The sequence below is a fragment of the Candoia aspera genome, chromosome 2 (assembly GCF_035149785.1).
Source record: "Candoia aspera isolate rCanAsp1 chromosome 2, rCanAsp1.hap2, whole genome shotgun sequence".
Classification (NCBI taxonomy): domain Eukaryota; kingdom Metazoa; phylum Chordata; class Lepidosauria; order Squamata; family Boidae; genus Candoia; species Candoia aspera.
Window position 1 is genome coordinate 259,252,876 of NC_086154.1, and position 144,179 is coordinate 259,397,054.

The window sequence follows — 144,179 nt, forward strand, 5'->3', positions numbered from 1 at the left end:
ACCGAGACATGATCGCGCCCCTCTTCTTCCACCTGCTCTTTGGCGCTTTTTAGAGCAGGTGGCTGGAGTTTTCCGCCGGTTGGGAGGCTTCTTTTTCGTCTTGCCCACCATAAAACAAGTCTGCATCCTCCACCAGCTCTGCTACTGTTGCTTTCAGCTTCCTCGGTGCCACTGGTGATTTCCCCCCCGATCTGTCTCTCCGTTCCTCTGGCTTCCTGCGGGGACATGCAGCTGCCAGGTGCCCCTCCTTACCACACCGCAGGCACAATCCTTTGGCAAAACGGCTTTCTTTTTCTTCTTGCCACGACCGTCTCACTGGTTTGCTAGCAGTAGCTGCTGGCCTTGTAGGTTTCCCCATTAAACTTCACATTAAAGTCTCGATATCGGACCCGGGTTGGGCTATCGTGTCTCTTTTTGTGCTTAGCCCTTCGTGGCTGTGGTGGCTCTTCGTCCTGCCCCTCTGGCGCTATTTCTTGAGCCTCTGCCAGTCGAAGTTTCACACGTCTCCCCCCCTCCCGGCTCCGTCCTCTCTCCTTCTGCTCCCTACTTGGGGAAGGTAAGGAGGCTTTCTTTGGAGGCCTGCTCGGCGGGGGCCCTCCCCCCCAATATTTCCGTTGCTTCCCCTGTTTGTCTACGGGGGAAGGGGGGGTTGGGGACGCGGAGGTGTCAGGAGAGTCACTACCTTCTTCACCTCCCATCTTTTCCTTTTTCTGAGTGTCCCTGGTAAAGGTTAACTTTGCCAACAAATCCTCTATGGATTTCATCCTCGCCTCCAGCTGCTGGGATTTCTCCGTCTCCATCTCCGTAGGTGTCACTGCTCTTGTCCTTTTGGTGATCTGCACGGTCGGAAACAGCGAGGAATACACCGGCTTGGCTGGGGCTGGTGGCGACCCATACAAGGGTCCCTCCGTCTTCTTGACTACCACTGACTTCACTGCCTTCTCCGTATCGCAACTGGAATCCATTGCCTCGGAGAGGTCATCCGACCCTGGCGTGAGAGTCCCCTCTCTCCGCGGTCCCATGGGCTCTTGTTCCCCACCTCTGGAGAGCTGACTTTCCCCTGAGCCGGTGGTTGAGGTTGGGGCAGTTTCAGTCATCGCTAATTAAACTCCTCACAGGAAACTGGATGGATGCTAGCAGACTGATATTAAAGATTCTCAGCTTTATGTAATGATTGCCTATTCCAATAAAAGGAGTCTCATCAGTAATTACTAGAGAAAACTAATTTATTGAATGAATAGTATGCAAAGTACGAAGAAAGCTGAGAATGAGCAAAAGCGCGCCAATTACAAACTTAAAAAGCCTTGCTCCCATTGCGAACCCTCCCCTCAGGCTAGCATAGCAACCACCCACCCCAGATGCTAGCAACCGTTAGAATCGGCCTGAGAAAGTAACCTTGAACAGCAGAGATAACCCAAACATACATTCCAGAAGATCACAAGTCAGCACAAAGGAAATTTACCAGCGTGGCCAGGCAGGCACGCAACTGCAGATATGACATGTGAAACGTTACGAGGAACCATAAACATCGGAACGGGAACATGACACTCCCCATATCCTTCCAATCTCAGGCTCAGGAGAGTTGGCCAGGCAGCATCCTTGTTCTCAGTTGGAGTTATGTTTTCAACTTTCCCTTCCTGAAGTATCAAAATAGAGCCAGGGAGCTCAGGTCTAGTCCCACCTTAGCTATGGAAGCTGAGTGGATGATTTTGAGCCAGATGCTCTTTCTCAGCCTGGCCAACCTTACCAAGGTTGTGATCAAGAGGATAAAGTTGGATGATGAAGTACTAGGTATTTGCCTTGAGCTTCTGGAAGAAAAACAGAAATATAAAATCATCTTCAAGTCAGGTTTGATATCTGATAACTTCCTGTTTCCTGGGCAACAGTAGGGAAGTGGTTTACCCCTATCTTTTTCCAGGATATTTTCAAGACTTCCTCATGGCCTTCCATTCCAGCTCCAGTCACATCTGGCCTTGTTTTGCTGTTTGAAATCAGCTAAGTATGGCAATGCGGGGCTCCACCATTGGTGTATGATGCCAGAGAAATTATATAGGATGTATAAAGGTACTTCTAATCAATGCTGGAAATGTGGAAAACATGAAGGATCATTTTACCATGCATAGTGGACTTGTAAAAAAGCAAGAAAATTTTGGGTACAAATACATATAGTGATATCAAGACTTTTAACAACCAATATTCTGCTGAAACCAGACTTTTTTTTTCTGTTGGGACTTATGGATAGTCAACTAGAAAAGACTGATAGAAGATTGTTTTTATATATGGTATCTGCAGCAAGACTGAAAGACTTTGAAATTCCCACAATGGAGGAATGGCTGGTGAAAATGACAGAATTTGCAGAAATGGCAAAATTGACTTGTTTGATTGGGGAGAAGACAACAAGTACATTTATTAGTGTTTGGAAATTCTTTATGGACTTTTTGCTGAAAATAAAACAACAACAACAAAAAAGAATTGGTGATTTATGGATTTGATGATTAGGAAGGGTAGAATATGGGAAGAAGAGAATGATGTTGCAATTTTAAGGAGGGAAGAGAGATGATAAATTCATTTGTATCTGCTATAAAGAAGATTGGAAGCCACTTCTATCTATCCATCCATCCATCCATCCATCCATCCATCCATCCATCCCTGTGTATCTATCTATCTAAATTTCTTTTCTCTTCCTCTATTTACTTCCTTTTTTCACGAAACTTATTTGTTTTATATCTTTCTTCACTCTTTTTCTTTTCTATACTTTTGTACTGTATGTTTCTCTTTTATTATTGTAAAAATTGTCTTAATAAAAATTATTTTTAGAAAATGACAAAGCAGGGCTCCCAGTTGAGTCCCCAGGAGGAAAGGTAGCATGAAAATCTGACAAATATTAAAATAAAATAAAGATTATATGTGTGATTATTCCCATGTTGTCCTCCTACAATTCTGGAACGAAAGATGCCATTTTCTAGCCCCGTAATCCAACGAGCTCCATGACTAGGGGAAACGTCTGTATCCAGATCCCCCAGAGCTCTTAGTCCCACCTTTTTCACTCACATAACATTTATTCATTATGATTTATTACAATTATTTGTATGCCACATATCCAGACAAATCTAGGAGACTTATTAGTTGCATGAAAATTATCCAAGATGCACTTATAGAAGAAAGGGAGTCAAAAAACCAGCTGAATCAAGCATGAGACATAATTGCCTTATATGGAAAAGCACTTAAAAAAAAAAAAAACCTTAAATATTCAGCACACATAGTGATGCACATTCTCCCCCCTAAAGCTGTTCATAAAACTTTCAGAACCTTGTACATCTGCAGTACCAGGCGACAAGCTGAAACTTCTACATGCCTTTCCTAATTCAGGTATCTTTAAAAAAAAAAAAAAAAAAGCTTGCAACTTCCCTTCCTCCTTTCAGGCTTTGAACTGTGAGTTTCTATATACAGTTTTTAAAATGCAAATCTGCCAGCATAAATCTGCTTATATTAATACAGCGACCAGGATTTGCATGTCAGGTGTCTCTTGGAATTCTGTTCAAACGGGCATGTCATAAATCTCACAAAGGACTCAGTCGATCAAAAACGTTCAGCGGTCTTGAGTTCCTCCCTCCCTCCCTCCCTCCCTCCCTCCCTTCCTCCCTTCCATCCTTCCTTTTTGCAATTGTTTTTTAATTGGGGAAAGGTGAACACAGTCATCCTTCTTTGATTCCAGGGTCTGCAGTGCTGCACAATAGGGTGGAACATGCACATTCATTCCCCCCCAAATCATGGTGGAAATCTTTCCCATCCCTGCATGCCTGTGCAAAACGTTCTCGGAAAGGTGATAGTTCTCTTCTTGCTGTGATACTTTTAGCTGGAATCTGAGTATAAATAGCCACCCTTTCTATCTGTTTCACACATGGAATTATCTTGTGCTGAATGTTATATCTACAGGCAACCTGCTATTATTTCTCTCTACTTGAATATCAAAAGCAGAAGGTCTTCTTTGTCTCGCTTAGTGCATGTTTCTTCTCCAAACTTTGTTGTGTTTGAAATGCCGCAACAGTTATGAGACCGAGGCGGCTGTTGCTGGTACTAAAGTCCCATAAATAAGCATGCAATATACCTGTCAGTCACGCAGGATGAAAAATATGGCATACACCTCAATAAAAGACTGTTGGTTGGTCTACCTTTCCTGAGATAAGGGAGACAGCTGATATTTTAGTGTATTTCTACAGCAGCAAGTAATACGTTTTGTTCTTGGATCCAGACAGTTTGTTATCCGTTGGGCTAACCATCGGCAGTATCAATCAATCATCTGCAAGGAGAAAAGAACAAGGTTTTAAATTAACTCTATGTGATTTGGAAAATGTAAGGAGAAGGCCTTCTTTAACTCATAGGGTGGCCTGTTAATGTGTTTTCTAAGTGGATTTTCACTTAGGTCATTCAGTGAATCCAACTACTGTGGTATGGGACCAGTGGATTATGTCTTAACTCCTCCAGCTGGGGGTTTAACTAATAGCAAAGCACTGTATGGTATGACCTATCAGTACTCCATTGCAACTCATTCCATATGCCTTGCTATAGAACTGCATAATGCCTATGGGGGGTGAACTGACCAACTCTAGGCATGGGTTGATCCAGATTCTTTTGTATCATAGGCACTGCGTTCCCTGCTGGCTACCAGAAGGCATTATATGATTGGTTTCATTCTAGGTGGAATTCACTGGCCATTGATAGCCTCCATATATGAAGTCTTTATAGATTGGCTGCTCAACCCTTTACCCAGATTTGAACTCACAGGTCTTGCACTGCAATGATTATAATGCTGGGTGTTTCATTGTTAGGGCTATCTTTGGCCTGAATATCAGTAGCTTGTAGGAAGGGAAGTCAAAAGATGCTATGAATGGTACACTTTCCTTTCTTGTTCGTTTTCCTTTCCTCGATTCCTTTCCTGGATGAGGGATTGAGCCCCCTGAGGATTAGACGGGGCACTCTCTATGCCATACTGGGGGGAAAGGGCTGTCTTCCCTTCCTAAGGTACAAGACTGCTTGTAGAAGGCATCCAAGGTGTTTAACCAAAAGCATCACAGGAGAGAATGTGAAGCTTGGAGTAGAAACATAACCAGCATTACATAGCTATTTGTGCAGGAAGACAATTCCACCTATAAAGTGGGGCTGGCTAGGGTTATTTAAGCAATTACTTTTGAAATTTCAGAGGGCCATAAAACAGAGCAAGGCAGTCTTCTCAAGCAGCAGGTGCTGGAAACATCTGGCAGGTGTTGGAAGAATGTGCTGGGAAGTTGAGCCTGCCCTCTGCCCTTTTAACTGTCTTTGGTGCAATGGAAAATGCCATTGCTGACTGAAGACTCAATCGCCAGTCTAGCCAGCTTTTGCACCCAAAATAGGAAGAGCTGCTTTCTCATACTTAAGTTCGGACCCTGAATTGTCCTCCACCTGGGTTAGATAGCAGCATTTCAGGGGTGTGAAAACAGTTTTGAATTTGAAACGTCTTGAGCCCCAAGTTGTTTTGGGTTTGAAACAGGTTGTGCCAACCCTTCTGGAGGTGTCTGGGGCACAAAAAAAGTTCCATCCTGAGTCTGAAACTGGCATTTTGAGGTTGAAATAGGGACGTGCCAAGGTCAAAACTTTTCCAGAATGGTTGAACAGCTCTGAACTTGAGATGGGCTGTTTGGAGCTCAAAATGTTCCAAATCCCGAATAGTTTGCACACCCATAGAAGTGTTTCAGGATGGACTAACAGATCATAGGCAAGAATTTACCTAAAAATAAGCATAGAAAGCAGGGGTGGGGGTCATCAGGCTGTTGTTGGCCATCTGTGTCCTAAGAATTCTCCCTCCTCCGTTGCAATCTTATTTCCCCTTTTCTCCCCACGTTTTCCTCCCATTCTGTTTCCTCTAAACTGACAGTATATTATAACCAGATAATATGATAACAAACCTACAGAGATTCTACTCTCTTCGCATACTTTCTTCCCATGTGTTTCAGGAGAAAATTATATCATTAACCGCCAAATGAGTGAATGCCAGTCTTTGCAGGAAATTGGCAAAAAAAAAAAAATCTACTATATTGTAGGGTAGCAATCACAATTCCCTTGATTCCTGATGGCTACATGGGCACCTCACTATATTTTCTTGGTTTGTCATTATCTCCTTCTGAGTCTCCTTTTTTTCCCCTCCAACTTTCCAATCTAGTCTACAGCCCTGAGATTTCCTGGTGCTCTCTCATCCCCATTATCTATGGTGACCTGTTATATCTTGCAGAATACATAAAAGTGGATGGAATTGCAATATGCATCATATCCTGTCTGCTTGGTGAAATAGGTGCAGGAATTGAATATACAGGCCTACCTAGACAAATATCAAATTGAACAAAGGTGCTCCCAGTTGTTTTCCACCTATTTCCAGCAGATGGAAAGGCTAGAAGAAGACATCAGTAAAGCAATACATCAGTTTCACTTCACCTGTTAGAAGTACTGGTAGTCCTCACTTAACAACTATTTGTTTAGTGATGGTTCTGACTTACGATGGTGGTGGACAAACCAACTTATGACCAGTCCTCACATGACCGTAGCAGCATCCACATGGTCATCTGATCACGATTTGGACTTTTGGCAAGCAGTTTGCAGCGTCCCATGGTCATGTGATCACCATTTTCGACCTTCCCAGCCAGCTTCTGGCAAGCAAAATTAATGAGGAGCTGCTTGATTCGCTTAATGACCATGTGGTTCATTTGATGCCCATGGTGATTCGCTTAACAGCCGCTGCAAAAAAAGGTCATAAAATTGGGTTGGATTCACTTAATGACCACTTTGCTTAGCAACCAAAACCAATTGTGTTGTTAAGCGAGGACTACCTGTAACAGGAAAACACTGGTTTGTAAAGCAAAGTATCATCAAAACAAAACACGTCTAAAAAGCTTTCAACCACCCTATTATATACTGCATTGGGACATAACATGTTTTTTTTTTTCTCTACTGTGCTGTAATGTTGGAAGTCTAGTGCTTGCCAAGTATGCTTTGCATCATGACAGTTTCATTTAATTTGAGCAGTGTTAAACAAGCGCCAAAAGAAATCGGCTCACTGAAATAGTCAGATATCGCTGGTAGAAAAGGGATCTGGGCTGTAATGAATCCCATGGCCCAGATAGTTCTCTGGGAGCATTTCATGCATATAAAAGAATTTCCATCAGTTTAATGTTTCTGTTCTCACTTCAGGCTTGCTGGCACCTCATGATCACTTTGATTTTGGCAGAAATATCAAAAACTGTCAATCATCTTGTTCCAAATGCTGCTGCCCTCCATCTAGCAAATGGTATCAGCTCTTCATTGCAGGATGACAAATGCTCCAATATTGTGAAATGTGAAATTGCATTAGGCTGACTAGCATGCACACAGTCAAATGCCAAATGTGCGTATCAGCTATGAAAGGCAAATAGCAAACATATTGCAATCAAACCCTAATAGGTGCAAACTGATACCTCAAATATTCCAAGGAGCAAATTTGGGAAAAGGAAATTCAATTCACGGCTAGAAAAAGGGCGGGCGCACAACCAGAGTTTCCCACGAAATGGGGTGAAATTTCATGAAGAACCCAGATGGCTGCTGAAAGTAAAACACACAATGGATTTGTCTGGAGCTAGACAATTCTGCACGATTTTAATAGTGCTGTTTTTATGCCCTGGTGATTGAAGAGTGCTCTTAAAATGGTATGCTCTTTAAATCGAACAGTATTGAAAAATCTCTAGAACACAGTCACCCGAGAGGCATTGGATCAATCAGTTTAACGGAAGAAAAAAAAAACAAAATTCTGTTATAATGTTGCTTGCTTGCTTGCTTGCTTGTGTTTTTTTCCCCTTGATATAACTTCAGTGCAATTGCTTTTCACTGCACTGCGGGGAAGTGAGACAAGAAGTTTTCAGATACTAAAGGGAACCCAGCTTGATTAAAAGTAGTAAATAAACTTCAGCCAAGGCCCACCTTCCCCCTTGGCCAGAAATCTCTTCCTTCAGTCTCTCTTTAGTTTTGTCTCTTTGTGTGTGCAAGTAAGAGATTAAAGATCACTCATTTTTAAACACACAAGGGAATAGCAAGGGATGTAGAATCCATTATTTATTTGAACCAATTAAAATTTCTGAGCTCCTTAATCAATGCATTTTCAGCTATGCTCTTCACTTAGTGCTGGGCTTTTATTCCATGTGGAAAGGGTTATTTATGAAAAGGACAAATATCAAGAAAGTTTCATGGGGGAAAGAATTTAAGATCTGCAAGAATCAGTTCTTATCTTCACCCCCCCCTTTTTTTGGTAAATCTATTTGTTATTCTTTAGGGGAAATTAAAAGAGAAACACAATTTGATTTAAAGATTACAACCAGAGCATAGCTCTCATTTTCCAGGCTGTGGTGCTTATTTTATAGACAGATGTTAAAAAAAAAAAAAACAAGAGTGATGCAGCAGCACATATAGATAGCCAACTGGATTACAATAGTCTAAGCTTCTGGAGGTCATTTCACAGCCTAAAAAGGACCCATGGAAAAAGGGTGCAAGAAAACAAGCTGTCTAGCAACTTGAGATGTACATTAAAAAAGAGAAGGGCCAGAATGTTGGAAAGATAGCTCCTGCCTTGCCAACCAAGCAGAAATCTTATTAGCCAAGTTAGATGGTAGGTCGGTTTATGCTGAACCAGAGATCTGTTGAGATGGCTCCACTATTGAGCTGGTTGTATTCATTCTCCCTCTGCCTGTGGTTTGTATATATTTCTGTTTTAATTAGTTTTTAATGTGGATTTTTATATTTTTAATGCGTGTCTGTATGTCTGTGTGTGTATCCCTTCCCAGCCCTATGGGTGGTATGTGTCTTCTTCGACCTCAGGTCCTCTACCAGAGGCCTGGGAGTTTGAGGGTTCTGCGCAGGATCTCAGCTGTTCCTAGCACTGCACTCTTCTGGACAGAGAGCTCTGATGTTGCTCCTGGGATCTCTTGGAGCCTGTCTCCCAGCTTAGGAGTCACAGCCCTGAGGCTCCTACCACCACTGGGACCACTTTGGCTTTCATTTTCTGCATCCTCTCTAGTTCCTCCTTCAGGCCCTGGGACTTCTCCAGCTTCCCATACTCCTTCTTCCTGATGTTGCTGTCACTTGGCACCGCTACAGCTATCGCCACCGCTGTCTTCTGGTCCTTGTCTATCCCAATGTCTGGTTGAGTGTCCAGTACCTGCCTGTCTGTCTGGATCTGGAAGTCCCACAGGATCTTAGCCCTGCCATTCTCCACAACCTTCTGTGGAATCTCCCATCTGGACTTGGGAAGGTCTAGCCCATACATGTTCCTGTACACAGTGCCAGCTGCTTGGTTGTGCTGTTCAGTGTCTGCTGTTCCTGCCTGCAACTTACACCCTGCCACTGTGTGTTGGACTGTCTCTGAGGCCCCTCTGCACAGTCGGCACCTCGGGTCCTGTCTAGTGTGGTAGACCCCTGCTTCTGTGGACCTGGTGCTGAGTGCCTGTTCTTGTGCTGTGGTGGTCAGTGCCTCAGTGCTGCCTTTTAGTCCAGCCACTGGTGGGATTTCCCAAGGTCAGTCACCTCAGCTATCTGTTGATGGTACATCATTTATTTATTTGTTTGTTTGTTTGTTTGTATGCTGCCCAGTCACTTCCCATGAGATGGGCAGCTATATAAATTCGACTAATGAATAAAAAAATAAAATAAATGCTATTATAATTGTACAAATTTAAATACATCATGGTGTATATTGATTGTTTGGAGTTTGTGTCATTTTAATTGCTCTTCCATTTTTATTGATTTTTTTGTATCATGGTTGGACCACACCCTGGGGGGGATCACAAAATGAATTAAAAATTACATGTTAGAAATCAGGTATTCCGAATAAACTCCAGCACACACATCTACCCCAATGCAGATTACAGACTTAGAATCAACATTTCTATAAGAGAGAAATACAGAGAGATGCCCAATCCTCTCCTTCTCTCTGTTCTGGGGATTGAATATGCTTTAAAAAGAAAAAAAAGACAGAACTGAGGAAATAATCTGGGAACCAAGACTGAAAGTCAGGGGGCAAATAGCTCCCAAAGACAGGCATCCAGTACAAACCATGATGCTGAAGAAGAAGAAAAAAATGATGAAAAGTGCATGATGAAATTGCAACCCAAACCTTGAACTTTCCTACTTGCTTCATGATGTCAGATGCAAGTGCATAAGTTATAGGGAGGGGAGATGTCTTGTGAAGTTCTGGCACATGTTTTGTCATTTGACCACCTTTGCTCCCCCATGGACTCCTATGTGACCCCTACAACCTCAGATTAAATGTTGGAATTCCCAGGGAAAAAAGGAGATCCTCTTGCTTTAGAAAACCTGCTATTTTCAGAAATTGCATTTAGGTCTTTAAATACTATTTCATTGTGCTTTTGCTAACTCAAGTCTAATGGTTTTATTTCTGACAAATTTAGAACATTTGGTTTCATGTCAGCCTTGAACCTTGGGCTACAAACAAGAATATATTTCATTCATTCATTCATTTTCAGTCCAAGACCAGTATTTAAAAGAAGACAATATTAAACATATCACTCTTGATAAAGCCATACTTCACCTTCAGAGGAGAACTTGTGACCTAGATCTCCAAACAGGTAGAACCATTAAATTCAGCGATCACCCTCCATTCCCAGATACTTTTATAACATTTCGCATACTACACATATGAGATACTTCACTTTGGTCCAAATCAGTAAATTATATAAGGGTGACAGTTGGTAAATACATCAGTATCCCCTATAAAAGATACCCATTTTATTCCTCATATCCTTGTGATTTATAGTTTTGAATCTCACTCCTCTTTGGAGCAGACAGGCACCATCTTGTGTTTTGCTTAGAGCAATTCTTTTGAAAATCCTTATGGATGTTCTGTGTCATTGCTGATTCTAATCAAGCAATTCTGTAACTCCTTTTCTAAAAGGGGAGGAGACAAAATTTAAGCCAAATTTATCAACAAACTCCATCAGCCTGGGAGAGGTTTCCCTGCCCAAAGCAAAGGGAAAGATGGTTTCCAGTTGACCATTCCATGAACAGAAATATTTCATGCTTCCAACTTTGTGCCCTCATTCCTCAGCTTCCAGGCTGTGCATGGAGTTTTAATATTCTGGCCCTCTGTTCTCTAAGCAGGAAAACCAGAAGCTATTTGGGGTTTAAAAAAACGGAGAATAAATGCAAGTTCTGGCTATGGACTCCAAGGGAACCATTCCATCAGTAGAATCAAAGGATAAGGTTGCAAATATACTCTCTGTTTTATAAATTTCTATGCTTTGCTTTGTCTTAAAGTGCAACTGACTCATCTCTGGATTCTTTAATAAGCACATAAATTCTAAATAAATAAATTATTTAATAAATGTGCTGATTTGGAAACCAGAGGTGATTTATTCTTTTTATCTAGGTTGGAGAGGTTACCCCTGGGCCAAGCCCCAGGGTGTAAATTATTACCCAGTTCATAAAGGTAAAGGTAAAGGTTTCCCTTGACATTAAGTCCAGTCGTGTCTGACTCTAGGGGGCAGTGCTTATCTCCGTTTCAAAGATGAAGAGCTGGCGTTTGTCCATAGACACTTCCATGGTCATGTGGCCGGCATGACTAAACGGAACGCCGTTACCTGCCCGCTGAAGTGGTACCTATTAATCTACTCACATTTGCATGTTTTCAAACTGCTAGGTTGGCAGGAGCTGGGACTAGCAACGGGAGCTCACTCCGTCACGCGGATTCGAACCCCCAACCTTCCGATCAGCAAGCTGAGCAGCTCAGTGGTTTAACCCGCAGCACCACCAGTTCATAGAAATTTTAAAAAAAAATCCTCTTGAAAAGGGCTGTTTCCTTCTCTAGAGGACAACTCTTAAGCCTGGATTTTTCTTCAGGCTGAGGTTGATAATTGGTGCAAATCACACATGTGGTGACAGCTTCTCTACTTTGGGAAACTTGAAACAAAGGGGAACTGCCAGCATGTCTAACCTCACAGCGAGAACCTTTCGCCTGAGGTTGTCACAATGCTTAAGAAGGTCAATTGCAGGCCTAGAAAATTTGTGCATGGAGCATGTTAAGCTTAATTAAGGTTATTCTGGAGGAGTGCTGCCAGCCCAGTCCTTTTGCTCAGTTTAATTGTGCATATGCCAAAAAAAGAGAAGTTAATTCTGTAATCAGGTTTGGCATGTTGTACCCCTTTCAACTCAGTTAGATTTCTTAGAATGTTTCAGAAAAGCAACAAATAAATAAAGGGCAACAAATAAATACATATATGAAAAATGCTTACATTGAGTTAAGGTTGTCTTCCGTCTGCATCATGACATCATTGTGCAGACAAAATGAATTATCTCATTTGCATCAGTTGCTTTCCCGTCGTTTGAGTGATGAGGTTATGATGCAGTGTGACATCACAAGCCTCCCCAATTTGGAGAAAGACTGCTCCTGAATGCAGAGGGTCCCTCAACTTTTCCTGACAAACAGTTTTGCTATGGTATCTATATACTATCAAAACTCTTGTGTCTGTTTTCTGTTTGTAACCTTCAGTTGGGCAAAATGGTGCATTATAGTGCAACATTTTTTCAACCAAGGTACCTCAAATGGGCTAACTTACAGGATGCATTTATAGAATGTGTCCAAAATCCTGTCCTGAAATTTGGCAAAGATGTATTCACTTTAGCATAATGGTGCTGCCACAGTAAGCCATGGTCATGTGATTCTCATTTCCAGTGCTCCCTGACAGCTTCCCACAAGTCAATGGGGAAGCCAGCAGGAAGTCTAAGCTTGATCATGATTGCCAAGGGTGCGCTGGCAAGGAAGGAACAGGGAGGGAGGGAGGGAGGGAAGGTAGGAAGAGGGAAGGGGGATGGACGGAAGAAGGGGGAGAGAGGGAGGAAGGGAAGAAGGGGGAGGGAGGGAGGGAAGAAAGGGGGGGAAGTAGGGGGAGGGAGGGAAGGAGAGCGAGGGAGCAGGAGGGAAGAAGGGAAGAAGGGAAAGGGAGGGAAGAAAGGGGAGGGAAAGGGAGAAGGGAGAGGGACAGAGGGACAGAGGGTAGAAGGGGGAGGGAAGGAAGGAGGGAAGGGGGAAAGAGGGAATGAAAGAAGGAAGGGAGAGGGAGGGAGGGAGGGAGGGAGGGAGGAAGATTTCCAATGCTCCCTGCCAGCTTTTTTGCCCTCCAATGATCATTCTGTTTCTCTATTTAGGTAAGGAAATATCTCTGATACGATGACCCAACAGGTCATGGGTTGTCTAGTAGTAGCTATTTCTCCTTTTCTTCTGCTTCTTCCTTCTCCCTGCAATTATATAAGTGATATGAATATCAGTCCATCAGTCTGGTACATACACACCCCAAAAGACAGCAGAAAGCCCTCCAGCAGATTTAGATGGAGCGCACCAATACTCTTGGGTTAGATTTTGTAGGGCCACCACAGCTTTGCAAATAAAGTTCTGCTTTGTAGACATTTTACATGGGAATTGTTTCAATTACTTTGAGCTCAGTAAGCATTATTGCTAAGGTTAAACCAGAGGGAATTAGATGCCCACCAAAACCAGTCTGTTTTCCTCTTAATAATTTTGATGGTCATGACAAGTTTAGGTAATTCAAAGTGGGATTTTTATGTTTATGGGTATTCATTTGAAACTTATTACATGCAATAAAAAAGTCATGAAAAGAGGTTGCACAGTAATTAAGTTCCATCTCTTCTGTCCATTCTTTGAACATGAAGATAATTGCCTTCACCCTTATAAATCGTCCACCAAATTCTATCAAGCAAATAAACATGGTACTGTATCTTAGTAATTGTCTATTGACTGCACTTTGCAGTATGAATTAATTTTCAATTACAAAACTTACTTTATTCTGGGATCAGGGCAGGAATTTTCTAATTGAACTGACAAAGGTTGAGCAGAACAACGGTGACCCTCCTGCTTTGTTGAAGGACTACCCACCAGATCTCCTGGGCACATGTGGTTCAAGAATAAGACATGGTGATGATTTGCTTCTCATTGTGTTTATGTGCCCATGTTAGTGTTTCTTTGAAGAACAAGGGTGTCTGAGTTGAAATCCCAAACATCAGGAGGACATCAACTTGTCTATCCCTGTATGCTATTATTTAGCAGGAGGACAGTTCGCAGAGAATGGAGAAGTGAAAGAATTGTCATCTTTTTAATTAACCCACGTGTTTCAGTAGCAACAATTTGACAGCTGTTAATAGGAGATCATATGCATTACAAATTCTGCAGGCAAAGCTGTTTATTAAAATCCTAAGAATAAATTATGGTGTTTTTACTCAACTTATTTTGTTGTGGTGGGGAAGGGGGAGGGGAAGGCAAAATAATAATAATAATAATAATAATAATAATAATAATAATAATAATAATAAGCTACAAAATATACCTTTAAAAGCTGGATAAACATTTACAGTGAAATCTCAATTCCATTTAGTACAAATCTATGCACAGCCTGATGACCAGTTGAAGATTGTCTAAAGGTGACACATTTTTCATATACTTCTGAATTATTACCATTCCTCCTAAATTTTTTTTTAAAGGAAGCATTCAATCAGCTAAGTGCATCAGTTTGATAAAAGTTATGCAAATATTTATGCAGACGCCATCTATTATACTGACAGTTCAGATAAAGAATTTTCTGCCAGCTTCAAAGAGACAATCCAAATACTTTATGTAAACAAAAGCTTTCCCCCAATGCACCAAAAAAAGTCAAACATCCTGATTTTTTTGCCCTGCATTTGCTGACAGTAACAGATTACATATATTATTTAATGTCTTTCTTCCACTTGCTGAAATAATTAATACTACAATAATACCATATTATACTATTTGACTGTGGATTTCCATGGAAGCCATTACATGATAAATGCAGTAAAGTGCTTTTGAACTCCCAGCTAGGGAAAAGAAGAGGATCATCTCTGGTGTAGTTTCCAGATGGAAAATCTACCATGGAGAAGAGGCTGAGAAAGTATAAATAAATAAGGTATTTATTTAGCAGTATTTGTTGACTGCCCCAATCCATAGAGATTCTGGAGACTTTCAACAAGGAACAATAGAAAACAGGGGGAAAAAGCAGCAAGGAAGTAGTTTTCCAGGCCCAATTCAAAATGCTGGTAACACTGGAAAGCATCAGACGCCATCTTACTGAATTGACTCTTCCCATCTGGTCTAAACATCTAGGGAGATCCTGTTAAGATCTCCTGTGTCATGGTGGGGCTGAGCCAATTACAGACCACTTGACTGGACATCAGAGAATTTGCCTATCTGCTGAACATCACAGATGCCCATATGAAACAAAGAAGGATAGTTACTTTCATGTTTAGAAGCAATACACTGTTCCGCTTCAATCAGAATTTTATTGAAGCAATATTCTGAAGCTCTCACAGCCCAACTCATTGGGCCATTTGACCTGACTGAGGAGGGCTGTTTTTATATTCTATACACCAAGCATGTGTTATGGAACAGTACAGGTGTCCACAACCTGAGGGACAAATGTAGCTATAACATATGTAGCCATAACATATGAATGCAACTGGGAGTTACATTCATATGTTATGGCAACATATGAATGTAACATATGTAGCCATAACATATCAATGCAACTCCCAGGATTCCTTCACAAGTTGTCACTGTATTGTCCTTTTTAACCTAACCAATGGAAGGAATTACTAAACCCATGGAAGTGATCATAGTAATTATATTTAGTGGCATTTAATTGAATAGTTTTCTGCTGGCCCCTTCCACTGGTCATTTTGGCCTCCATCCACTTGTTGGAATGCAGGCTGTGGATGAAGGTCATGGAGAAGAGGTGTTACTTCAGAAGTTGGTCAACATGAGTGTCAACAAGCAAATTTCTGTAACATTGCAATTGACTATTTAAAACAGGTTTGCAAACTTGTGGACATCCAACCCCTCCCCCCATATTAAATTTGTTATGCAAACTACTGGAGGCATGGCAGATAAATTTGCTCCAAGGCATCTCCTGGCTATAGCTTATTTTCAGGGGGGAAGAAAGCCATTTTTAAGTTTGTTCCTTTTTAACTTCTGCAAGAAGCAATCATTGGCCTCTTCTACATGTGAGCTGAACCAGTGAGTCGAGAGACCTCATAAAGTGGTAACACCATCTCTTCATTCCCTGTCTACTAATGTTTGTCAGGCATAATACAGACCATTAATTTTGATTAACTCAAGAACTCCATCTGTCTTGTTCAGAATAGGAGTGCAGTGTACACTTTCAGAAGGTACTGTGTGGCCGAGATACACAACTAATGCTGTATTCCTTGGCCTAAATAATTTTTTAAGGACAAATGCATTATCCATGCTGGTCAAAAATGAAAAAACAACAACACAACAACAACGATTAAAAGCTGTGTTAAAATGATACCTCCAGCTAGATAAATGGTCACTGATGTGACAAAAGCAGTTCAGAGTAAATGTGAGGGATTCACGTTGGAGAAAAGATTTATTTATTTATGCATCAAATTTATATGGCTGCCTATCTCAAGAAAAAGTGACTCTGGGCAGCGTACAACAAAATGATAAAACAGTGAACATATAAAAACAATTATTATTTTAAAATGTACAGTAATTAATTAATTTAAAAATCCTAGCTTCACATACACACCATGAAATCATGGGGCATTTGCCTGGGGGGGGAGGGAAGTAAAAAAAAGTCAAGATTGTGTCCATGACCATGAAATCACAGCCATGTCCTCTTTATACACAGATAAAGAAGAGTTTGGGCTTTGATCACATGGTCATCACTGCCATCTTGACTTTTTTTGACAAACCTTGATGAGGTTGCCCATGATGAAGTCTCAAGTGGTGAAGAATGGCCTGGAAGGCATCTTAACATTCTAGTAAGTAGGCGAATCAAAACATTAACTTGTGACAGTTGTAAAAAGGTGAATTTCATATTAGGGACACTTGGAAAAGAATTTGAAAACTGCCAAATACTGTAATGATTCTGTTAGTGCGATCTACAATCTATAGTTTGGCTACTTTTGGAACACTAATTGTACAGGTTATCCTTGCTTACTGACTGCCTTGTTTAGCGACTGTTCCAAGTTACGACAGTTGAAAAAAAAAACAGCTTTGCAACCAATCCTTGCATTTACAACTGTTCCAGTGCCCTCTGGTCACATGATTGCCATTTGGGTGCTTCACAACTAGCTTCTGACAAGCAGAGTTAATGGAGAAAGCAGAAGTGAAATCACAAGTCATGGTCACAAGATGTCTCACTTAATGACTGCAATGATTTGCTTAATGATGGAAGCAGAAGTGACATAAGTCCAACACGGTCACGTTATTTTTTGCTTAGTGACCATGTCACTTAGCAATGCAGCTGCCAGTCCAAATTGTGGTTGGTAAGTGAGGACTACCTATAGTTGTATAGCTGCAGATGTTCATGAAGCATCCAATTACTGGAACACTTTTCAATCTGGATTTGAGCCTAATCTGGGGACAAATATCAGCTCTGGTGATTCTGATAGAAAACACTTGGTCATTTTTAATTTTTATGTGATGGAAGAAGATAGGAGAAGCATGCTTATTAACAATATTTCACTCATATAAATTAAATCAAGTTTATTTTTTCTCCATGACCAGCCTACTTTTGGACCTTTTCAAGCACAGGAAAGGTTTACTGTGTGATCCTCACTCCAAAAGAGGTTGTGCATTGACTCATATAAAATATTTATTTATTAGCACAATTAATCAGTCACTCTAATTAACAGAAATGTCAACCAAGAGGCAAAATGTCTGACTTGGTTCAGTAGGCAGGAAGGAAGATTATATAGAGAACATTAAAGTTGCTTCATTTTATCCCACTTTTTTATTGAAAAGCAGGCTAAAAATGCTAATAAATACATCTTATAAATGCATAATTAAAAGAAATAAAAGAAACATAAGCGTATAAATTGCTTCTATCTTAAGTAATGGGCACTAAAGTCTGGGCAATGATAACTGACTCAGGGTAGTCAGTTTTGTGGTAGATTTTCCCACAAGAAAAAGAGCAGGACAACTGTTTCCCAGAGGAGGTTTCTAGTTGACCTTGGGCAATCTCAGAAAAGCTAAGTAGAGACAGACATGGTTAGTAATTGGATGGGAGACACCAGCACGAAACCCCTAAGATGTAGATTAAACCGGGGACTTGAAAAAAAAGTCCCTGGTTTAAAAAAATCACAGAAGAAGACAGACCAGAGTCACTTGTTGAGATGGGCGGCCATAGAAATCAAATAAATCAAGTAAATAAAAGCAAGTAAATAAATTCCCATAATGCTGCAAAGAAAACTGTGTGGATTTGTCCATGTAGTCCTCAGGAGTCAAGCTCAACTCAACACAGAGTTTACTTTTACCTTTGGCAACTTCATGCATACTGCAAGTTGATTTGACTTTATCAGCTAGAAGAGACAAACAGTAGCATAACATTGTGGTTACAGAGCAGCCCAAACAGCGCAAGGTGGGAAATGCAATGGCCATGGAATTGGAAAAAAGCCAGAGAGAAAGCAATGTGAAAGCTAGACCATACTTGCACAGTACCTTTACAGAATTAACCTATTTTCTGGTTTTGTGCAATGCACTGAACCCCCAAGCTGGATTCGTATCACAAACTAGGATACCCAAAACCTAAACCAAGTCAGAAGTACAGTTTCGTCTGAAGTCAACAAACGGGTCAAATTGTGGTTCCATTTTTAATTTTTTTAATTGTATGGCATAGCAGTTTGGTGTTCACGCTGCTTTTCTTGCTGGGAAATTCTTGTGAGGTCCAGCAGCCAGATGTGTAGACTTCTTAGCCGTGACAAGTCACGTTGCCCGGGGTGTACCACGAGGAGGCTGGTTTACATTGCACCGAATTGGGCTGAGGGAGAGGGACTGGCCCAAGGCCACCCAGCCAGCTTTCGTGCCTAAGGCGGGACTAGAACTCACAGACTCCTGGTTTCTAGCCCAGCACCTTAACCACTAGGCCAAACTGGCTCCAATGCTTAGGCTTTACTAGAATTTGTCATCAAAGTTTGCAATCAAAACGTTAATGACTTGGCTCCACATACCACATGGATCAAGGTAACAAAGTCGTTCTTAAATTAACTCTCCCTTCCAACCTCCAGACACAATGTCAGGAACCTTGTATAGCTTCAAACTGTTGTCCTCTAATATGCATCTTTTCCCACAATTGGAAGGGGCCCCAAGGATAATCTTGGCTAACCATCTGCAACATGCATGAAAACCACTTAAGCTATCCATGGGAGGTGGCTGTCCAGCCTCTTCTTAAAAGGTTCATGGAGAACTATAGCTGTCCCACTTGGAAGTAATTGAACAGACCTTACTGCCAGCTCTTGGATTTTTTCCCACCATCCTCAGAAGATGCACAGAATATGAAACAGGGATCCAAAGCGGGTGGGAGAGGCCCATTACAAAGGTAGGTGGGATCTTGATCAAAGTAAACCAGCAAACCACAGGCCGCAGATCTTCCAGAAACATTAAATATGGCTGAATATCTTATACACACATGCAGACCTCCTCCCTTTTTTATGCCTGAGCATTTTGGCTATGTGTGCATGTATTCTCAGGCAAAATTCTCAGGAGTATACATGGCATGGGGGACCCTTCCAATTATTTTGTGACTGATCTTTACTTGGGGCATCGTCTATGCCATTTTTCAAAATTTCAGTAGGTCCACGACATCCAACATTTTGTAGCTACCAATCGGCAAATATATGAAAACTGGAATCTTTTATAGAAGTGGTAAAGTGAGCATTTGGAACGCCACAACAATTGACTGGGATTTCTGGATTTTATCTCTGCCACAATAGGAGCATGGATGGAAAAAGCGTTTATCCCATAGTTATAAAATCTCCTGAGTCCAAAGCCAATGCACTAGACTGTACAGCTGAAAACAGCAACATTATGATACAAAGCCCAGGAGAACAATTTGACTTTATGGATTGCACCTTCCCCAGAAGAGAAAACATTTTTAGCACTCGAGAAAATAAGAACAGCACAGAAGAGAATGTGGCATTTAAATAAGAAGAGGAAAAATTGGTTTGAGAACAATTTCATGAGTCTATTAAAAATTAAAAAGGGAGGAGGAGGAAGAATCTCAAAAGGCAAAAAAGAGCCAATAACTATAATGAAGAAAGTCTTAAATGTGACCCTCCCCTCCACACAAGATACACATACACTGGAAAGCCCATTTCTATTTTATCTCATGTTGTGGTGTCATTACAATAAAATATCCCTCTGCACCAATTAACTAACACAATAAAGGTGGATGGGGAGAATGTTCAGCACACGGAACCTGGTTTTTAACTGAAAAATTATACCAACCCAATTAAATAACATTTTTTCCCATTATTATTATTATTTTGTGCCACTGAATCCATGCATATCGACAAGGAGCTATGAGATAAATGCAGAGAGTATTCACTTTGTGATAATTTGTACCTGCAAAAGGTACTAGAGTGTAGGTACTCTGCTGCCTGCTGAAATAGATTAATCTTCAGTTGCAGTTGGCTTTATTCTTTTCTGCAAGGAAGTATTTACTCTAGCCAAGTGGTGTCTGAAGCTCCACCATCAAGTAACCCAGTTTCAGAATATTGGCCTAAGAATCTGAAATGGAAACTGCTAGAAATAAATTTTTTAAAAAAAGGTTTATATCTTAAGAGTGCAGAGAGCAGAAAAAGAAAATTGAAGAAGTGTAAATAAAGAGAACTTAAGATTGCATCGAAACCATTTTATTAGACCTGGCATATACAGTCAACGTACCTTGTTAATTATAAGGAAAGTGAAAACATTCTCTCTCCCTGTCAGGCCTTTTAAGTCCATTGTTGATATCTTTCAGCACTTTGCTTTGCCCTAAAGGCCAGATCTGTTGATAGCTAATAGGATCCCTTTCTCTAAAAGGAGTCTATAGGATCTAACCCACTCTAAAAGGAAGGGCCAACTCCATTTGGACAAGTTTTAGAAATAACCCCAAACTTCAGTTCCAAGTTCACAGGCTTCGACAACACTTGCCTTTCTATAGGTGTGTTCTTCTAGAGGAACCACATAGTCCAAGTTAAGTGCAAGAGTACATTTCGCGTTTTTTTCCCAAACAAACCACAATAATAGGCACGCAGAGGTCCTTTAAAAGCCAGAAAACACTTGCTTTCTTCTTATCATTTTGGCTCTGGAGGGCACTGCTCTGTTTTCCAAACTGTGGTTGATATACCGAGAGTGAGGGATATAAACCCTTGACCTAGTGTGAATGGCAATTCTTGATCAATTGATTATCCAAGCTAGCAAAGCTACATCCTTGCTTGATGTTATCTTCAGCAGTTTAACAGAGCAGCTGAGCATGAATTCTTGCCTTCAGAAGTGATGGGAGCTCATTTTCTCCAGTACTGAGAAAGAGAGAAATAAAACATTAAGGAAGGCATTGTCTTTATTTAATTTCCCCACTGCAAGCATCATTTATTTTTTACTTTCATCAGTGGGGTTTATGTGGGAGTACATTGGGCTGACTAGGAACTGCCTCACCACTTTCAAACTTCAGGGACCTCAGAATTAGAAGTTCACATCATCACCAGCACCAGCATCCATGGGGCTCTCCAGGATACAAAAGTTTTGTGCCTAGTGCCAGTTTCTGTACTTACCCAGTGCCAAACTAAATGGAAGAGTTGGTCAAGAACAACATTCTCACACTCTTATGCCAGTTTTTCTGAAGACCAAGGAAGTCCCATTTGAGCCAATGGAACATTTCTTCCCACTGAGAACATCTGTTTCTCCTATCCATTCTAATTAAAGCCTCACTCCATCCTGTGGTCTTTCTGCTGGCTATTTGTTTTAAAAAAAACAGGCAAACAGCAAATGTTTAACTTGACCCAAATGCTGAAGAAAAACCACATCCCTTTAAGGCAAGTCAGTGTCCTGTTTTTCCATATTACAGATGGGGAGGGGGAAGGGAGAATGAGGAAATAGGCGTACTCAATTTATGGCACAGTTGAGATTGGAACTTGATTTTCCTAACCATTTCTCTTAGCTTCTAAATTATACCTGTCCTCTATGAGAAGGTATGGCATTATGAAGAACGCCAACATGTGCTCCTTCTGCCCCTACGAGACCACGTTTGGTTTCTGTTCCTGCATCGGATTTGGCAAGCTTTATTAGCCGGACAACTTAGGGAAGAAGAGGAAGGGACAAGTTAATATCCACCTGGCAAAGGACCAAGAACGGGGGTGGGGGGAGTCTAAGTGTGCTCAAAGGGATACTGAGGCATGATACTTAATGTTAAAATAGGCATTTTGAAAGTGCTTTACATGAAATTATATTGGAGGGATTTTTATAAACCAGCGAAGAAGGGTGGGCAACCTTTTGATGCCTGGGAGATGTTTAACTGAATTTTATGCAAAAAGCAATACTAGGATTAACACCAGATGAACCATCACACAGCACAATACACCCTAATCAAGGAGCTATTTACTCAGGCAATCAGCCAAGCAGCAAACAACAGCCCAACCAAAGAACTCCCAAGGAGAGAATGACACCCCCACCAACACAAGCAGGGCAAGCCACGGTATATAAACTGAGAGCAAGGCCCTCTCCCTTTTCGCACTGAAGATGTTGCCTAGTCTGGCAATGAAACGTCTGCAAGAAAACAACAAGGCTCAGAGAGCACCAAGGACTGCACAGATGTTTAACTTTCTGGAGGTAAGTAAAAGGACTGCCCCTCTCCCCTCCCAATTTTGGGAAAGAGGCACAAGATTGAATTTTTCTTTGCTTTTTAAAGCTGTGCTAAGCATGTTTAAGACTAATGCTACATTTTTTTGTGTTTCCCATATAAAAATGTTTCTTGGTAATTTATGATGCCTATTGATAATTTATGCTTATTGATAACTTATTCTGTTTGAATGGTGAATGATTTTTTTTTAGGATTTTGATGTTATGACAACTTAGTTTGGTGAGCCATTCAGAAAGAGCTCAGAAAGTGGGTAGCATACAAATAAACATTGTATAATAAATAATGGCCAGAGATTCTGGACAGCTGCACCACCATAAGTTGGTAATGCAACTGGAGGGTTGCAAAGGAGCAACAAATGAGTTCAAGAGCCAAAGATCGCTCACACCTGTATAATACAGGATTTTTATAAATACTGTATGAAGGGAAAATTGAATGTTGGCTAGCACTGACTTGTTAATTGGCAACAGAGACAAAATATTCTTGAAGACACTTTTTCTCACACAAACCATGAGATTTACCAGGGAGCCTGCAAAACTCAAGGGCACATTGGATAGAAGCTATTCAGTATAACTTCAGTTTCTTTTCTACGCGACAAAGGAACTCGCAGACCGATTGGCAGGACTTTTAATTTGAAGTGTGTCACAATCCTAGAATGCCACCTTACACTGAACTGACAATTCAAACCCATTTCTCATTTATACTATCTCTCAATTCAACAATCCATGGAAGTGATAAGCCCCTTGTCTCATAAATGGAGGTTAAGCCAGCCTGGGTTTCATTCACAGACAAATTTGACTGAGACATTTTCTTTCTCTAAAACAACCACCAGCGATATTGAAGTGAAGACAGTAGCAGACACAGGCAACAAGTTAATGTTGCAGTCAGATTTCTCCATTTTTAATGGGCCCAGGAGCATAATTTGTCCATAGACATCCAAGATGTCTAGCATTTAATAGCAAAGTTCCCCAAAGAATGGAGGAATAGTCTTGTGTGATCAGAGCCAGGCTCAAGTATATGAAGCAGAGGCAATTCCCTCAAAAGAAGGAGTTACAAAACCCTGTTGCAATCATAGTACAGGTACACTTAGACAAGACACTCAACCTAGTTTATTTATTTATTATTACTCAAATTTAGCCACCACCCATCTCCCCCAAAAGAGGGACTCTGGGTGGTTTACAATAAAATCCCGCACAAAACAAACATTAAAATCACATAAAACAATTATCATAAAATATAATAAATAAATAAAATCCAAGAAAGATGTAAAATCCAGGCTGGTGGGAGGGACTCTAGGGTGCGAGCCACCCCCAAGAATGGTTATTCACTTATAGTTACTGAATTAACCCCTTTTCTGAGTTTGTTATCCAGTAACTGTCTAGAAGACTAGTTGGGCTGTTTCAGCAAGATGTTCAGCAATTGTCCTAGGAAATATCTTTGAAATGATGGACAAACACAGGCACCAAAATGCTAGGGATCATTAGCTTTATCTTTAGAGTAGGCCCGAGACTCAGTGATAGGAAATTATCTCTAGGTCAGGTATGACTTTAGTTTGTGTACGTGTGGCAAACTGATAAAGAGAGCTGGATAATGGAGGAAAAAAGGTCATATTGCCTAATTTTGTCCTAATTTCTTCAAATCTATATTTTTTTTCTTTAATTAGTAAAATTGCAGCCTGTATGTGATAAAAAAAAATCAGAATGCAACATGTTTACATAAGGGCAGGCATGGTTGGCTCATGGGCACTGATGGAGGTTGGGCAACCACAGATAGTTTGACTTACCCTCTAGTTTATGCCCCATCATACCCTATTTATCCTAAGGAAAGAATTAAAAGGAAAACAAAAGAGATGGACTTTCCAGATAAGCCCTATTTATGTGGGGCTGCTCTGGGCTCTTTCTTCTGTGTCTGGCAGCCAATATGACGGTTCATCCCAGCTTAATCTTCTCTTCCAGGTTTATTTATTTGGTATAATAGTGCCACATATTCATGGTGATTTGCAATATAAAACCAAACATCAGAACCACCCAACAAAATTTATCTAAAGGATATAACATAAAAGCTGTGCTTGTTGCTCTGTTGGGTTTCCTCAACCATCAGTCATTTTAACTATTAGAAGCTGTTGAAACAAGCTCTGTTCTCAAGACTACCCTAAACACTGGGAGAGAGGACCACCTATAGATTTCCAGGGGAAGGTTGTTTCACAATGTGAGAAACATGGACTTCTCCCCCACCCCTCCAAATCTTCCATGGGGTGGAATCCTCAGCACCCCCATATTTGAAAGTGACAATTCTGCAGTTCCCTTGATGCCAAGCCATATAGAGCTTTACAGTGGTAGGAAGCCATGGAGATGACTTTGGAGGAACTATTTAGAAAAAAAAACATGTGCAAAAACATGCTTTGAGCCCAGGAAACAGGGAAAGTAGTACAAAAAGGGGTCTGGCTTCTTCCTGACTCCCAGGGGTATAATGAGAGGAAGAGAAGGAAAAACAGGCAGATTTGGAAGATTCTGTCAGTAAAGTATAGTTCTAGTCTTTGTGTGTGGAATCTGTTTTCTTACCTGGACAACCTCAAAGGGCTGAGAAGAGGTCCAAACTAGCACTTGGAATTGTGCCCAGAAACCTACTGGTAGACAACCTAGAAGCTACAACATTGGTCACCTATACGTCTAACAGCTCTCACCTGTCCAAAGGTGAGCTGATGCATTTTGCTCCAACTGCAGCTTCATGACTGTCAGCCCTTAGATATAGTCCAGACAAGAAGCAGACAATAAAAGAACTAGCTCTATCTTTATTGTAAGGTTACATTATCAGAATCTTGCAAGTCTCAAAGTACATCTCTCCTCCCCTCACCTTTACAGTCCATGAAACTAGGGAGGGTCCCTTCTGAGATGTTGGCCACTCCCCATTCCTTCTGAAAACTCAGTTGCTTCTTATCTGACCATTGTCTAGTTTGTGGCTCTTCCACTTGTCTCCCAAGGTCATTCCCAGATGCCATTACAATACTACTCTTCAAAGGGAGCTCCATATAGAAGGCACTGATGTTATCCATGCAAGAAGATTGGGTCGTTTGTATGATATGGGCGGTGAAGAAATGTGATAAGTAATTTAAAAATAAAGAAAGAACAAGGGCTTGGGACATAAAGATGACCTTCACCTCTACTTGGGTTTCTGTGTTTGCACAACCTGCAAACTTTTGACCAGTTGATCAGCATCACCCACCCAGCTACTGAACAGTGTTAAAAGAGATCCATACTTCAAGTTCTTTTCTCTGCTACATAATGCCTCCCACCCGCCCCCAGCAGCTTTAATGATTCCAGGCATGATCACCCCAAGGCCAGCATTGTACCAAAGTGTCAATCCCTGCACTTTTTTTCTTTTCTATGGCTGTAGCATCCTTCTTTTTTAAGCTGCCTTATCCTGGAGACTATTCCCCCAATGGGAAACTGTCGAGAATTGGTGTACTGCTCTTAATAAAGCACTAGAAAACCACCTGTAATACGTCAGTGGCTTCTGGCGATGCTTTCCAGTTAATTAAACTTGATATCCATCAGTATCAAAATATATTTACTTAAGGTGGCTTGTGATTGGAGTGGGGGAAGAGACTCATAATCTGTAGGGAGGAAAAAAAAACGGCAGGACTGTTGGTTACCCTGGTTCAGATAACAGCTTTTAATAAGTATCTGCTCTTATGGAAACTATCAACTTCATGAGTCACTTTGTGTAGAAATTAAAGCACCGATTGATTCTTATTCTAATTAAAAGAAAGGCAGCCATGGACTGGGCGGACACAGGCAGAACCAAGCTGTCATCTGAACCAGGGTAACCAACAGTCCTGCCGTTTTTTTCCTCCCTACAGATTATGCTTCTCTTTCCCCACTCCAATCACAAGCCACCTTAAGTAAATATATTTTGATACTGATGGATACCAAGTTTAATTAACTGGAAAGCATCGCCATCGCTTAGGAAAATGATAAAGCCCTTTCAGTGTTTGGCCTGGCCTTCAGTTAACAACTTGATGGTTACGCAGAAATTGAGTACCTGCATGGAAGTGCAAGCTTTGTTATTGCTTTTTAAAAATAATTTGGGGGCCAGACTTCTTCCTGTTCATGAGGAGGAGGAATTAATCCCAGGATGCAGTGATGGAGGATCTGGATCATTCGCCTTCACTAAATCCTCCTATTTTAAGACTAGGGGGTCAGGAGACAAGCCAACCACGGCCCATCTCCTTGCTGGAAAAAGATGCTCTTGCTATGACTCTGTACATAGATTCAATGATCCTCTTAATAGCAATTGACTGACAAATGCTAGGGCAGGTCTGTAGCTTTCATACTTTCCTTAGTCATCCCGTTCAGTTGAAGCTATTTTATGGAACAGCATGGAATGATTTCTTTCTTGCTTTCTCTTTCTTTCTTGATGGGGGAGGAAAGGGAAGATGTAAACTGTGGAGTCCTTGGTGCTCCCTGAGCCTGGTTGTTTTCTTGCAGAGTTTCATTGCCAGACTAGGCAACATCTTCAGTGCAAAGAGGGAGTGGGCCCTGCTCTCTTGCCCTGCTTGTGTTGGTGGAGGTGTCATTCTCTCCATGGGAGTTCCTTGATTGGGCTGTTGTTTGCTGCTTGGTTGATTGCCTGAGTTGATAGTTCCTTGATTAGGGTGTATTGTGCTGTTCGATGGTATCCTAGTGTTGATTTTTGCATATCTGGGGGTTGATTGCTGGCAAGGGAGTGTACTGGTCTTCTGGCTTTTCTATTGTCTCTTTTGAATGGTAGGTAAATGTTGTTTCCCTCTATGTGTCTGTTGATGGCTGCTTGGTCTGAGTGCCAGGCTTCCAGGAATTCTCTGGCGTTTTTGGATTTGGCTTGGTTTAGGATGCTCGCCGTTTCCCAGTTGAAACTGTGGTTGAGTCTGTCCATGTGTTGTGAGATTAAGGAGTTCTCATCGTGTCTTCTGACTGCTAGTTGGTGTTTGTGGATGCGCTCTGCTAAATGTAAATGTAAACCAGGTCTGCTGGAGGCAAAATTCCATGCAAAGACATACCTTCTTGAACTGCTGTTCTACCAAGTCTCAGAGACTCTTCATAACATTGAAAATTTCCCTCTCCTGAGAAAGCTGGCCAGAAGATCTGCCTTCCCTGGCAGTCCCCAAGAAAATGTAGGCATCAGTGTTATCAGCCAGGAGTTTTCTTAGGCTATATTTTGCCCACTGCCTAGGTCCACTGCATGCCAGCTGCAGAAATCAATATCGCTTGAGTGCTTATTGGAAGGCTTGGTTTTGAAAACCACCCGATTGAGCTGTCCAGGCTACTTCATTCAACAAGCTGTGGGTCTCTTCACACCCCACTGGGTAGTGTTGATAGTGGACAAAAGGAAGAGGATTGGGGAAGGAAATGGAGGCGCTAACAGTGGAAAAATGAATCAGTGGTGATGACTTAGCATCTTAGGAGCATCGGCTCAGCCCAACTATACTGTTTCTTGAAGCAACAATTTGAACTTGTATCACATCCTCTAGTGGGAGTTGCCATCAAGAGACATACAGCAATGGATACTGTCCTGTCTCAGGTCAGGGACACGCAAATACACAAGAGGCAGTTGCAAACTTTTCCTCATAACAAGCAACAACAACAAAGCAATGTGCAAACACATGCACGTAAAGGCAACCAAGTTCTCGCAAGGCCAGCAACTTGCCTACGGAAAGAGTTCAAAGTCCAGGGAGCAGGCACAAGAAAATGGTCAGGCAGTCCAGGAGTCCAAAGCATCGGGGAGGCTGTCAGCCGGTCCGGGCTCAGAGTCAAAAGGCAAGGCACAGAGAGTCGGAATTACGAGCGGTTGTTTCCAACAGCTGTCTTGGGCTTGTAGCTCTCCTTAAATAAGAGCAGCCCTGGTGGGGCCCATTGAGGAGGGCGAGGCTGCTCCCTTGCGAGTAACCTCACTGACTTCCTCTGTTCTGCTCTTCGTTCTGCTCTCCGGGCTCTCGCATTGGGAGGGGGTGGCAATTCCGAGTCCGCATCTTCCCTGAGCAGAAGCAGCTGTCCCCGCTGATCGCTGGCCGGCCCCGCTTCCTCTGCCTGCCCAGGCGGCTGTTCGTCCGGTGACCCCCGAGCTGGCTGCTTGTCCTCCAAGGCCACTTCAGGAGCCGGCTGCCCTTCTTCGTCTTCTGACTCTGAATCCGAGCCCCCCATGATGGATACTGAGAAATCAGTGGATCTGTGGTTAAGTTGAGCCTGACATTCCGGTGGGTCACAGAGGGCCATTTGGGAGACAGTTCCAGGGTTTGGAGGTTAGGGTGGGCACAGGAATAGTTCGCTGCACAGAGGTCTCCTGCTCCTGTTCCTGTCATTAAAATGCCATGAGCCCTAAAACTGGTTACTCCAAGTAGAACCAGCCCAATCAATTAGATCAAACAGAGAAAAACTGTTATTGATCCACATTTTTGGTGTTCCAGGGAGCGGCTTTTCTGTGACAATGTTGACACCGTGGAACAGCCTCCTGGTTGAGATCAGGCTAGCTCCTTCCTTGTTGATGTTGTGGCAGCTTTCAAAGATGGAGACCTTTACTTCCTATTTTTATGGTTTGTTGTTTTATATTTGGGTGGTGTTGTATTACTGTTTCTATGACTGTTCTACAGGTACAGGTAGTCCTTGTTTAATGACCACAACTGGGGCTGGCATTTCAGTTGCTAAGCGATATGGTTGTTAAGTGAACACAACCCAATTTAACGACCATTTCTGTTGTGGTCATTAAGTGAATCACCACAGTCGTTAAACTAACCATGTAGTTGTTACACAAATCACAGAGTTTCCCATTGATTTGGCTTCCTGGAAGCCAGCTGGGAAGGTTGAAAATGGTGATCACGTGATCACGGAACACTGTGATGGTTGTAAAAGCAAACCGGTTGCCAAGCACCCGAATCGCAATCACATGACTGCAGGGATGCTGTGACGGCCATAAGTGCGAGCACCAATCATAAGTCAGTTTCTTCAGTGCTGTGGTAAGTCCGAACCATTGCTGAACGGGTGGTCATTAAGCGAGGACTATCTGTGGATGTTTTCCTTAGTTTTTTATCATCTATCTAAGCCTCCAAGAGTCTCCGTATTGCAGTGGAATAGAAGTGTGGGACATCAATCACCTTGTTCTAAAAGAACCCAGCACTTCCAAATCCCATTTGGGGTTAAATTAGGAGTAGTCAGAGGGCTGGAAAAGAAATGGAAGGAATTCAAGCCATAACAAAATCCATTAAAATGGGAGAGGAGTGCTTTCACAGTTGATCCCGTAAAGAGCAGCTCAGTTCAGCTTGCAAAAACTCCAGCAAGGAAAAGTTCATTAAGGCTCTGCCTTAATGGACTCACACGTAAAGGAGAGCTGGAAGTTACTGCTGGAGTTTCCCAGATTCTGTACCTTATCCCTAATTTTTGCATTCAAGTTCTTTTTACTGAAGTCTACAAGATTCTTGCTTCCTTCGTTGTGTCCAGGGGTCAAGGGCATGGCAAGGAGAAACAGAAGTGGGAAAATTCCCCGAGGTCTTCCATTCCTGTTCTCAATCTTCATTTTGAGGGGGGTGGAAAGTGCCCCAGTGCCCTTAACCAAGTTGATGCTGAATTTCAGCAGCATTATCTCAGGGTGCTCCAGGACTGCACATGGGGTGCTGGGGGCTAGACGTGATCTGGGGACTTCCCATCACTGTTCCCAGGAGAAAAATGACAGAATACTGTTTGTTTGTTTGTTTATTTATTAGTTATTCAAATTTAATTACCGCCCATCTCCCCCAAAGAGGGACTGCTGCCTTCATCAGCTGGCAATCCTTACTTAGTTCTGCTGGAGAATGAACGAGGAACCAAAAGCTTTTTGATCTGCTCTAGGAGAATCTTTATCAAGTTCTTACCTGAGCAAACTTATGGATCTGTTCCACCATTGCTGCAAAGAGAGCATGGACACTTTCATCAATCAAACTCTGCATATAGTGTACTGCCTCCTCGTCAGAGAGGTCCAGACGGAACTTGTCTTGAACCTGAGAAGAAAAAGAATGGAGGACCCAGAAGGTGGCTCTGCATTTAAGACAATCTCCACAAAGTATAGGTAGTCCTCGCTTAACAGCCATTTGTTTAGTGACAACTCAGATTTACAACAGTGCTGAAGGAAACAACTTGTGACCGGTCCTTCCACTTATGACTGCACAGCATTCCCCCTGGTCACATGATCAAAACACAGGTGCTTGGCAAATGGATTGCAGTTATGACTCTCGCAGAGTCCTGCAGTCACGTGATCACCATTTTCAACCTTCCCAGCCAGCTTCCAGCCAGCAAAATCAATGGGGAACTGCGTGATTCACTTAACAGCCACATGGGTCTCTTAATGACCACGGTGATTTGCTGAATGACTGCCGCAAAAAAGCTTGTAAAATCGGGTTGGATTCACTTAATGACCACTTTGCTTAGCAACCAAAATTCTGGTCCCAGTTGTGGTTGTTAAGCAAGAACTACCTGTAAGCAGAAAATAAATCAATACATCTGTCTTGTCGAAAAAAATCAGACATAAATCTCAAAATATACTCACCTTCCTCACTGTGTCAACTTAGGGTCATCAATTCTAGCGGAAAGCCAACCTTGCAATTCTACCACCCCCATAAATCTATGCAAGTCAGAATTTCTATATGTGTATATGTGTATACGTCTATGTATGCATACGTAAATGCCTGCCAGCAACCGCATTGCAAAAAAGGTTAAGACCAGGACAAAAAGTAAATGTTTTTTTTTAACTTGAAATCAACTGTCTGTAAAATAAGATGCCTCCTTCATACAACTTGCTTATTCCCATATCCATATATCAACCATTCTCTTTCAGACACAAAGCATTCTCTCCCACAGAAACACACATGTACAAACACACAAACCCACACACATTCCCCTCTGTTCTTCCAGCAGAAACGGAAGGAAGGAAGGAAGGAAGGAAGGAAGGAAGGAAGGAAGGAAGGAAGGAAGGAAGGAAGGAAGGAGATGGTGTAAGAGGAAGAATGGGAAGAATAAGGGAGAAATAAACCTGGATGGGGAGTGAGGGGTGGGGAAGAGGTAAGTGGGAAAGGAAGAAACTAAACTAAACTAAACTAAATAAATAAATAAGCCTTGCTTAAGCACCTCAAGGGTTAAATTCACCAGGCAAGCACAGCTCATCTTCAGAGCAATCTTCAAAAGCCCCCATGCCTTGCAATTATGAACCTGCAGCCATTTCCCCCTTGTGCTCATTCAACAGCTCCTTCTAGCAAATATAAGACAAATTTCTCCCTGCTTCACCTGCAATTATTTAGGAGAAAACCCTCATTACCTCAGTGGATATCTTACCAACAAATCAACTTATCAACAAATCCAAACATGATGGGCTACGGGCTATGGGAATTGACAACTTTGGGTAAACAAGGCATCTTCTGGTAGACACAGAAAAAGAATAGACATTTTGGACATTATGACAAAGTGGTCAATTCCCATAGCCCATTAAGTTTGGATTCGTTGATCAGCTGCAAGCATCGAACACCTCCAGCAAGGAACTATAAGCATTCCATTGTGGGCTGAATGTTCAGTGCCATATTTATGGTGTTTCTATATTATGCCCACAGGTTCTGTGGTTGGGTGAGCAATTTTCAATGTTATAAGAGGAAAGGTTATTATGATGGTGTGTGGGAATGACCTTGGGGAGCAGGGCGAAGGGATTCTGCTGAGGGAACGGTCAGATGAGAACGTAGCCTGCAGCTGCGTAGTGGGTGGAGGAAGCGGCTCAGAAGGCACCCTCCCTAAGTTCTTGGGTTGTAAAGGAGACGGCGGGAGATTTGTACTTTCAGCCTTGCAAGATTCTGTTAATGCAGCCTTACAATAAAGTAGAATTAGCTCATCTAGTCGTGTTTCCTGTCTGCTGTACCTGGGAAGGCTTATTTTCTGAATGGCTCACTGACACACACACACACATCCATCCGACTGAGGGAGTTGGGGGTGGGTGGCGTAGTCTTGCGCTGGTTCACCTCTTTCCTCCAGGGCCGGTCCCAGTTGGTGCCAACAGGGAGAGAGAGATCCAACCCGGAGACCCTTCCTTGCGGGGTGCCCTGGGTCTCAGTACTCTCTCCACTCCTTTTTAACATCTACGTGAAACCGCTGGGTGAGATCATCCGTCAGCACGGGGTGAGGTAGCACCAATATGCTGATGATACCCAGTTATACATCTCCATCCCAGGTGAAGTAAGTGATGCCGTGACCACCCTCTCCAGGTGCCTGAGGCCTGTGGGGGCCTGGATGGGGAACAACAGGCTTCGGTTGAACCCTGCTAAGACAGAATGGCTGTGGGTTGACAACCCCTCAGCTCCTAGGAATTTGCCATCTTTGGTTCTGGATGGGGTTGCACTGCCACCAGACAGATCCGGTGCGTTAACTTGGGGATCCTCCTGGACTCACAACTCCTGCTCGAAGAGCAGGTGGCAGTCGTGGCCAGGAGGGCCTCTGCGCAACTTTGTGTTTTGCGCCAGTTACGCCCCTTCCTGGAACAAGAGGCCCTTCGAACAATCACTCATGCTCTGGTTATCTCCCATATAGACTACTGTAATGCGCTCTACATGGGGCTACCCTTGAAGAATATCTGGAAGCTTCAGCTGGTCCAGAATGCAGCCGCATGGGCAATCTTAGGTGCCCCAAGTGCGGCACATGTAACATCTTTGCTGCATGAGCTGCACTGGGTTCCAGTCTGGTTCTGGGTCCAATTCAAGGTGTTGGTTATGACCTTTAAAGCCCTACATGGCATGGGGCCAGGCTACCTGAGGGGCCATCTCATCCCCATTACATCGACCTGTCCCACCCGGGCATCCAGAGGGGGCATGCTACAGACCCCTTCTGTTAAAGAGTTCCATCTGACGGGGTCATGGAAGCCTTCTCCGCAGTAGCTCCTGCCCTTTGGAACATTCTCCCCCCAGAGATGAGACAGGCCCCTTTGTTCCTGGGCTTCTGCAAACAATTAAAGACCTGGTTTTGTCACCATGCCTGGGGCGGGAGGAAGAATAGTCACTCCTGGGGATGGCTAGCTGCCTAGAATGGCCCTGTTTTACTTGCGGGTTTATAGAGAACTTTTAACCATCTGGTTTCCATCATATTTATATTTTATTATGTACTATATTTATTCTATAGTTTTATATTGCATTGTTTTAACTGTGTTTTATTGTAAACCGCCCAGAATCCCTCCCTGGGGGGAGATGGGCGGTGATACATTTGATCAATCAATCAATCAATCAATCAATCAATCAATCATTCCCTCTTAATTTTTATACAATAGAAATAGATCTGTCTACATGGTAGATTACATTCTTTCTCCTTTTCTTGCAGGTGGGAACTGAAAGAGGTACATGCAATCTTTTGGGGCTTATGAGTACATCTAGAATGCTGAGAACAGATCTTTATGATATGTTTGGTGCATCAGGCCAGACTCAAAACATTATCCTTGAGTTATTTTGAGAGCAGGTCAAGATCTTTTAGTATACAGGTAGTCTTCACTTAGTGACTGTTTTGTTTAGCGACTGTTTGCAATGAACAGGTAACTTTACAACCAATCCTCACATTTATGACCTTGGCGGGTCTGTAAAGCAAAGAAAAGCTGAAGGAAGGTCATAAGCACAGTCACAGTTTCACTTAGAGACTGCTTTGCTTAATTACCAAGTTGCCAGTCCCAATTGTTGTCGCTAAATGAGGACTCTCTGTACTTTAACCCTAAGGAGGCTTTGGATGCCCTGGTTGATTTAATTCTGCTGTAGATGTGCTCTTTACTGTGGCTGGATGGATATATATAGGACCCAATTATGCATTCATACTGCTAAATTCGTGGCAACCTCTGTTCCTTCGAGTGAATGTGCAATTAAAGTGGGATTCACTTAAGCCCAGAATGGAAGAAATCAGTGCAAGGTAGCAAACTGTTTCCTTGGGGGTCACTGTAGGATGAAGATTAATGAGTACAGAGTCCAGTTAGAAAATGTCCCACAAGGCAGGTAAGATCTTGAAGAAGTTGGGGGAAGGGGAATGAACATAATTTTGTCTTGAGGCTGAGCATTTGTGCAAGCATTTTAGCAGGATCCAAAATAGGACTGCAAGGGGACAATCCTTCTGCCTCCAGTTGTACAATTCACAGATAGGCAGGTTTTGTTTTTTTGGATTTTCTATTAAAACTAGACCTTGTTTGTACCGCAGTTAAAATTATAAATGCCTCCCTGATAAACAGTATCTTAGAAGAAGAGAAAGAAATTGAGATATAATTTCTGCATTGCTCCTACAGAGGCCGTTACAATTACCTTTCCAATAGCATCTAATTAGGTATGGATTTTAGACTGTTTGTAAGTCCTGGCGCTAAAGTGGAAGGCCAGAGGAAAACTGAAGATCACAAGTTATTGGTCCAAGACATAATGAATGATAATTCAATGTTTTCAGTGGCATCGAATTTACTTTCAAAAAGGCAGCAGGTTTTTCTGGTCGACGTTCCTTCCGCGGTGGAGCTAAACAACGGGGCGGGGGTGGAGGCAAAGAGTTGTTATGATCAAAACATTCCTGAGACTGAGCTGTTTTCAGGATCCAAAGGTGAACAGCAGCTCTTTCTTAAAACCAAGGAATGCATATGCCTGTGATCAGCTTTCATAAGAAGGGTAGGGTATTCTTCTTACAGCTCTTGGGTACTTTTGATCATGCTAACCATCGGTTTTCCACTCTTCCTCTTACCAATTAGACACTTCTGAACAACGGGGAACTACGTGGAATTCTCTTTTTTCCTTGATATTGTGCAGATTTCATCAGTAGATCTTCAGGCTTCGTTACTCCATTTCTTCGCATTGCCACAGCAATTCAAGCAGCACATGTCGTCTGTTCACTTTGATGGAAACAGAAAGCTAGTGGGAATCAACCTTACCGTCTGCCTTCTGGGAAAAAGGAATTTTGTGACTGGCTATGATCACCATGGCAGGCATTTTATGAGAGTGCTCATAGAAAGTTTCTGAAACTCCAAAAGGGTCCACCAGTCCAACAAGGTTGGGTGTCGTACACAGTCTTAAGTATTCCCTGTCTCAAAATGATGGGAAATTGAACCAGTGATTTTCAACAGTTAACACGGCTGATGTCTGGTGGCATTTGGGTTGGAAGCTTTGAGGACTGTGAAGAAATAGAGGTTTAGGATTGCATGGCAGTTCACTATTCACTCCATTTGCAAAACACTATAACACACTTTGCTAATTCCCTCTTTGCATTTTGACACAATGTTTTCCTAGCTACGTTTGGACAAAAGAACCAGGATACAAGATTGAAGCTTGGTGGTAGAGAACTTGAAAGAGGTGCCAAGTTCACCCTTTGGCATTTGCAAGCATGGTCAGCAAAAACTACTTACTAAAACCTTAGGTGGCCAATATTAAATATTTTATGCTGGATGGATCAAGCCATGACTCCTGTTCCTGTGAATTATTGACTCTCTCCCATATGGAAATCTATCTGGCCTCAATGAAGTGAAGCTAGTGTAGAATGGCAGAACGTCACCTTTTCTACATGGTTTTTCTACCAATACAGATGGACCAGGAGATGGGGAAAGAGCTTTCAAGCAGTATCCTAATCAGGCCCCAAATCAGTCTTCCCAAAATTCCCAACCAATATATGTGCTGGAAGGTGCAATTCCAACATATTGGGATGGCTGCAGTTTGGGGAAGGATGACTATCCAAACTGGGCCATTTCTGGATGTGTGGTCTTCAACTATCAAAATTTCCCAGACACCAAATATCCTTGTAGACAATCGTGGGGGCTGAAATCCACACCTCCAGAAGCCCCCAGTTTGGGGGAGGCTATTCATCACTACAGTTCCATTCAATTGTAAGTTCAAACTATCAACAGAGGATTCAATATGGGCAACATACTATAAGATAATATGCAATGTAAGAAAGTGATTTTCCAAGGCTTTAGATGGGCTTAGAAAATACAGTAAGTGTGAAGACAGCTTTTTAAACTGATACACATCACAGCTCCCCAGGCTGCTTTCCATCAGTGTCAGTCTGAACTGCAAATTCTGCTCAACAGCTTAGAAGATCACAGATAATGCAGCTTCTTTCTCAAAGAAAGATTTTCAGTGCATTTAAACAAAATGAGTCTTTGACTATCTTTCTACTGCATTCACCTTGTCCATATGTGAACATCAACCCAGAGCTACTGGAATTACTGATGCACAGAATCTTTTTACCTACTATTAAAGATTCCAGCTTAGTAAACACCAGTGAATCAGGTTTGATAAAGGTTAGCTGCACAATCTTCAGCAAAGGATCGTTACCTTGTCATGGTGCTGGAGCTTGAGCACCTCAATGACGCCATGAACTAAACCATGAAGGGCCACCCAAGACGGGAAGGTCATGACAGAGAGGTCAGACTAAATGCGATCCCTGGGGAAGGTAATGGCAACCCACCCCAGTGTTCTTGCCGTGAAAACTAAATGGATCAGTACAACCAGAGATATGTCGGTATACCATCGGAAGATGAGACCCCCAGGTCGGAAGATGGTCAAAATGCTACTGGGGAGGAACAGAGGATGAGTTCAACTAGCCCCAGACGTGATGACGCAGCTAGCTCAAAGCCGAAAGGACGGCTAGCGGCTGATGGTGCTGGTGGTGAACGGCAAATGCGATGTTCTAAGGATAAACACAGCATTGGAACCTGGAATGTAAGATCTATGAGCCAGGGCAAATTGGATGTGGTTATTGGTGAGATGTCAAGATTAAAGATAGACATTCTGGGCATCAGTGAACTGAAATGGACTGGAATGGGCCACTTCACATCAAATGACCACCAGATCTACTACTGTGGACAAGAGGACCGAGAAGAAATGGAGTAGCCTTCATAATTAATAGTAAAGTGGCTAAAGCAGTGCTTGGATACAATCCAAAAAACGATAGAATGATCTCAATTCGAATTAAGGGCAAGCCATCTAACATCACAGTGACCCAAATATACGCTCCAACCACAGATGCTGAAGAAGCTGAAGTAGAGCTGTTCTATGGGGATCTGCAGCACCTACTGGACAACACGCCTAAAAGAGATATTATTTTCATCACAGGAGACTGGAATGGTAAGGTGGGCAGTCAAATGACACCTGGAATTACAGGTAAGCATGGCCTGGGAGAACAAAACGAAGCAGGACATAGGCTGATATAATTTTGCCAAGACAACTCACTCTGCATAACAAACACTCTCTTCCAACAACCTAAGAGACAGCTTTATACATGGACATCACCAGATGGACAACACCAAAATCAGATTGACTACATCCTTTGCAGCCAAAGGTGGCGGACATCTATACAGTCGGTAAAAACAAGACCTGGAGCTGACTGTAGTTCAGATCACGAACTTCTTCATGCACAATTTAGGATCAGACTAAAGAGATTAGGGAAGACACACAGATCAGCTAGATATGAGCTCACTAATATTCCTAAGGAATATGCAGTGGAGGTGAAAAATAGATTTAAGGGACTGGACTTAGTAGACAGGGTCCCGGACGAACTCTGGACAGAAGTTCGCAACATTGTTCAGGAGGCGGCAACGAAATACATCCCAAAGAAAGAGAAAACCAAGAAGGCAAAATGGCTGTCTGCTGAGACACTAGAAGTAGCCCAAGAAAGAAGGAAAGCAAAAGGCAACAGTGATAGGGGGAGATATGCCCAATTAAATGCAAAATTCCAGAGGTTAGCCAGAAGAGATAAGGAATTATTTTTAAACAAGCAATGCACGGAAGTGGAAGAAGACAATAGAATAGGAAGGACGAGAGACCTCTTCCAGAAAATTAGAAACATTGGAGGTAAATTCCAGGCAAAAATGGGTATGCTCAAAAACAAAGATGGCAAGGACCTAACAGAAGAAGAAGAGATCAAGAAAAGGTGGCAAGAATATACAGAAGACCTGTATAGGAAGGATAACAATATCGAGGATAGCTTTGATGGTGTGGTCAGTGAGCTAGAGCCAGACATCCTGAAGAGTGAGGTTGAGTGGACCTTAAGAAGCATTGCTAATAACAAGGCAGCAGCAGACGACGGCATCCCAGCTGAGCTGTTCAGAATCTTGCAAGATGATGCTGTCAAGGTAATGCATGCTATATGCCAGCAAATTTGGAAAACACAAGAATGGCCATCAGATTGGAAAAAAATCAACTTATATCCCCATAACAAAAAAAGGGGAACACTAAAGAATGTTCAAACTATCAAACAGTGGCACTCATTTCACATGCCAGTAAGGTAATGCTCAAGATCCTGCAAGGTAGACTTCAGCAATTCATGGAGTGAGAATTGCCAGATGTACAAGCTGGGTTTAGAAAAGGCAGAGGAACTCGAGACCAAATTGCCAATATCCGCTGGATAATGGAAAAAGCCAGGGAGTTTCAGAAAAAACATCTATTTCTGTTTTATTGACTATTCTAAAGCCTTTGACTGTGTGGACCATAACAAATTGTGGCAAGTTCTTAGTGGTATGGGGATACCAAGTCATCTTGTCTGCCTCCTGAAGAATCTGTATAACGACCAAGTAGCAACAGTAAGAACAGACCACGGAACAACGGACTGGTTTAAGATTGGGAAAGGAGTACGGCAGGGCTGTATATTCTCACCCTACCTATTCAACTTGTACGCAGAACACATCATGCAACAAGCTGGGCTTGAGGAATCCAAGGCTGGAGTTAAAATTGCTGGAAGAAACATTAACAATCTCAGATATGCAGATGATACCACTTTGATGGCTTAAAGCAAAGAGGAACTGAGGAGCCTTATGATGAAGGTGAAAGAAGAAAGTGCAAAAGCTGGCTTGCAGCTAAACCTCAAAAAAACCAAGATTATGGCAACCAGCTTTTTTGATAACTGGGAAATAGAGGGAGAAAATGTAGAAGCAGTGAAAGACTTTGTATTTCGAGGTGCGAAGATTACTGCAGATGCTGACTGCAGTCAGGATATCAGAAGATGCTTAATCCTTGGGATAAGAGAAATGACAAATCTCGATAAAATAGTCAAGAGCAGTGACATCACACTGACAACAAAGGTCCGCATAGTTAAAGCAATGGTGTTCCCTGTAGTAACATATGGCTGCGAGAGCTGGACCATAAGGAAGGCTGAGAGAAGGAAGATTGATGCTTTTGAACTGTGGTGTTGGAGGAAAATTCTGAGAGTGCCTTGGACTGCAAGATCAAACCAGTCCATCCTCCAGGAAATAAAGCCAGACTGCTCACTTGCGGGAATGATATTCAGGGCAAAACTGAAATACTTTGGCCACATAATGAGAAGACAGGACACCCTGGAGAAGATGCTGATGGTAGGGAGAGTGGAAGGCAAAAGGAAGAGGGGCCGACCAAGGGCAAGATGGATGGATGATATTCTAGAGGTGACAGACTCGTCCCTGGGGGAGCTGGGGGTGTTGACGACCGACAGGAAGCCCTGGCGTGGGCTGGCCCATGAAGTCACAAGGAGTTGGAAGCGACTAAACGAATAAACAACACAGCTGCACAATGCGTGGGTACCTTACACTTTTTAGTGGCCTCACTGAATAGATATTTTGATTATTCATTTATTGCCCATCTTGTTCAGCTTTTAGGGAAGGATTTGTTCGAGGTAAGCATAGCATCCACTGTCTTGATTCTTGTACCTCCTCATCATTATTGATGGAACCAGTTCTTGCATTCTTGGGAGGAACTAGAGATTGAGATCTGCCCTGTTATCAAGACATATTCATACTGGATCAAATTAGTATGTAAGAGGTCTTCATACACAGACATTATCAGGTTAGCAATTCTACTCCAGAGATGTGGACCACTTCAACCTGAGAGTTCCCACTACCTGGTCCAGGGACTCATGAGAAGTGTAGTCCATTAGGAAGTCCGTAAAGGGTAGAGGAAATGGCCTTGAGGAACAGGAGGAAGAGCTGCTAGCAAGACAATGGTCAAATAAAAGAGGCCTGAGCCCAGGGCAGGAATGTCACCTGAGAAAGTATCTCAGACAAGCCCTTCCCTAGATTCTTCTACTATAACCTTACAATAAAAGTAGTATTGACCTACATGCCATTGGATTCCTAATCTGATCTACCTTGAAGGGTCGACAAGACCTTTCTCCCCAGCAAAGCCTAGATCCCTTTGTCTCCTCACAGAGAAGCAATAGTGTCATGGGTCTGGAAGCTTCTTCTCTCCTGCAGACTCTCAGGAGGAGAGGGGTAAGGAGTAAGTTCAAAAGCACATACGTCACTTCTCTGTCATTTGGACGAAAGAGTGTTCCAAGTGTGATCCTTAAGTACCAGAGATGATGGGGAAAAATGTATGGTTGCAGTGGAAGTCATAGTGGGAAAAATCAACAATGTGGTGAATCAGAGAAGAGGTTTCTGGGTGTAGGACTACAAGGTGGGCAATTACGAATGTTCCTAATGAGCTATCTGGTTTGCTCTCTGTGCTTTAATACAGGTAGTCCTCGACTTATGACCATTCGTTTAGCAACCGTTCGAAGTTACGATGATGAAAAAAGTGACATGTGACCAGTCCTCACACTTATGACCGGTCCTCACACTTATGACCGTCACAGAGTCCCTGCAGTCACATGATCAAAATTCAGACACTTGGCAACAGGCGTGCATTTATAATGGTTGCAGTGTCCTGGGGTCATGCAATTGCCATTTGCGACCTTCCCAGCCAGCTTCTGCCAAGGAAAATCAATGGGGGAAGCTGGATTCACTGAACGACCATGGCAAAAAGGCTCATAAAATCAGGTGTTACTCATTTAATGACCATCTTGCTTAGTGACATAAGTTCTCAATTGTGGTTGTAAGTCGAGGACTACCTGCATTTCAGTAATCAAGCCTAACCTCACTGCTGCTCATTTATTCTCAGGGAGCCCATCCTTGCAACCTTCCATTAGGCCAATGAGCATCAGTAGAATTTGTTTAGAATACGAAGACCCGAAAAGAACAGGATTTAGTTTAGGCTCTGCACCAGGACTCAGATCTCTGGTGCTTCTGACCGCCACTTCCCTATCCTCTATTTCTTCCCGGTTGAAGTTGGAGGTGACATTTTTTGAAGCAAAGTTCTGGGAAGCATCCCTCAGGAAAGCAGCAGTAGGCAGCGCTTTAGAAATTGGGTGGGGTTTTGCTCATGTAGCCCACGGGTCAGTTCTATAAATGGCAATGATTCCCTAAGGACTCAGAAATGAGTTTTCCAAGCTTCCTGACTGTCATTTTAACAGGAGATTTGTGGAATCTTTCTGCATACAACACGTGTTCTGCACCTGAGCCACAGCTCCTTTAACTACGTCTAGCAAAAGCATGAGGGAAAAAAACAAAACAAAACAGGAAGAGTTCAGATACGGTCATCTTTGATCTCATGAAGCAAGCAACACAGAAAACTTAATGTTTATCTAACCAACTCAGTTCATCTAACCAACCAGGGACATGATTCTCCCCTCTTGTGGTTTCAGACATGAGACTGCCCATAAAGCAATAATCTGCCCCAGAGGAATAATGGATTAAAAAAACTACAGAATAAATTTAGCTTTCTTTTTTCCAGGCAAAGGCTAACAATGCTTGCCTCAGCTCCTCAGGGCAATTTGGCATCAATGTTTAATGACCATATGTTGCAGATTCAGAGTTACACACACACACACACTCAAAAGCAGAGTATTCACATCCAGTCCACAGCTTGTCCAACAACCTTCTTTAAATGCCTCCCCACCTAGATATTTCATTCACACAGCTAATTGTTAGTCAATCACTCCGAAAGCTCCAGTACCTGTTGCTACATTAGCAGTATTACAGATTCTTGCAGTGATTCTTGAACGAACCACTTCATAGAAATTTCACCACTTTGCTTGTTGCAATGCAAGGAAAAGCAGCATTTCAGACAGCCACGCCACCATGCCACCATCTCTGCTCCCTCATCATACCCAGAGAGTGTCCATGTATGAGGATTAGACTTTTTGGCTTCCCATAGTCTCACTTTGTTTTCTATCCCCAATGTAGGCAACCTAGTACACCCCAAATGTTTTGGACTACAGTTCACACCACCCCTTATTATTGGCTCTACTGGTTGAAGCTGTTTGCAACTGAAGTCCAAAACATCTGCAGGTTACTCATTCTGGGTTTCAACACTTCTACCCTTGCCCTATACGTTAAAAGTTCAAGGGACTTTTCTTAAAAAAAGGTATTACAAACTGCACACGTGAGTGAAATGGGGGAGATGACGTGTTACTAAGCTTGGAGGGGAAAGGATTAAAACAAATGTTCTAGGGATAAGCAGTTATGTGTGCTTCTGGTAGAATTCACATTACACCTCTGCTTTGCAAGCTGCATTGGTTACCAGTCTGTTTCCAGGTCCAGTTCAAGGTGTTGATGTTGATCTTTAAGGCCCTTCAAGGCAGGTTACCTGAGGGACTGCCTCTCCCTAATTTCATCTGCCCATCCTACCAGATCTGGCACAGAGGGTATGTTATGGGTTCCAACACCTAGAGAGCTACATTTGGCAGGCCCTAGGTGGTGGGACTTTTCTGCTGAGGCACCCGCCCTGTAGAATCTTCTCCCCCTTGAGGTAAGGTTGGCCTCGTCACTATTGAGCTTCCGGAGGTCCCTCAAGACCTGGTTGTGTCAGCAAGCCTGGAGACCCCAAAGGATGGGTGATCTAATACGGTGGCTCCATTATTTTTAACAACCCTTCATATCTTATTCTCTGCTTAGTTGGGTTTTATATATTTCTTATACTTTTTAATGTATTTATTGTTTTTTTAACCCTGTTGTACATCTCCTAGAGTCGCTTGGAAAAAGTGAGATGGGCAGCTAATATACTGAGTAAACAAACACATAAATATGAAAACCATATGGTTATCAATAGCTATCCTTCACTTAAACATAAACACTGATAGGCAGTTGTAGGAGACCAGTCCCACTGAAAATATATACATACGTAATCTGAAAATCTCTTTCCAGATTTAAGTTCATTAGCTTGGAAACTCTACAAAGATCCATTATGAAATCTGTTTGGGAGGATAAAGATATCCCTTGCCAAAAACACTACCCAGAAGATTAGTCCAGAAGCCACTTTCACATTCCAGTTGGGTTGACTGATTTATATTAGCGCTGAAGTGGGTTGACCCTTTGTCCTCAATCTTTGTACCTCTGGGTGATGGAAACCAAATTGTTAACCAGGTGAAGATGGAAGGAAGAAGAATTATGAACTTCTCATTTGGCAGACCATTGGCCAGGTAAGACCCTCAATAGCTTCTATCCCAATCTGGAAGAGGCTCTAAAAGTGGGCCTTCCCGTTCAGTTGCTTCCTGCTTCATAGTACGGCTGAGTTTCCTTTCTCTCACCTCTGGAAAAACCACCCTCAAAGGTGCTGAAGGAGGTGGAGAGGGGATGGCAGGAGGTAAGTTGCAACAATCTCTTTGCCTTCTCCTCCCCAGCTTTCAACAACAACAACAACATTAAGTAAAAAAGAGGAATGCATTATTGGTGCCTACCACAGTGTTTTACAAAAGCTACTCATTGTCATATTTCTCGAGCTCCTTTCGGATTGCTGAGCTTGGGCGGCTGCCTTTCCTCTAAGGAGATGGATGCTATTGATAGTTAAAAGAAGACAGACTGGCACGGATGTTATTGGATTGGAAGAGAAAGCAAAGTAGCCGTATTATTGTCTACACTGATAGGCCTTTTAGATGATGCAGCAGTGCCCTCTGGCTGCAGAGAGAAGAACGTCTGGACCAGTCAAAGCGATGAACCTCTGAGCAGCGGCTGAGTTTCTTTTGTCTGGTGCACGCCTCATTGATTTCCAGATGCTTTCTTATTAAAAGGTCACACTTGCTATGGAAGACACATGCTGAACTATGAGGCAGCCCAGCTAGATTAAAAAAAAAAAAAGAAGAAGAAGAGAAAAGAAAAGAAAAGCAGGAAACAAAGAAAAAGATCAAGGCTGGGCAAAACTCCCTGTACCGAGGTACTACCGATATTATCAATATTACAATGTCTTAGCCAGGCTTTTCTAGGGTAAGCTAAACTATATATTCACTAAAGCAACCATTGTTTCAAAGGTTATGGAATTTTGTCTGGGGGTGGAGGGAGCACCCTTGAAGCAGAAAAGAGGCAGGGTCAGGACAAACCCAGCGTTGGCTAAAAAATACAACTGTTGATGTTAATGATTGTTTAGACTTTCTTCGCTCTATGAGCCCTGACCCAGATACAAGAAAGAATCTTTACAAGGGGAAGCACGATGCCCATTTTCTCGTGAACCACCTCCCCAATCATATTAGAGATTCCTACAATATTAGCTATCCCTGCACATCATGTCCCATGGAAGTCTTCTCCACCCCAGGATTCTAATAAGCTTGGGTGCAAATTTGGGTAAGTTTTTGTTCAACAGTAGAACATAGAATACAGGTAGTCCTCGACTTATGACTATTCATTTAATGACTGTTTGAAGTTACAACGGCGCTTAAAAAATGACTTGCAACTGATCCTCGCACTTACGACTGTTGTAGCATCCCCTCAGTCCTGTGATCAAAATTTGGGTGTTTGGCAATTGGCATGTATTTACAACAGTTCAGATGTCCTGGGGTCATGTGATCATCATTAACGACCTTCCCAGGGGTCATAACAAGCAAAGTCAAAGGGGAAGCCAGGTTTGCTTAACAACTGTGGCAAAAAAGGTCGTAAAATCAGGCACGACTCACAACTGCATCGCTTAGCAATGGAGGTTCTGGTCCCAATTGTGGTCGTAAGTTGAGGACTACCTGTAGTAGCAGTATTTCCTCTCTCATCCTTTCTTGAATTAATACCTTCCACATATGGGGAAGCTATGTCCCATGACATAACACTCAACCAAAGGAATTCTGGGAATGGTCATCCCAACTTATCTGGAGGCTGCATCTTCTCCATCAGAATGTTTTTTCTTTCCCATTTCACCACTTGGCAACCTCCCTCTTGCTTAAGATTTAATTCACACAGTTCCTATGATCTGTTTGTAAAGGAGGGCAAGTGACTTCACAGGTACCATGATGTCAACAGGCAAATGTGGCAAATTACTTTGTGTCATTGGTGTGATGTCATGAAGCTCGTGACATCACCATGGCTTGGACCAGAGGCCTATGATCACTCCCTTTGGTAGATCTTCTCTTTCTTCTGAACATTAAACCAGATATAACTAAATGAAATAAATGCAGCTACTTTTGCTTAACCATTTGATGGCTGTACATACATGCTGAATTATGGGTAAATGTTATTGACACATCAGCCTTTCCCAGCTTGGGGTCTTTTGTCATGTAACGAGTGGAATTCACAGAATTTCCTACCAGTGAATAGGGATGGGAAATGAAATCTGCTCAAATCAGGATCGATCGATCTTTCTTTATTTGGTAGGAAATAAAAAATGAAAATCTACAGAACGCTGAGTAGAACTGCTCTATTCAGACAAGGAGTACAATATAAAACAAGGTCAATCACACGTTCTGCTGCCAATATATTGGGAATTTGAAGAGAGGACCTTTCCTTCTGGTCATATAAAAATGTATCCGGTCAGATAAAATTCAGTGAATTAACTGTGCCAAGTTAACCAACTGTGCTGTTCTTGAGATACGTACACAGATGTTCAGAGATGCTGGAACAGGAGTAGGCAACTGGGTTGAGCATGGAAGAAAAATGTGTTTTTAAGCGCAGGATGAGCTGCAAATGTGCAAAAAGGGAGGAGGATGAACTCCCTCACTTTCAGATATTTTTTGGAGGGGAACAACAATACCGCCAATAAAAACATTGCCTCATTTAAATATGCCATAACTGTGAAATCAAGCAAATTTTCCAGATCCCACCCTGTGACCTTGGCACCTCCAGGGATAACAAGCCTTCATTCTGTCGCTGCACTTATTCAGAACAAACACTGAAACCAAGAGTACTAAATTATGCAGGCTCTTCCCTCTGTGGGTGTTTAAAGCTTAGGTATGATATCAAATGTCTGAAATACAAAAGCATTCATTTCCTTCTTCCAATCCCTTTTGTCATTTAAATAGACCAATTTGCACCCACTGATATTTAAGCATGACAGAAGAGTTTGTCGACCAAAACATTTCTCTGTCTTGGATCACTATAGCAACTGTATTCTTCATTAAAAGTAATCAAAGTGCATGAAGAAAACTGTCTTCACAGAAAGCGATATTAACATTGGGTTTTATATGGGCCCTCCTCCCCACATCCAAATCACTATAAATGAACTCAACCCACCTTCCCTTCCCTGGAGAGAAGCCATTTGAAGGGTTAGGCTGACTATTAGCTATTTTAGTGCAACAGTGAGACTGTTAAGTTGAAACCCAACTTTCAGAGCCAGTCTACCACTGACTATTCATGGAACATCTCCACTGACATTAGACAAGGTCGGAAGGACATTCCTTTTTTTATCTGTTGGATTTATAACCTGTCTTTCATACAGGAGCTGAAGACGCGGTATGCAGCATTTCCTGCTCCTGCTTCTCCCCACAACCACCACCCTGCGAGTTAGGTTGAAATGAGAGAGATAATGGCCCAAAGTGACCCAGTGAACTTCTGAGGATGGATCTCAGGCTTTGTCTCCCTGGTGCTAGTCCAGCTCCTTAAACCATTATACCACATTAACTCCCATAACTGATCTGGTTAGACATTATATTTGACTGCAGGCACAAGGCATCCCCAGGATCAGTCTAAGGGGCAGGGACAACTGATAAAAGGAGCAGTTGTGGTGCAAAAACCAAAGCAGAGCTTTGAAGACCTCCATACCCAAGATCTTTAGGTCTCTTGACCTGGAAGAGCTGGAGGTTTTGAAGATCTTAGCCAACGACTTGAGGTTCTGAGTTCAGAAACAAATCTGGAAGCTAACACTGATGACAAAATACCGGAGTGGCATCATGTGAAAAATGGGCCAAGGTTTTTGAATATTAATACACAGTCACTGGTACATGGGGAAAATGAACCAGCCAAAGGTTTGAAACATTCATGTTGCATTGCTGACATTGGATACAGTGATGACCACCAATTTAGATGTCTAAAAGGCAACTGGACAGATCGTAAAGAATAAAGCTATGACTCCTGAGATTGATGGGAGTCTTCTCCCTCAATCACAAATGGTAAATGTTCAGCATCAGCTATGGTGGTGCAACAGTGAAGGAAAGCAAGCTCCCCACTCCCTCTCCATCCTTGCAAGATTCCCATCTGCACTTGCTTGGTCCCTCTGCACCCAAAATCCTTAATGAGATGAGCTTCTGGCCTGACCCAGCCATATGGCTCTTCTTACGTCCTTGCTTCAAAGCGCTTCGAGTGAAAATATAATTTCGACAGAATGAGACATTGTATACCCCCATAACCTCTGCTGCTCGAGATGGGACAACTAGCTTATGACAACTTTCTGCATAAAGCTGAGCCTGGCATGTCTTTGCTGCCCCTACAAACATAACACATTGTACGCAACTTCACTCTTCAAGCCTTGAAAGCAATATTATGGCCGAAAGCGGGCCATGGACTTCATCTGCCAACAGCGGGTAATTTAATTTTACAGGTCAAGGCAAAGTGGATCTTTATCTTGTTTGAGTTTCCCCAAAAGTATATGGATTTCTTGTTAAAGCTTTGGGGAGGGTGTGGTGTGGGTGGGAAAATCAATCCAAGCACCGAAAACATCTCTTTTGATTCTTCTCAACAGAATCATCGCATTTAAATGAGTTTTAGCAAGCTGGCCATTGCAGTCAAGGTTTGAGTGTGTCTTTTCTCTTAGCCCAGTTAGAGCTACTACAAACAGCTTCATGGTCTCACTCCTCATGATGTTTCCATCAAGCACAATGAAGTAAAAGGTATAACAAAATTATGTCTTTGGAGTCAAGTCTGGTAATTCCATGTAGTTTCCTCTAGCAACAATACAGAAGTGATCAATCATTTTCTGGAATTATTATTAACTTCCTAGTCTAGCAGACCTGGAATTTCCTAGTGGTCTCTCATCCCATTACTAACAAGGTCCAGTTCTGCTTAGCTTTTTGAGATCAGCCAAGGGTGGCTAGATACAACAAATGTTGGGGTATAAGCATAACTTTTAGACTGCATGCAGAAATGGATATGATTCAAGGAAAGCAGCCAACATCTCTAAGTGTGTTGCGTAAGAATAAAGAATAGAAAAAAGAACACCATAGAGAAAAAAAGAATGCTTAGGAAATAGTTCAATATCAGTCAATAAGACAAGGATGTGTGACTTCTCCTTGACTGTTTAATGTATTCATGGGTAATTGTATAATGAATGCTTGTGATAGGCATTGGATGGAAATGTGTGGGTGTGTTAAGCTGAGAATCCAAAGGGCTTTCAGGAAATGTTAAATAGTTTGCATGACGCAATAAGGAGTACAGATCTGAAGAGAGATTAATTATCAAGACAGCTGTGTTTGAGAAGGAAAATGGAGTAGATGATTGCAAGGTACACATCAACAGCAAAAAACTACAGCAAGTAGATGAATTTGCACATCCTGGTGGAATGTTTCCTAAAAATGTGAAAATAGATGGAGAAAGAAAAAAAAAATATACAAATGTGGTGGGTAGAATGTGATCTCTTGTGAGGAAGGTTTGTTGAAATCAGCTGGCTGTGCTTAGGGGTATGCTCCTGCTCATTTATTTTATGGAGAAACATGACAGTAAGCTGAACACAGTGGGAATGTTGGGGGGTGAAGGGCACGTGATAAAACAAGAAGAGATAGAGTCAAGAATGAATGGGTGATGAGTACATCACCCATTCATTGAATGCAGAAGTGAGCAACCAGAAGAAAGAAGTACGTTGCAGTGGTTTGGTCACAGAGAGCTATGAATGAGGATCAAATGGTAAAACAAATGGAAGGAAGGAAGTGAATGGGTTGAGAAGAAGGTACTGAGAAAGCTGTGGTTGGATGCAGTTGCTGAGATCCTCAAAAAGAAAGAGGTGAGAAGTTAAAAAAAAAGGCAATGGATGAAGTGGTGTGTGGCTATGGTGGAACGGTATTGGTAAGAATGGTTGGCAATGATGGAAAAGTATGGAGAAGTATAGTGAGTGGTGTTGGTGCAAACTAGATATAGCAACATTTCTTTTTCATATTTCATGCCTAAATTTCTCTGACTTATTACTTCTTAATCCCTTTCGGCTCTCCAAAGGAGACAGGATGCAGGATATCTACATGCTGTGCATTTTGCATGAACTGAATTACTGAATCCCCAACTTCTCCTAGATTAACTGGCAATCTTCTTCAAACTTCTATCAGCCCTCCAGGTAACCAGACAGGAAGCATGATCAGATGAGCTAATTCTATTTTATTGTCAGGCTACATTAACAGAACCTTGCAAGTCTGAAAGTACAAATCTCCCACTTCTCTTTTTACAGCCTGATCAATTAGGGTGGATCCTTCCTAAATTCCTTTCTCTGACTGTTAATGACTGTTTGTTTCTCTGACTGTTAAGCTGCTGCGGGCTCCTTCCTCTTTTATCTGATCATTCCCTAGGCAGCATCTCTTCCCCTTGTCCCTCAAGGTCATTCCCACATACCATTACACCTTCCTACATCAAATAAACAAATAGAGGCATGTCCCAGGGAAAAGAAGAAAGTTATTGAACTGAACAGAAGGGAAATTATCCTTGGCAGCAAGACACCCTTGCCCTATCAGATGCCACCAGTGGGGTGGTGCTCAGAAAAATCTCAAACTGGGAAAGGCAGGACCCACACTGGTAGTGTTTCATAGCCTTTGAGAAGCTATTGTCTTCTCCAGATATAAAAATGACATAGTCATAGTTGATCATGAGTCTTTAGAATTGTTGGACAGTTGATCTCCTTAGACTTCCAAACTAGGTGCTTCAGATAAGATCCACCTTTTCCCGAGGCGGTTGTAGCAAGAAGAGCATATTTTCTGGATTTGGTGACCCATGACCATATGACCTGGTACAGAGCAACTTTTGGGGGTATGATGCACAGAGGTAGAGGACACGCTCTGCATGCAAAGACTTTCATGAGCAATCTGAACCATTTCCAGGTGGGGCTGGACCATCTTGCAAAATATTCTAGACTTCAGGAATAAAAGTTGCTTTCAAGTTTGCAGGAATAGCTGTCCTGTTTCAGGTTTCAAACTCTCTCACACACACAGTTGCTGGGTGAGAATAGCAATTTACTCAAGGCTGAGTAGATAACCAGCAGACAAGGAAAAGAATGTAAAACCAAACAGTCTCTTGGAAAGAAAGCTTGCCTGGGTAGTTTTGCTTTCAACAGTAATGTGCAGAAGCAAAGTCAAAATCCAGTCTGAAGTTCAGAGAGCCAAGTCAGGTTTGTCAGCCAGTCCAAAGGTTCAAGCTTTCTTACATAAGCAGGATTCACAGGAACAACCTATCAGAGCAGAAGATCAGACAGTTGTTTCCAACAGAGAAACACAGGTCTTAAATCAGGCTGCAGCCAGCTGTCTTCAAACAAGGGTTTGGCAAGGAGCCTCATTGGGCATCTTTGCTCTGCTCTCCACTCTGCTCACCAAGTCTGGAGGCCATACCTCATCATCTGACTCCTCCAGCTGTTCTGATGGTGCCTGTCTGATCAGCCTCAGGTGATTCCTGGCATGGTGTCTCCTGAGGCTGACATTCCACTGGTTCAGCTGGAGCAGCTTCTTCAGAGTCAGAATGAAAGTCTGAGTCCTGGGCCATGACAATATGTTTCTAAGCCAGCCAAGCACTAGTCAAGTAGAGGTGAGAAATCAGCTCTAGAGGTGGGAAGGAAATCAAACACAGCTTGAAAAAATTAGGGGGCGGGGGGGAGCTGGAATTATTTAATTAAAAAAAAAGGGTTCCAACTTTCCCAAACATCTCTGTTGTTTTCCTGCATATTTCCACTCTTTCCCGAAAGTTTCCATTTTTTTTTTCCTGGACCATCACATCTTTCATCGACATTACTGCTCTATGTAGTCACTGAAACTGTGATACTGGACAGGAAAAATGATTAAGGGGAAAGACCTAAGAGAATGATGAAACCAAGTAGCATCTGTGTATTAGTATTTACTTATTTATTCATTTTTATTTTATTTATTCAATTTGTCCCTGCCCATCTTCTCCCACTGGAGCCTTATATTGAAGGCTACAGACTCTTGTACATGTGTGCATAGTGCTCAGACAAACCTATGCAAATGTAACGTGGGGTTTTCCATGTCTGTTCTGCAAAGTGCTTGACGGACTTTCTCCACTGCTGAGCTGGACTGCTTTCCCCCCATCTTTAGGGTAGCAGAAAAGGATGCCACGAAATTTGCTGTCCCCATCAGCGATCCATGTCTTGTCTCTATGACCTCTGTGTCCAGGCATTACCAGTCTCTTAACTTGCCTCCAAGGCAACCAGGAGAAAGCCTACAGATTTTGAATGCTTTGAGGCTGTTCTTGGACAGTGTTGGGTGGGGACACTATTATAAGACCAGTATATCTAAAGATGAATTACACCTATCTCCCTCAGGAGCTGAAGGGACACGGTGGCGCTGCGGGTTAAACCGCTGAGCTGCCGATCGGAAAGTCGGCGGTTCGAATCCGCGCGGCGGGGTGAGCTCCCGTTGCTAGTCCCAGCTCCTGCTCACCTAGCAGTTCGAAAACATGCAAATGTGAGTAGATCAATAGGTACCGCTTCGGCAGGAAGGTAACGGCGTTCCGAGTCGTCATGCTGGCCACATGACCCGGAAGTGTCTATGACAATGCCGGCTCTAAGGCTTAGAAACGGAGATGAGCACCGCCCCCTAGAGTCGGACACGACTGGACTTTACGTCAAGGGAAACCTTTACCTTTACCTTACCCTCAGGAGCTGGGGACAAGACATCATGAGGACATGGCAGAAAAAATATGTTCCAAGGGAGGTTTGTGCCCCAAGTAGGTAAAAGTGGAGAAAAGTCCTATATAAATTAGGACTTAGCAATGACATAAGCTTAACATTTTCTCTATACTTCTTGCCTTATGCTCTCAAGATAGCATACTATTGTACAAGTCCAACTTTCTGTCCACAGAGATATTGATTATTAAGCTTACACAAGGATTGTAAGTTATCAGACAAAGCAATTTCCCAAAGCTGTGGGTTTTACTCTTTTAGACTTGCCATTAAAGTGAAGATCATAGAGCATACAAAGGCAATGGGACCACTTACAGCTACTTGGTTATTAAAATCAACAACAGAAATAGGGGAAAAAAAAGATGTCGGCAAAATGCAATTTAAAGAGTCAGCATAATAAATAAGATTCAGATGCGTAAGTATGACAATTGTATAATGAAATTGGTTTTCAGAAAGCTTACAAAACCCTATGAAACCTTGAGAAATAAGCTTTGGTGGTTGACATATTTAAAGGTAATATGAATGCAGGGAGAGAGAGAGAGGGGGAGAAAGAGAAAATAGCACTGATTGCATGCTTTTGAACTCCCCGATAGACAGGCATGAAGTTCAACCAATATGAAACATGTAAACTGCAGACCAGATATTAATAATAAACTCGATATGCTGTGGCTTAATTGGGAGGAAACACAACCGAAGAGGCTCCTTTTGATTTTTTCTTTTTTTAATAGAAAAGCAAACTTGCAAGACAGAGTCCAAGAGGAACACAAATACCATCACGTCAAGCAACAGTGCATCTCTGACAAAGGAAGATGGGATTAAATGGTAAATCATAAGCTGAAAGCTATAGATGAAAGCAAGTTGGGGGAGAAGGAGGGAGAGAAGGAAGGCTCCTGAAATCCAGAATGACTGCCAATTCTGCTCTTTGATCACCGTGTTTCTACCAATTATATATCCTTGACAACTGCATGAAACACGAACACTGAAAACAGAGGAAAACAGAGGAAAAACAGAGGAAAATCCCAGAATGCCCGTCAAAATAATTATCTCCACCACACACAAACACACACATGTATACCCCACAACAGAAATAACTGTCTAAGGGAAATTTCCAAATGATAAAAGAGAGACAGGATCATTATCCCTGGAAAGATTCCTTCCATGTGTCATATTGTGATGAATTCCCTGACTTCTGAACCTGCATAACTAGATTTGGTTAACCATGGTTTGTTCAATATTCCAAATCAGATTACCTTGATGCAACTAAGTAGAGAGAGAGTGGCCCCCTTGCTGCTTTTGTGCCCTACTCCTACCCATCCACCCAGCACCCTACAGTGCGCAGGACACAAACTTTTGAATCTCTCTTTTTAAAAAAAAAAAATGGATGGCTTTAAAAAACAACAACAAGCAAACCTGGAATTAAGATAGAAAATGTGGGTCTTAAACCTCTGTAAGATTTAAGGCACCAATTTTACCCCTTTTCCAACTTCAATACAGGGGGGAAGAAAGGAGAGGATGAAAAAATTGCTCTCTGCATGCTGGTGATGTCATCTGCCATGACAACATCAGCCATGCTTCCAACATCTCTGTAGGATAGACTAAGTGTGATCCTGAGGCTACAGATGGTTTTCCAGGCTTTTACTAAGTGCATAAATACTTGTACTTCAATACATAAATACTTGTACTTCAAACCATAATTCAGAGTAGGACAAAAATAATTGACATAATGTGTCAAAGCAATACCGTATGTTGAAACCAGCCAATATGCACCAATGGTTTGACTTGGTATTCAGCAGTTGCGTATGTTCCTGATTGTTCTGGCCACAATAATCATTCAGAGGTATTTTCCCTATCCATTGACTAAAAGTGACTAAGTTACTGAGATGGGATAGGAAGAATCATAGCATGGAAGAGTTGGAAGGGATATCAGGCATTACTGGGTCCAACTGATGTCCAGTGCAGGAATTCACCACTCCAGCGTCCCTGAGAGGGCCACCCGGTTCTGTTTAACATTTCTAGTGAAGGATTGTTCACCACTTCCTAAGTCAGTCTGTTCCACTGTTGAATAGCTCTTATCATAAGTAAATTCTTCTTCTTGTCCAACTGAATCTATGTTCTTTCAAGTCTAGATGACTGTCAACATTACAGCATCCCATAACACACATTTCTGTATATTTCTTGGTGTATAAAAAACTGGATCCTTACTTTTTTGACTGTCTTGTCAGGTTCAAGAGCGATGTCTGGAATGTTGGCATCAACCATAAGAGAGAACAAGTTCAAAATCAAGTTGGAATATCTGTGGAGAAGAAAAGGCCAACTAAGAAATGGGTACAAACTGTGGAATACAGAACCTAAAGCTTCTGCAGATCAAATTCATCACCTGTCCCAAAATCAGGATTATCATTCCTCTAGAAGACAATGAGCAAGCTTGGAATGACCAGCAAAAAAAATGATGCCAACAGATACACTTTACACAAAACTGAAGACACATTAACCAAGAAGGTAAAGAGTTAGCTAATGCATTTGCCCAATATGCTAACTTCAATCATTGTTAATCTTGGTTATTTTTTATGGATTAACAGGTTCTTCATTCAGATTCTTTTGTTTTCAGGCATGCTAGTCTAGTTTATGGATTCTGATATTTTGAATGTGTCTGCTAATCGTTTCAAGGACCATGTGTATGTTTTGTACTATCTTGAGCTAGAGCATAGTTTGCAATTTCATCAGCACTAAATGCCTTACTCCATTCAATGGTAATTGTTTCAGGTACCTGCCACTTTTATTTCTACGGTATTTATTTCTTTAATAAACATTTAATTTGTAAGATCCATGGTTTTGTTTTTATCTCGCTGGACATGGGATCACTGTGCTCCAGACACATGCCTCAAAGTTACTAGAATAAGGAGGTCCTACAGAGTGCACCTTCACTGGCAAGTAAGTGTTCATGCTGTGAGAGATCCACCTTTTCCCGCAACTAATGTAAAGGGGGAAGAGCAAGTTCAAGGTATTTCCTTCCTTTGAGAAAATGGGTGCTAGAAGTGGTATTTCATAACTCATAACCAAGTAGATCAAGCATGGAAGAAAGGCAGAGCCTAAAGGATCTGGTCAGGGAGAGGTTAATGCCCTACCTACCACTGTGTGCCTGGTCCCTTTCTCACCAGCCAATTCTTTAGTTGACCCTATGTGGAAATGAAGGGAGAACTTGGAGTATGAAACAAAGAGAAATGAAGAAAAGCAGAAACTAAATAGAAGATTCTCTTCTGAGATGCAATTGATGCAATGTTTTCTTGGTATGTTGGAACAAAAAGAATAAAACTGTTCATTAAAGCAAAGATGAGCAACTTCCTTCAAGTGGAGGGTCCCATCCCACCTTTAATGAGCAAGTTGAGGGTATATCACAAGTGGATTGGGATTGGACAAAAACCTACTGTCCTTTAGTCAATGTGAAAGGGGTTCATAGATTATACTGAAAGTGTTTTACCACTTTCACCATGTAGGCTTTGTGGGTTCATAAATTCTATTCTATTTTCACCTTCCCTCATTTTTTCCTTCTGTTACCTTGAATTGCAAATCTGCATTAACTTTAGGGGACCTTTGGGAGTCCACACATAAAGCTATGAAGTGTTACGTGGGGTCCTACAGGACTTCCAGGAGGGATACCTCCACGTTAGATGTAAGCTAAACGCTTGTTTAGGAGCAGATGTCAGCTGCTCCTCTGAATGCAAATTCCTTCCCTAGAAAAAACAGACAAGGGGCAAATTGTATTAAAAGGCAGAAGCTTTCTGAACTTTACTTCACTTCATGAGATGCAGAATGAAGTGATCTATAGCTCATGAAAGCTTCTGCCTTTTAATTAAATTTGAAAAGATGCTACCAGACTCCTGATTTTTGGCTACCATAGACTAACACAGCCTTCTTCCTACAGTTTCTACTGATAGTTCCCCCAAGTTTGGTGTGTCTGTGAAATAACGATCTTCTAAAGGTAGAAGAGAAAAATGAACAGGAAGTCGGAACAACAAAAAGAGTGTTGTTTTAACACATTTTCCCTCTTATTCAAGATATAGTGGATTATGAGGAATCTTAATTTTGAAGGACCAGCTGGTTAGATGGGAACCATCTAATATTCTAAAATCACAATCAGCATGCTCTCCAATTACAGTGGATTTTGAGGAAGTTAGGACTTTCTTTAATCTCTGTGGGTTTTCATTGTGGGACCTTGGGGGAAGCAGTGACCTAGACAGAAGAGATTGCATGCAACGCTGTCTGAGCACTGTGGGAGGGGCTGTTTTCATTTTTGTTCAATGTTGAAAGCTCAGTCTGGGGTGATTCTGAGTCTGTTCCACTGTTCTTCCCTCTTCTCTCAGCTTGTTTGCTCAGACTGTTTACAGATGTCTGAAAGCTGATTTTGGAATGCGGATCTTGGCTTCGTGTAAGTTGTAGGCAAACTCTGCTCTTCAGTTTCTACATGGCAACAAAAAAAAGTTCCTTACTTTGATTACTCCTGTTGGGAAGGTAGTTCCCTTGCAACAGGCAGATCTCAGATATTGTAATGGTATGTGGGAATGACCTTGGGAGACAGGAGGGAGAGCCACAGACTGGACAACTGGTGTCTAAAAGGTATCTCACCCAACAGAAGGAGGAAGGGCGTGGGAAGCATTTCAGAAGGGACCCTCTGTAGATGTCCAGACAGTAAAAGGAGAGGAGGGGAGAAATACTTTTAGTTTTGCAAGATTCTGTTAATGTAACCTTACAATAAAGATAGAGCACTCCTGGTTGTGTTTCTTGTCTGGACTACCTTTCAGGGCTAACAGATATTCTCATTTAAGTTCCCCTTATGCAGACTGCAGGTTTAGAATCTGCATTTCCACAAGGAGTTGTGCTTGATTGTCACTTCTGGAAAGAGACATCTCAGCCCACCCCCTATTCTAGATAAAGAAAATGGAAGCTCTTTTAAAAAGAACTAGAGGGGGAGACACAGAAAAAAGATATGAGCCAAGGCGGGGAAAAGTTAACCTCCTGTTAAAGTTTGGATTTTCTAGAAATCCGGCTAATGTGCAGGTAATACAGACAGTGGGAACAGATGTTTCAAGGGAATTCTAGTTGTGAAGAAATTGGTAACAAGCTTAGACAGGAGTCCACTCCAGGATTAATTTCATTTACAATGCTGTGCTAAAGTATCTCTCTCTCTCTCTTTCTTTAATTTCTCTGTATACACTCAGTAAGTATGCACGCTTAAGCCTTTTATGCATATCCTCAGGTTGTGCTTGAGGAAATATCCATTTAGATCTCTTCTGGTTTGCAATAATTTATTTGAAGCTTTCTCTGGTATCTTGGTATCCTGGCAGAAGGCTGATTTAGAGCAGCCATGTGCCATCTTGTGTTCTGATAGGAGCATTTCATTGACTTTTCCAAATTTTCTTTTTCAGTCCAGCTGCTGTTTCCCCATTGCGATGGAAGATGGGTTTGAGTCAGAAAAATGGGGAGGAGAATATCAAGAATATTGGCAGTAAAAATATCAGAGTCCCGGGAAAGTAGAATGTGTGAGAAGGAAACTCAACACAACACTGGTTTGATCGTGTTAGGTATAAGTTGAAGTAGAGAGGGACTTTGACAGGCTTTCAAGATTGATGTCAGCCCTTTGAAGTAGAAAGGTCAGGGTATAGGAGTTGCTAGGAGTCTTGGAATGCATTTTAATGTGGTTAGGTAAAGGTAAAGGTTTCCCTTGACGTAAAGTCCAGTCGTGTCCGACTCTAGGGGGTGGTGCTCATCTCCGTTTCTAAGCCATGGAGCCGGCGTTGTCATAGACACTTCCGGGTCATGTGGCCAGCATGACGACTCGGAACACCGTTACCTGCCCGCCGAAGCGGTACCTATTGATCTACTCACATTTGCATGTTTTCGAACTGCTAGGTGAGCAGGAGCTGGGACTAGCAACGGGAGCTCACCCCGCCGCGCGGTTTCGAACCGCCGACCTTCCGATCGGCAGCTCAGCGGTTTAACCCGCAGCGCCACCGCATCCCTCTTAATGTGGTTAGGGTAATCTAAAAAAATCTTGAAAGCCTGTCAAAGCCCCTCTCTACTTCAACTTATACCTAACACAGTGTTATTTTGAGTTCCTTTTTCACGCATTCTACTTTCCCAGGACACGCCCATGATCTGAACAGATATGTAATTGTTCTCCTTCACCACTGAATATTCTGAATACTTTTTGCATGTTTAAAATTTAAAAGACTTTCTCTTTCTTTTTAAAAATACTGTTTGATTTTGTTCATCTCTAGTGAAATTGGGCTATCTTCCAACGGGGAGAAGTGCAGAAATCTCTAGTTACACACCATTAAGCAACATGTCCAGGAGGCTGAAAAATAGGCATTATTTCAACTTTTTGTCTTTTTGACATTTTAATTGCCAGAAAAGTAGCACACAGGTTGTGAGAGCCTCATCTCTCACACAGAATGGGGTTGGTGTGAGAATACCATGTGACGTGCCCCCATGGAAGATAAGTGGTAGCAGCAAAAATTACTAAGTTGTTACTCTGAAGCTGGAGGCAGAACTAGAATGTAAAGACCCAGAGGGCCTCTGGGAGAGGAGATTTGGGACCTCCAGCCTTCCACCGTACAGGTTCAACAGTTCCATTACAACTCCAGTTTGGGGTTTCTAATCCAGCACCCCACATTCCAAAACCATTCAGGCCTGGCAAATCTGGTTAAAAATAGAAAACCGGAGACACTTATTTAAATGCTTATTCCTGGGGAAAGAGGCCTTTCCCATTCTGCCCTATCTAGATTCTAGGTGCTAAAGGTGGGGTGGGGGATCTCTTACTTAAGTTGCTCTCAATGTAATTAACTGCCTGAGTAGAATTCTTTCACCTGGGAGAAGTTAGGAAACAGGGGGTGATGGTGAGGATTCCTGGGGAGGGTCTGGCTGGTTGGTGTAAGTATTGATGATAGACTTCCCCCACCACCACATGCTCCTCCATTACCTTGCTATACAAAGCCTCCTCAGTAGACCATTTTCCCACTCCTCTCTACCTTGAACACATCCCTCTGCTAAAGTTTCAATAGCCATCCAAACCATTCTGGATTTCAGGTCAGATATTTGCTTCTTCCTGCCTGTATTATTTTCAATGTTTCCTCGATTTCTTTCGCTCCATTTTCCCCCCGCAACCCGAGCCAGCTTCTTCGACTGGTTTAGTGATTTCGGTGGGCATGCATTTCAAGCACATTGCCTTCCAACTATTATCTTTAATATGCCCGACTTTCATGCGTTTTATTCCACATACATCGTAAAGCACCAATAAAGATGTCTAGCCCTTTACATTTCCCTCAGTTCAGGCAAGCAGGAGACAAAAACTAGGTTGGTAACATTTCTTACTTCAGTAGTAATATTTCAAAGGCAATCAGGCTGTAAATGTTAGATCCAAAATGCTTTTCACCTGTTCTCGTATTATCTGTTAGACTTTTTTCCCCCTCAGCTACCAGTACAATGAGGGAATGCGGTTCATCAGATGCTTGAGGCCAGTTCATAAGAAAACACACTTTGCTTCAACCATCTCCTAGCTATATTGCCCTCACTGATGATGCAATGACATAGTTCTTCTTTAGCCCGTTCACAACACTTCTCCTAAAACCTCCTATCTTTCTTTGAACACTATCACTATACAACTCCTCACTTTAACCCTGGGCTGAGCAGTTAGCTGGGAAGAAAGTGAAGGACAGGAAACCTCCTTAAATATGTTTTAAATTTCAGTTTCCTCCAGCTACACCACTGTTTCCATCAAGTGTTTGTTGAGGATTGGTGGTGTTGGTTTCCAGCACCATGAAGTGGAAAACGTACAGAAAACTTTAGAGTAAAACCTGACCTAGATATTTCCAAGACTAAGTAGCCTCTTCCCATAAGCAGTTATTTGCAGGAATCACTTGGAAGATTCAGAATTCATCCCAAGTATGGATTAATCTATCAAAATGTCCCTTTCTGGAACAGGGAGTTATAAACAGTAGTGGTTACATGTCTTTTTTATTTATGCAGGTATTTCTCCCTATGTCACCAGCTAGTTGAGCTGGCCAACTAGCTCAACTGTCAAAAGGAACCTAGACAATTTCTCACTCCAAAATTGTATACAAAAGGTGGTTGTGTGTGCCTGATATTAATGAAAGAATAAGAAAAGGTCACAGAGTGAATTCAGGAATGGTATTGCCTCAGGTTATAAAAGGTAAAATATTTTTTGAGTTGAGCTCAGCTCCTGGAGGACACCTGGACAGGTCCATATACTTTTTGTGGCAATGTTATGGAATTGGTTTTCCATCCCCTTCTTCTGGGATGAATTTTCAACTTCCCAGTCTACTGTGGGCTTTTCTGGTAGCCTCCCCTTCAAGTACTAGGCAGATTTAATCATGCTTAGCTTTTCTCCAAGAAGGTGAATTTGGCTAGTTGATGCCACCTGCAGAATTATAGCTTGGCCTAATCCCAAGCAACTTTCTAGAAAGATGCTGGGAATATCACTGGCTAGATTGATACAGTGATGCAGCGAGAAATGAATAAAATTAGCTCCAAGCAGTTGAGTAATTCTCTTATACAATGGTTTCCCAATTTAAAACATAATTTCCTCAGATAGGTCAATATATTCAGTTTAAAGTAGAGAGCGTCAATTCGGCAAAGATAAAGATAAATGAATAAATATTATGGCCCTGTGTAAGAAATGTGTGATTACATACAGGGCACAAACATTTTGTCTTTTAAATTTCCTACCGTGAAACACATACAAGTGAGTATTTGAATGTCAGCAGCACAGCTTAATCCCCTTGCAATGATTTTCTGCAATCAATGGAGTTATTGCAATCTCCGATTAATAACTCAACTCTGTTTTCTTGTTCTGCTGAATTGCTGCTAATGCATGATCGATGACAGTTTAGGGGAGGGGAAAAAAAGCTATTATTTCATTTTCTCCCATCTTGGCTTTCAGTAATACAGGGGACCTTGTTCATTACTTAGATATTGTTTCACTTTATCCTCTTACTGCCTTCTTTCAGACCACATCAGTAACAAAGTAGGGAGAGACGTAGGTCCTAGCAATGGTAGGCATGAAGATGGCATGAAGCAGGAATGTCATTTTATCCTTGGAACCCCTGGGCTGATTACAGTCTTACACAGGAACCCATTCCAGCCTCGCTCGTTCCACAACAATGACAGGGACTACCCACCATATGCTCTCAAAATTCCCCAAATGCCCCAAAATATGTATCTAAAAAAGTGCACATTCCTCTCCAGATGTCCTCTCCTTTCTCCACATTTCTGCACTGGCTAATTCTGTTTCCTCCCTCAATGTCTTTTGCTCTGTGCTCCCTCTGTGCTGGAATAAGCAGAAGGGAAATTGGGATCTTAATTAGGGTGACCAAATCCGAGCTGCAAAAACGGAGAGAACCACCAGGTGGCAGCAATGAGAAACAGAAGTCTTTAAAACAGGTCTCTTTTGCAGGAAGACAGTAAAACTGCAAGGAAATTTTAGCAGAACATTGCTTTCATCAGCGGAACATGTATCTCCATTGGGATGAACCAGAGTAGGGCTGCCATATCCGGGTTACAAAAATCTCTTTGAAGCCATCTAGTGGTTGTCTCAAACTTTGCAGCCCAGCAACGGTTGCCTTAACCTTAATCCAGACTGTTGAAGGACGGGGAAAGCAGGGAAGGGGAAGGGTAGAGAAAAATCAGAAGGGTAGGGCAGTAATCATTTTGTTCCGATTTCCAACCAAAAGGAGGATCAGCAGAAGAATATCATGCTAAGCATAACAGAGAGTGGACATGAGTGTGAGAGGCAGCTGGGAAGAAGGTGCAGGTCTCAATCAATAACTAATAAATGACAGATCTGAATTTAAAGATGCATCCTTATTATTATTATTATTATTATTATTATTATTCTAACCTGCGGAGATGAAGGAACGCTGTGTAGCACTGCTTGCGGAATTCCTGATATTGTTCACTCTGCGTCCCTCCCATCCCTTCCACCATTTCCTTATTCAGCTTCATGGGTGGAGGAAGAGGCTTCGGATCACGTCCCAAAATGTAGCCAAAGTCAATGTGGAAAAGTTTGCCTGCATTGGAAGGGTCAGAAAAAAAGCACTACCTGTTAGATTTATGGCTGGTAGGGAATTCACAATGCATTGCTCTCTCATCAGTACTTAGCTGGAGAACGTCATGGAGCACCAAGCCAACCTTCTCTTTGCTGATGAGTGAGCAGTGGTAGCTTTCCCATGCCAAAATGGGTCAACAATGTGGAACCCGGCTGAGTTCTGCCTATTCACTGCAAAAGCCTTTTCAGGAAGCAAAGTCTTAGGCTTCTTAACAAGGGGAAAACTTGGATGGGATGTGGCACTGTTGCAAGAAGTCGCCCATCCACTGCTTTGGGTAATGGCCACATATGGGATTTGTGCACATGCCTTTATGACTATTGAGAGGGGGAGAATTCAAAGACACTTTTCCCTTAATAGAGGACCTGCAACTCTCTACATCAGCCTTCTTCAACCTTTGACCCTGGAGGAACCCTTGAAATATTTTTCAGGCCTCGGGGAACCCCTGCACATTCAGGCTCCAGTATAGGCCAGAAGTTACAAAATTATTAGTTTCATGGGTGGGCCTGCATATATGCATTAACAGTGTTCTTAAACTGAAAATAAAGAATGAAACTTACCTCTTTAATGTGAAGTTGCCTGAATTTGGAATATTTTTTTAAATAAATCATGATCTCCCAGGGAACCCCTAGTGACCTCTCGCGGAACCCTTGGGTTCCACAGAACCCTGGTTGAGAAACCCTGCTCTAGATGTTGCTGAACTACAGCAACCAGGTTAGCAACATCTGGATAGCTAGTCTTTACTACCAGCTGGAAGCTAAGTAAAGTCAAACCTGGTCCATACATGGATGAGACATCACCAAGGAATTGCAAGGTTATAGGTCACAGTAAAAACAAAACAAAAAGAATACAAGCAAAAAGAAAACTGACCAGAAATGCCAAGAAAACAACATTGACACAAGAGAGCATCCTTACCATTAAAAAAAAAAAAAATTGGGAGAGGACCACTGCCTTCACACTGTCATTGGAGCTTCCTAGAAGCATGAGATCAGCTATTTTTTAAAATAAGATGCTGGATTATAGGGGACAGAATTTTGATCAAGCAGGGCTCTTCTGAAAATTAAGGTGGTAGATTAATGGCTCTAGGATTAACAGCGCTATTATCCAAAATTCTTGTATTCCACGTCTGTCTGTCTATCCATCATCTACTGGGTTTTATGCTGTTTGAGTCATGAAGTGATTGGCAGGACTAAACCAGAAATGTGGGAAACTGAAATGTGCCATATTTTAGAAATGACACACTATTGCTTTTATAGCAGGAATGTGGAATATTGTTTCCTGGGGGCTCAGGTAAAATGCCTGTATTGAGCATGGGACTTTTGGACTAGTGATAGCAGCATAATGAATTTAAATTCATTTTTCAAATGTCATACAACAGTTGACAAACCATATAATTTAAATGAACAATATAAACAAACAGTTTATGTTGTAAAGTAATCACACACACACACACACACACACACACAATCCCGAAGTCTTGATGACTTCCAAACAGTGGGGTTATAGATAAAAAGAAGATAGGTGACCTTGATAAGCAGCAGTTGCTCTATCAATTTTTGTCCCACGTATAGGAATAGTAAGACAAGCCCAAACTATATGAGTTATTGAGTTCCTCCTTATATCTCCTGCTGAGGATTTTCTTAAGAGCCATCAGAGATATAGTCTGTGCTCAGTTGGACCCAACTTCCTATACAACCATATTTCATCCTGCATTCATTACGGAACAGAAATTCCCAACATCAGTTTCACAGGGCTGATCTAAAGATGAGATTTAAAAAGCCCCGTCCCACAGAAATCAACTCTGTTTAGGCCATGCGGATGCAACGCCGCCTTGGGTTACCTCCCCTCTCCCTCAGAAGAACTGTAAAGGATATTAGTCACATAAAACACAACATGTAAAAAAAATCTTTTTAAACCAGCAGGCTTTGATCAATGTTGTAAAATCACACTAGTTATTTAATTACGGACATTTAGAGAGATTCTTCTCACTGCTAATTTATTTCGAGCCTGTCATAATGATGAGTCTAGAGATACACGCTTTTTATATATGAAGAAGAAGACAACAGAATAAGTAAGTCTTGCGACTGTAATTACACTTCTCATCCAGCTCAGTATGAAGGGAATAAGAGGCGTTAATTAATCTTAGGCATATTTGCATATGTAACTGGTACGATAGATCTTGTTCTCCAACACATTTCAAAAGCCATCAGATCAGCAAGAAAGACTGTCACAGTAGTGGGGTGGGGAAACAGTCTCCGTTCTTAATACATGGTTCGTCTGAGGAACTTGCACAGGAAAGTCAGTGCTTGGAGCAAAGAAAAAAATTGCGCTTAAGGTAACTTTACAACTGGTCCTCGCACTTACAACTGTCACAGCCTCCCAGTGGTCATGTGACGACATTCGGGCACTTTGCAAACAGCTTCCAACAAGCAGAGTCAACGGAGAAGCCGGCAGTAAAATCACAAGACGCAGTAATGTGATGTCTCACTTAATGACCCATGATGACTTGCTCAATGACCCACGACTCATTTAATGACCAAATGGGGAGTGACAGTATAAGTCTGTTGCGGCCATGTGGTGTTTCATTTAGTGACCATGTTGCCATGTTGCTGATCCCAATTGTGTCACTAAGTGAGGACTACCTGTACTATGGCTTGTTTAGTGAACTTTCATAGTTATAGCTGTTTCCCAACTCTGTTTCTGGAGCCCAGAGCTAACTTCAAGTCCACAACATACTTGTTTCAAGAGCCACTGCCTCGCAAGTATATGCAAGCCAACAATGGGTTAGATAGAATGTCTTTAAAGACATCTTTAACTCGCTGAATTGTGAAAATGGACTTGCCAAAACGATGCTAGGAAGTATCTTTAGAGGACACCCATCTTTCCAGTAACAGGAACATCAGTGTGAAGTGTTCTTGTCGATGGGACCACTGAGATCGAAGCAAGTGTTTTCTGTATAGCATATGTTGGAGCTAAGAGTTCTCTAGGTTATATTTTCATCTAGTATAGACTTAGCCTTTTGAGACAACGGTTGGCCAGGAAAGAGGGCAGAGGATGGAAAAATCTATACTAGGGTAGTGATATTTACCTTCTTGGCTCACAATATTCACTTGGTGGCCTTAGGATAAAAGTGTGTAGTGCTATTTTAAGAAATGCTCCAGGTGGTAAAGTGCAAAAGCAAGATGCAAGGGAAATACAGTGTTTAAAACCAATTATCTATTTTTTTTCTGCTGCACATATTGATTTAATTATTGGGCTTGAGACATTATAAATAGCAAGGATTTGCACAATCTCAATGCTCATCTGTAATATTAAAGGGGAAGAGATATAACTGAAAAAATGATAGAATTCTAGAATCCTAAAATGGGAAGGGGTGCTGGATGCCTCAAGTCCAACTGCTATTCAGTGAAGAAATCCAAATTAAATCATTCCAGATAAATGCCTATTCTAACACCACATGTTCACCTCCCTTAGTCAACCCAGAATGCCTAGATTTTACTTCTAGATCTGACAAGCAAGCCTTACTACTCCACATTCAGGCTACATTTCTGCAGGTTGCACACCATGCTTAATTTGATGGAATTGGAGAACTAAAATTACAGGAAATGGCAGGCAAGGGCTTAACACATGCACGTTCTCCTTGGAGGATCTTGCTAGAAGATGCTGTAGCTGCCTTGCCCTGGTGTTCCAATCTCTCTTTCAGCTGCTGCCAGCAAACCCAGTTTCCCTATAGAAATCTACACAGACCGATTCAGCCAAATTCATCGCATTCACACACTGCCCCCTGCAGTACTCTCTTTATGCTTCCCAGGGAAAAGGAGGGGAGAGAAAGCAGGAATAATCATTCTCAGGAGCTGTTGTGATCAGCATCTGAAGCAGTATCACACCAGACAACATGCCAGACTGTACATTCATCAAGCCCGGCATTCATTGTTTATTCTGACTGACAATAGTTTTCGCAGGCAAAGCTGGATTTTTCGCATCCTAATCCTTTGAAATGGAGATACAAAGGGTTGAAAGTGGAAACAGCTGCAAACACAGATGTGTTTACCACTGTACTATGGTTCCACCTGTATAAGCTTAAGGGGAACATATTTCAGGAAAAGAGGAGATTTCCAAAACACAAACATATCAAATGATCCGGCCCCATTTCTCAAAGTCAAGGATAGAGTGTTTCACTTTTTTTCAGAGGGTGAAAACCACAATTGGTGGCGGCTTTCTCTCATCACTGAGTCTGTCCTCAGCTAAGACAGCATGGGGTGGGGTGATATAGCAGGTATTTCTGACTTTTCTGTCCATGGTTATAGGAGCAAATTCAAGATAAGGAAAAGGTCTTCTCCACTCTACAATCAAAGGACACAAGTGCCCTTCAAAACCAGTCCCTGGTAATCAGTCTGAAGAAGCCTAGTCCTTGGAGCACTTGGTCCTCTCTGAGCTTGGTTGTTGGCTTGCAGACATTTCATTGCCCAACTAGGTAACATCATCAGTATGAGTGAGAGTGGGGTTTGCTCATTGATCAAAACCCACACTCACTCGCACTGAAGATGTTGCCTAATCTGGCCATGAAATGTCTGCAAGCCAACAACCAAGCTCAGAGAGCACCAAGTTCAACCTTGAGCTACAGAGATCCTCTTCTATTGTCATGTTATCTGCTTATAACTCTGCACCACAAATGTCACACTTGGCACATATTTTTTTTTAAAGATGAACTTGAGTTTTGAGTTGGGAGGCCATATAAAGGATAGGATAGGATAGGATAGGATAGATCAAATTAAATTGAAATCTCCGAGCACATTCAGTACAGGGGACCCCAGAACCACTCTGGCAATCGGTTCCAATGTCAAATTGCCTTCCTGTAACTTAAATCAGTTGTTCTTTGGAGAGAGAAAAAAAAACAGGTCTTGACTTTCTTGTCTGTAATATCCTTTCAGCTATTTGAAGTGTTATTTCTTAGTCTCCTCTTCTCAAGGCCAAACGCTGCCTGCCCCTTTGACCTCTCTTAAGTTTCTAGTCCCCTGCCTCTTCAAGGTTCAAGTTTCTCTAAATCTTTCTTCAAGTGTGGTGCTCAGAGCTGGACACAGGACCACAATGTGGTCTGACCAGGCTGGACAGGGTAGGACAAAATCTACCTCTGAATCACTTGTATCCATACTTAAACTCAGTCCAGGTCATGTGATAACTCCCCATGTATTCCATCATTTTTCCATTCTGTCCCATTATACATTCCAATTTTGCCAGACTTGGGATGAGGGAGCACACAATTCTGGATTGCAAATCAAGGATCTTGGATCCAGCTACATAATTCAGGACACAGAGGCAGGGTTTAATCCCAAAGGAGAAATGTTGAGCAAATGGACCTGTAAAACTATCAAATACAAGCAACATGTGCCACTCCAAGATAAATTTAGCCTAGGTTCACGAACTGCCCAAGTTAACAAATTCAATTGCAGTGCTCACACAGCACGCTATGCTCAATGGAAGAAACCACATTAAGGATTAACATGCTGAGTTTTCTACAATGTGCTGAAGCACAAACAACTCATTCCCTTCTGAGCCTATAGTTACATGCTGGGCAAATTCAGCCACCATGTGCCATCCAGAGAGATATTTTTAAGCATATGTCTAAACTTATTTAGACCGCTATAAGGCCACTCAACTCTGTGATGATTCTAGAAAGCACACAGTATAAAAAGATATAAAATACAGACAGTGTTGTCACACTGGTATTTCACTAGGCATCTGGAGGCAGAAGATTGAGGAGCAGGGAGCAATCTAGGACCACAAGCCAACCTCCTTATTTTGCCTTCCATAAACCAGAATTAGACATGTTATAGGAAGGGACTCTACAGAAAGAACTTATAGGAAAGGAATTCAGCTAGGAGAAAGGTCTGATTAATACTGTAACTGAAGATCCAATGGAAAGGAAAGAACCTCTTTATTCAGTCTGAATAAAATTATGGTCAATATCAATCTAATTAACTACCACTAATAAATGCTTATTAAACATGCACTGTATTTTGAATGCAGTCGAGTGCATAATAGCTACTACATTTGTCTACAACCCAGGCATATAATTAACAGATCTTGAAACAGGATGGGTGTGTGTGTGTGCGTGTGTGTGTGTAAAAGAGTCTGTCAAGTGCCAATTAGCTATGTTATTTTATAAAGAACAAATTAGGCAGATTGGAAATGATGCCAGCTTTATTATAAATCCTTTTAGGAGGTTTATTTTCTTTTGCCCATCTGCCAACGTCTTAAAAAAGTTGGCTTGGATGACTTAACGGCAGTGATCAAATTGTCACTGCAAATGTTTTTTGTTTCAAACTGCTGGCACCAGTTGCCTGGAACACGTGTTTATCGCCTTGGCACGATGATTCTGTTTGCATAATGCATTTAATCTGGTTCCTTAATTAACCCATTCGCTGGGCTTAAAGAACACGCCGGGCCATCAATTAACCCAATGGGTTAGACCCACCCAAAGAAAACAGTGTTAAAACTAAGCACAGTTTTGACACACTGTTCAAATGCCGCCCCTCAGTTTGTGACTGATCCAGTTTTGCGTGCTGTGTGAACACAACCAGGAAGTTCTGAGATAAGGAGAGCTCAGCTCAAAGTTCAACCCTATTTTTCATACCTGGTCCAGAACAAGCGCATGGGTGGTCCCATTCCTGGTGGGCTGGCCAGTTGTTCAGTTTAAGCTAATGAGTGTTGGCAGTGATTTTTTTAAAAATTATATTCATCAGCACACTAACCCTCAGCCTCACTGTTCATCTTCAGTAGAATGGGCTTGGTGTAAAGCTCCCTTCACTTTGCTCGCCTGCCATTAAGCATTAATGCACGTATCAGCCTGCTACACGCATAAGCTGAAAGAAGGTAAATCTGTGCTGCCTTCATAGACATTCCTTCAGTCGTGAGAGCAAGGACGGCTGCTGATAAGACACCTGGGGCTCTTAATCATCCCAACAGACTAACAAGCTAGGAGGGGGAAAGTCAGGAGTGAGAAAGGACTTGCTGACAAGACAGGTGTCATGCTCCCAGATAGGGAGTCATCACAACAGGGAGAAGGGGTGGGGGATGAGGTCAGAGGAAAAAGAATCACTTTGAATGCTTGGTGCCAAAATCCTCACTCAGAGCTTTGACACCATCCTATGTTAGTTGGATTTTTCATAAAGAATTCTTTAAGCTTCCTGATGGACTGTCTACAGAATTTCTAAGTTTAGATCCTGGTACTGGGACCGTCACACTTGGGTCCTGGACCATCTGCTGCAGGTAGAACATGGCTGTCTTATACGTCTCAGTTGGCAAGATATGCTATATGTTCCCACCTCTCCTGAAACTAAAGGGATCGGGACCGGGATACAGGCCTCCTCTGTTGCCACCACAGCCCCATGGAATCATCTCCTGATCTCCAAGACCAGGATACCTTCCCCCTCAACTACCTTTACAACAACTCTCTTTTTTAGGATTGTAACCCACTGCTTTTGTTGCACTGGATCAGCTGAGCTTACTTATTAATTTCATCCTTGGATTGCAATTATGCGTTTCGTGTGTTTTAACTGTACCCTGGATCACACAACGGGGGTGGCATGGAAATTGTGTAAAATGAATTAATAAATAATGACATAATAACGCATTTAACAAAATGTAAAGGCACTGCAAATAGTTGTTTGCTGAATGCTACAATCATCCCATCTTATTAAATTACTAGGACTGTTAAATCTACAAGTTATGCCTTGTTAATTCTGCCTTCTACTCCCAGTCCTTAGCTATCTTTTACACGGTGTGGCTCCAATTGTTTCATGGTATTTTATAACAGTGTTAAAATTGCTTTAACAAGTCTTACACTCACACACAAAGACACACAGCCACAAAGAGGACATAATTTGATTACACAGGGAAGATGCCACAATAGGAAAAAGCATTTTTTTTTACCTGTCTTGGTGAGCAAAAGGTTATCCAGATGTCTATCCCCAACTCCTAGTATATATGTGATCACACAATATCCAGCTGAAAATTAAAAAAAAGCAAAATTAGCATCATTCCCTGTCATTGTTCCTTCCACTGAAGATCAAAACCAAACTGAAGCAAGATGATTCTTATATTCAGAAACCTGTTTCAATTATTCTTCTCTTTATTGCAAGGAAAGATGATATTTATTTATTCATTCATTCATTCATTCATTCAATTTCTATGGCGGCCCATCTTAAACAAGTGACTCTGGGCAGCGAACAATCATAAAATCAATTAAAAAAAATACATACACATTACAAAAAATAAATATATATAGCAGCCAAGAAAAAATCATAACAGTAGATGTTAATTTAACCAGGAAACTGGGCCCTTCGCACACTCGGGGCCCCAGGCCCGGGCACAAAGCCAGGTCTTCAACGCTTTCCAAAAAGCCGAAAGGGTCAGGGCCGTCCTAATCTCAGGAAGGAGGATGTTCCAGAGAGTAGGTGCTACAGCAGAAATGGCACGTCTCCTGGTCCCCGCAGGCAGCATTCCTTGGCCGATGAGACCCGGAGCTTGCCCATCCTGCTGGACCAAATTAGACAGGTAGAAACAACTGGGAGAAGACAGTCCCTCAGGAAACCCGGTCCCAATCCATGAAGGGCTTTAAAGGTGACAACCAGCACCTTGAACTGCACCTGGAAACACACTGGCAACCCATGCAGTTCACAAAGTAGTGGTGTTACATGTGTTGAATATCCGACACCATTTACTACTGGTACAGTTGCATGCACCAGCTGAAGCTTCTGAATGCTCTTCAAGGGCAGCCCCATGTAGAGCGTGTTGCAATAGTCCAAACGGGAGGTCACAAGGGCATGGGTGACTGAGCAGAGCCTCCTGGTCCAGGAATAGGTGCCACTGGCGCCCAACCTGAAAGTGCACAAAGGCTGTCACCTGCAGCTAACAACTGAGGCCCTTGAAGGTCTGCCATCTGGAGCCCAGGAATGAGCTCGAGGGGCTGGAACTTGCCACAGGAACAGTATACCTGTGGCACGGTTCCCATGAACAGTCCGCCCCCTGTCTCCCATCATATCTCCTCCTACCCATCACTACTGGGATATTATAGCCTGCTCCCATCCCTTCAGAGCCTTCCCCCTTTCCCTGTCCATAAAGGTCCATGTCTAAGCCCACCCACCCCATCTTACTCACACAACCAACAATCAACCCACCAGGGCCCCCCTAAACCCAGACGCACTTCTGCAGAGCACTCAGCACCTCCAGCTAATCAGGGACCCAATTCACCACCATATACCACCACCCAATGTCTTCAGCCAGTCCCCTTTCACTAGACTGGTTAGGCACCCAGATAACCACAGTCCCAGTGATCCAAAGCTCCCCCCCTCCCCAGCTCTCAGCTATGGGAAGATAAGCAGAATCACAATCCACAACTCGCTGTCTTTCCTACTCAATGACTAGTATGGTTCCCTAATCCAAAGTCTCCAAGTCAGAGTCCTCCTGAGTTCCACGTTACTTCCACTTGAAAACAGCCCACATGAAAATGGCTGTTACAAGATACCTCTCAGCTCCTGACCAGGAAGGAGGCAAGATGGCTACCCAACCACGTGGGGGGATACAAATTGCAGCCGCAGGGCCCAGGCAGCTGCAACAGGCCTGACCCAGCCCTGCCTCCATCACAGCAAAATCCCCCACCTCCGCACAACCACGATGGAAGGAAAAGGGACCCCTCATCTGCAGCCCTATAGCACCTTCATCCTCGCTGCAAAGTACACATCCCCTCTGCAAGCTGATAGAGGGCTTCATCCGTCATCATCAACAGCGACGGCCTCCTTCCCACTGCCACATCCCCATGTGCTGCAAAACACATGGGACACATCCAGCACAAAGCAGCTGATCAGTGCATCTGGCAATCCAACAGTCCAGCTGCCACCACTGCCGGCTCCAGTTCCCCAAAGCCAATTGTCCAAGCCACAACCCAGGTAAGGGAGTGAGCACTGGGTGCCTTGCACAATTCTGTCCCAAGCTGCCAAAAGGCCCAGGCAGGCCAGACAGAGGGTCAATCCAGCCTGGTCTGGTCAGGAAATGACCCTAGAAGACTCTTCCACCAACCAGTCCAAAACATTAGACCTCCAACCATCCACAACATACTAAAATCCTCCAAACAACAGCAGCCACTCCATACAAGCATCCCAACTCAGTGCCACGTTGGGAAAAAAAAGACGCATGGAAATCTCTCCGGATTTCACTCCCTCAAGCACAATAACCCTGTGAGAATGACAGATCTAAAGTCAACCGGCAATTGAGTGGGACATGACTGTGGGGCTCCCCAGTCCAAATTTAAAACCTTCAGTCCAGTGATGAAGAAACGCCGAGGCTGACCAGGTTTCCTGGAAAGTTCTGGATGAGAACAAGCCGAGAACAAACTCCTTTGGCTCCTCAATTAAGACAGCTTTGCAACTGTGCTGCATGGCCCACAGAGTCTCAGAAGTCTCAATGGCCCCATCCGGCCCACGAATGCTGCAGAGCAAGGTGTTTAGCAACCCCCTGCACAAATCACAGGCGGTTACTTTCAGGTCTTCTGAACTGCAGACAGATGCACGAAACGATGCACCACTGCTTACCGCAGCTTTTCACATACGTGTCCATAACTTCTGCACTTATTCCGTGGGGCCCCGTTTCGCTCGGCGCGTATTTCCGGAAGAAGTTCTGCAAAAGCAAGATAAAAGGTTTATTTCTTTGCCCAGCACAAAATGAATCCCCAGGATGGGCTGCGAACAGGATCTAGGAGAAAATCCATCACTGCGTGCTAATGCTGCAGATCTCTTCCTCTTCATTCATATGCATATAGGAACGCTTAAAAAGGCTTCAAGACTCAGCGGTGAACGCGCCATAGATCTATACATATAAATGGATCAACTTAAGCAATGAACACCCAAGCCAATTACATCTATTCCCTTTAGTATTACATTGCAATGCTTAGCTTGCTTCCAAAATAGTGCAAAGGAAAGATTTAAAATCACTCCTTTTACAGATACACCGGGGCCACTCTTCCTCTAAGTGAGCCCCATCCTCTTGAATTTCAGGTGCTGAGCTAGTGCATAATTACAGGGAATGTGAAATGCTTCCAAATGCAGATATATTCTCTGTTGTGCCTGGGTTGCAAAATTTAAACAGCATTAGCAATTCAAAGCAATGCTGAATAAAGATACAAGAAGTGAATTGCAAAACGCACATTAATGTTTTTTATTGACGAGAAGGGGAAAGAGCCTTCAGGTTCACAGCTGCAAGTCCAGCCATGAGTCGGCCCAAAATATGATAAAGTAGGCAAGAAGACTTCTGAATTATGGCCTCTCTGGATAAGCGTTTGGTTTTTAAAAAGGAGCTCTTACAATGTTCGTCTCCAAAGCGGAAAATTCTGCTTCATTAATACAACTAATATCAGTTGGGAAAAGTCATGCCCTCTATGACTTAGTTTTGGGGAACAAAAAATAAGAACTTCAGTAGCAGTGACCAATCAGATCACCCCTTTTCCACCCATCTTGATGATGTCTGGGTGTATAGGACTACAACTACCATCACCATATGGAAATCACTGTCTGTTACTGTTTAGAATGAGAGTGGAATGCCGGTGGGGTTAACCCAAACCATGAGTTTTCTGAGGATGTGAATTCAGCAAGAGATTTGAAAGATTTAAAAAGGTGAAAAAATTAGGCCTCTTCCAAGGGTAGCTTGAACTCTGGTGATTTCATGAACTTGCCCATACCTTTTTCTTGGCAACAATAAGGAATTGGCTTGCCACCACCTTATTTTGGGATGTTTTTCAGCTTCCCAGTCTACCCTACACCCTAGACATCACAAGGTGGTCCCTCATCCAAATAACAACCTAGTCTGACCCTGTTTAGCTTTCTGAGAGTAACCAAGGCTGCTTTCTTGCTGCCACCTAGTGGAGAAAGAAAGCACATGTCTAGAAATAGAACATTTAAATGAATCATACTCCCTAAGATCAGTTTGGGGAGGTAAGTTAAAAGAGAGTAATGTGTAGTTTGTTTCACATTCATGGTCCAGAAAAGACTCTTTAAATGTTCTTTCATTTCCAAATCCCTCTTCTATTTGATATATCTCCATCCCCTTTAAAGGCTTTGGACATTGTCACCTACAGTAGATTCATGCCAGAATCAGGGGAGGCTGGACCAACCAAGCTCTCCATCCGCAACCCTGGCCAAATCAGGACACAAACCTGGATGCTTTCCTCAGTAGCGAGAACCTCTGCCACTGGTACCGACTGGATGAACTGCATGAAACCTGGGGAAACAGAAATTAAAAACCTAAGACTCACAGCTCAGGAGCATCTCAAGTTCCCCCTGTCCCCCAGCCTTGTTGCATTGAAGGCTCATATTGGGAGGAGAGGCATAGAAACATATTTTTGCAAAGTGGGGAGAAGACAATACTATAGATAAAAAAGACCTGTTGGTATTCTAAAAAAAGAAGTGGAATTACTGAAAAACTGACTGGAACTGAAAAACTGAATGGGAATATGCTTTGCAGATAAAGCAGGGAACAGACAAAGCAGAATGCATGTGTTTGAACCCGGATCAAGGTTTTTTTTTTCCACGTTGGGTGCATGGACTCTTTGAGAATGAGAACTTTGTAAATACCTTTTTACTCCTGCAAGTTGGGGAGGAGGGGAGTAGAGGGAGGTAGAAGCGGAAACAGCCTTACCATGCTTTGTGCTGGTAGCCAACACTTTGTAGGGAGTCAGCTTCAAATCCAGGTTCTCTTTGCGTAAGAGCTATAGGTAAAAGTGGTGACCAGGGTGAGAAATTTGTCAGAAACAGTCTGCTTTTGCTCAAGGATAATGAAATGGCTACCATGAAAAGCTGAGTAGATGTAATTTCAAAAGCAAAACATTGTCCTGTCTTTATTCTTCACATAGAATTCTAGAAGTGGAAAGGATGCTTTAAGATGTGCGGACTTCAACTCCCAGAATTCACTGGTGACTGGGGAATTCTGGGAGTTGAAGTCCACACATCTTCCAGTGGCCAAGGTTGAGAAACACGGCTCTAGAACAACTCACTGCTTGGTGGAGGGATCCAATGAAAGCATCCCAGACCAACAGATGGGAGTCTCCACTCTGTGTATATCTGAACTCCCTCCCTTTCAAGAAATCTGTAGCATATAATGTCTCTTACTGTCTTACAACACAGACACCTTTCTTTTAAAAAAATTGCTGATTAATGGAAAGGCCCACCTAGGTGGCAGAATCTAGTAGACCAAAGCTAAACAAGATGAGATCTGATGAGTACATGGATGGCAAACTATCAGGAATACCAGGGCTATAAACTAGACTGGGATGCAAGACACATCCCTGATGTTGCCAAGAAACAACATGGACATGACCATGAAGTCACCAGAAGATGAACTGGATTCAAGGGAGTTTTTTCCTAAGCTGTCCCAAAACCACAGTTCCCCAAAAGTTAAGCAGGGCTGGTTAGTCCTTGGATTAAACACCAGATAACCCCAGGGCTGTAGGCTGAAACTGAGAAATCCTAAAAAACATCCTGAAAGAAGGCCACTTCCATATGATTGCCCAGAAAACAACATGACCTTGTCTCTGCAATCACTAGAAGTTGATCTGGGTTCACAAAAGTCTTATCTTTTGCCAGTTGAAGCACCGGCTTATAAATAAATTTCTCTTCAATTTCTGTATTTACTCATTTTTCTTTTCTCTTGGCTACTAATTATTTTTCCAAGCCCTCAATTTCCAAGTGGATCACCTACTATTACTGCTCTGTCGCCTTCTCTACTGTTTATATTTAGCTGACTCCATTTAATTAACTTCTTTAACCTTTGCCATGGGCTTTAATACTTGTTCTGGATGGGATTCAGTCCTTTCCAATCGCTGTTAAACATTTAACAGACTTTTTCCTTTAGTCTGCTCTGGAACCACTTGGGTTTCAGAGGGCTAAATAACTACATTGCAAAATGTCACCTTGTCCATCAATGAAATGATCTGGAGAATGAGTTGATCTTGACGTAAGTCATCCCCGTGTTTGAATATTACAGGGTATTTATCCCCATCTTCGGTCCTGAAGAACAGCTGAGCTGGCATGAGGGCACTCTGATCAGGGAATGAGAAAAGAAGAAATCAGAATGCTCAATCGTATAAGGAGTAACTTCTGTTTGAAGAAACACGGGATGATTTCTTTCCCAGGATATAGGAGTCTGCAAATAAAAACGTACACTTCAAAAATAAATAAATGAAAACATTCTAAAGCATGAGAACAAAAGAACAGCCCTGTTGGATCAGACCATGGGCCATCTCGGCCCTATATTTTGTTTCTCACAGAGGCTTCAAGAAATCTGGATCTCAAGGCATTGGGATGTCCCCATCAGAGATCTCATGATGGGTTCCAGACAAGAAGGTCAAAATCTCACAAGACTTAAAGCGGGAACGTTGGTGTTCTGTGAAATTTGGTGATCTTGTAAGAGGTGTGTGGTGTGTGGGTATGTGTGAATCACGCTTGGCCATGCAAAAAGTTATTGATCTTTGAGTTAATCTTTATGTCTTTATATCTTTTCAACCAGTAGAAGGCTCAGAAAAACTGATGGGCTTTGAGAAAGGGGGCGCATCACACAGCCTGCTGAGTAGGCAGCACAGAAATTATTGTAAGAAATCAAATAAATTAACATGTGTTACAGGCTTTATTCACAAGGTTCAAACTCCTTGTCAGCCATGCAAAAACGTCCAGTTACTCCTTGGGCCGCTAAAAATGCAGAATGCCTTTGTTTAGGCCTGGTGGAGCAGTTCATCATTCCAAGCGAGAGAAAGATGTTCTTTTTGCAGACCCATTTCTGAAGGAAAGATACAGGAAAACATAACTGATTTTTTCCCCCAAATCCAAGGAATGCTCAACTCTCACAACAGAAGGGGAGTTTATTTTATTTTATTTTATGTATTTACTTTTCAAATTTCTATCACCGCCCATCTCTCCCGAAAAGGGGACTCTGGGCGGTTTACAATAAAATCACAATTAAAACATATAAATCACCATATAAATCAATCAGTAAAAAAGATAAAATAGATATACAATATAAAATCCAAGCAGTGCAGATCTTGTTTGTTTGGGAGAGATCTATCATACTGGCCACCCCCAAGATGACTTGTGGGAAGAAACCTTCAGTTGGAAATCTGAGCCAATACAATTGGCAGGCAAAGTTTCAGCCCTGTTATGGGGAATATCATCTGTATCTTCTATATAATGGGGAAAAAATCCAGTCATTTTGTCTTCTGCATCTGCCTTCAAACATCTCAATGCTACTTAAAAGGGCACAATAATGTAATTGGAATTGAACGGAAAAGGGTGGGGGGGAGGCAGAGCCATTTTTCTTAACTGGGGGGGGGGACCCACTCAGGGGAAGATAACTTTAAAGCAATTAGCTCTCCTCCCTAATTAACTTAGATGGCAATTCTATTTAAAGTGCCCTTTCTGAAAAGGCCTAATTTGTTTAGCTGGCAATTCGTCTCTCATAAAAAGAACAGGAAGAGGAAAAAAAAAATCAATTAGCCTCTACAAATAAATGTATTTATCAGTTTTACATGACCCAGTCCTCGATCTCTCTTCCTTTCGAGCAATGAATGTAAAAGCAGAAAACCCTTTTTCCTCTGTTGACCAGATCCCGCTGCAGTTCCAGGTTTTTCAGCCTCTTTCTCTCCTTGGGACTCCATCTCTAACTAGTATTCCCAAAAGATCTGGAGGACACCAGGTTGGAAAAGGCAAATGCGGCTGAGCATCAGGCATTAAAAAAAATAGGGCACAAACAAGGCACGAGGAAAAATCACAGAAGGAACTGAGATGCTAGCATTCCCCACTGTTAGCTCTGGAACACCTGCAAAAGCTGCCAAGCTGTATCGCAGCAGAAAAAGAATGGAAATGAAGCTTAGTTGGGTTTTCAGCCAATTACAATGAGTTTCTTCCTAGGTGAAGGTGTGAGGGACCCAGTGGGACCTCGTGGCAACTGTGGGAGGCAGTGTCATGTCCACTGATTCAATGTAGTTTATACATCGTAACGTTTCCCATACCATGGCGCTGACACGCGCTTCTGTTTGGGAGGGAGCTGCTGTGAGACCTTGTACCAAGCTCTGTATGTGAAATCAGGACAATGGAACGTGTTTGGGTTATGTTCTCTGTTCAAGGCCTTTTCCCGCAGACCATCAGAAGCCGTTAGGAGCACCTGGGATTGTGAACTTGAGAAGATTCTATGGGGGGAGGGATTTCATTTGCACCGAGGGTTTTTAGTTTGCATTTGGCGCGCTTTCATCATTCTCAGCTTTCTCTGTGATCCTGCATACTATTCTTTAATAAATCAGTATCTTTGAATTCCTACTTATGAGTCTGATGGTGTTTTAGAATAGGCAACCATTACAGGCAGGCAGTGGTGTTCTTCCCTGCCCAGTGGCTTGGACTAGGGTCAGAAGATAGCATTATTGGATTGCACAGCAGGAAAGGTGCAACGGTCTAGACCTGTGTGAGGTAAACACAACTTCAGAGATGAGTGGTGATCTAAGAACAAGGTGAAAGGGAGTTTTCAGAGAGGTTTTACAGGTAGTCCTCGCTTAATGACTGCCCTGATTAGTGACCAAAGTTACAACGGCATTGAAAAAGTAAATTCACAACCGGTCCTTGAATTTATGACCACTGCAGCGTCTCCATGGTCATGTGATCATCATTTGCACGCTTCACAACCAGCTTCCAACAAGCAGAGTCAATGGAGATGGTCGTAAAATCACAAGCCGTGGTCATGTGATGTCTTGCTTAATGACCCACGGTGACTCGCTTTATGATCGAATGGGAAGTCCGTTGTGGTCCTGTGATGTTTTGCTTAGCAACAGAGTTGTTGGTCCCAGTTGTGGTTGCTAAGCAAGGACTACCTGTATTTACTTATTTATGTATTTACACAAAAATGTACAGTATGTGGTCTGTTTGGGTGTGGCTGAGTGTACTCAGGCATTGTCCTTTGGAAACAAGGCAGATTTGGAGACCTGTCTTGGCTACTGAAACACACTCTACTTGGAGGTACCCTTGAAGACTGTCCAGAAGTTACTACTGTTGTAAAATGCAACAACTGGGCAGCTGATTGTAAGAAGCTTATGGTAAAAGATTTGCACTGGTTGCTAGCTTCTTATTGGGCCCAGTTTAAGGACTGACATTTGAAGTGCTATTCATCTTGGACTTAACCATTTCTAGGAAACAAACCTTCCTACGTATTATAGTTTGCAAGAAAGGTTCTTCTGATCTGCTTCCAGGTTGTGGGACATCCTCCTTTGGAAGTTGTGTCTGAACCCCCTTCCTTTAGGAAATAAGCCAGACTTCTAATTGCTAATTAGGTTTTGTCTTCTTTTTCATTCCTATACTAGAATGTTTTTGGTACCCTTCATTCAATCACTTATGTGCTCAAACTAAGAAGAAAGGTGGAACGCAAATAAAGAAATTGTAAATATATACATATACATATAAATATATAAATATTTTATCATATGGCATAGCAGTTCGGTGTTCGTGCTGCTTTTTCTTGCTGGGAAATCCTTGTGAGGTCCAGCAGCCAGATGTGTAGACTATTTAGCTGTGAATTTAGAGCCAGTTTGGTCTAGTGGTTAAGGTGCTGGGCTAGAAACCAGGAGACTGTGAGTTCTAGTCCTGCCTTAGGCACAAAAGCTGGCTGGGTGACCTTGGGCCACTCCCTCTCTCTCCGCCCAAGATCCGATCAGGCATAGCTGGAGAGTTCTAGTCCCACCCTAGGCATGAAAGCCAGCTGGGTGACCTTGGGCCAGTCCCTCTCTCTCAGCCCAAGAGCCAATCAGGCATGGTAGGAGAGTTCTAGTCCTGCCTTAGGCATGAAAGCCAGCTGGGTGACCTTGGGCCAGTCCCTCTCTCTCAGCCCAACTCAGTGCAATGTAGACTAGCCTCCTCGTGGTGCACCTTGGGCAACATAAATATAAATAAATCAAACAGATAATCAGACTACTGTGGCTTGTTCAATAAACCATGGTTGAATAAGAGATGACTATGACTGTAGTACTATGTACTATAATTTTATTTGTTTGTTTGTTTGTTTATAAATTTTGTCACTGGCTATCTCCTCCCACCAGAGGGACTATAACTCGAGAGAGCCAGTTTGGTGTAGCGGTTAAGGTATCAGACTAGAAACCGGGAGACCGTGAGTTCTAGTCCCACCAGAGGTATGACGACTTTGGGTTGATCACTCTCTCTCAGGCCTGGAAAGGAGGAAATGGCAAACCACCTCTAAAATCTTGCCAAGAAAACTGCAGAGATTTGTCCAGGCAGTTGCCAGGAGTCATCAGCAAGGTGTGCACATACACACATGCTATGACTGGGTTTATGCATATGCATGCATTCGCCTGCTTGAAAAACTTTTTAAAAATCCTGATGTTGGCCTCACAGCGAGAAACGAATGTCACTCCTTACAGTGTTAACTTGCTACTTTGCTTTGCTGAACGATACTTTCCAAAAGAGATGGCACACAAGTTTCCAAAAATCCCCTGCAGTGTTTGGTATGTTTACATCCCACAAATCCCACTGATTGCAAGACAGGTTTGTGCTGTTACCTTGAACAGAGTCGCTTTCTCAGGGATTATTCCTCTAATTTTCACTTGGGGTTCGAGAGGCAGAGGAATAGGCTCAATATCTGATAAATTCATCTTCTCATTGTCTGCCAGAAGAGCCTGTAATCTCTCATTCTAGAAGAGAAAGCAAAAGGGACAATACATTACATGCAAATAAGTTTAAAGCTCAACAGCATCAACTACAGGAACATGCAATTCAGGTGACTTAGTGGTATTCTTCTAGATATTAAGGACTGAATTCAGGAGAGGTGCAATTGATCCATTTTTGAAAAGGGAATGTTTTCTACCAAGCCAAAAAAGATGCAACATGTTTCCCTTTGGCACAGATTTCACAATATTTTACAACAGAGTCTCGTTCATTTTTCAATTGGAAATGTTCATACGGTGCTCAGTATTTGATATACAGGTGATATGCTTAGATTGTTTATAACTTTGGTTTCTGTCTTTTTCTTGCTTTTTCATTCTGTTTGCTACTGTTTATCAGTCTTTTTCCTTGTACTTGGCTTTATCTTTTTTGTATTTTTGTATATAATATGCACAATGCAATTATTTTTAAAAGATCTGCACTCAAAACAAAGTTTCAATATAATAAATTTGAAACATATTGCGCATTCTGCCACCAGGAACAATGGGAAATTGAAGTAAAACTTTTCTCCTATTTGTCATAATAGGAGGCAAGATGGTAGTCCATGTTGAGTACTGACTACCACTCAACCTCCAAATGAATTAGCCAAGCATGCATTTCCCCCCCTCAAATTAACCCCTATAGCAAACAATAAAAGCACAGCTAAGCTGACAAAATGAAGAATTTTGTTTTTAAAATAATCCCCTTGGCTATTTTTTTCTATTGGTTGGGTGATAGGTAGAACTCAGATGGACTATCATCCCACTTACTTTTCTGGATCCAAAACAAAAACTGAGGGAGCAAGAGGCTTGTCTGAAGTTCCTAACAGCAGGAAACAAGATGCCTTATTTTATTCTGAGCTCAGAATAAAGGGACAGAATGCTGAGTGTGAGTTTTTGAGCTTGAAACTTTTGAAACAGCAATTTTGAGCTTAGAACACTTTGCACATCCCTGTTTTACCTGTCAACAAGAATAAGGAGCCTACTGCAAGCTAATTATGCATTACTTCACCCTATTAACCTCATATCCCTTTATTAGCCACCAATGCCTGGATGTGGACTTAGATGTAAATTTGTTTGGGTCTTCATAAAAGAAAACATGCAGAGCATAGAGTAGTAGTTCACACTATTAATGCGGGGATACGGTGGCACTGCAGGTTAAACCGCTGAGCTGCTGAGCTTGCCGATCGGAAGGTCGGCGGTTCGAATCCGCATGATGGGGTGAGCTCCCGTTGCTAGTCCCAGCTCCTGCCAACCTAGCAGTTCGAAAACATGCAAATGTGAGTAGATTAATAGGTACCACTTCCGCGGGCAGGTAACGGCGTTCTGTTTAGTCATGCCGGCCACACGACCACGGAAGTGTCTATGGACAAATGCCGGCTCTTCGGCTTTGAAACGGAGATGAGCACCGCCTCCTAGAGTCGGACAGGACTGGACTTAATGTCAAGGGAAACCTTTACCTCACACTATTAACGCTAATGTATCTGCCAGCTATGGCCTCTGTTACAATGGCTGCAATGTTTGTGCCTTGGGCATGCAAATGAGCAGTCCACCTCCTTCCTTCACATATCGTAATGGTCTGTGGGAATGACCTTGGCAGGCAGGTCAAAGAGATGCAGCCAAGGGAACGGCAGATAAAAGGCAGCTGAACCCCGAGCAGGAATGTGATTAAGAGTTTTTGGGCTGTAAAGGGGACGGGGGGAGAGAAGTACTTTCAGACTTGCAAGATTCTGTTAATGTAGCTTTACAATAAAGTAGAATTGGCTCATCTGGTTGTGTTTCCTGACTGATCTACCTAGTCAGGTCGACGCATATTGAGCTGCAAAGTTGAACTCCACCAAGCAAGCTCAAACTCATCCAAAGCAGGAATCGGCTTGCGTTTGAAAGTGTCCACTCTGAACATCCTTACTTTTTTTTTCCGATTCCCACTTTCACGCTGCACTGCTTTCATTAGGTGGACCAACCGATCCACAAAGGTCTGTTGGGCGGCCAGCAAGGAACGCATCACCCGGACTGACTTATCTCCCTGGGTAAATCAGGAGACAAAACAAACAAACAAACAAAAAACATTATTTCTTTCCACTGCAGTTCTCTTGGCTTTTAGCAATCTCTTTTCTGAGTAGAAAGTAAACTGTGACATGCATTCCACAGAAGTGTTTCTTTCCTGTTCCTCCCACCTCCACTTTCCCCCAATATAAAATGCAATCAAAGCTGCCTTCAGCAAGTAGATGGTTGACTGACCTTTTGGCTTTCTTACAGCTTTGCCAACAACAATCATTCTAAAAGTGAACACTTCTGTGACATAAGCCAGTTTGCACTGGGGTGGGGGTGGGGGGTGGAACAGGAAAGAAGTCCAGAGCCATGACAAATGAAAGACTGCTCATCTCTGAAGAATTCCAAACAAAGATAATTTTGCTTCCATCAACATGGAAGAGAAGATGCTAAACTAAGACATCTTAAAAAAAAAAAAAAGACTCTACTCCTCATGCTTTGCAAAGAGACTTTCAGCTGGCATGGCTTAACATGTCAAATCTTAGAAGGGAGTAAAACAGGCAGATTTTTCTTGCATAGGCAGGTGTGACTTCATCTCTGCATAGATCCTCATATTCAGAGGAGATTTGTGTGTAGCAGAGCTACATACAAATTAAAAAAAAAATGGGCATACCTCCATTATTAATAACGTTGCAACCATTTCACATTTCATGATTCAGGATGCTAAAAGAATTTAAGGACTACAAGGCTTAAGTGTTACTAATATAAGCAGATGCCCTATAGGTTGGCTAAAAATCAATGTTTTAAATAATTTAAGCAATGTTGAAGAAACATATCTGGATTCAAGAGACCAAGTTTCAAGATATTATTGGACTAGTCACTCAGATGCAGGTGAGTCAAAAGTAGCTACTTGTCTTCCTTGCTGGTGATGATGATAATTATTTAGACTTTGCTCTCTTCTGTATCTGTGTGTGTGTGTATGCATGCATGTTGTCCCACATACAAACACTAAAATATACACTATTGAGTTAAAACATAGCACACTTCCAATTGTATGATCAGAAGACACTCAGATCTCAGACTTGCTGATGTTCTTCTGCTCCCACACTGACCCTTGCCTGCAGTTCTTCTAATGTCCCTATTGCACAACAGAAAAAAAAAATTCTCACCTTTAAGAGGGCTTGACTAAACCTACGCATGACATTCAGGTACATTTCATGAGTCCTGGGGTCCCTCTGCTGAGTGTCTCGATCTTCGCATTCGACAATCACGTACCTTTCATGGAAGACAACAAGAAGCTAAAACTGAGATGACTGGTGGAGAATGCGCTGCAAAGGACCACAGTTTTGTGAAAGAAGGTGACATGTACAAGACTAGGGCCTGTCCTTCTGCATGTTGTATCATAGGAACAAAATGGATGTATTTACTTAGAATAAGCTGGGCAAAGCTTTTATTCAGATTTGACTGGCTTGGAATTGACCTTCTGAAACGAAGTCAAATAAATCACCTGCTTTTTCTCAGATTGGTTCAGAATATTGAATCAACCCAATTCAACACATAGAATCGATTTTGAAAAGTGATTCAGACTGTTCACTAACGTTGACTTCAAGGTCTAAATCAAATTGATGATTTGAATTAGAGCTGATCCACCCCACTGTCATTTTTGGTAAATACAAATCATGTTTTGCGCCTATGTGTATGTATAACTGGAAAACATCCATTATTTCACACTAGAATCAATATAACAGCATCACCTTGCAATCTATACAGAATGTGCTTATTCTTTTTTTTAAAAAAACAAAACATGGATTCCTTCAGGTGCTTCTGTTAACATAAAAGTTTTCTCATGCTACCTGCACAGCAAATTGAGATTTGCTGTATTGTATGAGATCGCTTAGCAGATATTGCTAAATGGAAGCAAAGCCCCGGGTAAGTCAGAAGGTCAGAAGACCTGAACAGAAGATTGAGTCAAATATTTGATCCTCTTTGTCACACTGGCCCTTTTCACATTTCCCAGAGAACCTGTGATGACAACCATAAAGAAGAAGAGAAATGGTTTTGCAGTCCCCTCCTTCCTTCCTTCCTCCTCCTCCTCCTCCTCCTTCTGTTCTTCAATCTCAAGACTTCTGATTTGTGCAGGAAGCTATGCATGTTTGAATGAAATTATAACTCTTTGCGAATTTGAAGAGTGATATATTAAGCCCCCTCAGGATGAAAGTTCCATTCATCTTCAACAGAACATGAGAAGAACTCCCCCAGCTCAATGTGGGGAGAATTATTATGAAATAGCCTCCCCTTAGAACTAAGACTTACTCCATTGTTTCTAACATTCGGGAAGCCATTGAAAATGGAGGTTTCCCAAAGAGCATTTGGTTGAATAGTTTGTTTTCACCCATTTCGTATTACTAATATTGATTTAATGAATTATTATTATTGTGGTGGTGTTATCATTTTGTTGATATTATTTCAGTTGGCTTTGTTATGATTTTGTTTCATTTATTTCTGAATATAGTATTATTATTATTTATTCTTGTAAAGTTGCAACTTTTATTATTTATTGCTTGTTCTGTTGTGGACTTTTTCACTATTACAAATGTTTTTGTCAATTGTTTTGCATACTGCTGTGAGTGTGAACTGATTTAGCAGTGTATAAATAAATGAATATAGATACTGATACTAATAACTATGCAGTCAGGTGAACATGCTTGGCCCCATTTCCAGACACACTTATATTCACACTCTACATGTGAACCAAACTTGTAGCTAGATTATACATTGCATTAACCCATAGTTAGTTCATTCCTTTTTTTCCAACTGAATAAACCAGAATTCGCCAGGCTGATACAACATTCCAAACCAACCAACAAATTACTTGATTTTGTTCAGTCTATGAGCCAAGTCAGCATCGCCCCCAGCTGGGCTGAAGGTATGACTTTTCAACATTATTTTCTTCCCACCGCAGAGGAAACAATAGCTTGGATTACAAAATGAAATCCTCAGGTGTCATGGTTTGTCATCATTCATAATCATTTCCTACTTCTGCCTACCAGAACATACAACTGATTAATATCCATGAAGTGTGTCTTTCTTAGTGTATTAAGATTGCACCTGGGACACTTTTCACATCTGAGTAGTTCAGAAGCTTAGAAGGCCATACTTACCAGTACAAATAGTTTGCCAGTGTGGAATTCTTGCATGCTCTTGATATTAAGAATGTGCAAAGGTCTTGCTGAAAATAAAAGAGGTTTTAAAAATGTCAGGAATTCCAGAGATTAAGATTGGACGCATGTCTGACAGCTGCTTTATGCTTTCCTCATTACATCCTAACCCTCCAGTAAGCAAAATAAATTGGAGTGGATGGAAACTGCATACATGAGTGGTCCAAGTGATGGCTTAGTGCCACAGGTCTGCAACATGTGGATCTGTATTCACTGTCCTCAAATGGACTCCACTGACTTCTTTCACCATGGCAAGAAAAGTGTTTTTTCAAACATGCACCAGGAAACTAAGGTTTTTGCTTTCCTCCCTAAACCAAGCAGCCGGCCAGGAAAACAAAAGAAATTAAGATGGTGGCCATGTTTCTGCAATCAAATCAATCGCACATGCAATGCTGGTAAAAAAAAAAAAAAAGTGGGGGCAGGTTTCGAGTGTATGATTCTGGCCATCATTTTGACTTTTTTTGATACATACACACACACATATATCCTTCAAACCAAGAGGGGCACCAGGGCACCCACCACAATCCCGAATCTTGTCGTGTTCCTTCTCTTCCAAAACCAACCATTTTAAAATTTCACACACCATTGAGGTGTTTTGTCTGGACCTGAAAAACTGGCTGATCCCAACCACAAGCTAACCCCTTCTGCATCTTCATGCCTTGAATTATCCCTCAAAAATTCCCTAAGAATCCACTTTTTCCTTGGAAAAACTTTGGCATGCCTCCCTTTTCATCCATGGCCTACTATCTAAGTCAACTTAAGCATTTAAAACTGAATTTATGTCAGATTTTTTTCCGCTAACTCCTGACAGAGCTCTTGCATAGTTAAATCATAACAATAACAACAATTTATAACAACCTGAATAGCTATAATATAAGCATAATATATCTATATACTTATAACTTCTATAATCAAAGTTTTCTGAACGGATTCCACGGTTACTTTAAACCATGGTTACTTTTACTTTAAAAGTACTTTTAAAGGTGGGAAGGGGGAAGGGACATCCACAGGGGACATCAAAAAACCAAGACCCATCTCTTACTAATCTTAAAAAAAGGGGTGGGGCTTTGATCAAGCATCATTGCTGCCAACTTGACTCCTTTGGCCCCCATCTGAAGATGCCCTTGGAGGAAACTCTAATAAAACAATAACACAGATGAAGAAGTAGCACAGGAAAGGTAATAGAAAACTTATAATACAGGCACTTAAAACAGAAAATGATTCCATTGGACCAGGAACCGTCCTTTTACTTTTTGCAATGTACAAAGCACTGAACATCAGCAATGTCAGAATTGATACACAATGAAGGCAATGCTGAAGTAAAGCTTGCTAAGAAAGGAAGAGAAGCTAAATGTCTAAGCCTGTGGCTTAACTGACCCATTCTGAATATGGGCTTTCATTTTCTCTCCTGGTTGTTTTATGCCACCAACGTTCTTCATAGGGGCATCCAATCCTTAAAGTTTCTGGGGAAAGATGATAAGGAGCTTAAGAAGAAATAGGAGGGGAGATGAAATACCTTTCATGTATGTGCTTGTTGGAAGAGAAGACTTAAAATTGTCAACCACTGGAGGTTGACCCACCATAGATGAGCTCTACCCCAGGCAGGTTTTTCATAGACCCTCTAAGAAGAGGCACAATATTATTATGCCCCCCTTAATTATGGGGACAATTCTAGGCAACCACACTGGAGGCAAGAACACAGAGACTTTTCCCACCTCAAAAGCTCATTCTCTGACAGGTTACCTCAGCTCTTGATACTTTGCTCACCTCAAGATTTTCATTGTCAACCGATTCTTTTGCTTTTGCTGTTGGTAGTGGGGATGAAATGAGGGGCAGAGGACTCGTGATGATCTGCGAACTGAGAAAAGAATAGAGCAGAGAGAAGTATTTGATGCACTATATTCTGGAAAACCAGTGGATCCATGCTTTAAGAAATGAATTTAATTCATCAGAAAATATTATTTCATTTTTACTGGAGTCTTCAAAGAGTATCTTAAAATAGAGTTCTTGTGTTGGCATTGCAAGAACATTGAGGGCTCTGACACATATGATTTGGTCATGTCTGGTCATGGCTCCATTTTGGTTTCAAGTTATAACTCACATTAACATAGTCTTGAATGATAAAACATAGTAGTTCAAGATGTACAGTAAATGTAAAATATGGGAATTTGGCATTTTATGAAGAACACTGGCTCTATTATGTCTGAGGCTCAACAAAGGCAATTATTTTACATAGTGGGAAAGAAATTTATACTCTTGTTGTTAAAGAATAGATTCAAGATAATTCAATCTTTATCAATTTTTTAAATGTCTTATATTCTACAATTGAGAAGAAAGAACAATATGTCTCTATATAGTCTAGATCTAATAATGTTTAAGGACTGAATTAATTTTATATTGATGATATATGGATTTTCTTTTTCGAAAGTTCCTTCTTTTTCTCTCCTTTCCTTTAGTTTATTTTAATCATTTTAATATCTGTGGTTCCTTATTTACTGTCATGGATTATTCTTCTGTTTGTTATAATTCAGTAATAAATGAAAAATGAAAAGACAAAAAAATGATGCATGCAATTCTGATAGGGTCACTCAATCTTCAGTCAAATCCTTGGTTCTTCTGGCAGAGTTTTTGGGAGTGAATAAAACATCCCCAAATCAGAATAACTCCTTTGAGCGTTCTATGTTCAAAATAAATTGCATTAAGTTTTGAGTTCAGGGTAAAATGGGAGATTTTCTGCCTTAAAGAAAAATAGGAACTTTTCTTACTGAAAAAGTAGGTGGAGTCATAGCCCATCTTGAGCATTACCTATCACCCAATCTACAACAGTATTGGTCAGAGGATTGGTTGATTGATTGATTGATTATTTATAAACTCCCATGGCAAGCAAAGGAAACAAATTAAGCCTTTTTTCTGTCTAGATGTATAATGTTTAAAAAATGCTAACATATTCATGAATTTCCTTCTCTTCCTCCCCTCCCCATTTTTGTGATCTTGCAGTATATTCATAGCAATTATCTCCACTTTCCTATACAAACATGCATGCATCTTCAATAATGAATTGTTTTTAAAAATGTGAAATCAATAGCCACCATCAGGCAGAAAAGTCTAATAATCTCCTTTGCTGGCAAGAATTATTTTCTGCAATGTGATGCCTCTTATTATTTTGCAGTTAACCTTTCATTCATTTGCATCCTGAGGAGTGTTTTTTCCCCCTGCACAATACGCAACTGTAAGCACATTTATTCAGAAGTAAACATGCATACCGGTGTCCCGCTGGGTTTAATGGATGTCACTTCCTACTAAAGTAGGTTTAAAGCTGTGACTTCAAATATGAATACCAAAACGGTAGAGGTGCGTAATTGCCTAATAATTTCATATTGTGGTAGATCAGTTTTTATTAAACACCATGGGCTCAAATATTTCTTTTACAAGCAAGCTTTTTAGCAAGGAGAGACTTGAGGATAACCAGCTAAACCTGCTATAATGCTTCATGTTCAGCAAACCTTTCACCTACCTGTCTATTTCAGAAGCATTCGTTCCAGATGTGGCCATATTCTCTGACACTGGTCCTTGAGTTTCCTTTTTTGTGGGCTCTAACCCACTCTTGATATCATCAAAATTTTCATATTTCAGAGCCTGGACAAGCTGCAGTAGATACATCAGTAGATCCTAGGGAGGAAAAATGGGAAGCAGGCAAATTTTGTTTGGGAAGTGGAATTTTCCAATGAGGAAGAGGATAGAAAGGGTTGGGGTCAAGGAAGGGGAAGGCGAAAAGAGAAAGCAGCCTGGTAGGGGAACTATCTCATAATAACAATATTAATAGCAATCATCATCATCATCATCATCATCATCATCATCCCCTCTAAATTGAATAGAGTTGCATGTCCATGCTTTAAAACATAAGAGAGGCAGTTCCTTATATCCCTCTCAAGCACAGATAAAGGGGGGTTGTACCTCGTCATCAGCTTGCTGCAACCTGGCCACAGCATAGCGGCGCACTGTTGGATTGGTGAACTGTGAGGACAGAAGCTCCAGGGAGTCCTCTACATCCATTGGCTTCCATTTGCCCAAGAGCTCCAGAGCTTGCTTTGCTTCTTGAGGAAGATACCAGTTGACACACTTCAAGAATTTGGTCAATGCCTGGGATCAAAAGCCAGAAACCTGTGACATCTCTTTCTCCAACTTAGATGTGGCATCAAGCAAGAACAGGGTGTTTTTTCAATGGAGTCTCTTCTCGGGAACAGTCTCTCAAAAGAAACCATGGGCTGATCTTACCACAAGTTACAGGTAGTCCTCACATAATGACGGTAACTGGGACCGGAATTTCTGTCACTAAGTGACACAGTCATAAAGCACAACATCATGTGACCATACCACTTTGTGATGGAAATTCCGGCACTTCTGGTTGCTGTCATTAAGTGAATGACTGCGGGTCATTAAGCAAGGACGTTGCTTGGTTGCAATTTGCGACCTCCTGCTGCCTTCCCCATTGGCTTTGCTTGTAGGAAACCAGCAAAGAAGGTTGCGAATGGCAATCATGTGATCATGAGGACTCTAAGACTGACATTAAGTATGAGGATCAGTCGTAAGTACCACTCGTTCAACACCATAAGTTTGAATGGTCATTGAATGAGTGGTCGTTAAGCAAGGATCACCTGTATATGATTCTCATTCACTAGGATTAGTTGAGAGTTCAACAATGGTGCAATCCAGCTCATTAAGGATGCTATGAGAATAATGGCTGTTTGGATCACATTTTGCTGCATTTTATGGGTGTTGTTTGTTGCATTCAAATGCATTTTTAATTTTGCCCATTCTCAGGGGATGCAATGCATGATGAAGGGCAGATAAATATTTTAAATGAAGAAATACATATTCATTAGTATTTCACGCAATGAGTAATCTCTATTGTTACTGGGATTTTTTTTTAAGTCTTTTTTTAAAAAAATCTCAAGGAACTCCGACTTGGTTCAGAACTACAAGAGTAACAAAGGGTTTAAGTTCTTCTTTCTCTCACAAAGCAAAACTGGGATGTTGTCCCTGTCCTCAGTGTCATTGCTAAATTAATAATAGGGTGATGGATTGACTGAATAACATCAAATCTTGGTCCTCTGCTTCTAAAGCAGACATACTTCAGCTCTGTTTGGGGGAAAGCCTTGTTTAAATATTGGGTCGTGCCTGGGGGGCCTCTGTTTTCTGCAAAGCTGCCTTGAAATCTAAAGCCTGATTATCTCAAAAGGAAAAAGGAGCTGTGTTTGCTTCTCCATTCTCACTCTGATTGATGAAAGAGGAGCTGCTGTTGAAATTTCTTTCAAAGGAGAAGAGAATGTCAGTGACGTTTCTTGGGGGAGGAAACGCTACGTTCTTGCGTTGATTTAGTGACAAGATGGACAAGGGGTCGGTGCACAAATGCCCTTTGCTTTCCTTGGCTGACCCTCTCTGCAGAGATTGCAGCTTCCCTGGCTTCCAGCCTTCAACTAAATTCCAAGGGAAGGGGAACTCCTTCCATTGGACTTTTGCAGAATGGAAACAGAAGCGGCCAGGGAGGCTGCAGAGTAAAGGGATGGAAACCAAAAAGGACCTGAGCTATTAATCCTCCTGCTAACGCCAGAGAAAAAGGAAGGTCAGAAAAGGCAAAATGGAAGGAAGGCAGGAAGGCAGGAAGGCAGGAAGGTCTGTCTATTGCAGGGAAGATAACTACAGAGAAAGATTACAAAAATCTCTTCCTGCCACCTAGAGGTGGCCAAAATTTCTGCAATTCAGATCTAGTTCCATCATGCTAGAATGTCATGCTCTTAGTCAATCAATAGAATAAAAACAAATGAATTTAATGAATTTAACTTAAGAACTTCTTAACATTTCTACCTTGGATTTTATAGTTCTATTCTTATTTACGAATCTTGTTTTTATTGTATTTTAATCTTCATTTATTCCACTTTTATTGTAAACCGCCCAGGGTCACTCTTTGAGTGAGATGGGTGGTGATGAAATTTGAAATATAAATAAATCTAAAATATTTATATATATATATATATATATATATATATATATATATATATATATTGATATATATATATATTGATATATATTGATATATATATTGATATATATATATATTGATATTGATATATATATATATTGATATATATATATATATATTGATATATATATTGCTCTCGCATTTCCTGGAGCGACAGAATAGCAGACCGTTCCACAAAATTAAAATTCAAACCCAAAGAAAAGCAAAAAAGAATGAGCGCTGCCCATTTATGAGTTTAAAAAGCAGATGTGTCAATCAGCCTTCTCAAACTGCTCATCCTACACCCACTCTAATGTAATTCCCAGAATTCCCCTGCGACCTGGCCGTGATGGCTCTGGAAATGTTAGGAATCATGGCGCCCAGTCAAATTAGGAATGACTGCAGTTCTAAGTCAAGAAAAAGGCAGAGCATGATAACAGTTGAAGCTTGCATGCATACCTTTTCCTGGTGGGTAAGATAGTATCGAAACTTCCACACCAGATCCTGTTCTTCATAAGTTAGTTGCTTTGTAGGTGGGTAACTCACAATGATCTAAAACAAAACAAAACAAAAACGAGTATGTATGGACTGCTTCCTTTTCACACCCAGAAGATACATGAAAATATCTCCCACAAAGTTGCAAAAACATTCCCTGCTCTCCTGCCTAAATATCTGAGATACCAAGCAGAATTGTGAATTAATGAGAATTAAGCTATAATGTGATTGGGTGGGTTCTGCTTTAGTGTATTATCAAAACTGAGTTTGCTAACTGGCTAAGGAAACAGTTGGCAGTGAGAGCCACATTTCTATTCCATGGGGATTGCAGGAGACTCTGGAGTAGGGAGACCCAATTTTTTCAGCCTATTCTAGAGTGTTCGGAGAAGGATGAAAGTTGGCACACAATATTTGGGTTGCAAAACTCCTAACAACCCCTAGATGGCAGCCTAGCTTTCTGCCTAGTGATCATCCAGATTTTTGCAAACCAGATGTGGGACACCGAATTAAAGCATAGAGCCAGGTTGGTGTAGTGGTTAAGGCATCAGGCTAGAAACCAGGAGGCTGTGAGTTCTAGTTCCGCATTAGACAAAAAGCCAGCTGGGTGTCCCTGGGCCAGTCACTCTCTCTCATCCCTAGAAAGGAGGCAATGGCAAACCACTTCCAAAAAACCTTGCCAAGAAAACTGGAGGGATTTGTCCAGGCAGTCTCTGAGAATCGGACACAACTGAACAGATAAAACAAACAAACAAAAATAAAGCATATATTTTGCCCTTTATTTAAACACACACACGGACAGAAATCTTTGGCCGTAGAAATGAAGTTTTGTGATGCGATTTACAGCAGAATGTGTAGGACCTGTCCCTTAACATGTTATATAAACATAACCAATTGTGATTTATTTAGCAAACTATAATTAAGCAAACCATCACTTAATGGCATCTATGAACCAGAACCCATTTGGATAAGCTGAAATAACAACTCTGTATAAGAGTTACACATCATATGTAGTCTATGTCCTAATTTACATAATATGCAAACTCATTATGTAACTTGTTAACTTCTGGCTTTGTCTGATGTGCAAACCCATTCCAAGAAAGAAAGCATGGCTTACGTTTGCCAACAAGATCACATCTGAAACCATTTCTTTTGTTTTCAAGTCTCAGATCAAATCATAACTTAGCATTATGTCTCAAGCCACAATCTTGCATTATTCCTGATGTGTTTGTACTCTGCCTACTTCTTGCAAAGAAAATGAAAACATACAAACCAGGAACTGTTTAAAAAAATACATATAACTGACAAGCTATGGTTAAAACAAAAACCTGGTTTAGATTGATGTAGAAATACATCCATATCTGATCTGTAACTAGCAAACTGTTGATTGTATAGTTTTAGTAAATAACGTTATTACTTTACTATTGTTTATTTTTGACGTTATGTAAACATATTGAGAGCTCTTGCACTGAAGTCAAATTCCTTGTATGTCTCATCATACTTGGCCAATAAAGCTATTCTATTCTATTCTATTCTATTCTATTCTATTCTATTCTATTCTATTCTATTCTATTCTATTCTATTCTATTCTATTCTATTCTATTCTATTCTTCTATTCTACTCTATTATTCTATTCTATTCTATTCTATTCTATTCTACTCTACTCTACTCTACTCTACTATTCTATTCTATTCTATTCTATTCTATTCTACTCTACTCTACTCTACTCTATTCTATTCTATTCTACTCTATTCTATTCTATTCTATTCTTCTATTCTACTCTATTATTCTATTCTATTCTATTCTACTCTACTCTATTATTCTATTCTATTCTATTCTATTCTATTCTATTCTATTCTACTCTACTCTACTCTACTCTATTCTATTCTATTCTATTCTACTCTATTATTCTATTCTATTCTATTCTATTCTATTCTATTCTACTCTACTCTATTCTATTCTATTCTATTCTATTCTACTCTATTCTATTCTATTCTATTCTATTCTTCTATTCTACTCTATTATTCTATTCTATTCTATTCTATTCTATTCTATTCTATTCTACTCTACTCTATTATTCTATTCTATTCTATTCTATTCTACTCTACTCTACTCTACTCTATTCTATTCTATTCTATTCTATTCTACTCTATTATTCTATTCTATTCTATTCTATTCTATTCTATTCTATTCTATTCTATTCTATTCTATTCTATTCTTCTATTCTACTCTATTATTCTATTCTATTCTATTCTATTCTATTCTATTCTATTCTATTCTATTCTATTTACTCTATTATTCTATTCTATTCTATTCTATTCTATTCTATTCTACTCTACTCTATTCTATTCTACTCTATTATTCTATTCTATTCTATTCTATTCTATTCTATTCTATTCTATTCTATTCTATTCTGTTTTTGCCAACTCTGGATTTCTATAATGAACTAAGAAACCTTGATTATAATCCTTCTTGTCACTGAATTTGGGGAGGGGTTCTATGAAAGGGTGGAAAAATAGAAACAGGCAAACAGTTCTAATCCTGGCTCATCTGTGTCATTTGGAAGTTCAAACCTTAGTTTAGATTCTATGGAAACTATGGTTAGCACAAGGCATAAAATGGTGTGATGTTTGAATCTGGTCCTAGTGTATTCGAAAGAGTGGACTAAATGTTGTTGTTGTTGTTGTTTATTTGTTTAGTCGCTTCCGACTCTTCGTGACTTCACGGACCAGCCCACGCCAGAGCTTCCTGTCGGTCGTCAACACCCCCAGCTAAATGTAGGATATAAGTAAGACAAGTTCTAACTGACTTCATTGCCAGATGGTCCACCTGCAGCATAAGCATGAAAAGAAAATCAAAGAAAGAATAATTCAAAGTGTTCTTTTAAGGTGCAACTTACATTAAGCTGATCTCGGGTAGCAGCATTGGGTTTAAGATCATGGTCAGACGGGCCGCTTCTTAAGCTCCTTGCAAGCTTGTGATGTTTACTTTCCACCAAGTTTTCCTTTAAAAGTAACAATTAAAAGCAAATCATTTTTAACCAATTGCAATTACATATGTACAATAGTCTCTGCTCTAACTGATGCAAGTCGAACAGATACAGAATTTTATGCAAGGCCACAGCCGACATAATTGTGATGCTTCAACAGTGCAGGCAGATGCACTGGCAGGGCCTGGGGACACACACACACACAAAAGTCAAGATGGTGGCTACAGTCAAGCTCTGCATATAAAGGGGCAGAGTTTTGACCATGTGATTACAGCTTCCATCTTGACTTTTCTGCCTGATCCCCATCCCTGCACCGCAAATGGTTTTGAGCTCAGCATCCACTTATTTGGACTGTGTGCAAGTACCCAAACTGAGCAACAATCTTTTTCACCACCCATCACGTACCCCTTTACCCACTGATGGAGTTGACCCCAAGGTTTTCTTCAAATAGCCAGGTTTCCTGCCATAACATTTTTTTTTTTTTAGCTTCGGCATAGTTTTTTGTAGTAACCCGACCACTTAGGCTTGTAGGCATGTTTTGGGGCTTAGCATGCTAAATGGATTTAGCCAGTTGACTTTTATTCTAGAAAACATGGGTAAACAAACAATTGCTTAGTCCAATGGGTGAACCCAGCCAATATGTTTTCTAACAAAGAAATAAAACCCTCTCCTTGTTCTTCCATCCCACAGAGCACCTGTCATTTGCAAGATGTCCATGTTCTCCCACATGTCTCTGGATATCTTTGATATGGTCTGACATTCTTGAGTTTATAGCCTGGTCCTATCCTTTCAGGTATAGTTACCAACCAGGATTGGTATGTTGGTATTTCAAGTTGTTATTAAGGAGTAAGGTTACTACGGTAACAAATCACTCTGGCAGGATGAGAAGGTCAGACTTAAGTATCCTCAGTATGGGTGTGAAAATAATGACCATATCAGGAAATTGCCTGGGAGGAATTTGCCTGGGTTTGTTACAGTTTCAGTTTCCTTTTTGTAGCCTCTCCTTCCAGTCCTCTCAGAGCATGTGTGAATGCATAAGCTTGTAAATATGTTTATGTAAGAAGCTTTCTGTAAATACATTTGTTCTTATAGAAATGACTGGTGTGTGTTTTTTCTGATCTCTCGGGCCAAACGCTTTCCAGCACACTCTGACATGGTAACTATACCTTAAAAAGCAAACATATGGGAAGGAAGGAAGGAAGGAAGGAAGGAAGGGAGGGAGGGAGGGAGGGAGGGAGGGAGGGAGGGAGGGAGGGAGGGAAGGAAGGAAGGAAGGAAGGAAGGAAGGAAGGAAGGAAGGAAGGAAGGAAGGAAGGAAGGAAGGAAGGAAGGAAGGAAGTTCAGCTCAGCTCACGGTAGCCAAGAAAAATTAAAATCAAGGATGGGAAGGACGCAGATCTATCCTTCCCTATCCTGTATTCCCCCTGTGCCCTCCACATTGTTTCTGTGTACCTTTTTAACCCATAGCATACTCTTGAAAACAACAATAACTATAAGAATGAATAAAGAAGTCTAATGATGAAGATGGTTAGCCAAAAGGAATAGCATTTGGAAAAGGAAAGAGTGCTGTGGATATGGAAGAAGGAAAAAAGATATAGCACTTGGTAACTTTTGATGAAACCATGATTTTCTCACCACCACTACCACCACCACCCATCTTCTTGTCTCTGTCATTTTTATTGCTGATGATTTTGGCAGATTTTGGCCCCAAGACTGTTTGATATGTAAGCCATCTTCAGCTTTGGAAGTCCTGTTTGTATATTCACATGCCCAAAGACTCACAAATAGATATTTCTTCTTGGGTATGCAATGAACTGCAGCCTGTCCCAAGGTATGTTGTATCCAAACATATTTACCATAGACATCTGGGGATCTGGAACCTTAACAATCTCTGAGCTTGTGAAAATTGGAGATGCCTCATCACCATCCTAGGTTAGAAAGCCATAGAAAAGTGCATTAAATCAGCATATAAAATAGTCAGTGCTATTTAAAAGGTTCCAGAAAGAAGACCATAAACTCAGTTGTTAAGTTGTGCTGTCTTTCTATAATAATTCAGCTTTGCAGGAAAAATGCACAGCCAGATAGAGCCGTGAATTAGGAAATGGTATATTAACATGGTAGATTAAGCCATAACATGAATTGTTTGGCTTCAGCTTACAAAATTGTATGAACTCAATCACTGTGGTTTATTAAATAAACCACATTAAAAAAACACACACACACAATTGAACTTATTGCATGAACAAGACCTACTGGCCTACTTTAAAGTTTTGTAAGATTGCAACTGAGTAATGCACGCAAAATGCTTTCTATGCCTGAGAAAACTGTATTTTGAGCCAAGCAAAAGTGGTTCTAATGATATTCTGCATCCAGGTTCTCTTTAAAAAAATAATAACGTTAGCAGGTTCTTGGGCTTGGGTAGATTCATCCATCACCAGAAAATCTGCAAAGATGGCCACTGATATGTTTCTTGGTATTACCTACATGCACGTAGAAAATCTGGGGCCACATGTCATGCTAATACGTTTTGCTGGGGTATGTTAAATATGCTGGGTAAACCCAACCTTTGTGATCTATTAACCATGATTTATAGTTTCCTGCTATTCATGATAAAACACAGTATCTGAAGGAACATTTCTTATTCTACGTTCTTACTCCAAATCATCTTTGGAAGCCTACTCTAGATGACCTGCCAGATTAAGGAACAGCTAGTGACCACCTAGGAGCGGGCCTTTCTAGTAGTAGCTCCAATTTGGGAATGACCTGTCTAGTAAGAGATACCAGGCACTGTTTTTATTACCTTTTCAGGCCTTTTAATGATGTGCTGATGTATATGCTGCATTGGTATGCCTAATTTCCTTAATATTTGCTTTTATTCTCTATTTCACAGGGTTTTATTGTCGGTTTTACTGTTCATTTTATCTTACATGTTTTATACAATATCTTAGTGACTGCCTCAGATCAGCTTGCTTTCACTAACTGTTACATCATTCTGATTATTAGGGCCCATGTAACTTTGGAGAACCTCACGACACTAAACATTACCCATCATTGCTGTGAATGCATACCTTCAGCCTGCAACCTCGCTGGGTGCAGCACACCATTTCATGCAGCGGATCAAAGGTCTGCTGCGATTCCGTCATCTGCATAATGACATCATTATGCAAAGGGCATAAATTATGTCATTTGGGTGACGGCACTGTGCAAAGGACATAAAGATCCACCGTGCCCTATTCTCCAGTTCAGCGGACCTTCTTCAAGCTGTCCATTAAAATGCTGTTTCTTTGTCCCACTAAACAAAACTAGTTCTTGCTGGAATCTTTATTATTATTTTTTAAATGGTCTATCGTTACACAGAAGGAAACAAGAGAGGAGAAGCTCTGAGGGTTAGATTTGTTAAACCTCCTCAAGGCTGATTAAAAGCTTACAAAACCTGAAGAACATTAAATAAATGAACTTTCCTATTTGCTCGGCATGTAGATGCTAACATCTGATATTGAGCAAATGTTGGCTCCTTTTCCGGGAGATGATATTCCACCCATATCAGATCAGGAGTGAAAAGAAAGTAGTTTTCTTTGATACTTCAAATCAAATAGATGAAAATCGATAACCGGCAGGCATTGCATACCTTCTCATAATACACTATCCCGTATTCTTTGTCATCGCATTTGGCACAACGGAATTCAATCATCAAATACATAAAATTAGAACTCCGCTTCTCGCTCTAAGAAGAAAAAGGGAGAAGAGAGAGCAAAGCAGCATGAAGAAGCTTTAATTGGGAATTTTAATTTGCAAAATAAATTACGCACCTGCCCATTCTTTGTGCTCAAACGTTAGGGGCCATCCCTTTCAGACATTCAAAAGAGCACAACTTGGGAAATATTGCCTCAACAGCCTATAAAGAGCAGCCATCTGAGTGGGATGGGCGGTGACTGAATTTGATATATAAATAAAATAAATATAAATATTTGGAAAAAAATAATGCACAGACTCCCTGCTTCTCCTTCTAAGGAACTTGCACAGTTTCCTTTCTCCCTAAGGAGAGCAGGGAGTGCTTTGAATATATATATATATATATATATTGTTGTTGTTTATTCGTTTAGTCGCTTCCGACTCTTCGTGACTTCATGGACCAGCCCACGCCAGAGCTTCCTGTCGGTCGTCAACACCCCCAGCTCCCCCAGGGACGAGTCTGTCACCTCTAGAATATCATCCATCCACCTTGCCCTTGGTCGGCCCCTCTTCCTTTTGCCCTCCACTCTCCCTAGCATCAGCATCTTCTCCAGGCTGTCCTGTCTTCTCATTATATATTTATATAAATATATATATATATATTTATTTATTTATTTATTTATTTTCACATTTCTATCCCAACACAATCCAAAAGACTTAAATATACAAACCCATGAAAACATCCACAGTACAAATTTCACAATAAGAACAATAAAAGCACCACCCTCCAAACTTAAGAATGAAGACGATAAAAAACAGCAGTTCAAGACAACACGATAAAATGAGGAGAAGGCTCTTTGGAACAACCCCGTCTTTAGTAGCTCCTGAAACATTGACAAGGAATTATCCTGATCTCGACCAGGAGGCTGTTCCACGGGGGTGGTGTTGCTGCAGAAAAGCAGCGCCTTCTCGCTTCAGTCCCCCGAAACTCCAGAAAATGTGGGATTAAGAATAGTATCATAAGTAAAAAATGAACTGTTGTATTGGATGGATCTTGACTTTTGAGTTCTTTGCATTTCTGCACTCACAGAACTTTTCACTGTATTCATTCAGCAGGGTCAAAAAGGCCCAGCAAAGTTGGACTTACTCATGAAGATCTACAGGATCTCCCTGTTCTTATGCACAAGAAAGTGTTGCAGCATCATGCCGTTAACTCTCCCCTTTCTGCATCCATGCGATCTCATGATGGACAAACAAAAGCGGCAGGCTTGCGTTGGAACAGCATGAAAGAAATCCCCACACCCTGCCCCAACCCTCATGGATGCTGCTGACCTGGGAAATACTTGGATAGAAATTCTAATTTGAGATTCCTTAGACTGGGAAGTCAAAAAAAAAAAAAGTGGGGGGAGAAATCCTAAAAGGTGTTAATGGAGAACCACTTCCGTTATCATTGGCAGGAAAGGACCACAAATGTGCTTGTGGAACCCCCAGGAGTGAAGTTCATTTCGTGGGAGACCTTAATTAAACATACATTATATTCAATCCAACTTTGTTTTCCAATGTTCTCTTTGATGTGTTCTCAGCACCCACAGCTCAGGGCAATCACAGGGGACAGAAGAAGGGAAAAATCAAGATGGTGGCCACAACTGCATGACCCTTTTTACAGGAGAAAGATATGTAAAACAGGGGCCTGTGTACAGCCTTGGTCACTGGTTGCATCTGCCAACTTTTTTGAACACCCCCATAGATTCCTCTGATATTATTCAGAGGCCAAATACCAACACAACCTTCATCCTTCCCTCTGCCCCAAATTACACCACTGCAAAGAGGACCAGGCCGGGGGGGCAGGGAGGGGGGGGTGAAAACTGAAGAAGAACTGACTATGTTCCCTGAAGGTCCAGCACCTGCTGTGCACCACCATTTCCAAATTAGCAATGCCCCAAAGCTCATTGAAGCCCATGCATACCTCGTTGATCATTTCAATTTCTCGAAAGGTCAACCGATCCAGCCAATCGACTTTGACCATGTGCCCCTGCCTGTGAGATTTCGTGAGCTGGAAGGAAAAGGTAGAACGTTGTCATTTTAGCTGGAAAGAAAGAAGAAGTTGCCATGTTGAAAATAATAAGGAATTACATCCACCTGTACGTATATGTGTCTGTGTGTATCCTAAGTACCTACCTACCTACAGCTACAATATCAACGTTGCACACCACCAAATGCATATTAGATGCATCTCCTATTACCACCTCTTGCCATCTTTCAGTACACCTTCCTCAAGGCATTTAAGCAGTTCAGATTCAAACCGGCTGGGTGACCTTGGGCCGGTCCCTCCCTCTCAGCCCAACTTGCCTCACAGGGTTGTTGTGGGGAAAACAGGAGAAAGGAATATTAGGTATGTTCGCTGCCTTGAGTTATTTATAAAAAATAATAAATGCAGGATAGAAAATAATAAATAAATAAATATCTCAAACTAAGTCAGATTTCACTCCCAAGGGCGTGCTTGATCTGTTTGTGGCTAACATGAAGCCCTTGCAGAGGCACCCAGTTGTGGGGAGGGAGGGGGAGGATCAAAAACGACAAGGTGGAGCCACAAGTGAAGCTCCACCTTTATTTTACATGTGTTGTGACATATGTAAAAAAGGCTCAGGGTTTTAATGGTGGGGGTCACCGTTTCCATCTTGATTTTTGACACCTCCACAGCCTCCCCATCACCAAATCAGTCCAGATTTCTGATAAGAGTTATTTTTTCTCTTTCCTGCTAGATGGGAAAGAGAAGTGACAATTGGAAAGTGAAAGCAAAAATGAAGCAAAGGAAGCTGGTCAGGGAGAGCATGTGCAGCCCCACCCCTTCTAGCTTTGGCCCCTCTTCTTTCTGGCTTCAGCTCCTTCTAGGAGCTCAAGTGGCTTGCGCAAGGATTTCTCTTCATTTTCCCCCACAACAACAATCCACGTTGAGCTGAGGGATGATGATGCCTAGCCCTGAGTCCTTCAGGGAACTTCCATGCTTGAGGATGGACTAGAATGTGGGTCTCTCTGCTCCTCGTTCAACATTTTCACCATTACACCCCGTGGACTCTCACTTAGATCTCACTGAGGTAGACTAAGCAGTCATAGCGTTCTAAGAAACTGAAGTAAGGGCAATGCTTCTCTTCAACTTCAGACAAGATGGTTGTGTTCGTGTAACGTACCAAAGAACAATCCAGCCAACCACATTTTTGCCTAGCATCTTGTAGGAATCCAGCCTAGGAGCTTTCTTTATAGCTTGGTGTCCGCAAACCCAGAAAATTAAATTAAAACCATGCTTACTCTATGTTAAGCACAAGTAAATGGGTTGTGTGAATGCCACCAGGAAACCATTTAGCAATGATGGCTACGTGTGTGAATGTGTGGTGGGTTCTTCCCAATAAGTCTAAGCTGGCTCAGTGCAGTTTTAAAACTAGCTTAGTTAATAAAGGTTATCAACATATTCTGCTGGGAAGAAAAGGAAGAAAAGGAAGTTGGAAGAAAAGGAAGGAGAAAACATAAATCATTATCAGACTAGTACAGAAGAAAACAGTCAAAGTCAACTTCCCCACATGGGCACGTTTTCTTGTGACAATACACCCAGCCTTTTTTGTGAAAGGGACCAACTAAGGGCTCAAAAATGGCAGCCAATGTTATATTTGAATTAGCCTGGCAATTGACTAGGCCTACCACTGTGCAAAGCCTTCAAAATTTTTCCTTGCCATCACTACATCTCAACATGTCTGCTTCCTACACAGCTTTTTTTTTTCTTTCTTTCTTTCTTTTGGTAACTGATCAGGAGTCAGAAAACCAGGAGTTTGGACAAGCATCAGCAGGGTATTGAGCATGCAAAGTTCCTTATGGGATTAAATGGAAAGCTTTAAAATTAGTACACAGAGTAAACCTCACATACTTGTGAGCAGACCAATTGGGGAAATGGTCCATTCCAAAGTGCAAAACAAAATCCATTCCAAAAAGACACTTAAAAAATCAGGGCAGAAGAGTTAAACTTTGCTACACACTTCCGATGTACAGTTTTAGTCAGGAAGTTAAAATACAATTTTTAAAAAAATAGCAGCAATCATAAGCAGTTATTCATTAAATTAACCCTTCTATGCTTTGAGGGGACAAAACGGATCTGTCATGGTTACTGTTCCAATGTTCCTGGAAAACATTGTAACGGGTTCCCATGCCATGGGGCTGACAGGAGTTGCTGCACGGGAGGGGGCTGCTCCTGTTCCTTGTACCAGGCTGCGATGCGAAGAGTGAAGAATGCATGTTTGGGTTATCTCACCTTGTCAAGGATGTTTCCCACAGACCAGCAGGAACCGTTAGGGGCACCCGCAGGGCATGGAATTGTGTTGACTTTGGGGGGAGGGATTGGGAGTTGCTTGGGGATTTATTGGGAGACATCCCACGCTTTTACTATTCTCAGCTTTGCTTGTGATCCTGCATACTATTCATTATTAAATCAGATATCCATGAAAGCCCTGTGTGAGTCTGATGGTGATTTTGAATAGGCAATCATTACAGGATCCCAGTGTGATCATTAAAAGCATTTTTCGCTCTACCCAAACCACCCCATACTCCATGCATTTTCCCATAAACAAGGGGCTGCTGAGTTTTATGCCCCTCTAACCAATCAAGTAACATAAATTGCTATACCTCTAAGGTATTAAGGGTTTATGTGATCCCAATGTGGGGAAAATTACCATTTAAGCCAATTATTACTTTACTGTTGGGTTCACACAATGTGTTTATCTTGACCCCTGAATCATTGATTTGTTTGTGTATTATGCGATACGTCTATTGCCTCCAACTCAACAGACTCTAGATTCACATAGTATCCTGAATGTCAATTAGCAATCATGGCAGGCTCATCCATCACGCTAGCCCATTAAAAAATTAACAATGGTTAACGCTAATCAAACTTAGTGTGCCGTGTAACTCCAACTGCTCTGTCTTCATCTGACCTGATTAACTTTGTTATGAGACCACCCCAATTCTGCACCTTGATAACTTTTGTACCATAATGAGATTATCATGAAGGTTCATCATTATGTGGAAACCCAGCCACGTTAATATAAGAGCAAAGATAAGAAACATCTAACCATTGTTACCTTTGGTTGCATTTCATTAAATACTTCCACTGAACTGGTGATGAATGAAAAAGAGACAAGTATTATATCTGAGTCTCTAGTAATATGAAAAAAATATAGATATTTATGATCATTGGAGACAAATACTGTCCCCATAAATTAGTAAACCATAAACTCTCTTTGACTGTTTGCAGAAGATTAAAATCTGAGTCAAGCTTACAGGAAGATTTGCTGTAATAAAAGGGACTTTATTTATGACTAAATCTTATTTGTTCCAGCAACTGGCTGTACCTGGACAACTATGGCTGCTTTTAGAAACTAAGCAGAGTCATCCCTGGTTAGTAATTGGATGAGCAATCACTAAGAAATACCAGGGCTGTAGTCTAGAACTTCCATAACACTGTTAAGAAAAATGCATGGGTATACCTACCAAGACTCAAGCTGTAGCCAAGTGTGTCTTTACCAATCGAAGCAAATATTTGTGTCTTTACCTTTTATATGCTATTTCCATCAATAAGTCTACTCTAAGTATGGATCTTACCGATTGTCAAACACTCTCCATTTTGGAAGGAAAAAACTCTATGACTAAATTCCAGCCTGGCACTGGGTTCAGACACCAACCTAAATCATAATATGCCTTCTTTGGTTTAGCACAATAAGTGACCTCAATCACTGTGATGTATAAATCATGGTTTAAAGCTTAAGGTGTTATATAATCTATGCAGCTAAACCAAAGCTTAGCCCAATGTTGAAATCCTACTATGAAGCTCAGGAGGGTTAACAGGTGCAAGATGAGCAAACTGGCATATGAACAAGTTGACATATGCTGCATGAGGAAAGCTCTTCAAAGATTAGAATGTTAGTCCTCAGGAAGTTGCAACCATGTGCTTTTCCAAAGACTGGTGCCAGCAGGCCATGGTTCCTTGATACTTACTTCCTCCAAATGTTCCTCGCCAGAGGCCTACATTAAAAAGACCTATTCGTTAGCTGCACATCTCAAAGATGCAACCAAGATCATTACCCGTCCATGAATCTTCTTGTCTTCTTGGAAATGTTCCCTTGATCTAATGGGCCAAAGGTTTAGCAATGCAGTCAAACATTAGCCAGAGAGGGAGTGGAAAGCAGAAATCTGGTCAAGTTTTCCTGGCCTCTGCAAGAGTTATCCAAGGAAAAGCAGTGCCACATGAGACACAAGAAAAAGACCCAAAGATGAGACAGGGTGAGGAAATAAGGGGTGAGATGGGAGGAGACAGACCTCCTTTGAGAAGCAGGGAACAAAATCTAAGAGCTCTTCTCTCCCAGAAACTGGTCTTCAGAGTGACCTCTGAACATGGAAACTGACCATGGAAATATCATGTTCCTATCACTGCAAAGGTCTGCAAGATGACCTACGTTTGTATGGACATCTGGCATTATGGTCCAAAGGCACCATTAATTACAAATCTATATCAATATTCTATTTGAGTTTCAATGGAGGCAAAACTCACTTTTCTGTCCTTTGCTCTCACAAGTACTCTTGGCTGCCTTCTGACTAAGAAGCAGCTCACTCTTAGCTGCTTCAGACACAGACAAGCAATGCTAACACTCAGCTGTCCTGGAAAGTGAGCAGTCATAACTATATTTAACTCCACTTTTCCAACAGATAATCAAAACGCCAAGAAATAGGCAGGAAGGCTAACGTATGTTCCACATCTGTGCTGCCTCCAGATGCAATGGACTACAATTCCCAACATACTTAAAGGTCCTAGGCTGGCCAAAGGTGATCCATAAAAATGTAACTTATTTAGTTTCAACAGGAAGATCTAAAGGAGACATGTCTTCAGGTACAGAAGCACCACAAGAGTCACAGAAGTGCAGCAGAAGAATTCTGATGAGATCACAATTCTGTAACCATCAGACCTTGTTCCTGCCCCTACATGATACTAATATATTTGATATACATTTGATATTTTATATGATATACAGATAAAACAGCCATGTTTTTGGTGGAATTGTCTGGGGCAGTTTCAGGAATGCCATGTTCCAGAGAACTGTTTTCTCCTCTGGACCACTTCTAACCACCTCAAGACCATGCCATTCCTGGAGGCAGTTCAGTGATTTCTGGAAATAAACCTGCTGAACCAAAAATGGTTCAAGGTGCCCCAGACATAGTGTTGTAGATGAAATGGCTCATCCCTGGAACACCTCAGTATGCCTCTAGTTCAGATTTACTTCTGGGAATCACTGAACTGTTCCTGAGAATGGCTTGGTTCAGAGAAGATTTAGCATATCTGCAGGAAAAACGGAAAGTTCTAGAGTTCTCTAGAACAGTCCATTTGCAAATTAGCAAATTTTGCACATCCTTAGTCCTTATATATGGTATCTGCTTCCTCATATCTCTCTGGGTGATTCCCAGCCTTGTCAAACATTAATAGACAAGCAGAATTCTTTTTCAGTTGCCTCTCTCTGGCTTTTTAATTTCTTAAACCTACAATCTAATTGAAAACCAAAGCATTTTTAATAGGATGGGCTTCAATTTGGTAGGCTGTCCTCCTATACATAGAAGTGAGTCTTCCTGAACTTCCAAGTAGATGCATATACTTCCTACTTCCAAGCAGATATACTGTATATTGTTAAAATGGGACTTTGCAACTTACATCATCAACCTATCTGAATAAAATACAGACAGTCCTAGTTTAGCAACTGACTCATTTAGCGACTGTTCCCAGTTACAACAGTGATGAAAAAGTAACTTTGTGACCAATCATTGCATTTACAACCTCCGCAGGTCTGTCAGCCAAAGGAAAGCTGAAGTCAGATCATAAGCACAGTCACAGTTTCACTTAGCAACTACTTTGCTTAACAATTTTGCTGTCCGTCCCAATTGTGATCACTAAACGAGGACTATCTGTACTAGACAACCCTAAGGGAAATACATAAACTGTGGCTTATTATTTAGAAATGTGAGTTACACTGCTACAATGCATTCTCAATGGGATTCCCCTTAAAGATGGTCCAACACTGTAGTAAGAACAAAATAATAATAACCTGAGGGACCATCTCATCCCCATCACATCAACCCATCCCACTGGGGCATCTAGAGAGGGCATGCTACGGACCCCTTCTGTTAAAGAGTTCCATCCGATGGGGTCACGGAAGCGTGTCTTCTCCGCAATAGCTCCTGCCCTTTGGAATATTCTCCCCTCCAGAGGTGAGACAGGCCCCTTTGTTCCTGGGCTTCTGCAAACAATTAAAGACCTGGTTTTGTCACCACGCCTGGGGTGGGAGGGAGAATAGTCACTCCTGGGGATGGCTAGCTGCCTAGAATGGCCCTGTTTTATTTGCGAGTTTATGGAGAACTTTTAACCATCTGGTTTCCATCTTATTTATTTATTGTTCAAATTTAATCACCGCCCATCTCCCCCCAAAGAGGGACTCTGGGTGGTTTACAATAAAATCAAACTACAGCCATAAACGTTAAAATCTCATAAAGATCAAACACATTACAATTATAAAATGCAATAAGTAAATATAAAATCCAAGAGGCTATAAAATTCCAAGCTGGTGGGAGGGACTCTAGGGTGCAAGCCACCCCAAAAATGGATACCCACTTTCCCGCCCCAAGTGAGACGGCAGAGCCAAGCCTTCAGGGCCTTCCGGAAGGTCAGGAGTGAAGGGGCCTGCCTCACCTCCAGGGGCAAGATGTTCCAAAGGGCAGGAGCCACTGAAGAGAAGGCCCATTTCCTGGACCCCACCAGAGGAAATTCTCTTACGGACAGGGTCCACAACATGCCCTCTCTGGATGATCGGGTGGGGCGGGCTGATGAAGCAGGGAAGAGGCGGTCCCTCAGGTAACCTGGCCCCATGCCATGTAGGGCTTTAAAGGTGATAACCAACACCTTGAATTGGACCCGGAAGCAGACTGGCATTCAGTGCAGCTCGCGCAGCAATGGTGTTATATGTGTCGACCTATTTATATTTTATTATGTACTATATTTATTCTATAGTTTTATATGGCTTTTTAGCTATGTTTCATTGTAAACAGCCCAGAGTCCCTTCTCCAGGGAGATCGGCAGTGATAAATTTGATTAATAAATAAATAAATAAATAAATAAATAAATAAATAAATAATGGCTTTTTAGAATTATTACCTATTTCAGAACATTTACTTCTGGAAAGTCTTCAGACCATCTTCAAAATGGCTAGACTGGTTTGGCCCAGGAGGAGAAAAAAAAATCACATTTCTATGTTCTCTGGAACAATTAGTTCCTGGAATGGTATGTTTTCTACAAACGTGTTAAATACTATTGATCCAAAGACATGGTTTAGTTTCCGAATATTTTGCTATAATAAAATCTAGGATTTTGTAGGTTTACTCAATGGCTCTTGTTTTCCAGTTGTCCAAGTCAGAGCATGAAGTCAAAGAAAACTTGTAGAAAATGATCTTCATCTGCTTTCTCCTGCCAGAAGATCTCTAGAGGCGTTGGGCTACAACTTCCATTACCCCACCTAGACTACTGGAGGACCTTTGAGTTGGGGAAAGATGATCAGTTTGAAATAATAAGTTCATTCTAAATTAATGACCCGTTAACCGGAAGTCAATGATGCCTCTTTTTCCATGCTGAAGATTAAATATGCTTTAACTTCCAGACTGAACTCCTTGCCTGCCTTGTTCAGTTCATGGTTTCACTCTGATTGAGATCCTTCTCAAACTATCACAGAGAATCACAATGGGATGCTGAGGACAAACACTATTAAAACAATGAGCAAGGAGACTTTCCTCTTACCTTGGCTAACCGACTCATCTGGTCTTCTGAAAACGTACTGCTTGTTTTCCCAGGAGTCTTAGTGGACTCAGAACCATCTGCTTCCACGTTGGGCCATACTTTCAGATCATGCATCCCTTGCCGGAACATCCTATGAAAGGAGTGCAAATTTAGAGAAGCAGCCATTCTAGCATGATCAAAAAGAAGTGAGTCCCCCAACATGGCAGGCACACAGGTCAGGATCTCAAGCAAATGTCACACCATGGACTACTGGGGCCCACATTTGCAACTCGCATACAGTACAGAAGAAGACAATCTGGTGACAAAGGCATCAAACAACTTCTGTAGCTTCTTCATAGCACCTTTTAGCCCCAAAGCACAACTTATTTCCAGCTCATGAAATGCATGGACTTCAGCATGCTGTCCTGATGTTTGCTGTGCTCCTCCCCAAATGCTATGTTCCTGTGTTTAGATCTCCAAAGGATGGGAGGAAGAGAAGAAAAACAACTCACCCATATTTCCCAAAGAGGGAGACTGTTGTTCCACCAACAGGCACTGCTTTGCCAGGTCCATAGACATCCCATATTGTCAAGGCCACCTGAGCATTCCGGGGCAAATCAGGGTACTTGACTGGCAGTTTTAACCATTCATTCCAGCTGAGGGGAGAAGTTTAATGTTAGTTTAGATTTACACTGTTCTGGCCATCCCCAGACCAGAGCCCAAAAATCTTACTCAGTTACTGAGTACCATGCACTGTTAACATGATTTATCTATTTGTTTTTGTTACTGTCACAGTAATGAATAACCATCTGTGGCAACTTCTGGAAGTGCTCTGAAGGACACATCTAAGACTTCAGGATGCAGCCCTGAGACTTCACCAAGTAACAGATAAATGAATAACAGCAAACAAAGCAAATCCTCACAGGTGAGTTGATAGAAACTTACTCCCCATCTTGTATCCGCCAGTTCTCCCTGGATGTCAAACTTGTTTTTTCTTCTTTATTTTCCCTTAGTCTTCCACAATTTGGATTTCTTCAGATCAGACTTCCCCAAGTGGGGCAACCTTCAGATGTGCAAATTTCAACTCCAAGAATGCCTCAACCAGTAGAAGACTTCTGGGACTTGAAGAGGTCCACACTGGTGGATGATGCTAAACTTGGGGAAGGCTGCTCCAGTTATTTTGGCCTAAAGCAACCATCATCCATTGGTCATCCTGACCACTGCTGATGGGAATGGGGTAGGTTCCTGCTCCACAAAGCGCAAAGATACCTTCTCCCCACAGAAACATAGAGAAATACAAGCCACGTCTAGGGAAGAGTTGCAGCATCTGGTGGGCTATGATAGGAAGTGAACTAGTTGTGGGATCCAACTAGGCAAGACTTCTTACATCCTTTACAGCAATCAAGTGAGGTAAAGAAAGGGAGGTCCCTGAGACTCTCCAAATGTCACTTTCTCCCTCTCCCAATCAACCTTCCAAGTGGCCTGCTGTATGGTAAGCTAAAAACCCAGAGCAAGAATAGAAAACAACACATGAAAAGTTAAGACCAAGCTTTAAGAAACACTCCTAAATCCATCACAAATACACAAGCATGGCGTTAGAACAACCTTTCCCAACTTGCCCATTCCCTGAGGTTTGACACTGAAGTCTCAGAATTCCTCAACCAGCATGGCTATGGCAGAGAATTCTGGGAGTTGAGGTTCACATATGTAAGAGACTGCCAGTTGTGGACAAGGCTGCTTGGGGGTAATCACCATTGGGCAAGGATAAAAAAAAATATTGGCTATACTATACCCTTATTGTGGAGTCCTTGGTGCTCTCTGAGCCTTGTTGTTTTCTTGCAGATGTTTCATTGCCAGACTAGGCAACATCTTCAGTGCAAAGAGTTGCATGGTATATAAACAGAGAGCAAGGCCCACTCCCTCCTCGCACTGAAGATGTTGCCTAGTCTGGCAGTGAAACATCTGCAAGAAAACAACAAGGCTCAGAGAGCACCAAGGACTCCAACCCTGAGCTACAAACTTTTGCTTTGATTGGTATACCCTTATTCTTTGGAATTTCTCAAGTCATTCCTCCCCCCCTCAAAATGCATACAGTACTGAAAGAAAGATCAACATCCAATTCTACATGCTGATATCTGTACTGGGGACAACAAAGGTGGATGTGGCCACTGGGAGATCTGAGACCTGTTAACTATTCAGGGAAGTCAAAAACTATTCTGTAAGAAGCCAATTACAGGAAGGAAGCTCTGGCATGGGCTGGTCCATGAAGTCACGAAGAGTCGGAAGTGACTAAACAAATAAACAACAACAGGAAGCCAATGGAAAACCGCCTCAGTGACAATTACAAGAAAACAACGTGGATGCATCCAGGCTGAGCTCACCTGGAAGGAGATGTCACCTTTTACCTATTACTATTATGTTTATGGATTCAACTACAGTGGCAAAGGTTGGACAGATCTGAAGACCATGCTGGAGAAGGTTCAACTCTGTGGTTGCTAGCAGTCAACAGCAAATTGATGGCACATGATCATTTTTTTAAAAATTCATAAAACACATGCAAAACTCCACAGACACAACTAACCATATACAGTTATCTCCAGAGAGAACCTTCCCCTTCCTGGGATCAGAAAGTTTGTGGCAGGGAAGTCCCAGGACAGAAAGTGTTTGAAGAGTGGAAGGAGAGGCCCAGATGAGAGCTTGAGGACCGGCACTACTGACTCCCAACCCAGAGGACTTACTTCCACCTGGTGCTGAAAGCTTTGTAGGACGTCCGGACAGGAAGAGCGAGAGGCTTCCCTTCTGCAAAGACCTGGCAGGTGACATACAGGTCAGAACAAGTCTCCTGGTACAACCCCGAGAACCTGAGCATGGGGTTCTCCAAAACCGCTTTGTAGCTCTTCTGTTCTCTCTTCCCCTCCAAGCTGCCTCTAAGTGGATAAGGCAGAAAAGCAAGTTTTGAACACGACATTCCCAGAGCCAAATAAACACATCTACTGAAGGCCAAACTTGCACGATCAATGGCTTTTCATGGCTCCCGATGAGCAGGTTTCCGCGAAACAGGCAGGACTGAATACTCTATTAAAAAAATCAAGCACAGACCAAAACCCTCCATGCAGAGAGCTAGCCTCACAGCTTTCTCCCTGACGTAATATCTGCTATCAGAACAGAATTTTGGAAGAACTGGCAGCAAGTTCTGGAGTACTGGGACGGTTAAGCTTTCTGATTATCACGCATGTTCATAATTCAATACCGTCAGTTTGCGTGTGGGTGTTTTCCAGCGGCTTTGCTGGGCCACCGTAGCAGGGCGCTGAAATTGGGTTTAAATCCCTCCCTGACCTGTGAAGTTTCAGAGCAAAGGACGATACATTCCCCGACTGTAGAAGTACAGAAATTAAATACAAATAATAATAGTAATAGTAATAGTAATAATAATAATACAACAGCACGGCTTGTTTTAGTGAAGTGGGAAGGAAGGAACTGAGATCTGGGAAGTACTAAGCCATAATGACACCAATAACTTTCCAGAGTATTGCATTTCTTTCCCATCCGTCCAAGGGGGTGTGCCTGGGAGGCTTCCTGTGATTTGGGCCACGTTATCGTATTTTATTCCAACAGCCCCCCCTCCCCACCTGCGAGGGAGGCTGGGCTAAAAGGCCGCTTGACTCCAGCTCAACCCAGGCTCAAGGGGGGCTCTCTCTGGCCCCCACCCCTCTGCCCGGTCGCGCTGCCCTTTGCACTGGACCACGAGCAGGAGCGGGTAAGCCGAAATCCCGCCAGAACGGGGAGGGGGCCTTTGCAAAGGCGCCCACCCACCCCCCGCAAGAAAGTGCAGCGCATGCCGAGGGGCGCCCCCTCCTCGCCGAGACGGAGACGCCTCGTGCGCTGCAGGGCTGGGCAGGCACCCAGCAGGAGAGAAGCGCCCCAGGTCGTTGCAAAGCGAAGCGAAGCGAAGCAAAGCGAAGCAAAGCAAAGCAAAGCAGGGACCCCCTCCCGCGCCCCAATCTCTTAGCCCCGGAAGAGGAGCCGTGCCCCCATTCCCCCCATTCCACCCCCGGCGTGCACCCGCTCACATCTTCAGCTGCACGTTCAGGTCCAGATCGCAGCTGTACACGTAGCTGAACTTCTCCGCTTCGCCCATGGCGGCGGATCCGGCGACCCTCCCGCTGCTCTGTCACCGGCACCAGCTGATGCTTTCGCACGCGGCCCTCCCCCCCCCCGCGCGCCTCCAGCCGTCCAATCAGCGGCCGGAGCCGCTCCCCGGCGCGCCTCATTGGAGCTTGCGCGCCGCGCCCCGCGTTCGTCAGCAAGGGCAGCGAAGCCCTTTCCCCGCTCTTGCCCGACGCCAAGATGGCCGCGCCCACGGGGAATGGAGTAAGATGGCAGCGCCCAGCGGCTTAAAGTTGTTGTTTTTTCCCCCGTACAAGGAAAGAAGCTGGACAAAGAAATGCAACTTAATACATTAAGGGTGGAGTTTGTTTTCCTTTGTCCACAGATTTTTTTTTTTACTTTTACTTTTCAGTTCGTTATAAACTTTGCTCTTCCTGAAGCTTTGTTGCTGTTTATTCGTTTAGTCGCTTCCGACTCTTCGTGACTTCATGGACCAGCCCACGCCAGAGCTTCCTGTCGGTCGTCAACACCCCCAGCTCCCCCAGGGACGAGTCCGTCACCTCCGGAATATCATCCATCCATCTTGCCCTTGGTCGGCCCCTCTTCCTTTTGCCCTCCACTCTCCCTAGCATCAGCATCTTCTCCAGGGTGTCCTGTCTTCTCATTATGTGGCCAAAGTATTTCAGTTTTGCCTTTAATATCATTCCCTCCAGGGACGTGGTGGTGCTGCGGGTTGAACCGCTGAGCTGCCGATCGGAAGGTCGGCGGTTCGAAACCGCGCGGCGGGGTGAGCTCCCGTTGCTCGTCCCAGCTCCTGCTCACCTAGCAGTTCGAAAACATGCAAATGTGAGTAGATTAATTGGTACCGCTTCGGCGGGAACGTAACGGCGTTCCGTGTCGTCATGCTGGCCACATGACCCGGAAGTGTCTACGGACAACGCTGGCTCCAAGGCTTAGAAACGGAGATGAGCACCGCCCCCTAGAGTCAGACACGACTGGACTTTACGTCGAGGGAAACCTTTACCTTTACCTAAAACTGCTATTGGACAATTGTGCTTTTCATAATTTTTCATAACGTCATAACGTCTGGGGCTAGTTGAACTCATCCTCTGTTCCTCCCCAGTAGCATTTTGACCATCTTCCGACCTGGGGGTCTCATCTTCCGATGGTATACCGACATATCTCTGGTTGTACTGATCCATTTAGTTTTCACGGCAAGAATACTGGGGTGGGTTGCCATTACCTTCCCCAGGGATCGCATTTAGTCTGACCTCTCTGTCATGACCTTCCCGTCTTGGGTGGCCCTTCATGGTTTAGCTCATGGCATCATTGAGGTGCTCAAGCTCCAGCACCATGACAAGGTAACGATCCTTTGCTGAAGCTTCCTGAAGCTGGAGCCCTCTAAAGCAGTGTTTTTCTCCTTTCCTTCCTTCCTTCCTTCCTTCCTTCCTTCCTTCCTTCCTTCCTTCCTTCCTTCCTTCTTCATAATTTTATTGAGATTTTTTAGAAACAAGAGTAAAAATTAATCCAAATGACATGAAGGAAGGACTATATATAATGTATGGAGTGTTCCATACGTCATATATACACCTTTTTCACAAAATACGTTACTGTAAAAAAAAAATATTGGAAGTTTTAAAACAGAGAGTAAAACTCAGTTCAAACTAAAATAAAGGAGGAAAGGAAAAAAGAGAAAGAGAAAAAGCTGAAGAGGGGGAAAAAACTAGAAGGAAAATAGAAAAGAAAGAAAAAAGATATAAAGAAATATTTTCCGATCACATTTACAGCAATTATGAGTACAATCGTCGATTTACCTCTTTCTCTACAGTTACATTGTGACCCTTTTCTTTCTATAATCTATCCTGTCTAAGTGTCAGAACCGTAAGTTCACTTTTTTTCTGCTCTATGCAAAAAGCCCATAAGGGGTTTCCTGTCAGCAATAAACATAGATACTGTCTTTTTTTGATCAAAGAAGTCAATCTGGCCATATCAGCAAGTTCCATCAACTTCATCAACCATTTCTCCATTGTGGGCAATGCCCAATCTTTCCACCTTTGTGCCTACAATAATCTTGCTGCAGTTATCATATATAAAAATGAAGTTCCATGACTTTTTTCCAACTGTTCATCAATCCCAAAAGAAAACCCTCTGGTCTCAATTGTATATTAATCTTTAAAATCCTCTGAATCAATATATGTATTCGAATCTATTTTTTTCTAGTTTTACACATCCACCAAACATGATAAAATGTCTCTTCTTGTTCACATTTCCAATATAAATTTGAAGTGCCATTATACAACAGACATTTTTTCTGTTGACATACAGTATACCAACGGTACATCATTGTATAAAAATTCTCTTTAAGATTATAACATAGTGTAAATTTCAATCCTTTCAACCACGTATTTTCCCGTTCTTCCTTCTGTATATTATAACCAAAATGTTTAGCCCACTTTATCAGACATTCCTTAACTTGTTCTTCTGTTTCAAATTTCAGTAAAAGTTTATACGTTTTAGCAATTACAGGTTCATCATTTGTACACAATTCTGTTTCAAAGTCAGTCTTAGAATATCCAATACCATAAATTATTTTGTCTACTTTGAATCTTTCTGATAACTGTAAATAGGAAAACCAGTGACAGTTATGTCCCTCTGCCATTAGTTACTCTCTTGATTTTATTTTGTATGCCCCTTGACAGAATTCTAGTATCTCACATATGTTAACCATTTGTGTTTCCCTATTATTTCTTGTCTATACAATGCATCTTGTGTTGAGAGCCACAAAGGTGTTTTTAGGCCCAACCTGGATTTGTATCTATTCCATATTCTCAATATGGCTTGTCTAACATAGTGATTTTAAAAATCTACATTAACCTTAACTTTATTGTAGCATAAATATCCATGGTACCAAATTTCAGGTCATGTCCTTCTACAAAACAAGTTCCTCAAAAACCAGTCAGGTACAAATTAAATACACTGTGAAACAAGACACAGTTAAGATTGGTTGAGGGGGCAGGGCAGCAAAATCAATATACTTCTTCTTAGGCCTTCCAGTGAGGAAGATCTCGAGTGTCAAAAATCAGGTTGGTCTTGGTTAGTACTTGGAAAGGACATCCAAGAAAAAGACAATAACAAACTACTTTGCTGCTGTTGCCAAGAAAACTATTTGAAGTCATCAGAAGTTGAGCTTCATCCAAGGGGAACTTGGGAACGTTTTATTTCCACAGATATATCTGAGCCAAAATATCTCTATTTGCTCTCTTTAAAAAAGAAAGGGGGAGGAAGGGAGGTTGGCAGACTTGTTTATAGATGGCATAATTTCCAAATTTGTGCAGCACTACAGAAAAGAGGCTTTATCTAAATGGCGCTCTCCAGATTTTTTTGATTTTTTTTAATTTATTTATTTTCTATCCAGCCTATATTATTTTTATAAATAACTCAAGGCGGTGAACATACCTAATACAATCATAGGTATCCAATAAAATAGACCTCAGATCTCATGGACACGTCCATGAGTTTTCATAGAAACCACATGGAAATGGTCTGCCTTGGGTTTTTTCCAGGAGAGATAGATGATAGGTGATGATAGGTGATGACTGATGATAGATAGATAGATAGATAGATAGATAGATAGATAGATAGACAGACAGACAGACAGACAGACAGACAGACAGGGAGACGGAGAGGGAGAGGGAGAGGGAGAGGGAGAGGGAGAGGGAGAGGGAGAGGGAGAGAAGGAAAGAGGGAGATGTTCAGATTTCATAGTTCTAACCTACAATCCTGGGGTTTCCTTGTAGTTTCTCATTCACAAACATTTCAGTTCCCTCAGCTACTAGAGATAAGGACTATTATGGACAGGTTACAGATCAGACAAAGTCTGGAATGAGGATACCGAAGATAAGAACTGCCACACAGCAGACACATAATCAACAAAAGACTTAGATGACGTGGAAAGGAACATGGGTCAGATGCTGCTGGCAAGGGACAAAATGGAAACCTGTAAGGAGCTCCACTCTGAGAGATCAACTGTGCATCAGACTGTAATGCCCTTGTCCTCCCAACAACCCTTATAAACTTGACATAGGGGGTAAATGTTAGTATATGGGGGTGGGGGATGGGGTGTGTGTGAGTAATGCTTAAACAATTGCCTTTAATTAAGATTTTGTAGGTTAACAGACTTTCTGGGGGCTGTGTGTTTTCTTGAGCATTTCATTACTGCATAAGAACCTCAACTCTTACGTACCCGTTAAACTCTAAAGAGGAATTTATAACAAAGCCAGACTTGCCTGCTGCTTTTCTTATGAAATCAAATATTAGTATTCTACAAGACAGGTATTACGTAGCCCATGAAGCAAGCGTTATCCTTCAACAAAGAAACAATTAATGACTTCTGAGATGGTCAAATATTGTGCCAACCAGAGGTTGCATTGATGAATAAATAAATACTTCAGTGCCGGTTACAGCATCTAATTGTTGAACACCACTCAACAGTAAGGTAAGAAATAATGAATTCTCTGCTATACTTGCACTTCTTATTGTGTAGTATTGAATTGCACTGTAATAGAAAATTTAAGCACTGCACATGTTGTAACTTTGCAAATACATTGTTACAGCCTCTGATTTTCCTAGCTGATGAGAGGTTCCTAATGCAACATTACTCAGCGTCAGTTTCCTTTGAATGCAAAGGTACGGAGGATGTGAAGTGCCATTCTAATATTTGCTTTGCTTATAAACAGACAAGAAGAACATCTGTAAACAGGATCTTAATGAGCTAAGCCACATGAAATTTTAGAATGACTTTTATGTGATGTGGGAGGGGGTAAACCTTTGGGGAACGGGGCTGCATTTAGTATTTCTGGAGAAGGTGAATCTGAGTCGGAAGGACTGTGCCACACACATACGGGTGGGATCAGATTTTTCTAGATTCTTGCTGTTTCTTTGTTTGTTTCCTCCAAAGTTTATGGAAAGTTTTCCTTCCTAAAACAAAACAAAGCAAAAACCAAACTTTTGTTTTAGTATGTGCAATATATTTAGTTGTGTTTCCCACCGCAAAATGCTGTGTTGTTGATTTTCAAACTTTGGGTCAGCTCTGGGGGATGCTAAAAATAAAAAATATAATGGATACAAGGAGTTTGTGCGGTCTTGCCCATTGCTAGTTGAAGTCTGACAAAGTATTAAGTAAGCTTATAAAGCTACATCAGAGATTTTACGGGGAGTGGCTAGATGTTTCTCTTCCAGTAGAATACAAGCAATATGACTACTGTATTATAACTTTTCTTTGCATTGCTATTACGTTGATTAGTTGTTGGTTACTTTAATTGGTTTGTTTTAACTGTGGATGTTTTTGTCCAGTCAAATAACCCCAACAAAATACATTTAACTCCAGACAGACCCAGTCATGCATAGGCTTAAAATAACTCCACTGAGCCATGCTGTGGGAAGACCTGTTTTTGCCTCTGCTCCTTCAAGAAAAAGAGCTGTAGAGAAAGAATGGCTGAAGAAGCAAGCTTTTTCCATCAGGAACCTTACTGCTAAGGTTTGGGAACAGAGATGTTCTAAATGTTGATTCCAAATGCCTAGTGATGCCTGTCTGGCCAATGAAGAATTAACCTATAATGTCCTGCAATTGTGTTGGTACTTTCCTGGTAGAAGGAAAAAGTGTGTGAGGATTCTCTATTTCCCAAATGAGAGGCTTCAGAACATTGCTGATGAATTGAAAGCCCCCAGAGATGGAGGATACAAAGTTCCAGAAGGGAGGCTGTTGCACTGCTTAATAGCTCTCATGGTTAGGGAATTCCTGCTTAGTATGAGCCCGGATGTCCCTTTGTAAACTTTGTAAACTTTCCATTCGTTGGTTCTTGTCCTATCCTTGGGCACTTCAGAGACTAACTCCATACCGTCTTCCCTGTGACAGCCCCCCAGGGATTAGAAGACTGCTACCATGTCTCCTATTAGCCTTCTGTTCTTTAGGCTAAACATAGCCAGATCCTTTAACTATTCTCCATAGGATTTAGTCTCCAAGCCCATCACCATTTGTGTTGCTCTTCTCTGCACTTCAAAAAGCCAGAACTAAAACTATAATGAATAAACAACTACTGAAATCCATTAAAGACTATTTGGGCTAATGGAACACGAGACAATCAAATGTATTTGTTTATTTTTCAAATTTCTGTCACTGCCCATCTCCCCCCAAACAGGGGGACTCTATATTGAAATCACACAATTCCTTCTCCCTAGTTAACAGTCTGAAGCAGGGATTCTTGGAGCCCTAGGGTTCTGCAAGAGGTCACTAGGGGTTCCCTGGGAGATCACCATTTATTTAAAAAAATATTTCAAATTCAGGCAATTTCACATTAAAGAGGTATGTTTCCTTCTTTATTTTTAGCTTAACATACATACAGGCCTTGCCATGAAACAAATATAATAATTTTGTAACTTTTGGTCTATATTTGAGCCTGAATGTGCAGGGGTTCCCGGAGGCCTGAAAAATACTTCATGGGTTCCTCCAGGGACAAAAGGTTGAGAAAGGCTGGTCTGGAGGTTAACAGAAAGACCTTAAGCAGTTAAAGTCTAAAACCTCCCGGAGTCATTAGGGAGTTGGGTGGTACTTAATCAAATGAAATCAAAACAATAAAGGTTTGACACAAATATCTTTAGTTAAACCATTTTAATAACATGAAACAACAGGCATCAACATAATACAACAACCAATGCAATGAATCAGGGTGGAATCAAGACACACTATATATTTTTTAAAAAATCTGACTAAAGGATAATAGAAATAGAAATAACACACATGTATTTTTTTCATATTTTACATATATTGCAAAGATGCAATAAAATACAAATAACCTAACCAAAAAAAGCCATGATCTTGCAAAACTCTTATTTGAAATATCCTTAACTGCAAATACATCAGAATTTCCTACATTAGAAATTTCAGAGATGTTAACATGCAAAAACACTAGAACAATTACACAATTCGGCACTCCCAAACTGGGGGGGGGGGGGAGAGAAAAAAAGATTATAACCTACACTGAGTTTCTTTGGCATTTCATATAAAACATCGGACCATTTGTACGTCTATCCATGTGTGTGTGTGTTTGGAAAGCAAAGTTGTTGTTGACGTCATTAAATCAGTGTCTGCAGATCATTCTTGATCTATTTCAGCTGTGAAAATGTCTTTCCTTCCAAGTAATCTGTTACCCTTCAACACAAAAAAGCCACAATATGGCTTCTAGGTTTGGGAAAGCCAACTGAATGTTTATCTTTGGTGATAAATTGATACAGATTTGATAATACAAATATCCTTTGTTTGGATGGCTCGAGATAACGACGGAAGTGCTTTATATCTCCAACAAGGGTGGCATTAAAATCTTCAGGATATTTTTCCCTCAGAAGTTTTACACCTTCCCACAACTGGTTTTCTGTGGCATTTAAATCAATCAAAATTCATATATATCTGGCCTTTTCTCAGGTTGGTTTCGAGTATATCCATCAGAGGAATAAAAGATTTCACTCAAAAGTTATCTCTTAAAGAAAGGGTTCCATCAGCATTGTGGGCTTTTCTCCCTCTTATCCTTTTTCCTTTTATTCACACACATATAGTCTACATCAGGCAGATTTCTTTTGCTTCTAGTTATATCAAAGCTTTCTTCAAGTGAGAGAGGAATATGTAAAAAAATTCACATTTATTGTTATCTTTTGACCCTGTAGGCAGGGCATTCCAGCAACCTGAGATTTCATCAGAAGAATTAAACATCTATTTTAACATGGGGATGCTCACTCACTCTGCCCCTACATACTTGCCTCCAGGGTTATAATCAAGTATGAAAGAGTTTGTGTTGCACTGTTGTGACACGTGTCATCATTTACTCCCCACCACCCTGGATATCCATGCTTGAAGGGTCTTAGCGGCTTGGCAGAAGAGATATGAGGAACAGTTCCAAATTTCTAGCCTGAACACAAACTCAAATGCCTCCATGTTATCCTAAACAAAGTCAAATTCTCTCCTCGTTTTACTTCTTTTCACTGTCTCTAGTAGGGACTTCAATAACAGCATCAGTGGTTGAATCATTATTCTCAGTCTAAGTAATTTTTGGCATGTGCTTCCCACCAAGTATTTTGACAGATGTTTTGATACTGTGTAGAATCTGGAACCTCAAAAGCCTGGAGAACTGCTCAGTGTTTGATGTAGGCTGAGAAGAATATATATTCATTTGTTGCATAGTTGTCATGAGTACTGATGGCGAGCAGGAGGGGGCCTCTATCCAGGGGGGAAAATGCATGCGTAGTACTGAGGAATTAAGCAGCCATTCAAAGAGACACAGATCAGACCCGCCTTAACTTCTGGGGTTTATCTGTCTGGGTTTTTCCCACGCTTCTTCAGTTTGTTAGGATTCTGTTTTGTATAGCAGTAATAAACACTAGAGACCTACTCCTCGTCTCAGCCTGATTTCTGACTGTTAGGACAATAGTAGTTACAAAATTACTGCATCTACCAGCAGTCAACCACACATGGCCATCAAATTTAGCCCATGGTGTATGTATGTGTGCACCATCATCTCATCCATCATTATCCCAAATAAATCCACTGTGTGATGAATTCCTCTTCAGCTGCTTTCCAACTGTTCTGACATGATGCAACTGGTTTCCAGTTAACACCTTCAAATATAACATCTGAATGATTACACACACATTATATGAATGAATGGCAAAAGGAAGAGGGGCCGACCAAGGGCAAGATGGATGGATGATATTCTAGAGGTGACGGACTCGTCCCTGGGGGAGCTGGGGGTGTTGACGACCGACAGGAAGCTCTGGCGTGGGCTGGTCCATGAAGTCACGAAGAGTCGGAAGCGACTAAACGAATAAACAACAACATATGAATGAATGAATGAATGAATTAATTAATTAATTAATGAATTAATTAATGAATTCATTCATTCATTCATTCATTCATTCATTCATTCATTCATTCATTCATTCATAGGTTATATTCAAAGGTGATAACTTTCAATTCAGTAAAAATGAACAAACAAAAAGACAGAAAGCAAGAAAAAAAGAATGAAGAAGGGAATGAAAAGAAGAAGAAAACATACAATTATGTCTTCTGCCCTTCTTTTGATTGAGTAATTATCATCTTAACCTTTTCTCCATGCTATTCATGCCTTTTCAGTCCCCAAATCCTGAAATCATCAATTCAAACTTTTCTTCTTCCAACAAAAAATTCATATATGGTTTCCAGTCTTTCAAAAAGAGCTTTGTCATTTTATTTTTCTCTGACCAAGCTGGCCAGCTTTACCATTTCTGAAAGTTCAGTTAATTTTATAATCCAACCTTCCACTGTAGGTTTTTCACTGCTTTTCCAACTTTTTGCATACAATAATCACCACAGTTACCATATACAATAGTAATTTCCCATATTTCTTTTCTAATCCCTTATCCATAAGACCCAATAGAAATAATTCTGGTTTCATCATAATAGTTAAAACCTTTGAAACGAGTAATGTAATCTGTCCAGCATTTCTTTGAGCATTTTCTGGCTCTTTTCTTAAAATTCTAGGGCTGCTGTCATCCGGCACTGATCTGTTAGCAGCATTATTATATGATGGTCCTCTGCACTTAGTTAATTCAACTTTACAACCTTTGCACACCATTATGATTTTTAATTACAGGAGAATTAGAAGCGTTACTTACTGAAATATATGTACAGTAACTGTGAATATTATACATGCTTTATTACAGTTCTGGTCACTAAACTATCCTAGCTTCTCTCTTTTTTGAATCAGCTTCTGAGTATCTTACAACCTCCTGGGTCCTAGATGATGTTTATGTGGCTAAATGTAGCATAATCTCATAAAACTGTACTTCATCAAATCATCATAGAATACAGCAGACACTTTCAATGAAATTTTCCCTTTCCCTTTTCTTTTTTCACCCAATTTTGTGAAACTGGAAATTCAAGCATTATTTTTATATTCAGAGGTCCCTCATAGTGACAGACGCTAAACTATATCTTCTTTAGCTTGCGATTAAAGCCAGCACTGGCCACCAGAAAGTAAAAGCAGAGAAAATAAGAAGCAAGTGGGACATACACAGAGCTCAGCTAAAGATGGAGAAAGCAGAAAAGTAAAAGTAAAAATGAAATGAGGTTAATTCCATTGGTGAGAAGTTCAGATTAAAGTTGGAGAAATATGAAGCTTCTTACTAAGTAAATATAGCTGGTGGCTTAAAACTGTAGCATTAAGACACACAGATACATACACACCCACAAACATGTGTCAAGAGGATTGCTGCATGGACATAGCTGAGCTTGGGAGAAAGTACACAGAGAGATAACTTTATATTCTTGGGAGGAAGGAAAAATAAGCATATCTGGATACAGAAGGAGGAATACTGCAAAGAGAAGAAACACCATTCTCCGGTGTTTGGCAGCTGCCTAAAATTATAAACGTATATTTATTTTATATGTGTGTGTGTGTGTGTATTTCCTAGCCCAGGGTTCTGTTTAGCAAAAATTAGTGAAAAGACTAGGTTGGGGTACAAGAATTTCAGCAACTGTGCCATATGTGGTGGTTATGTCAAACGTTCTGGAAAGAAACACACCAAAATATTCAGAAACTTCTGAAAATGAAATTCAAATTAAAAGCACAAGTATTGGTACTAGGTATGATTCCAGAGCATATAAATAAAAAAGCATCACAATTTATTAAGGTATATGTTGACAGTGGCAAGAATCAATGTGGCACAGTGTTGGGTAAGAGAAACCACACCGACAGTACAAGATTGGGAAATTAAAATTGGAGAATATGTGGCAATGGAAAAATTGACTGAATAGATTCACAGCCAAAGTCCAGCCAAATTCAAGCAGGGATGGTTCCCTTAAATATAATTTATCATGCAGCAAGACAAGCTAAGGCACTTGGAAAACGTTTTTTGAAGATAAAGAGAAACTATTTAAAAGACAATTAAAACCATCCAAATCAAAATGAGCAATAATTGCAGATATCCAAAGCATAGGATAAAAATATTTAAGTAGTAATTAGTAGTTGGGGAAAAAAAAGAAGGGAGGGAAGAGAGGGGGCTACTGGAATGCTTTTTCCTATCATGTTTTATGTTTGCCTTTTACATTTTTACAAGAAATTACAGTTATCGTATTTTCACTTCAACCTTCTCTCTAGCATAAAGTTTATTTTATGCAAGTTAGCATGTGTATTCCTTTTCCTTTTCTTTGTTTTTGCTTTTTTGTTGTTTGTATGATTTAATTAATACAAATAATTTTTAAATTTAAACAATTTAAATTCATTAAAAAATAATCTCAGAAACTGAACTACTTCACTTTAAGGGCCAATTTTTTGAACCAACATTAAGGTGGAGACTTTCTGATGTTCTTCCTAACAGCCTTCCTATGATCCAGTGAGGAGGTGGTTCTTTTCACTGATAAAAAGTGCTAAGAGCCAGTGTGGTCTGGTGGTTAAGGCGCTGGGCTAGAAACCAGGAGACCGAGAGTTCTAGTCCCGCCTTAGGCATGAAAGCCGGCTGGGTGACCTTGGGCCAGTCCCTCTCTCTCAGCCCAAGAGCCAATCAGGCGTAGTAGGAGAGTTCTAGTCCCGCCTTAGGGACAAAAGCTGGCTGGGTGACCTTGGGCCAGTCCCTCCCTCTCAGCCCAAGAGCCAATCAGGCGTAGTAGGAGAGTTCTAGTCTCGCCTTAGGGACAAAAGCTGGCTGGGTGACCTTGGGCCAGTCCCTCCCTCTCAGCCCAAGAGCCAATCAGGCGTAGTAGGGGAGTTCTAGTCCCGTCTTAGGGACAAAAGCTGGCTTGGTGACCTTGGGCCAGTCCCCCTCTCTCAGCCCAACCCACCTCACAGGGCTGTTGAAAATAGGAGAAGGACGGAGTATTAGGCATGTTCACTGCCTTGAGTTATTTATAAAACGTAATTAAGCCAGGATAGAAAATATATAAAATAAAATAAATGTTGGAGAAGTGTGTAGTTTCTCTCAAAACTGTAACATTGTGGGAAGCAATGATTACAGCAAGATGTTGCTAGGTAGCAGATGTTTAGTGTCCTGAATCACATTTTTGGAAGGTTCATATGTGGATATATTTTTACATTCCCTCCAAAGACTACCACATCTGGGCTGCAAAACTGTCAGTGACCACAGGATGGCAGCAAAGAGTCACTGGAAAGGTGTCTCTCTTTGCTGCTACCTTGTGGTCACCTGCGTTTTTGCAACCCTGATCTTGCAGTCCTACAGAAAAGCAGGAGGCAGAGCAAACGAACATGGCAGATAAAAATATGAGTGTGCTGGAAAGTAGAGCTGAATTTCAAACTTCAAAATATCTGGACTATCCAGCATAATTCTAGATGTCTGGCTACTCTTTCCATGTATCCTGAAGATCAGGTATAAAAGCAAATTTTAGGGGTGTGCATTTTGGTGAGAGGAGAATTTCAGAGGATACCACCTCCCCCAGAAAGGATGAGCTTCCATCCCCCAGAAGTCCCTGATGGCTTTTATAAAGATAGTGACATGGGGAAATTCAAATTGTATGGCTTAACATTGACTTAGATTGCCTATATCTAATCGTCTCATTGGGGTATTCAGTTCCTAATCCAAGTCATTAATCTCCTGTGCGTGCATTCACTTATTATTCAAAGTTCTGTATTATTCTGTGGGCTGTAAAGAAGGAAAAAAAGTGCTAAGATTGACACTTAGAACTTTTTCTTAAGGATCTCTGGGAAAGGAGGAGGAGGAGGAGGAGGGAGAAGGATGGGAGGGATAGAAGAAGTAGAAGGAAGAAGGAGGAGGAAGGAGGAGGGTAAGGAAGGAGAAGGATGGGTGGGAGAGGAGAAGGAGAAGGAGAAGGAGAAGGAGGAAGGAAGAGATTGAAAAGGAAGGAGAAGGATGGGAAGGATGGGAAGGAGAGGAGGAGGAGGAAGAGAAGGGAGAAGAATGGGAGGGAGAGAAGATGGAGAAGGGAAAGGAGGAGAAGGAAGGAGAAGGATGGGAAGGAGGGGAGGAAGAGGAGGAGGATGGAGAAGGATGGGAGGGATAGAAGAAGGAGGAGGAGGAGGAAGGAGGAGGGGAAGGAAAGAGAAGGATGGGAGGGAGAGGAGGAGGGGACAGGAGAAGGAGAAGGAGAAAGGAAGAAAAGGAAAAGGAAGGAGAAGGATGGGAAGGAGAGGAGGAGGAGGAAGAGGAGGAGGGAGAAGGATGGGAGGGATAGAAGAAGGAGAAGGGGAAGGAGTAGAAGGATGGGAGGGATAGAAGAAGGAGAAGAGGAAGGAGGAGGAGGAGAAATCTTGTGATTTATGCATTATGAAAGCCATGTTTGCATCTTTGCTCACACCCATGCACTTCTGTGCACAATTTTGGAGTCAAGAAATAATTTGAAGTACAGGAGATGCTGGTGAACTCCCAGAATGTTATGTCCACTCATTCAGCAACACCTTTTTCGGCCATACCATTCTGTGTGAAAATAAATTTGTGATGGATTTTTCTAGCAGTCGGTGGATGGTTCCCAAGCAATTCCTCCCTCCCCCCCTCCCTTCCCCATTTAATTCTTTATTGTCTATAATCCTCCCAAGTGAGAAGAGATTGGAGGGACTGGGGGGGGGGGTGAGAGCTTCAAAGCTTTTAATCTTCATTGACACAAGTAGTAAAAGCAATAGTAAACTCATTAAGAAGATTTTTAAGAAGTATATTAATTTGAAAAAGAATCCAGTGGGGCAGGCACCTTTAAAGAAGCATTTCCTGCTACTTGATTAGGCCAAACCCCCCCCCCCCCAGTAAATTTCACACATTCAAATGGCAGTTATACATATTTGAACAACTAATACACTAATAAAAATCAGCATCATAATTTGACTATTTTTTAAACTTATTATTATTATTCCATTAAGACATCCATACCAAAAAACAGAATGGAAAAGATAAACTCCCAATTCCTGGAATGCATATTCAGTCCTCTACCACTAGATGAAGCCAAAGCACAAGAATTGGGAAGTTTTGCAACCAACATTGATGCTTTAAAGGCTTTTTTCTGGAAGATAGATGATAGGTAGATATATTTTTTAAAAAACTGAATGACTAAGGGGGGGGGGGTCACAGATGGTTTGTGCCATCAGATGGAGAGCAGGTTGCAAATTTTGCCCATGTTGGTACTACAAAGTGAAAACGGTGTATGAACATTATGGATCGCTGATAACCACTATTCAAATCAAAAGGGCACCAAGACAAGAACCCTAGGGAAGTACTGTCATCAACCCAGAAGATGGGTTCATAAATTGCCATCACCACATCCTGCTTCTAAAAGAAATTATTAGCTGAGATGCAAAGAGAAAAGGGCTTCAAACTGGGGGGAAAAAATGTGTAGGTCCATATGGAGTAGTGCCTGTTTGCAGAGGGCAGCCACAACCTCCTGGGAGAAGACACAGCTGCCTTAAAGAGCTGCAGGCAGAAGTTATGTGAATGCCACAGCTAAGGTTATCATATCCAGGTACTAGGAATCTGAACATACCTGCCCACCTAAGGACCATTTTATTATATTGCTGTTTTTTCTAGAAACAGCTTTGTAGTAAAATGTATTATGGGATTGATTTATTCTGAGATTTATATGCCACCTTTGTCTTGTGCAACTCAAGGTGGTGTATATAATGCTCCTGCCTCCTACTTTCCCCATAATAACCCTGTGAGATGGATTGGGCTGAGAGAGGGTGACTGGCCCAAGCTAACTTCCATGCTGAAGGAAGCTGACAGATGATTTGAGGCTCACCATTTTCAGGACAATAGGACAATTCTGGCCCAGAGTTCCTATTTTGCTCCTTTGACATCAATTCCCAGGCAGAAAGGGTAAGTTTTATGGCAAGCTGCTGCTTCCTATTTCAAATTTTGTGTGGCCACAATGAAAACAAGGCATCCTATTGTGCAAACTGGATCAAGATCTCTTTTATGGATTTGGTTTGGTTTTTAATGTTGATCATGGAATATAAATAAAGGCCTTGGCTTTGAATCTGGGCAACCATTAGGTGGCAGGAAAGATACACTATTATTATTATTATTATTATTATTATTATTATTATTATTATTATTATTTCTTTTCTGCCTTCTAGAGATAGTGTGAATTTCTGCCAGATCGGATAGCCCTAGTCTACAAAACACCTTTTTGCTTTCAGATCTGTTATATTGCATAGCCCTAGAAAGCTAGACGTGATAGGCTATTTGTCCCAAACTTGTGGACTCTTGAGTTTTGCCATGTGTTCCTGCTATATTAATTGCCCATTGTTTCCCGGTGAAGTTAAAAATGTTAGCTTTAGTTGTTTTGCGTCTGATTGTCTACTGGGTCTCAACTTGATTGAAGCACTAAAGTCACAGGAGAAGACTTCTTAAGAAGGTGACTTTTCTGAGCCATGCACTTCTCCCAAGTTTTGGAATATACTCCCTGGGAAGTGGAGCTGAACTCCACTCTATCTGCTTTCCAAAACATTGATCTTACTCCTTAGCCAGGCTTTTCCAGTGTAAGTCGCATTAACTGATTAATTAATGGGAGCTGGATGGAGACTTCATTCCTCAGCTTTAGGAAGGCTTTAAAAAAAAGAAGAAGAAGAACAGTTTAGAAGAACATTTGGGATTGACATCTGTTCATTGGTTCCCAATTTTAAATAAATAAAAAATAATTGTCTATATTTATAGGTTGTATGCATATTAGTTGAATTATTGTTTGATATAGGATTTATATGGTATTTTGGGTTTGGCTTTTATACAGAAATGAATTGCTAATCTGACTGTGGTTTTCAGTCTACACTGCCCTGAGTCTTTGTGAAATGAAGCACTATAGAAATGCAGGAAATAAATACATTTATTTTCACTGGTTATATTTTGGTTTGCACAGTTAGTAGTCTTGAGGGGGAAAGAAAGGATCTGGGGAGTATGTGGGGGGGCTAAATTATAAAAAATAAAAATGCCCAAGTTATGGAATCAGCACATTCTGTGCAATGCATTGAACTGCAGATTAACACAGTGAATTAGGGTCATCCAACCCTGCTGTATTACCCCCCCCCAAAGGATCTAAATAACCTGGTTAATAATGTATGAATGAAACCAATTCTGGAGCAAGAAGGCCATTGTCTTACCTTGGCATGTTCTGGTGTTTGATGGAAGTTTCCAATATTTTCTGTCATGAATTAAGGGCAAGTCCTTGTTTTCTATGCACACCCAGCACCTGCCCTGCCCTGAAGCATTGCAACATAGTGGTATCAGGGAAGAGAGAGAATGATGGGTCTCTCTTCCTTCTGTTTTCTGGAGGATGGACAGGATTGAAGATCGAACAGGTTTTCATGACATCGTCCAATAAATGTATTTATTTCCTGTATTTCTATAGTGCTTCATTTCACAAAGACTCAAGACACGGTCTTTTTGCAGTATAAGTGGCCAAAGCATCAGGCAAGCACATCTTGATCTCCCATGGCAGGATGTAGAGAAGATAAGTATCTCTAGCAAGAGAACAGAAAACATACTCTGACCTTATTCTTACAGCACAGTAAAGTCAGGTTAACAAAACCCAACAGATAACACACAGGACTCAAATAAATAATCTTATGACTTCCAAGAGAAGTCTGGTTCACACAATCTGCCAAGTCAAAGGCTGGCCTTCTGACAGCACAAGACCCAAGTTAGTCTAACACGGGATGTTGTCTTGGCATATGGATTTTGAACAGGTTTTCATAACATCTTCCATTCATTCTATTCATCAGACCATGCCGGGAAAGCCATTTGCAGAGGCAGCTTTGCATGGACCAGATAAGAACAAATTGGTTGCAACGTGGCCTTGGGATATGCAGAGCCAGGATGGCGTCATCCAAGTTTTGATATATTTTGCTCACCGAGGCAGAACTGTCTGAAACTGGATACAGGTGGTGCTCCCTGAATGGAAGGAGAGCTCAAATGTTATGCAAGAAGGGAAAAAGGAAGTCCAAAGCATTGCCTTGGTTTAATACATTGGGCAGGATCTCTAACTGAATGGATTTCAATCCTGTTTGTTTATATTGGTCTGTATGGATGAAAATATTTCAATCCATTAGTTTGATTGTAAATAAACTTTCGGTAAAGCTGAAAGTCGGGTTGATAGAATTCACTGTTCAGAAGAAGTTGCTTCACAAGATATTGTCAAATGTAGAAAAATGCCCAGAGGAAAAATATATGACCTCTTGATTTTCCTTCTTTTCTAACATCATCAAGGCATAATTTAGCTTCCAATGGTGGCAGGAAAGAACATCCCCTCCCCAAAAAGAAAAAAAAAATACCCTAGACAATATTCAAATGCAGAGACATCACACTGAGAAGTGTAAATATTGTCAAACCATGGTTTTCCCCATGAAAACTGGCCCATCAGAAAAGCTGAAGAAAAAATGAGGGCTTAAAATGTGGGTTGGAGAAAATTGTCAAGAATACCTTGGACAGCAAGAAGAACAACTAATTCAATAGTAGATGAAGTAAAACCAGGCTGCTCACTAGGCCCATTCATAATGAAGCTCAAACTGAAATGTTTTGGACATGAAGGGGAAGGCAGGAGTCTTTGCAGAAGATCCTGATGCTTGGAAAAATGGAAGGCAATCAGAAAAGAGTGCGATAGAAGGCAAGGTGGTGAGATATTATCACTGATGACACAAACAGGAACTTCCAGGAACTTGAAGAAGCAGATATTGACAGATCATCCTGGAGAAAAGATACCAGTTGGGTCCTGAGGAGTTGGAAGCATCTGAACAACTACAGCAACAAAGGTGTTGTTCTCATGAAGTCATGGCTGCTCTAAAATATTGTAGACCAGGGCTCCATTTGTGCTTCCAAGCAGCTGATGGAGATGGAATCAGAAGCCCTTGTGCAGCCCCAGCGAAGACAAAATCTCTCAGCAGTGTAAACCCAGCCATACCACCTCCTTAACTGTGTTAGGAACCCTTTATTCTGCCTTCGGTGACCTTGGAATTTGGGGAAGGTATTTCCTCCCTGATCAGGAGAAACAATTCCCTACAAAGTCATTCTAGAGAGAATAAAAGGGGAGCATGCATGCTGAAGCTAGTCTGGTGTTTTTTTTCTTTCTTGCTGCATGACTATAAGCAGCTCTTGGGCATTTGGGATTAGGAGGAAAATCTTGCCAGGTCAGGTCAGGTCAGAGGGCTTCACATTGAGGCAGGCTGAAGCATCCTTGGGGTCTGGCCTCATCACAGCCATGTCAGCTTTGACAGCAGCAGGAGAGGAAGGAGGGAGAAGGTGGCCTAAGGAAGACATCAAGGGTAAGTGGGGAGGGGGGGTTGCAATGTGATATAGGTATTCTGGATTTAGAAAGAGGAAGGAAGGAAGGAAGGGGAAAGAGAAGAAGGAGAAAGAGAAAGAAAGAGAAAGGGAGGGAGGGAGGGAGGGAGGGAGGGAGGGAGGGAGGGAATCACAGATGGGATAGGATAGGATAGGGAGAGAGAAGGAAGAAAAGAATGGGAAGGGAGAGAGAAAGAGAGAAAGAAAAGGGAGAGGGGGAAGAGAAGGTGATTTACAGTGTTCAAAATAATAATAATAATAATAATAATAATAATAATAATAATAATAATAAAAAGGATAAGACACAGGACAGAACCATCATAATCTCTCCATATTCTTGTCCATGTCAGTTTTGCCTCTCTGGCTGTGTTGTCTGAGCATTCTTGAAGTTTTAACCACGGTTTTTGCACATACCATGAGCCCTGCTTTTTATCCAACATCCTTGAGTAAAAGTTTGTCTTTTAAACAGAGATATTTTAGTGTTGTCTTTGTTTTCAGTATTGGCCTTGGCTTGTATCTTCTACACAATGGGAACACTAAACTTAGAGTGAGATGGGTTGGCCTAATCATTTGCAATAGGACAATCTGGGCCCTGTTTTGAAAGTTACAAGCCCAGCACTGGAAATAAAGTGACATAGTCTCCAAGGGTGTTCTGAGAGATAAAAAGTTCTAGGCTAGAACTTTTGAAAGCATAAGACAGGGGCTATCCCTTCTACCCTCTCAACATCTTTTACCTGTAAAGAAATTTAAGAAAACAAGGATAAGGTGGTAGAGTAGAAATCAGAAGACCTGCATTTAAGTCTACCTTAGCCTACCTGTCAAGACAGGCTTGTTGGGGGAAACAAAGGAAGCAAGGCAGTTATATTTGATGCTCTGAGCTCCTGAAAGAAAGCAAGGATAGAAATCTAATGAGTCTAATAAATAAGCATTATTATTAGCTATTTGGGTGGAATCTCCCAAAACATTTTTTTTTTTAATCCGTTCAATCATGTTCAATTCTTGGAGATTGCCTGGACAAGTGCCTGCAGTTTTCTTGGCAAGGTTTTTCAGAAGTGGTTTGCCATTGCCTCCTTCCCAGGGCTGAAAGAAAGTGACTGGCCCAAGGTCACCCAGCTGGCTTCATACCTAAGGCAGGACTAGAACTCACGTTCTCTCGGTTTTTGGCCTGATGCCTTAACCACTACACCAAACTGGCTCTCACAATGACGAATAATTAATTAATCATTAATCATTAATTAATTAATAATAATTACCACTGGCTTAAATTCATTCTTACTTGGAAAAACACAACAGCAAAGAATTGTCACTCAGACAGTACAGAATTGCCTGATTAATTTATTTATTACTCATATTTAGCCACCGCCCATCTCCCCCAGAAGAGGGACTCTGGGCGGTTAATGGAGGACCTTCAAGAAAGCCCTATTCTTCTTAACCACTTTTCTGTATTACTCATTTGTGAACAAGTCTAGGGAGTCCATTTTCACATCATAAAGGGTCACCTAAGCAAATGACTCCACCCCCCCTCCCCCATTCCATCAATAGTTAAGGTCTGGAAAGTCCACTTTTTTTACAGAGGCTTTCTCCTTCAAAGAGGGCCATGTCAGGCATGGGACACTGAATTCTTTCATCTACTGAAAAGCACATCATTGCTATATTTTTTTTTCTGAAAAGAAGATGATCCTGAAATTAAGACAGTCTCCCGAAAAATTACAAACATAGACAAGAATTCTGTGCAAGGTTCTGCCCCTTGTTAGCTTAGGAAGCCAACTCCACCTCAAACCCATCCTGGAAGTCCTTTCCCACACCTGAATGCTTGTACTCACGATACATGCAGAGCCAGCAGAATTTTCTGAAAAGTATATTAATGGAATTAATAACTACTAATTAAAATGGTCAGTATATTAAGATACCCTATTTACAAAAGTATTTGATCCCCATCTGCATATTTCAGCTATTCTGTCCCTCACACAGTTCCTACCTCCTTCCAGTAAGTAGAGGACAATAGAAGGGGAAAAAAAAGAATGGGATAAGGGATAAGGGATAAGGGATAAGGGATAAGGGATAAGGGATAAGGGATAAGGGATAAGGGATAAGGGATAAGGGATAAGGGATAAGGGATAAGGGATAAGGGATAAGGGATAAGGGATAAGGGAAAGGAATAGGTACGCGGGGAAGATATGGGGAAGATATCTTTGCATTGGTTGAGTGTAACACTAGATGTTTATCTGCTTATCACACCCTTCAAATTGTTATTGTGGAGGTTATTCAAGAGATGCTAAGGAAGGGGTATTTATTCCAACATTTCCTTATCCAAATCTCTTTCCCCACCCTCAAGCATTCTATTTGTAGAAAATACAGGTGTGGAATAAGATGTAGGGAGAATCCCACTGAACTGTCTTAAGCTCCTGGAAAAAAGGCAAGATTTAAATCTAACACATTCATAAATTCTCCTGGTACTTTGCAAACAGCATTTATCCAAAAGGCCTAATGGTCCTAAAGCTTAGGGACCCAAGTGATGAGAAATCTAATGGGCAAATTCACTATGTGAACAGTTTGTGGCTTAGTGTGTTATGTCGATTCAGCCGGTCCAGTTAATTTTTGCTTCAGGGTATTGTCTGAACCCAGACAATGGATGAATCAAGTAGCCAAGACATCCGCCAGGAACAGCTATGGCAGGAATTCCAGAAATGTTCTTTATTGTAGTAAGGTAGAATAATAGAATCTTGAAAGCCTGTGGAAGTTTACTTCTGTCCCCTGCTGCACTAAAGAAAATCAAGGTAGGATTATTCTGAGTTTCTTTCTCACACTTCCTTCATCTCTGGACTATGTAATCTTTTCTCCAAGTTCTTTCTTAACAACTCTCTCCCATCTTCCCCAAGATCAGTTCTAAATTCCTTTATGCCAGGTTAATGATCTACACTTTGCTTTAGCAATTCCTTCAAAGGAGAAATAAAGGTAAGATCTAACAACAACAAAAAATGCTTATGAGTGGCATGTGGTTGTTGTTCATTTAGTCGCTTCCAATTCTTCGTGACTTCAGGGACCAGCCCACGCCAGAGCTTCCTGTCGGTCGTCAACACCCCCAGCTCCCCCAGGGACGAGTCGGTCACCTCTAGAATATCATCCATCCACCTTGCCCTTGGTCGGCCCCTCTTCCTTTTGCCCTCCACTCTCCCTAGCATCAGCATCTTCTCCAGGGTGTCTTGTCTTCTCATTGTGTGGCCAAAATATTTCAGTTTTGCCTTTAATATCATTCCCTCAAGTGAGCAGTCTGGCTTTATTTCCTGGAGGATGGACTGGTTTGATCTTCTGGCAGTCCAAGGCACTCTCAGAATTTTCCTCCAACACCACAGTTCAAAAGCATCGATCTTCCTTCTCTCAGCCTTCCTTATGGTCCAGCTCTCGCAGCCATATGTTACTATGGGGAACACCATTGCTTTAACTATGTGGACCTTTGTTGTCAGTGTGATGTCTCTGCTCTTAAATGTTTTATCGAGATTTGTCATTGCTCTTCTTCCAAGGATTAAGCGTCTTCTGATTTCCTGACTGCAGTCAGCATCTGCAGTAATCTTCGCACCTAGAAATACAAAGTCTTTCACTGCTTCTGCATTTTCTCCCTCTATTTGCCAGTTATCAATCAAGCTGGTTGCCATAATCTTGGTTTTTTTGAGGTTTAGCTGCAAGCCAGCTTTTGCACTTTCTTCTTTCACCTTGATCATAAGGCTCCTCAGTTCCTCTTCGCTTTCAGCCATCAAAGTGGTATCATCTGCATATCTGAGATTGTTAATGTTTCTTCCAGAGATTTTAACTCCAGCCTTGCTAAACCCAGCTTGTACATCTGGCAATTCTCGCTCCATGAATTGCTGAAGTCTACCTTGCAGGATCTTGAGCATTACCTGACTGGCATGTGAAATGAGTGCCACTGTTCGATAGTTTGAACATTCTTTAATGTTTCCCTTTTTTGTTATGGGGATATAAGTTGATTTTTTCCAGTCTGATGGCCGTTCTTGTGTTTTCCAAATTTGCTGGCATATAGCATGCATTAACTTGACATCATCATCTTGCAAGATTTTGAACAGTTCAGCTGGGAAGCTGTCGTCTCCTGCTGCCTTGTTATTAGCAATGCTTCTTAAGGCCCACTCAACCTCACTCTTCAGGATGTCTGGCTCTAGCTCACTGACCACACCGTCAAAGCTATCCACAATATTGTTATCCTTCCTATACAGGTCTTCTGTATATTCTTGCCACCTCTTCTTGATCTCTTCTTCTTCTGTTAGGTCCTTGCCATCTTTGTTTTTGATCATACCCATTTTTTCCTGGAATTTACCTCCAATGTTTCTAATTTTCTGGAAGAGGTCTCTTGTCCTTTCTATTCTTTTGTCTTCTTCCACTTCCACGCATTGCTTGTTTAAAAATAATTCCTTATCTCTTCTGGCTAACCTCTGGAATTTTGCATTTAATTGGGCATATCTCCCCCATCACTGTTGCCTTTTGCTTTCCTTCTTTCTTGGGCTACTTCTAGTGTCTCAGCAGACAGCCATTTTGCCTTCTTGGTTTTCTCTTTCTTTGGGATGTATTTTGTTGCCGCCTCCTGAACAATGCTGCGAACTTCTGTCCAGAGTTCTTCCGGGACCCTGTCTACTAAGTCCAGTCCCTTGAATCTATTCTTCACCTCCACTGCATATTCCTTAGGAATATTAGTGAGTTCATATCTAGCTGATCTGTGGGTTTTCCCTAATCTCTTTAGTCTGATCCTAAATTGTGCAAGAAGAAGTTCATGATCTGAACTACAGTCAGCTCCGGGTCTTGTTTTTAGTGACTGTATAGATGTCCGCCACCTTTGGCTGCAAAGGATGTAATCAATCTGATTCCGGTGTTGTCCATCTGGTGAAGTCCATGTATAAAGCCGTCTCTTAGGTTGTTGGAAGAGAGTTTTTGTTATGCAGAATGAGTTGTCTTGGCAAAATTCTATCAGCCTATGTCCTGCTTCATTTTGTTCTCCCAGGCCATGCTTACCTGTAATTCCAGGTGTCATTTGACTGCCCACCTTAGCATTCCAGTCTCCTGTGATGAAAATAACATCTCTTTAGGTGTGTTGTCCAGTAGGTGCTGCAGATCCTCATAGAACTGCTCTACTTCAGCTTCTTCAGCATCTGTGGCTGGGGCGTATATTTGGATCACTGTGATGTTAGATGGCTTGCCCTGAATTCGAACTGAGATCATTCTATTGTTTTTTGGATTGTATCCAAGCACTGCTTTAGCCACTTTACTATTAATTATGAAGGCTACTCCATTTCTTCTGTGGTCCTCTTGTCCACAGTAGTACATCTGGTGGTCATCTGAGGTGAAGTGGCCCATTCCAGTCCATTCCAGTTCACTGATGCCCAAAATATCTATCTTTAATCTTGGCATCTCACCAATAACCGTATCCAATTTGCCCTGGCTCATAGATCTTACATTCCAGGTTCCAATGGTGTGTTGATGCTTAGAACATCGGATCCGCTGTTCACCACCAGCACCGTCGGCCGCTAGCCGTCCCCTCGTCTTTGAGCTAGCTGCGTCATCATGTCTGGGACTAGTTGAACTCATCCTCTGTTCCTCCCCAGTAGCATTTTGACCACCTTCTGACCTGGGGGTCTCATCTTCCGATGGTATACCGACATATCTCTGGTTGTACCGATCCATTTAGTTTTCACCGCAAGAATACTGGGTTGCCATTACCTTCCCCAGGGATCGCATTTAGTCTGACCTCTCTGTCATGACCTTCCCGTCTTGGGTGGCCCTTCACGGTTTAGCTTCTGGCATCGAGGTGCTCAAGCTCCAGCACCACGACAAGGTAATGATCCTTTGCTGAAGGTGGCATGTGGTGTTATTTTAATTAAGCAGTTATTAATTGGCCCATAGATACATACTGTATGCATGTGCTCATGTGTGTGAAATGAGTGAAAAAAGGGTTCTTCAGGATCATGGATAAACCAGTATAGCAGTGTGGTAGCTGTCTCCAACAATCCAGTAATTTTAGGAAGTCCACCAAGTGAAATTCAAAATGATTTTTCAAGAGTCTTAAGGATAAGATACAAAACCTAATGCCTCTTTTTCAATGGAAGAAAACTTTTGAGGACTAGATTGTCAGCATATCTGACTGGTCCTTGCACTCTGCTTGCAGGATCCTAAGAGACATCTGACTGTTCCCTGTTAGAACATGAGGTTGGGTTTGTCAACCTCATCAAGCCCAAATCGACTTTAAATGTGGAGTTTGCAGGCTAAGGCATTTGAAGGATATTGGTTGGAGAAAGCTCAGTTAAAAATATCATGGTCAACCAAGATCTTCATTATCCTGATAGGTTCAACAGTCAAGAATCCTTCTCTAGAGAAGCTGTTCCCTAAATACTTTTGGGACCCACAAGCTACTTTGCAGTCTTGTTTCTCATCTTCCCACCTCTGTCTTCTTCTACCCCACTTGCTTTCTCTTTGTGTGTGTGTGTGTATGTGTGTGTGTTTTCACTAATGTCCCAAACATTGATGCTGCATAGCTGATGATTATTTGCCAGACAGAGCAACATAACACAGATCGGCAAGCTGTTCCCATTTGTTAAATGTCAGAAAAACACATGCGAGTCGGTGGCTTTAGCACTTAGCTGCCAGCTGGTACTTCTGAAAGGAGGGGACAAATGACACTCTATCAAACAGCAGGTCTTCAAAATAGCAGACCAGTTCCAGAACCATGCTTCGGATGCTCTTTTAACAACATAAGCAAAACAAGAAATGCATGCCCCCCACATGCTCAACTTTAATTTTTATTTTCACTCCAAACCCATTTTATCCCCCATCCCTAATTTGAATGATGCTGGGAACTTAGCATTGGTAGAATTGCTCAAAATAAGGAAGATCTGGAATTGCCATTGCTATACATGTGCTTACAGGGAAAGTGTTCCTTTAGAAGAGGTGGGGAAGGAAAAAAAAACATAGATAATCAAGTTGGAAGGAACTTCAGAGGTCATCTATTCCAACCCCCCCCCCCCCCATTTGGTGCAGGATCCACTAGGGCATCTCTGACAGATGATCATTCAACTTCTGTATGAAGACCTTGCTTGAGTGGAACCTATTTCCACATTGAGGCAAAATCAAGCTTGTGTTTGCTGGGAGCCAAGATTTGGTTGCTTACATCTCCCTGGCAGCATCTGGGCATCCAGCTACTCAGGAACATGCGTGCCCCTAAGAGGTAGGTTAGACTTTAAAAAATATATATATTTTTATTTATTATTGGTTTAATTACAGAATTTACAGGAGGCCCCAATCTGTTATGAGTCATCTATACAACAATAAACAAAAATATTAAAAATAAAGAAATTATATCACCAAAAAGAAAACCTGGCACACAAGGGGCCCATCACCCACTCCAACCCTGGGAGTAGAGCCAGGGTTTCAGAACTTGTCTAGTAGGGCCAGGGTATCATAGGAATCTTGTACAAATCTTCCTTCCTTCCTTCCTTCCTTCCTTCCTTCCTTCCTTCCTTCCTTCCTTCCTTCCTTCCTTCCTTCCTTCCTTCCTTCCTTTCCTGGGATTTCCTGGCAAGCCACCACACCTGTCCTAACAGTCAGGAACCACGCTGAGATGAGGAATAGGTCTCTAGTGTTTATTGCTGCTACATAAGACAGAAAATCCTAACAAACTGAAGAAGCGTGGGAAAAACCCAGACAGATAAACCCGGAAGGTCAAGGTGGGTCTGTTCTGTGTCTCTTTGAATGGCTGCTCAACTCCTCAGTGCTACGCATGCGTTTTCCCCCCTGGATAGAGGCCCCCTCCTGCTCACCATCAGTACTCATGACATCACCTCTTCCCTGAAGGAATATCCACCATAAGATTGTCCTAGATTGGGAGCAGATAGAAACGTTACTTCTACTTTCTCCTAGCAGCTAAGAGAATAGCCCAAAGAATTATCTCTCCCTGCTTAAGGTGATTGCCAAGTGTACAAGTTCTGTGTGCGTAAGAGCCCCATTTAACATGATGCTCCAGCGAGTGGATTAAAAATGACAATTCTTGTCTGGAAAGGATCCCTAGATTTAAGAAAATTGCCCTGAGTTTGTCAGGCCAAAGGCTTCACTCTGTTTTGGATGGATCTGCTATGAGGTTAAGGCCATATCTAAAGGGGACAGAAGTTGGGATAAGAGAAACGCACCCGCACACACACAGAATATAAACTTATTCAGTGAAATACTGCTGCTCAGCTGAACAGAAGCCCTGAGAAGGGGAAGGACAGTGGTGATTTCTTACCCTGGGGAAGGAAAATTAGAAGAAAGAGCACTAGACATTGGGGTGGGGGGAGAAGAAACAGCTGAACAAGAAGGAAAATAGGCAAGTGGTGGCAGTGCTCAGCTATGTTAGTCAACAATGAAGCCCCTTCGCTCATCGGAGTTTCTTTTCATTGCCTAGCTTAATATCCATTTCCCGTCCGCAGTGGACTCTTTTCCAGGGAGATGGCCAAAGGGATCTGGAACAGGGACGAATAGCAAACCTGTATTATAACTGAGAGACCTATCAATGTAATCACAGTTAATGTTGCTTGCATTTCTAAATGTGCCTCTTAATTGGCCTGTCTGCAAAAGGCAAAGATCCTAAGAAGTCAACCTGGGTAATCAATGGGAAGCAGGAAAGATAAACCACTTTTGGATGTGAGACTTTTTAAATATTGCTTATCCGACCAAAACAAAAACAAACAAACAAAAAAATCTGCTTGCTTCTGTTGCAGAAAAGACGAAGCTTTAGTTGATGACTTTTCCCTTGCCTTTCGTCCTCCAGCAGAAATATGAGCAATGACCTGAATGCTGTTTACAACTCTGGTTTTAAGAATGAGCCTTTGTTTTCATTCCCCTTTCAGGCTAGAAAGCAAATCTGTACATTGACAAGTTGACTTAACTTCTCCTCAGGACTTGCATCTCTTCCATTCGGTTTCACTCATCTTGCAGAACGTGACAGCAAAAAGGGATTAAGGCCCCGTTTGTCCTTCATGCTATCATCATCATTATTGTTAATAATAATATGTTAAGATAATCCTTGGAAGACCTCCAGGGTCCTTTCCAATCCTATGATTCTATGGTCCTCAGTAACACAGCTATCAGTTTTAGCTGCCCAAACAGTGATTTAATATTTTGGTGTTTGAGTCACGCACATTAAACTATTTCCTGCCTCCACCAATGCGCTTCCCCCTCCATCTTAAGCATTACCAACTTCAAAAGCTAGTCTTTATGGCTTAACTTGCTATTTTCCAGGTTTCCTCCACAAATCGCAATTATCTTATTACTATTATTATTATTTCCTGCTCCAAAGTGAAGCTACAGTTAAGAAGATGAGTGTATTGCCTGGCTAAGATCACCATGCAAAGTAGCTATCCATTAGACTGCTTGTTTCCAAATGTGGCTGTGCAGTTTTCTTAAAGCAGTGCTTCCAAATGCAATTAATAGGCATCATTTGCAATTAAAAGAAGTTTAGTAACATGTCTATTCAAGTAGTCTTAGCAGTCAGCAATACCAGGGTTACCTGTCTGAACCTGGACAGTAGATAGGGTTGGACATGGTGACTACTTGATAGGTGTCATCTGTCTGTCTGTCCATCCATCCACATACCCATCCATTGAAACTTCTGTAGTTACAATAGACCAGGGTTTCTAACCAGAATTCCATGGTACCCTGGGGTTCTGCAAGAGGTCACTAGAGTTTTGCTGGGAGATCACAATTTATTAAAAAATATATATATTTCAAATTTGGGCAATTTCACATTTAAGATGTAAGTTTCATTCTTTACTTTTAGTTTAAGAACCCTGTTCATGCATATGTACAGGCCTATCCATGAAACGAATATAATAATTTTCTACCTTCTGGCCTATATTTGAGCCTGAATGTGCAGGGGTTCCCTGAGGCCTGCACAATATTTCATGCGTTCCTTCAGGGTCAAAAGGTTGAGAAAGGCTGCAATAGACTAAGTAGGTTCAACAATATGCAGAATTCATAATAATATACAGTAATATCAATAAAACAATCAGTCAAAAAGCTAAACTGTGTCCAATTTGATTAGTGCTTAGATAGAAGACCACAAGAAAATCCCAGGCTGTAAAACTAAACTGGAAAGTTAAACAAACATCCCAGAAGAAAGCATATTATACTCCTATAAGCTGAATGAGGAATAAGCAGTACATGTGTATATATATGTGCGTCTGTGTGAGTTAAGTTAAATCTTGTTCTTCCAGATTTTCTGATCTGGATTGTGGGAGGTGGAGGTAGAGAGGAATGTCCTTAAATACTCCTTCCCCAACAATCCTAGTGTGAGCACAGTTGATGCTTCTTTGCTGCTTCCTTGCATGCTGGGTATGGACCTACATGGGACTAAATGGTGACCAATTGTGAGGAACTGGAGGAATCCAATGACCAGCAGAGGCCACTGGGCTTGCATGAGGTTATTGTCATGAGAAGAAGCTCTGATGAGTTGGTTAAACTCAGTGGAAATCTAACAAATGGAAACAAGCATCAGAGCATCAAGGGTTCTTCACACAAAGAACTGGGAAGGATAAAAAAGCTAAGAAGGAAACAAAAAGACCAGGACACATCCTCTCCAGCAACCAACACCCAAATAAGCAGGGAATAACACCAGACAAACAATCAAGCAGAAAATTCCCTAATCAAGGAACTACCAAGGAGAAAACCACCACCAGCCAACACTGGCAGGGCAAGCTGCTGTATATAAACAGGGAGCAAACCCCACACTCACAAGCCCTGATGATGTTACTTAGTTGGGTAATAAAACATCTGCAAGCAAACCACCAAGCTCAGAAAGCACCAAGGACTCTGCATGGTTTCTCTGTTGCAACTTCTGCCCTCTAGAACAGTATTTCCCCACCCCCACCCCCCAAAGACCATATGACCTCAACCCAGTTGCCCTCAATGAAAGTTTTACGAACTTGTCTCTTCCACCAGGCCCTGGGCTAAGTCAATTTGTGAAGCTGCTTGAATGATACTGGGTTTTTCTTGGGTGTGTGTGTGTGTTTCCCCAGACCTGTGGTTTATTATTTTAGTTCCTCCTATTTTATTTCTTATGATTTTATAACCCTCTGAGTATTCTGCCTTGAATTGCTCAAATTAGGTGGCCTTATAAATCTGAGATAAATATCATGTTGGCCTTAACAGAATACAAACCCCCCAAATTCTTGCTGCCTGTTACATGTTCAAAAGTAACTTGGTCTCATCTTCTAGGCTTATCAGCCTCTTTTATTCTTGCAGTAGTCCAACTTCTGGCAGCTAACCAGAATGAAGCCAGCATTCCAGGCAACAAGCAACAGGGTTGGATATTAAACAGGGGTATTCTCAGTTCTTTAGGAGAGGTTAAGCTCAGGCCTCAGGTTTTTGCAAAGCCTAAAACTGATCCTTGCTATCTTTACTTCTAAATGCCTTCCAACTCGGTCAACAGATGCACTTCTGGATCTTAATGGAATTCTTGAGAAGTGCTTAACAGGACTTATTTTACAAGCTGGCTGAACAGCACCACTTAAATGCTATTATGTTGATGGATCCTGCTGACAATGGGCTTAGTAAAAAATGAGGAATCAGACAAAACAGAATGAATGTTTTTATTGCAGAACAGTGGGGGCACAAGGGGATTTAATATCACTGTTCCCTGCAACTTCCACTTGTGCTAACACAGCACGGGAACCTTTTCACCTCCCAGTGAGTGTGTTCTCCTACTTCTAAAGATGTGACACATTTGCACAAAAATCACCTGTTTTGTCATGGAAATGGAATGAATAAATGAATCCAAAGCAAGGCACTGACAGCTCTCTAACATCAGCATTTTCTAATGCAGAGAACGGTGACCCTAAAAAGGAACAGTAGCAGCTATGGCTAATAGACTCTTATTTACTCCCAAGTAGCAGACTAATGGCTGTGATTATTCCTCCTCCTCCTCCTCCTCCTCCCCCCTTATCCTTCCCACCCACCCCAAACAATCCGTCCAGTTTCTCATACAACCCTATAAGGCAGGGTTTCTCAACCTTAGCAACTTTAAGACGTGTGGACTTCAGCTCTCAGAATTCCCCAGCCAGCTTGCTCCACAGTCATAATTCTTCCATATTGGAG

General features: G+C 41.6%; 1 protein-coding gene across 2 annotated transcripts; it reads right to left on the reverse strand.

The window, feature by feature from the left end:
- Positions 1 to 20,735: 20,735 nt before the first annotated feature.
- On the reverse strand, positions 20,736 to 113,831 carry PIK3C3 (phosphatidylinositol 3-kinase catalytic subunit type 3). Of its 2 annotated transcripts, XM_063295875.1 has the most exons (25): positions 113,711 to 113,831; positions 112,379 to 112,567; positions 110,153 to 110,296; positions 109,662 to 109,791; positions 101,760 to 101,846; positions 99,750 to 99,845; positions 97,978 to 98,049; positions 96,032 to 96,136; positions 93,100 to 93,192; positions 90,576 to 90,761; positions 90,136 to 90,290; positions 88,389 to 88,479; positions 86,565 to 86,632; positions 84,573 to 84,678; positions 83,321 to 83,437; positions 81,271 to 81,402; positions 76,636 to 76,764; positions 75,366 to 75,435; positions 74,884 to 74,948; positions 73,268 to 73,352; positions 70,611 to 70,685; positions 62,474 to 62,642; positions 54,763 to 54,853; positions 30,613 to 30,738; positions 20,736 to 21,399 (listed from the first exon to the last, which is right to left on the reverse strand). In XM_063295875.1, the coding sequence occupies exons 1-25, from the start codon at positions 113,776 to 113,778 to the stop codon at positions 21,385 to 21,387; spliced, it is 2,664 nt and encodes an 887-aa protein (XP_063151945.1). In that variant the 5' UTR covers positions 113,779 to 113,831; the 3' UTR covers positions 20,736 to 21,384. The 2 variants fall into 2 exon arrangements, 1 of the variants encoding a protein (XP_063151945.1); XR_010067371.1 differs by lacking the exons at positions 20,736 to 21,399; positions 62,474 to 62,642.
- Between the last annotated feature and the right edge of the window lie 30,348 nt (positions 113,832 to 144,179).

Coding starts and splice junctions, on each gene's coding strand:
- PIK3C3 (XM_063295875.1), bottom strand. CDS start 113,778: ATGGGCGAAGCGGAGAAGTTCAGCTACGTGTACAGCTGCGATCTGGAC. Junction 93,193..96,031: donor CTACCCGAGATCAGCTTAAT/GTAAGTTGCACC, acceptor GTTTTGTTTTAG/ATCATTGTGAGTTACCCACC. Junction 88,480..90,135: donor AATGCTTCTGAAATAGACAG/GTAGGTGAAAGG, acceptor TTCTTTTCTCAG/TTCGCAGATCATCACGAGTC.